This window comes from Furipterus horrens, unplaced genomic scaffold (assembly GCF_987537825.1).
Source record: "Furipterus horrens unplaced genomic scaffold, mFurHor1.1.pri manual_scaffold_3, whole genome shotgun sequence".
NCBI lineage: Eukaryota > Metazoa > Chordata > Mammalia > Chiroptera > Furipteridae > Furipterus > Furipterus horrens.
In genome coordinates this window covers 205,953,273-206,095,096 of record NW_028327173.1, presented here as the reverse complement: position 1 = coordinate 206,095,096, position 141,824 = coordinate 205,953,273, and the positions used below count along the sequence as shown (strand labels likewise).

Genomic DNA, 141,824 nt, shown 5'->3' with positions numbered 1-141,824 from the left:
ATATACTTAAAAAAAGAAAGAGCAGATGAAAGGTACGTGGTAGGCCTCCCAGAACTGTTTATTTCTCTTTCCCTTGTGGTTTCCAGTCACAGCTGACTTTTCAATCTGGAAACTTAGAGGGGACATGAACTGTTTGTGCCTTCCCAGCATCCATTCTTCCTCTTCTGGTGACAGCGCCCCACTTTCCCTAGGTAGCCCCCATCCTCACCTCTCTGCTTATGTGGCTCAGCCAGGGATGACCCCATCTCCTGTGACCATGGGAATTTAGCTCAGGGGTGGACATGTAACCCCAGATTGGTCCAAAGAGTTCACCCTGGAATTTTCTTTGGAAACAGAAGCTGTGTTACTTACGGTGGCTAAGCCGGTAGAATGTGAATCTGAAGTTGCAGGCAGCCATAGCTCACCAAAGCCCACCTACAGGGATGCGGAGCTGAGAGATGAAGAACATCCCTGACACCGTTATTTGAACACCTGGATTCTACAGTGCTTGCAGGTGCATCTGCCTCGGGACTTTTTCAGTTACTGGAGAAAATAAGAGTTTTGTCTCTTGAAACCAAAATACCTGACTCAATATTGAAACTGGCAGCAGAAGTGGGGTGTTGCCAGTGACAGAACCTCAAATGTGGAATCAGCTGAATGGCCAAGGGTGTCCAGCAATGAGAATTTCCCTGTCTGTGGCCAGGAAGGTGGCAGCCCCGGTTATGCAGAAGCAAACCAGCTGGCTGAGAGGCAGTCGCAGGTGCTGGACTTTAAGAGACATGGTGGGAAAAAGTACATGGGAGCACGTTTCTCATGGACTTCAGTAAGTGCCTGCAAGAAAGAGATGAGCTTTGGTGGGAGCTGGCCCACCCACATGAGGAGCAAGAATAAAGCTGACTTTTCCTAAAAGAGGCTTTTCTGCCTTTGACTGAGAGTCAGATAAGAGGGCAAAGGAAGGCCATTTCTAACCAGTGGAATTTCCTAAGCCATGACCTGGGTATAAGAATCCTCACCTGGAGCACAGTTCTAGCTTTGGATGCTGGTCTGGGGTCTTGACCTGAAACAAGTGCACTAGGATTTTAATAGGCTTGTAAGGCCGCTGGACTTCTGGAGAAATCCCACTCCTGGGAAATGGAATCCCTGAATTGCTCCACCCTGGGGGCAGCAATGAGACCTTGAACCTACACCAGAGGAATCAGATTGCCAAAGACATACAGCTTCTAGCGAGCATCCCTCGTGACCTAGCAGTGAAGGTCAGCAATGAGGGCGCTGAAGCAGGGACAGCCCAAAGGGGCCGACCAAGGGCCTCGGCCATCGCGAGGAAGGAGGCCTTGCACTTATTCACCAGGTAAGTAACACGGACAAGGGTCAGTCTTGTATCGTTTCTTCTTACCATCTTTTCCCCAATAGGTTGTTGTTGCGATTTTTCTTTTTCTTTCTCCACTGTTGACAAGAGCTGTGTTTGGAGAGGGAGTTCATTTGCCCCTGAACCTCTGGAAACTACACTCAGACCTCATCGAGGTTAATGAGATTCATGCACACACCATGGGTTCGGGTCTCTCTCTGACATACCTGTAGGTGGTCTCTCTTTGGAGCTCAGGAGAGGGGGTGTTTGCACCTGGTTTTGTGGCGGTATGCTAGGGGGAGGCATCTTTGAAGGCGTGGGAAGACTGGCATGTCTCGTTGGTAGTGAAAGTCCAGAATGTAGTGGACATCTAGTGTTGTTACCTGCTCAGCATCCACCCTTGCCTGGTCTGCACTGAGCACCCTGTCTTTTCCTTGGGGAGCAGACCTTCCCAGCTGTTACCCAGACGGTGGTTAGACCAGGCTGACAACTCCTCCCCCATGACCCAAACCCGGACAATCGATGATTACATCCTCCAATTTATCGGGGGTAGATACATTATTCCAATAAGAGTGAAGCAAATACTTTCTCTGGAACTACTAGGGAAAAAGAGGTTCCTTCCGCATGAGGCCATGAAGCTGGGAGAGGCAGGTCTGGAGCTGCTAGTAGCATCTTGCCCCTGGGGAGCAGGAACCTGCCTGAAAGCCGAGGGAGGTAATCAGAATAGAAACATGGAGTGAGAGCGATTTCTCTTGACACCCTGGGACTTGCTTAGGAGCCCTGGAAGTGGCAACTACGTGAGCCAGCAAACCTTCTCTTCTGCCAGCCAGCTTGAGTTGAGTGTCTGCCACTTACAGTTGAAAGAGTCTTGACATATAAGAAGTCAAGCTGATTCTTGGGGTAAAGATGGTTGGAATATGAGAACACTTGGAATTGTGTAAGCATTAGCTCTCCCTCTGACTGCACGTAAAGGACTTGGAAAACTCCCCATCACCAACTGCTAGGTTTTCACAACCGTGTGAACCCAACAGCAGTGAAGACCGTGTTAGCCACTGAAGTGTGGGGAACTTCGCTCTTTGACCCATGGGGTGTCTACGGGTGGATAGAGTCATCTTTGGGCTTTATTAGGTAGTTCTTTATTTTGACACAATTTCGAACACCAAAAAGTTGCAGGAATAGTACAAAGAACTGTACCCTGGCTGGTTTGGCTCAGTGGATTGAGTGTCGGCCTGCGAGCTAAGTGTCGCTGGTTCGATCTTCCAGTCAGAGCACATCAGAGAAGGAAAACTCTGATTCCAAAAAACCTCCGCTGCCTTGCGGCATACCTCTTCAGGGGAAAGGCTAAGGGAGTAAACCCCGACAGAAAATCCGGAGCCGGAGTCCCTAAGGCGGTTTGACGTTGTAGTCAACACCGGCAACTCCTGCGGCGCACCTGAAGCCAAGCTGTATTGACTCCGTCTTTCCCTTGGATCTTTCAGCTGCGAAGAGAGGGGGGGTCTGCTGCATGGGCAACAGCAGACCCTCCATATCACCCTGCCCAGGCTCTGTAGCTTCATCGCAAGATGTCGATTCAACACGGGAGGAGACAGATACCGTGTCACTCCCGAGTCGGACTGCACAGCCATTCTCGGCGGTGCAGATAGACTCTTAAGAAGCTACACCATCGTCTCTCGAGACGGACGGCTGCCGACGAGTACAAAGAACTCCTCTATGTATCCTCCATCCAGATTCACCAATTATCAATACTTTACTGTATTTGCTTTATCATTCTCTCTATGTATATCCATGTCGAAGACATTAGTTTTCTGAACCTTTTGAGAGTGAAACTGCACAGGTCATGATTCTTCACCCATCCATAGTTATTATGTATTTTTCAGAATAAGAATATTCATCTGACAATATAATTATCAAAACCAGACTATTTAACATTGACATAATACTGTGATTTAATCTATAGAACTAATTCAAATTTCACCAAGTGCCCCATCATATCCTTTTTGGTCCTTTTAGTTCAAATACGGGATCCAATTTTGTGATTAAGCATTGCATTTAATTTCTATTGATTTTTAGTCTCTTTTCATCTGGAATGGTTTATTTATCTTTGCCTTTCTTGACACGGACATCTGTGTTGTGTGGACGGTCCCTTAGCTGGTGTCTCAGTCCACTCAAGCTGCTTGGACAGACTCCCCCAGCTGGATGGTTTATGAACAACAGAAATGGGTTTCTCACAGCTTGGAAGGTTGAGAAGTCCAAGATCAAGGTACGAGTAGTTCGTGTGTCTACGGAGGACCGACTTTCTGGTTTACAGATGGCCGCCTTCTTGCTATGTCCTCGTGTGTGTGTGTGTGTGTTGGGGTCAGAGAGAGAGATAGCGCTCTGATTTCTCTTATAAGGGAACTAGTCCCATCGTGAAGCCCCATCCTCATGATCTCATCTAACCCTAATTAATTCCCAAACACCTCATCTCTGAATACCACTGCATTGGAGTTCAGAGATTGGACATAGACATTTTTTTTGGGGGGGGGCTGCAATTTAGTCCAAAGCAACTACATTATTTCGAAGCTCACGTTACCTCAGCTTTGGCCATTGGGAGCACCTTCGAGTTGGTTTCCATGTCTTTTTCTACATGTTTTAATCTCTTTTTATTTTGAGCACTTAAGTATGAAACACAATTCAGTATTAGAGACCCATGTCATAGTTTTCTATTGCAGCCTGTGAACCAGACCTGTTTGTTACTATGGCTGGTGTTGAGAAATCAAGATCTAGAATCATTGAACTTTGGAACCCAGGGTGGGGTGAGTGGGACGACACCTACAACTCTGATGAGCTTCTCCTGAAGCTCAGACCCCTTAGGAGAAACTCTTGGTCTCTCATCTGTGGAATGCAAACGCTTTCCAGTTGTCCCACCGTTTTATTTTTAGCTTTGGTACACTTTGTTCAAAGATGTCCATTCAGTGAAACAGGTGTGACAAGTGTCTGGGAAATTAATTGGAGTTTGGCTTCCTGGCAGCTGAGGATACTTGAGTAAGGTTGAAAAGGGATTTGTCCTCTCTCCTGCCCCGACAGGATTAAACTTCTTCTAGAAGGAGGGGTTGTTTATTTCTGAGCTTTCAGGATTGGCATGGTGTAGCTCTGAGTTAGGTAAGAGACAGATTTTCCGCATTCCTGGGGTAGATAAGCCTGGGCCCTGTTGCCACAAATGGCCCCCATGGGCTGGGATGGAGAACACAGGGACCAGTCACAAAGGAGAGACCCAGGGCTCTCCCAGTTTTATGGTCTGAGCAAACCTTGGGGTTTGGAGTATACCTGGAAGGAGCAGGGGTAGAGTCCTCTGGTGTGAGATAACGGACTTTTTGGAAACTCTTATGAGACCTTGGAACTGGATCTCATTTGATTTTTTTTTAACTTTTATTTTTAAAATATGGCATTTTGTGTCCCTCTGTGCTGGGTGGGGGCTATTTATACTTGGCACAGAGATAAATGCGGAGCCCTCTGGTTGAAGAGCAATATCCAAAGGCGTGCGGAATTTTCCGTGTTTTAGACACACTCTGTGCTGAGATTTGACATGTGGCGTCACCATGTCCAGCCCCAGGTATTGCAGTGGAAACATCCTAGGACCCTGCAACCCAGAGTTTTCTTGTTTGTAAAGTGGGAACAATGACAGTATGTCACCGGGGTTGTCATGAGAGTTGCATGACATAATCCATGCCAAGTGACCCATACCCGCTTCTATGACATGCTCAATGAAATAAGGGTATTATCTTTACTTTACTAGCTGTCGGCTTCCTTTTGTATTCATTCATGCGGCTCCAGGTCCTTGTCCTTTTCAGTGTGTCCTTAAAGCATTGGCCTGCTTGACCTATTGTCTTTGACTCAGGGGGTTCTATGGACAGATGTCCCAAGTCCAGGCCCAGGCCGCCCTAAATTTCTACCATCTTCAGCTTCCTCACAGGGAGCGCTTGGTCACACTCCACACATAGCAACCAATTTGTACATCAACAAGTTGAGAAGGGTGGGCTTGGGCACGCGTGTTTACTTAACTGGCATGGCCAAAAAGCCTCCCCCTTGCATTATTTGGGGACGAGCTCCCCGTCACCTGACGGGGTACAGCTGGGCATTGTGAGCACCCTGCCTTCTCTTGGCTTGCGCCCCCTAGGAGGCCTGGAAGGGGAAGAGGAGACTCCCAGGACAGCCCCCCTGATTTCCAGTAATGGATACAGACTAATGAGGTCCTTGTTTCCTACGCTGAAAATCCTCAGTCTGGGCAGCCCCTGGTGTATTCAGTCCTGGTGAGCCTGCATCGCCACCACGGAAGCTTTCCTGGGTGTGCCAGCCGGGCAGCACATCTGGCCAGTCCACCTTGGGGGGGACAGGGAAGTCCCCAGGACCAGACCCTAGGGCTGTTCTGCAGCAAACGAGGTGGAAGGTAGTGCTGCTGAGGGCCCCGTCCCATCAGACCACCTGAACTGAATGGAAAACTATTTTTCAAGAGCCACAGTGGTGGCAAGAAAGGCAGCCGAAGTTATAACACCTGCCCAGATGTTTTCCCCAGACAGCGTCAAAGGCACCTGGTATGGTGGAGAGACCGGCCAGGTGTCAGGGGGCCAGCATCTCGTTGTGCTGCACAGCATCTGGTTGAGGGACCCTGGACTCCCCCATCTAGTCAGGCTGGACAAGACGTCTTCAAGCCTCTCAGAGGCCACGTAGGGCGTGGCTGACTCTTGGCTGCAACCCCCCTCAGCTGGTCATGGTGTGAGTCTGTCTCTCTGAGCTGTACTTTTCTCTCTCGTAAATGGGGCTGACCCTAGGAACTGTGTCATCCGTAGCTGTGAGGACTAAGTGCGATAATGAATTAAGGTGGGTTTTTCATATTAATTCTGAGGAACTATTTCTTCTTTATCTCCTATGAACTTGGGCTGCACAAATGGTCTTCATCGTTCTCCAGAGGAAGTCAGCAGGGTGTGTTCTTTTGCTCTCCCGGAGTTGCTAAGCATGCTTTCCCCTCCCACATTTGTGTCCTAGAGACCCTGCTTCATTCTCAGCTCTGAAAAGGGGCAGGTCTGGCCCTGGGAGCCCCGCGATCCTGCCCCTGCCCGGAAGTGGGCCCATGAGGTGCTCGTGTTTTAGGAATTCGGCACTGAGATGTGACGGCTGGGAGCTGGGCTGAGTCTGCACTGAGAACTTCGTAGAAGAGGAGCAGAGAGCGAGCCGTGAGAAACCACGTGGCCTGGGAGCGATGAATGTGGGGCTGGGGGGTCCATTAGGGCTGAGGAATGGGGGGTATCATAGGACGTAAGTTCAGTTGCTATAGTAGAAACGCTCACCCCCCACCCCCCAAACCAAAAACAAAACAGTGGCTTAACCCAGACTGAAGTGCATTGTCTCTCACCAAACTGTCCAAGCTTGACCCGTCCCGCAGGTCGAGCAATGAGGACCCTAGAGGGGGAGTGAGGATGAAGAAGGGGCAAGAGACACAAAGAGAGGAGACAAGACAGTGCTCTGATCAAGTCTCATTTATTCTTAGTCAAAACAGCATTCTTATAGCTCAGGAGAAGAGGAATTTTTCATTCGGGGGGAACGCAGCTGCAGCTTGGGCGTTATCTGGCAGATATGAGTTAAACTGCAGGACAGCAATCCCAGGAACAGAAAGAGGGACGTTGCCCTAGTAAGGAGTAAACAACTATTATGGGATGGTGAGGCCATGCCAAGCAGAACTTTAGGATGTTTGTTAGTAAGACTTCAGCTGAGGAACTTTTTAGTTCCCCACACAAGCTGATTTGTTGGGCTTTACTCTGCAAAGTTTCTTGGGTCCAGGCTCCTTCTGTCTTGTTACTATTCATCCCTTGGTGTTGCCCTTGACCCCGTGGTCCAAGAGCTGCGACCCCCGCCACGTCTGTACACGAGCCAGCTGCAAGAAGGATGTCAACGCGTTTCCAGTTCCCAGGTGCTCCCTGCACTTGGAGCCCATGGGCCTCCCTTTGACACTTCTGTAAGCCCGTTGGTATTTGAGCTCCTCTGAGCAGATTTCTATGCCTTGCAGTCAACGTGTCTCTAAGACGGACATGGATTTGTAGGGCTACAGCTGACAGATGTCCTTGGGAGTGTAGGTACTCAGATTGGCTGGTTTGCCCTGAATGACCTGGAGGGGTTTTATAGTCAAATTGAACCCACACATACTACATGCCAGGCACTGTGCTAGACACTGAGTGTTCCATCACGTGTAACTTCATCCATGCTTCCTTCCCTGATGCGTGTAGTGAGTCCCTCCCAGATTCACGACTCCATGGCTGACTATATATAAAAAATGTGTATGTGCGGTACCTGCATTACCTTGGGAAACCAACACTTCCCAAGGATTTCCAATCAGACACAAAAACTATCCCGCGTGAATCGTCATTCTTGGGAATGGAAAGCCATGGAGGGCGGTGACCGAGGCTGTCCAGCACTGCTTAAAAAAATGTCAGTATTGCTGCCCCTAAATTCCTGTGCAACTTTAGAATCAACGCTGTCAGTCACCTCCCGGAAGAGAGGATTGTTGGAAAGTAAGATAAATGAGCCAGAGAAGGACTCTACATCAGCCCATTCCAGCCACCAAACAAAGCGGGGACGCTGGAGACAAGCCTTTGCATCAAACGGCAACCGGCTTCAGCATGAACCCGAGCTGCAGAGCTCCGGGGGTGCCGTGGCTACGGGGGAGAGGGTGCGGGCTGTCGCACGGCCGAGGGCTCCCCGAGGGCTGCCTACGTTCAGAGGAACACCAGGGGTGAGACAACCTAGAAACGCGGCTTGTGGATGTGTGTCTTAGAGAAAAAAGAACAGACAGCATAAGAAAGCTAGTGTGGGAATGCTGACGGCAGCCGTGTTACAAAGCGAGGGAAGGAAAGGAAAGACCCCACCTCGGGGGCACCACTGAAGGCATGGGTCAACCCAGCGGGCCGTGTCCCGAGTGTGGGGTGCTAGCTAGGCGGCGCTGAGAAGGAGCTGGTCTTTTGGGTACTGCTGTGGAAGATTTCTAAGACATTAAAGAAGAATTAGCCACATTTTCAAGGCATGAGGCACATGAAATCAAACTTCTCTTCCTTAGAGTACAGTTCTGAGTTTTGACCCACATAGGCAGTCATGTGAGCGCCACTGCCAGCCATCAGATGGAGACGAGTTCTGTCACCTCCCCAGAGCGCCCCTGTCACGTCCCTTTGAAGTCAACCCTTTGCCCAGCCTCGAGCAGCTGCTGATCTGTGAGTCACCGCTATAATGTCATCTTTGGAACAATGTCACAGAAGTTAAATTATACAGTAGGTAGCTCTTTGAGTCTGGTTGCCTTCCCTCAGGGTAACGCATTTGAGATCCAACCATGTGGCTGCGTGTCTCAGTGGTTCTCTCTTTTTGTTGCTGAGGAGGGTCGCACTGCATGCAAGTCCCAGCTTGTTTATCAGGTCCCCACTGCAGGGACTGGAGGGTGTTTCTTTTTCCTTTTTTCTTCCCTCTTTCTTTTGTTCCCTCCCTCCCTCTCTCTCCCAGCCCCTCCCTCTCTTCCTTCCTTCTGGCAATTACAAATAAGCCACTATAAACAGTCATGTAGAGTTTCTTCTACTTGGGCTATAACTCACATGAGTTAAAATGTTACCATTATGAAGTGTACAATTAAGCGGTGTCTAGTATATTCACAGAACTGAGCAACGGTTACCACTTTCTAATTCCAAAGCACCTTGGCCCCACCTCTGAGAAGCCTCTTATCTATCAGCATGTGCTCTTGGTTTCACCCTCCCGCCCCCCAGCCTGTGACAACCACTGACCTGTTTCCCTTTCTCTGGGTCTGCCTATCGGGGACGTCTCGTGTAAATGGAATCACACGATGGGTGGCCTTCCGTGTCTGGCTTCCTTTACTCAATGCCATGTTTCTGAGGTTTACCAGTCTTGGAGCAGGTACGTGTCCTTCATTTATTGTTATGGCTGAAAATATTGTGCGGAGAGCCCGCATTCTGTTTCTCCGCCGGCTGATGGCTGGTTGGACGTTTTGTCCTGTGAGCCCGCAGGTGCCCATTTTTGTTTGGAGGTGCGTTTTTGGTTCTCCGGGGGCAGAAATGTTGGCTCCACGTCCGGTCTGTTTCTAACTTTTTGGAACTGCCAGGTGGCTCCCCATTTTATAATTCTACCAGGAATGCATGAGGGGTCCTCTTTCTCTGCATTGTCACCAGGCAGGAGAGTGACAGAGGTGCTGCCCGGTGGCCGTAGCAGGGTACCCTCTGACCTCGGCTCTCTGAGGGCGCAAGAAAAGTTATGAATTTACAGATCGTCTGGCATTTCTGTTGTAAAGGTGGGAATAGTCCAGTCCCCTTTTCGTTCTCCTACATCCTAAGTGAAGACCGTGGTGGAAAACTATGAGCATCTAAAAAGCTTTTATGTCCATTATAAAACAATGAACCTCATCACCCAGCTACGACAGTTGTCAACCAAGACGCCTCTTGTTCCATCTATTCCCGCCCCACTTCCTCTGACCCCAGTGGGAGATTTTGCAGGAAATGCTATATGTCATCAAATGTCAAACATAGTATGCCATTATAAGATATATTTTAAGTCAGTAAATATATCAAAACAGTGAAATAACTCAATTCATTTGTGTTCAAACATCTCTGTGTTTCCAAATGCATGAACAGAAGTCTGGAAAAGGCACAGCAAACTGACAGAGGAGGCATTTGTCCCTTGAAAGAGCAGTGGGATGGGGTGGGACTCCAGGGCCCCGTATGCTTTATCCTGAGTTTTTAAATCGACAATGCCAATGTATTCTTGTATTAATTGTGTGATTTAAAAAGAGTGAAAAGGAAACAGGAAATGAGAAAAGCAGACTTTGGAACTGGATGTGGGTTTGAATCCCACCTTCCCTGCTGACCCTGTGTGTGACCTTGGACAAGTCGCATTACCTCTGGGGCTGAGGGGTGAGCAGGGCTGGGGAGCAGATAGGAGTCCCTTACAGTATTAATTGCAGTAGTGGATTAATTAACTTGGGTTGTGTAACCTTCTGGCATATAGCAGGCACTTAATAAATGTGAGAAACCTAACTACCTTCCATTCTTTACCCAATGTGGAATTATAAACAGCTACAGATTCATTGAGGAGTGTTAAATCCAAATTACAATGAGCTTCTTCTGCCCCTGTGTGGTGTGTTTAAGTTATTGCTAGGGTTTTTCTAAATCATAGGAAAGTCAAGGTGAATATTATTTATTTCCCCCTTAAATTGGAATTCATAAGTTTTACTTCTTGGTCTCTAAAACTGAGTCTGCAGGGTCTTATATAGGCCTCTCCTATTGTCAAGTGCTTATACTACCCCTGTTTCTCCCATCGGCTTGTAAATCCCCGAGGACAGAAGCATATTCCTTTCTCTTCCCTGCTTCTCGCTCCAACAACAAAAATGGGATAAAACAGTGTGAAGTCTGCAGGACTATTGTGACGATTAAATCGCCTCAGGTCTGTGAAAACATTCGGTAAAGTGCCAAGTGCTTTCCAGGGCTCTCCGTCCGCTCACTCACGGACGTGGGTTACCGATGTCCACCGGCCACACAGGGCACCCTTTGGAGAACACGGCTTGTTCCCGCAGAGAACCTGCGGCCTCGCTTGTGGTGGGAAAGAACCACTGTCCAAACTACGGAAAGAACGTGGCCGGTGTTATTCAAAGTGCTGTGGGGACCGAGAGAAGGAAGGGGGACTTTCGGGGACAGGGCCGGTCAGCAGTTTACCCAGAAAGAGGATTTGAGGCCTCAGCCGCAGTTCACCCTGCAGACAAAGATATGAGAGGGAATGTCAGCACATACAGAGGGTGGGGACCAGGGAGGCACGTCCTGGGACCATCCCGGGCCCCGTGTGGCTGCACTTTAGGGGGTGTGGTGGGAATGGCTACAGAAGAGTCTAGGAAGGTAGGTTGATTGAGCAAGCGCACGAAGGAACTTGAATGCTGTATTGAAGAATAAGGGCATGCATCCCCCAGGTTTAGTTTGGTGCCATTGGAATGTCAGTATAAAACAGTCACTAGTGAAAATGAATTAAATGAACGCAAGCAAGTGATAGGAAGAGTCTTTGCTTCTTTCTTGAATTGTCTACTGTCTTTTGCTTAGAGGGAGGTGACTGTCAAAGTTTCAGCCTCGCCAAGTCTATCTTAACAATAACATTTCTCTGATCATTCTCACTATCCCAACGCATGAAATTTATATTTGTTATATAAAAGTCTCATGCCTTCAGAGTGTGATATATTTTTTTCTAGAAGGTGATCCTTAGAAAATATATGGCTTCTTTTAGAGATTAACACGCATGTACACTTTTGTGGAAACAAAGGATTCAATAATCAAGTGTAGATTTCAGAACACCTAAAAATGGAGTCAAGTTATCTTTTTGCTAGAAGATAAATATCTCTCAAAAAAACTTGATGATCATTTTAGCAACTGACAGCCAGCATTCATCAAAGTTGTTGCCTTTGGGCTTTAACGAAAAAGGAAGAGAATGGAATCTAAATGAAATACAGCTGGTTGCAATGAAGGGTAAGAATGAATTAGGCTGTGACATTCTTAAGGATACATTTAAATCTTTATAATTATGATCATGGATGAAGGCAAGCCTTCAACTCATAATTTGCTCTCCAGTTACCTCTGTAAATTGGTTGTTATCTGAACTCCTATTCTATAGAGAAGCCAAGTTTAGAGAAACCAAGTTTCGTTCATAGAAAAAGGAGCAAGGAATTTGATAAGCATGTCACAAAAATATGGCAAAATTGGTAAATATATGAACAAAAGATGCCTTAACAAATTAAAGCCGTATTCAGTTATTTGCCCATGAAATTGGCAAAGACTTAAAAGTGCCAGTCGTTAGTGTTTCCAAGGTGGGATAGAAGGGGCAGTCAATATTGGTGTAGGGATGGGGCAGAGGACATACGCATTCCTACTGAGGACAGAGACGCGCATCTCCCTAGTTGCCAGGCAACCGCTGATGGACCGCTCCCAGCTGAGCATCTCTCACCCAGGGACTGGTCCATATGGAGACACAAGAGCCAGGCCCTTTGCCTTGGTTCAGGACAGCTGGAGACGCTATCGCAGTCCCAGAATTCCCCGTGCGGCCAGCTCCACAGCAGTTCCACGTTCTCCTCGCCGGTCTTGCTCCTCAGACCCCCCCACCCCCCACCCCAACAGGTCCTTGTGAGAACCCACCCCAATCCACCTGCACACAAATCTGTCCGGTGTCTTTTTCAACCCAAGACAACATCCAGGAGGAAATGAGCACATTTATTCAAATTTATTAACATTTTCTTTTAGGAAGTCTTATTTGGGTCCTACATTTATCGTGTATTTGCCATCATGAATCAAAGTCACATGCACCCATATTTTCTCCCAGCTCTTTTAGTGGCCCGTATTCCTGTATGTGACTCTTCCCTTCATGTGGCGGTCATACCGGTGTAGAGTGTGAAGGGGAATCTCATTAAAGCTCCCACCGTACCGCTGACCCCCAGCACTCACAGAATAAGTGACTTTCTTCTCCATGGGTTTTGAGTGTGATTTGATTTCACAAATAGAATACCCGAACATCTTGGGAGTTGTCCAGCTTAGAGGGTCCCGTTTGGGCAGAACCATCACGATGCGCACATAGCCAGCAGGGGGCTCCGGTGCATAAGAAATGGGCGTCTTCTAACGGGTACGTTCCTCCCATGGATGGTTTGCGTTCTCTGAGATAAATTCTGACATTCCAGAGCTAGACTTCCCCAGGGGTCAGCTGGGGCCGCAGGGTGGCGGGGCGGGGAGCGGGGGGCTGGAAGGAGGGCTCTCTCTGCTGCCGGTGGGGAGAAGGGTCAGAAACGTGCCTAAGGAATCTGCAAAGGGTCTGGGGCTCCAGGCCAAGCATCCCCAGAAGGAACAGTCTGTCTATTAAGTAACGAGTTCTCTGTTGCTGGCAGGGCTTTCGTAGAGGCTCCAGAAATGTTTCCATTAGCCATCCAGAGATGGGAAGTCCGACCATCAACAGCTCAACAGCGCTGCAGGGTGCCTACACATTAATGGGCTGAGTTTATAAAATGCAAAGCACTTAATGACATCCCTTGATGAAATTTTCTCCGCAGTGACCCAGTAACTCTTCTCTGCTGTGATTTGAGGCTCAGGAGAAGGGCCTCACCTGCCCCTAATTCTCTGCCACAACACCTGTGTTGATATCACCGTAGATTCATTCCACTGGCTCCCAAGAGCACTTTATTTATTTAAAATGCTCTGTCGACAGAACAGCAAGGGTCCGCTCTGGGCCATGACAGTCAGCCGAGAGGTGGACAGGATGTTTATGCCATCAGGTTTGGGGAGGTGTGGCCATGGCCTTGGCAGCGGGGGCCCTGCCTCTGGGACACCGTGCTGTGATCACAGGCCAACTCCTCCTCTCGGAGCCTCATCTGGGAGCAAGGCCTGAACGGGAACTGAGCCCTTACATTCTTGGAGGCCCTGGATCTGGATTCCATGAGACAACAGTGTGAATGTCACCAAGAACACTGTAGCTGTGCAGTGTGGCTGTCTCCTTTCTTTGCTAGCCAGGGTGGGGATGGGTCAAGGAGCTTCACTGCTCCCCCAGCAAGCATGGCTCCTGGGACTGCTTGCATAGGGTCACCTGGCTGCTTGTCTGCACGAAGATCCCAGCCCCTCACCCAACCCTGTTGAGCCAGAGTTGCTGGTATGGGCCCAGCGACCTGCATGTAACTGACTGACTTCTGGGGGATTCTTCAGCACAGTGAAGTGTGAGACCACTACCCACAGGATAAATCCAGCCTCTCTCCAGCACAGCTTACAAGCCCTGCAGAGTCTGGCCACTGCCTAGCACACGTCCCTGTGCACCCTTCCACCCCCTCCCCCAACTCCACACACTATGACCCCGTCATCCTCTGTGCCTGAAATGCACCTGGATGGGTCACCCTACGGTGGCTCTGCTCCCGCGGGCTCCGCCTCCTGAATGCTGTTTCTGACACTGACCCCCTCAGCCCACCTCCGCGTCTGCAAACCCAATCAGCTGTGCAAGCTTCAAGTTCAATCTGAGTGCTATGTCTTCCCTGGAGCCTCTCCGGAATCATTTGTCCTTGGACGATGTTGACTCTGTTTCCCTACGTCCAGACTCCTATCACCTCACCTGTCATGCTTCAGGGCCCTTGTGTGTCCACTTCCTCCCTCCCAGCCTGCATTCCACAAAGGCAGTACCACCATCTTATTTGTCATTGTAACCTTAAGGTCTGCCCAAGGACTCTCAGCACCAGAAGAGACATCTTAAGCGTTTGCTGGATGAATGAATGAATGAGTTGCTGTCGTCAGAGCTCCTGAGGAGAAAGAACACAGTGTGTGGCCAGCTGAGTTCTGAAGACTAGGCAGAGGATCGGTCAGCTTTGTGCGTGTAAGACACTTACTGGGGAATGGTGGAGCATCCTAAAATGAGAAGGGGACTTGGCCATCTGGACCTTTGTCCCACATTTGACTGAGGCCAGCCTTGGCAATCTGGATGGTGCAGATTTCAGGAAGCTGGTCTTCTTGCTCTTTGTTGCAGGTTCAGTGACTGGCTCAAGGGTCGCAGCAAATAACAGAGCTGGGGTTTGAACCTAGGGTCACTGAGTTCCAAAGCTTATGCTCTTTCTACCTCTAGTTCAGCGTTGCACCTGCTACTTTGTCTCTTTTCTGTTAAAGTCGACTCTGCCCTATTCCGATTTCTCTACTCATCCAGCCAACGTTGCCTACCAGGCACTGTGTTAGTCATCGAGGTTCTAGGATGGGAACCTCAATCATCAGAGGGAAGCTACCAGGAACGGAGCAATGGCAGCCAGGTTAGGCTGTGGGAAGAAATAAACAAACCCAGGATTCTCTATGACTTAATGCAAGAACGGTTTATTTCTTTGTTGTGTAAAGTTCAATGTGCTCTTCTGCCTTGTAGCTCTGCAGTTCATACTGCTACTGCAAGAGAGAAAGGCACATGTCAGTTCATTCACAGGCCATTGGCCCCAACCTAGCTGCAAGGGAGGCTGGGAAATGTAGGGAAACACATGGAATACTTATGAGCACCATGTCTACCAAGAATGCCTTCTGGGCTGCAATCATCTCTTTGATCCAGCTCACTACACCCTCTTCCAAAATCTCTTCCAGTTGCTACATCCAGTTTCAAACCCAGGACTTCCAAATGATGTGCAACCATTCTCCCATCTGTGGATCTGTGAACTGAAAAACAAGTCACTTGCCAACTGCACTCCCAATATATAATAACAGAGTGGGGATACTGTGACCTCCATAAGCACTCCCACTTGGAGAGAGGGAAGGAGACACACTGCAGTCTCTGCCCATTGCAGTTCTGAAATCCCGCTGGGCAAACACTATCAAATCTCCTATCCTCAGGCCCCAGCAGGTCCATGGTTAGACTCTGGCTCTGCCCTCTGGAAGAAAACCCTTGTTCCTTGTTCTGCATTAGGCCTGGTTCCACCCTCTTTGTTGGTGTGTGAAGTGGTCACGGGGAATGAGCCCTCCCTGGGCACTACTTGGCTCTTTTGGCCCCCTGTCCTAGAAGTTCTGGTGCAAGGACGGTCTTAAGACTTAAACAGTGCAGGGCTTGCTCAGTCTGGCTGCGGGGTTTCTTTGGCAATACGACCTTTTACAACCAGTACATTTCTGATGTATTTGCTTCCAGCTGGTGCCGTGCATCAGTAACGGCACCCAAAGTTCGTACTGAAACCAGTTCCCAAGGGAGCATTACTTCTTGCCCCAGGCCCCACCTATTGAGGGCATGAGGCACCAGGTGGGCAACCCACACCCTTACTCTGATCTTTGCTGTGGACATGATCCTTCCTGGGAAGTTTGCTGGACTTTGTGCCTCAAAGCCTCTTTGATCCCATGGCTTCCTGCTCTGGATCTAGAAGCAGTTGGCTTTTTCATCCCTGCAACACCTCAGATTTCTGGACTATCCCCCCACCCCTTTCTATTTGTCTGTGCTCATCTCTTCTTATAATATCTTATCAAGCCTGGCCACTAGCAACCAGCACACCACTAGTGATATTTTCCAATACCTGTCCTAGAGCCGCCAAGTCAGTAAGGGCATGGCCTGCCTCCGTGGTGGCGGACCATGGTTCCACCATATGTCGTGCTATCTCATATTAAGATGAACTGACATATTTCCCTCCTAAGGTATCATTTTCCCCAGTACCCTTCAACCCGACCACTAAGGAAGTGTCACATATTATAGGTGTGTTGTTATGGCGGAACTTCTGTTCCACTCTTAATTTCTGTTGTACCTAGGAATATATCTATATCTATATCTATATCTATATCTATATTAGATAAGCATAGATAAGTCTAAACATCTATCATCTCTCCATCTCTTATTGGTCTTTTTCTCTGAAGACCCCTGGCTGATAGCCCTGGTGTAAGGCCTGCATTTGACGCATGAGGAGGAACTGAGAGCCAGCACGGAGAAGTGACATGGCCAAGGTGACACTCTGAGTTGGTAGCTAGATCCCGGTACCCCGACCCGCAATCAGGGTTCTTGGCTGTCCTCCAAAGGAAGCCTCTTCTGAGGGCTGGGGCGGCAGAAGCACTGAGCCCGTCTTGCCGGCTCTCATCCGCTCTCAAGCACAGTCCTTCCTTCCCGTGGGGAGCGACGGGGCCCGTGTTGAAGTGGATTGGTTTTCATGTCTGAGAACTTCAGCCCAGAGGGAAGGAGGGTGGCGTGAAGGGAGGGCCACTTTATCTGATTCTCATTTCCTTGAGATTGGACATCATTTTGGTCATTAACTTTGAGAAGCATTGTCAGGCCGTTCGATCCCCTGGGGTGCAGTAATGACGTTGGGGGTGTGTTCCAGGTAGAAAACTTGAGGCGGAGAGGATGTTCAGCTCCAAGAGCTGACCCACTTTTTCAAAGAGCCTAGAGAATTTGCTGTGCTTAAAACCCCACGTTTCCTTCATCCCCTGTCAGGGAAATTTCCCCTCGTTGTCGCTTCTGTCTTTGCCCTGAACAGCGCATTGTGTCTTTGGAACCTCTGCAGCCCCCTCCCACGCTGCCCAAGGGCACCAGGCCAGGGACTTTTTCTTTGCTGCTGAGGCAGGAGCGCTGGACTGGAAGCCAAGGGGTCTGCGGTCCAGCCTCAGCTCTCTCCTGCTTTAGCTGTGCAATTTTGCTGGAGCCCCTCACCCTCTCTGGGCCTCCCCAGCTCGCCCCCGCCTCTTGAGGCTCTCACACCCCCACCGTATACTCACTGTATAGTGGTTGTCAGGTGGTTTGAGCCCTGTTCTCTCTAAGAGGTGTAGGTTCGCATGGAGGTAGAGAGCTCACACTCTGGGTGGACATCCAGTTTGAGTCCTGCATGGCACTGATGAGCTGGGTGACCTTTTACCAAGCCTCAGTCTCCGCACCTGTAAAGTGGGGGTATCCCAGGTAATGCCCCAGAAGGCTCATGTGATGATTAAATGAGATGATATACTTGTGACTTGTGAGCTCTCTTCATCATGGTCAGCATTCGAGCGCCCCTCTCTCTCCCACCTCATTGTGGGCCCCTTAAAGCAGGGTCTTGCTGTTCATATTTTTACCTTTGATGCCAACCTGGTCTTGATGGATCTTCAGGGAAAAAAAGCTGAATAAATGATGAAATAACTAAAAATACCCACTCATGGGTTACTAAATGAATGAAAATCTGCATCAGTGAAGGGACAGGAGCTGAATAGGAATACCCTTAGGACTGATTTTGACCTCTGATTTTCAAACATGCATTTGGCAGTGATGTGTTCATTGAAAAACATTGTTTGCAGAATTCTAACATGTAAGAGATGAAAGAGAGGTTCTGGCTAAAGAGGAGGTGGGTTTGCTCGGACCCTCCCAGCTCAGCCTTCCTTCTGGGCTCTGCCTTTCCTGTGAGCCATGCGTGCCAGCTCTGGGTTTCCCCTGAGCGCCCCGCTAAGACACAGCTTTAGCCCTCTCTCTCCCATGCACACCCCTACCCCCTAGTGATCCCTCCATCACCCTTAGGAAACATTCCAGAAACAGGAGAACCCCCTTTCATGAAAATGTGCTGTGATTTATGGCAGCACAATTTTGCCACCAACTAAAAAGATACAGCACTGGAGATATTTACACAACACAGTGAATTAGAAAATTCCATTCAGTGAAATAAATGCTGGCTGAGAGCAAAACAATAACTCTGAAAATAATCTGCCACGCAGGAGAAAACTCAGTGGAAAAGGGTCAGAGCTTTGTGAAAATATTTATTCGTCTGAATGAGGGATGCCGAGGAATGTGGGAGAGTTAAGACCAAGTGTTAGGCTGGATGAGCGCAATTCTGGCTCAATGTCGCCCCTTCTTTTTCATTTCCTTTATCACTGACATAAAGCTGCTCACGCAACACGAGTTGAAAAGACTAGTTTTTTAATACAAAGGCACTAACTGGGAAGTTTTTCTTCTTGATCCTCAGGTTAAAGCTGTTTTGTAAAAGAGTCGGCACACATTCAAGTTGGAGAAAGTACAAAACTGTGCATTGTGTCTGTGTGTGCATGTGCACATGTGCATATCTGTACACACATGTGCACACGTGTGTGCACAGATGTGTATGTGTGTGCCTGTTCAACATCGCTGAGAAGTGAGTCCAGGTGGTCCCCAGCCACCAGCCTCTCTGCCTCCCTTCTCCAGCCTCATCCCATTAGCCGAGGGGATGCTTCCCCAGGCTGGCACTCCGGCTTAGCTTGTTATTAAATAAATGCACAGACTGACCCCAGCCTAGTCTTCGTTCTGGAAGATTCTAGAGAAGGAAAATGAATCCCACTCCTGCTCAGGAGCAGCAAGTTCATTCCAAGTGGCGTCACCACAGGGAGATGTGAATGCTGTAAAGTCTCATGAAACAACCAGGTGCTCCCGGAGAGAGAGTGTGTGTGTTTTTTAAGAAAAAAGTTAAGAAGAATATCTGTACTCCCCATGGTGTAGCACAAAGATCATGACCTTGGGAATAAGGGGGACCTCAGTTTCCATCTCAGCTCTGCTACTTCTAGCTGTTGGACTTCAAAGTATTTAATCTACTTGAGTCTCTCATGGGTAACTGCTTCCTCGTCTATAATTAGTGTTGGAGACTTAATGTCTGCATCCCCCTCAAATCCACATGTCAAAGCCCTAACACTAAACGTGATGGTATTTGCATGTAGGGCTTTTAGGGGATTATTAGATTCAGATGAAGCCATGAGGGTGGGGTCCCCATAATGGGGTTAGTGCTTTTATAGGAAGAAGAAGAGACCCCAGAACTTTCTCCCTCCGCTGGGTGGAAGGAGACCACCTACAAGCCAGGAGGACAGCTCTCCCCAGAAACCTAACTGGCCAGCACCTTGGTCTTGGACTGGCCAGTATCCAGAACTATGAGAAAAAAAGTATTTGTTGTTTAAACCCCTCACCCTGTGGCATTTTATTACAGCAGCCTAAGTTGACTATGGCCATTCAGTATAAATGTATCTAATTCTCAGCTTCATGCGAGGGTGAAATGTCTGTCTATAGGCAAATAGCAAATGCTCAATAAATATTCATCACAGATTTCTCCACATCTTGATGAACTGCAAAATTCTTCTTCTTTTTGCTTATCTCCTGTGCTACTATTTAATGTAAATAATGAAAAAGAGGAGAATCTGGAAATATGTGACCTGACAGGACTCTTCTCTCCTTTCTCCCTTCTATTTGCCTCACCAAGTTCCAGACAGGACCAATAAGAAAAGACACAGACTTGGGCATATCCTGCTAACACCCTCAAACTCTAAGGATAAAGAGAAGCTCTTACAAGTTTCCTGGCAGAAATAACAAATCACCTAAAAAGGAGAAAGAATTAGACTGACATCAGACTTCTCCTTTGCATCAACTAGGAGTGAAGACCGTGGAGTGGCATCTACAGACAGCTGAATGAAAAGAACCGAGACAATAAATCCTAGATTCCCCCAAAGACATCCTTCCCCAGAACTATATACTCATATGGTCCATATGAAAATAATGACTTGCTAATGATGGTCATTAAATAACACATAAACTCAAAGAGAGACTTCAAAATGGGGATGATGAAGAGGAGGAGAGCGATGGTGAGCAGTGATGCTTAATAAATACATACATATGTGTGTATAGTGAAATATAAAAGAAGAAGTTCAGGCCATCTGGGGTAGTGTAGTATGCTTATTCAGCAAGGATCCTTGAATAGAAAGGAAAGATTACCCCACACAGTTCCCCACTGAAAGTCTATGAAACCACGTCAGTGAAATCTAAGAGTTGGGAGTGGTGGTGGTGGTGGTGGTGGGAACTGAGAGCACCCCCACAGTCCTCTCTGGGGCGAGCAGGGGAGGGCAAAGAGAAAGAGGAAGGTGAAGATATCTCCAAGACCCCTCCTACTGGATGAGGAGAATGTTCGGGTGACACAGCACATGTTGGTGGGGACTCAGTGTGTCTTTTGTGGAAAAGAGAACAGTTCCAATTCTTTGTCACAGAATGTACACCTGGGGAAGGGAGCAGGTGAAGGGAGAGTCGGCACAAATGTAAAAGAAGGACAAGACAGCTTCCCCATGGACGACAGGAAGAAATAACATGAATCATAGCTCCTTGATCATGTGACTTAAAATTAGAAAGAAAAAAAAATGAAACACAGTGAAACAAGTAATAAACATAAAATAAATGCAAGGACTGGAATACAGTCTCTAAGCAGTTATACTAAATACGAATGGCTGGATTTTCCCACTGAAAGGCAGAGATCTTCATACTGGGTTAAAAAAATAAAGTCCAATCATAGGCTGTGTTCAGAAAACTATGCTTAAGTCCTGGCTGGTGGGGCTCAGTGGATTGAGCACCGGCTTATGAACCAAGGGGTCGCTGGTTCGATTCCCTGTCAGGGCACAGGCCTGGGTTGTAGGCCAGGTTCTCAGTTGGGGGCATGCAAGAGGCAACCAATTGATGTATCTCTTGCATATTGATGTTTCTCTCCCTCTCTTTCTTCTCCCTCCCCCTCTCTCTAAAAAGTAAATAAATAAAATCTTTTAAAAAACATGTTTTTAAAAAAAGCTATGCTTCAGACAGCAATGAATGTTTAAAAAGGAAGAGAATGGCGATGATGGAATAGTTACAAGCTAAAATATAAGAATCAATATGCTTTGTCTCTTCCAATAATAAGTAGTTAAAAATGGAGATGGGGGAAGTATTTCATTTATAGTAGTGATGAAAACTCTAAAATGTTTAGAAATAAATATAATAAGAAAGGAGAGGATCTATATGAAGAACAATAGAAAATCTCATTGGTGTAGAAGATAAGATCTGAGCAAATGGAAGAACACAGTGAGTTAGAAAAAGATATCGTCGGCAGCCGTCCATCTCGAGAGACGATGGGGTAGCTTCTTAAGAGTCTATCTGCACCGCCGAGAATGGCTGTGCAGTCCGACTCGGGAGTGACACGGTATCTGTCTCCTCCCGTGCTAAATCGACATCTTGCGATGACGCTGGAGTGTCCTCTCCAGTGAAGCTGAAGCTACAGAGCCTGGGCAGGGTGATATGGAGGGTCTGCTGTTGCCCATGCAGCAGACCCCCCCCTCTCTTCGCAGCTGAAGGGTCCAAGGGAAAGACGGAGTCAATACAGCTTGGCTTCAGGTGCGCCGCAGGAGTTGCCGGTGTTGACTACAACGTCAAACCGCCTTAGGGACTCCGGCTCCGGATTTTCTGTCGGGGTTTACTCCCTTAGCCTTTCCCCTGAAGAGGTATGCCGCAAGGCAGCGGAGGTTTTTTGGAGTCAGAGTTTTCCTTCTCTGAAAGAAAATATCAACAAAATAAAAAAGACAATCCACAGAATAGGAGAACATATTTGTTGATATATTTGATAAGGGGTTAATATCCAAAATTTACAAAGAACTTACAAAACTCAACACCAAAAAAAGCAACAATCCAATTTTAAAACGGGCAAAGGACCTGAATAACACTTCTCCAAAGAGGACATACATATGGCCAACACACATATGAAAAGATGCTCAATGTCACTAACCATCAGAGAAATGCAAATTAACACCAGAATGAGATAGCATCTCACACCTGTCAGAATGGCTATCATCAATAAATCAACAAGTGCTGGTGCAGATGTGGAGAAAGGGGAATCTTTTTGCACTGTTGTTGGGAATGCAGATTGATGCAGACACTGTGGAAAGCAGTATGGAGATACCTCAAAAAATTAAAAATGGATCTTTTGACCCAGGGATCCCACTTCTGGGAATATATCCAGAAAGAACAGATATACCATCATAAAAATGTGAGTCCAACCAAAATAAACGTGTAAGTGGAATAAAACCTCAAAGTCTGTGTTATTTCTGGGGTTTGTTATTGAATAATATAATATATAAATGCATATGGAAAAATAAGTGTCCCCACACATACACCAAGTGGGTGTGGACCTGCAAAGAGACCGTCCGCCAGACACATTGAAGTTACAGATGAGGAGTGAGTGATTTGCTTTCCCTGACCTCGGACTATCTTACAAAGACATTGCCACCAAATGAGTCTGTATTGGGGCAGGAATGATAAGTAGATCAGGGGGCACAGAATTGAATGTGTATGACTCATTTCCATAAGATATTTCAATATGTAACAAAATGGTGGCTCAGGATGGTGGGGAACATGAATTATTAAACAAATGATGTTGATACAATTGGCTCTCCATCTGTAAGGAAACAAAATTGAATCTCGGTTTTAGAGCATACAAAAAAATGTAGATGGATTACACACTTTGTTTAAAAAAGATAAAATGAAAAATTCACAAGATAAATTATGCATTTGATCTAGAGGATGGGAAAATGTTTTGGAACCAAGACCAGAAACCTGGATGCTATCAAAGAAAAGGTAGACCTATGTGGGCATAGAAAATTTTAAAACACACACGGGCAAAGTTCTCATTAAAAAAGGAAACATACAAATAGTAGATTTGGGAAAAAAAATTTGTAGCACAGGCGGCAGGTAACATGTATACAATACACACACGGTGCTTTAAACTTTGACCAAACAAACACCACAATGGGACAAGGTTTAAATGAAGAAGTGCTGTGCAGGAAGGCAAGTCCTCGTGGCCAGAGATTATATGGAAATTCACCACATGCAACTTAAAGGTACGATGAATATCATGTCATCCTCCAAAGCCTGGCAAAGTTTAAGAGTTGCTATGCCAGAGGCCGAGTGGAAAGAGGGATCTCCCGTGCATTGTTAGTGGAAGGGTGAGTTGTTACAACCTTTCAGGAAAGCAAATCGCCCACATCTGTTAAATAAAAAAATCATATGAACCTTAACCTAGCGATCCCATTCCTGGGGCCACCGTCCATCTCGCAGAAACGAAGCCCCCACATGGCAGCTCCAGTGGGAGGACAAAGCTGTCCCCTGCAGCACCATCGACAGCGGCCAAACCCAGCTGGAATGGAGCAGATACCCCCGCACACTTGTCCTTTGAGCAGGGTACCGGACCCAGGCAAGTGGAGCCCCTTTGGGGCCAGAGCGTGGCCTGTGATCACCTCCCCGCAGAAGCTGCAGGGCGGTGGGTGTTGACTCGGGGTCTCCGGTCAGCGGGGCCTTGCACACCTGGCTGAGGGGTGGACTCGGTCTGCAGCAGGGACCTGACGGCCGTGTGATGAAAGGGACTGGACTCAGGGATACCATTTGCCTCGGGGTTTTCTTCTCTGTTGCCCAAGGCGGTCTTAACTGGAGAGGCAGAGAGGAGGACTGGACTCCAGAAGGTCCCATTCACAGGCTCCGGGTGGACATGTCTTTCGAAGAAGGGGCCACCATTCACCCCACCGCACCCCCAATCCCCTCCTCGGGGCTCAGCTTCCGCCAGGTGGGGGCTGGACCAGGTGCCAGTCCTGCTGGGTGATGCTGCGGTGCGGGGGGCAGCACTGAGCTTCGCCTCCAGGGGAAAGAGCAAGAGGCACCCTGAAAACACTGTTCCGCGTGGTGTTGGGGGCCCCCGGGTGACTCATTTCCCCCTTAGGCTTCTACTCCCAGGAGACCCGGGGGAGAAATAAAATGTGAAAAGTAAGCTGTGTCCATCCTTCCCTAAATGCCAAGTCGGTTCTTACGTGTCTGTTAAAGATTCCAAATGTGGGCAAGAGAACAGAGAGAAGACGGTGCTGCACCCTGGCAGGGCGCGTGGCTTGGCGAGGCCACCCGCGCAGGAGGGTGGCAGGGCGGGCCGAGATGCCGGGCCGACTCCTCAGCTCCCCGTGCAGACCGAGCTGGGGCCTGCAGTTCTCCGCGGCGGCCCGGGGGGCTTCTTTCTCAGAAGCCCCGGGCAGCGATGATTTCAGGGTGATTCCTGGCTTACTTTATTTCATATCGCTCCATTTCCGTTCTTCTTCCCCCTTTACCCTCTGTTCCCAAGCTCGTTGTCCCCTCCTTTCATACGCATCCATTCTCACGGATCGGATGTCTTTCTAAATGTTTATTTACTTGTATGTCACAGAAAAAAATTGAGCGATGTTTGGAGAATATATGTGTGTCATTGGTAAAAATGGATAATAAATTAGATTCTGTTTTCTTCCATTTTTTACTCCGTGTCCTGGTTTTGAAATCAAACGGACTGCAATGACATCACGTTTTATTTTCCAGCCCCACCCCTACCCCCACCACCCCTGGGGTGGCCGCCGAGGCTCCGCTCAGTCAGCAGCCCGCAATGAACACCCTGTCAGCGGTCCTTGCAAAGCTGTGGAGAGTTTCTCAGGGTTCGAAGGGGAAGGTGGAACTGCTGGGTCACTGAATATAAACACACTCAGGCTCCTGCTTTCCCGAAGGGCTACGTCCCGCTTCACACGTGTCAGCGTGCATGAGCGCTCCACGTTGTTCGCACCCACACCTGCGCTTATATCCCCCCGAGTTCTCACTTCTCCATTTGGTAAGTGTGAAGCGATGCCTCATTTCGATTGGCAGTACATGGAATACTGAACATCAGCTGTCTGGTCCCTTTAAAGTGCTTACGCTGTGCCTGGCGTTTGTTAAATGCTCCTTTAATGTCAGCTAGGCAGTCAGTTGATGTTTTTAAGCTTGACTATCACATGTCCGGTGACAGGGAGCTCACTGCTGAGACCTGACTTATGTGAGGTCAGAGGACAGAGGGTAGAGGAGTCAGGAGCACGTGTGCGAGGGCTGCTTTTGAAGAAAACTGCCCTCCCTTTAGTTCTGGTTGAACAGACACAAGTCCGTGGATAGGTTTATAACATGGGACACCCCCCATCCCACATCTGGCCACAAATGGGCACAATCCCCTGGGAATTTCAGCCCAGGGTCAACTGATGATGGACACTGGGCCAGCAGGACAGTGTGGATTTGGGGCCTGGTGGTCATACAGACTTGTTGAAGGAGAGAGAGAGAGAGAGAGAGAGAGAGAGAGAGAGAGAGCGAGCTTGCGGGGAGGGGAGGAGAGACCAGAAATAATATATTGAAGGTTCCTACCAGCTCCCCTGGGTGAACTCTCTGGGTTCCCAATTGCCCTGTTCTGTCCCTACACTAACCTCCCCTTTCTTCACCTCTGATGCTTGAGTTGCATTTCAGTCCTCAGAAACAAATGCACCCGGATTAAAACCAATGTGTGGCAGGTACCCAGGATCCCTCTGTCTCATTCTGCCCTCCAGGGTCATTAAAAGAACAGCACTGGCCAGTTAGCATCTTGAGGGCAGTAGGTGCTCTATCCGTAGCCCAGTGACAAACCGGAGACAGTCCACGTGCCCAAGCACCAGAGGCTGCAAAGTCAATCTATTGTCACTGCAAAATGGGATACAGACTCCTCAGGTGATAAATACGATGGGCATACGGAGGAGGTGAGGCCTGCCTGCTGAAGAAAGGGTTAAGTGAAGAACCCGAGGAAGCAGAAGAGATATTGATTACAAAGCCATAAAGACAAGGCCTACAGCTGACTCGTGATAATGATCAGCAGGGGCCCTGGAGTGATGGGGCTGGTTGTTTTGTGAAGATAATGGAGTTTGATATTTTTATGTAATGCTGATGCACAAAGAAGAATATGAAGAACTGTTATCTGGGCCAGTTTTAAAGTGCACCTTTGAAGCATTTCCTGATGAAGCACTTTGTAGAATACACAGTCCATCCTCATCTACCCTCTGTAGGGTCTGGGCCACCAGGCAGGACCAAAGGCAGGGAGAGGTCAGCCAGCCCTGGGAGCCGGGGAGGCCCAGGCTGAGTGCCGGCCCCATTGTTGACTCAGCACGAGGTGGTTGTTACTAACTGCCCTGATGCATCCCAGCCTGGTGGTTGTTTGATAGACTCACTGCCCTCAGCTGACTTCTCTCCTCTTCCGCATTCCTCTTTTTCCTTCATCAGCTACAGAACTCGAGCACCCAATGCTGACGTTTCTGCTTCTGAGTAGCTACCATGTTTCTTGCAAGGAGCTGGGCACTGGGATATACAGGTGACTAAGACCTAGTGTGTCAGTTAAGGGGTTTTAATGATGAGTGACAGACAGCCCAGCTGAAATGGGCTCATGTTACAGAAACAGGGGAGTCCAAAAATCCCCGGAGTTTGCGGCTGGGGGATGGGGAGAAGGAAGCAGCTTTCAGAATGCCTCCACACGCCTGAGGCTGGTGGCTGGTGTCCTTCATTATGCAAAATGGCTTGGATGCTTCCAAGGCCTCAGGTGGATGGGAGGAGTCTTGAACCAGGGGACAGTATGGAAAGCACACAGAGCCTACGTGGGGTTCTGTGAATGGTCAGAACTGCTGGCAACAGTTCTGCATCAGAGGACGCAGTCAGGGATATATAGGCAGCTGCGAACACTTTAGGGGGATGGCACGCTCTGGGGCTGTCTCCCTCGCTGGCGGGTGTTCGCAGGGGTGCTCTGGAGAAGGAGAGGAGATCCCCGCGGTTTACAGAAAGAAGACAGTTTGCAAGGAGGCTGAGAATCCCGGCGGTTTTGTATTGAGAGCTGAAGGGCACCACAGCACAGAAAGGACCTCCCCAATCAGGTTGAATGATTGGCAGCCGCTGGTAAAGCTGAACTGTGTTTGGGAAGTAGGGAAACGGTGTTTCTGACCTTCCTAAAACTGGCCAGGTCTGGGAGTGGGGAGGCAAGGATATGTGTAACTGTTAAATAAACAATTTTCTTTTCACTCAACTGAAGTATTAAGAGTTGTAATTCTGGCGGCGGGCAATCAGACCCCTAACTAAAGAGCCCGTGGGTTTGTTTTCAATTGGAGCAGCCCAGGGGTTCTGTAACACTCACACGCTTGGGAAAGGCACTGCTGGTGGAATCGGAAGCCCATGATGGGACGCTCCGGAGGCTCCAGGTGTCATTGGGGATACAGGTTCTCCCATCTCTCCCTTCCAGCATCCATAGTGCTGCAGACTCACTGAGATTGGTTCTGGTGGCCAAGGGGCCATTGGGTCAACGTGCTTCTCCCTTCATGGCCAATGCAGATAGAGATAGATAGATAGATAGGTATTGATTTTCCTCACTTACTCTACAGGCAAATCCCTTGTCTCTCTTTTAATTGGGCCAGCTCCATGCCTGCTCCTGAACTAACAACCATGCCCAGGGCAATGCCATGCACCGATTGTCTTAGCCATGGCTTCGTGACTGCTCATCGTTAGTGAGGACGAGGGTACCACAATGGCTTGGACTAGCACGTGCCCATCCCTAGAGCTGCAATCAGTCTCTCAGATTTCATTCTGCTGTACAGGGTGGGGATGGGCAGTGGAGAGGCTCTTGGTCAATCAGTGACAGTGTCCATCACACAGACTCCGTGTCCTGGGGATTCACAGCCCAATGGAGGGAGTAACTAAATCACTCTAATACAGGAGCTGGTGGAGGGACACATGAGGCCCACCTCCATGGGATAGAAGAGTGATGGATGACTCAGTCTGGGGTCCAGAATGATGCCCGGGACTCCCCAGCTGCCTAGGCATTTCTAGCAGGGAAGAGCAGAGGCAAAGTCACCGGGCTTGAATGGCTATGGTATGTGCACCCAACTGAGTGGCTTGGTGGGGGTCTAGAGCAAAGGACATGGTTTGAGAGGGTGTATAAGGCGAGTTGAAAGCACCCAGCTGTGACTCATGGGGATCTCTGCAAATGTGGTGTAAAGCTCCCTGTCATGAAGCTTTATTGAGTAGCATGTTCCTCTGCTGAAGATAAGTGACAGCCAGTGACTAATGTGTGGGTGCAAAGGTGGTGCCCAGAACCTATACTAGAGGGAAGGTTAATAGAATCAGTTTTTGTCCTGTGTTCTGGGTTTGGGGATGGGGGACTTATTTTAAACCAACTCTGAGTCATGATGTTCACCTTCTCCTTTTGATCAGACTAAATAAATAAAGCACAGTCTTAATTCTGACCAGTGACCCCTACCTGCTCAAGGGGCTTCTCTTCCCCTTGCGGGCCATGAAACAATAGTAGTGATTCAGTGACACAGAGTGTTCTCCATTTCTTTTAAGTATCTTTGTCTCTCTAAGTGTCCATCCCTCCAGCTTCTCCCCTCCCCCTCTCTCTTTTTCTCTCTCTCCAAACAGCATTACATGTGGACACCCTACAAATATCTGTGCCAGGCATGATTAAGGATTCAGAGAATATAAGTTCATAATTCCTAGTCTTATCACAGAGACAACTTACAAATCTGAAACAAGCCACACTGACCCACAAGTTTGCTTGTGTGAAATGCTGATGCCAGCTTTCAACACAGGCATCTTTTCAACCATGGTCAGGCAGGTGCTCCTCGGCCTGGGCTGCGGGGACGTCCCTGGGAGGATTTGGGTCAACAGAGAAGTCAAAGCTCTGTCCACTGAGCACCTTCTCTGTGCCTGGCCTGTGCTGGCTTCTGGAGATACACAGGAATTGGGGACAGCCCTGCCTTCAGGGAACCCGAAGTCCAGGCCGAGGGGCAGCATCCCAGAGTGACACATAACAGGAGCAGCTAGATCCTGCCTGTTCTGGGAAAGTGGGATTAGCTTGGCCCTAGACAACCCCCTCTGCTCCCTGGGCCTCAGAGTCCTCATATGTCAAGGGACAGACTGGACTCCGCGGGGTTTCAGGCTCCCCCTGATGTGGTATCTCCAAGGCTTTGAAAAGGAGAGCTAGCGCTGTCCATGGTGCTGACCGGTAAAGGGGCCGGAAGTCTGGATGGGGGTTTCTGGGAGTTTGGGAGCCCCACCATTTGTCCCAGGGGTTCTTCATCCCTTCTCACCACAACCAACTGATCTCTCTGAGGTCATCAGTGGTTGGGATGGATGAGCGGTGAACTGGAAGCCCTCCTCCATCAGAAGAGAAGAGAAGGCGCAGGATTTGGTTCTCTGCTCTTTTACAAGGAAACCTGGGATCCAGCCGCTGATAAACCCGGGGATGGATCAGGGCACTTGGCTCAGGAAGACCCACGATAGTTCAGGTGGACTCTGGGTCTCCAGTTCTCTTCCTACATTCAGGCCCGATGTGGCTCCAGCATGTTTAGAGCGCAGTCCTCCTGCTGGCTCTGAAGCTAACTTACTGCCTCATGTCACAGGCATGCATCCCGACCACCCTGCTCCAAGGCTCCACGCAAGCCACTGTCCAAGTTAGCCTGCAGAACAGGAGCCTTGGCCTGGCAGGTCACGTGTGCGGTGCCTTCTGGAACCTCTCAGCTCAGCCCCAGCCGCCATTGTGTCTGCACTTCAGGAACTTCAGTTCTACTTGCACATTAGGCACGTGTTGCCAGAGGGAATATAAAGATGTTACATGTCATTAGGGGGAGTCATTCAGCAAACAAGGAGGGGACAGAGAACAGAGAAGCGCTTGTTTCCGAAGCCCCTCTTTAATCACTTTGCACAACCTCAGAACCTGCAGCGAACACGAAGATAATTAACTGCTGCCCATCTGTTAGTCACAAAGACAACATGCCCCGTTCATTACGCAGAGTGGGTGCTCCATCTGGGAGCAGACTGCAGCTTCGTGCAAGGTCATGCTCTGCATTCTGGATCCCCTTTCCGTGGGCAGGGATTCAAATCAGCTTCGACGCTTCCTCCAGGATTACCTGTCCTGGGCTTGGCGGTCATAGACAACGGATTCCGCGCCATCTCACGACTTCATCAGAGTACCTTCCATGTGACCTTGCCTAACCTTCCATGCTCAAAGGAGGAGCGAGGGACTTTCTAGCAATCTTATGGAGACCTGGCTGTGGCGCTTCTGTTCCATGCAGGCCATCTGCAGAATCAGGCGAATCTGGGAGATTCACAAGGATTTGAAAGCAGAATGAGGTGGGGCCAGAGCTGCTCCACCAAGGTTGCAGGCTTGCCTCAGAAGGTTGATGGATCTGGTTGGGGTGGTTGGAGAGAGCCAAGAGCCCAAGGGGGTATGATGTGCTGGGGACTGTCTGACACTACACATGGGAAGAGCTACGACATGTTAGTTTGGATGGATGGATGAATAACTGAACCAAATCTTGATGCCTCAGGACTCAATACAGAGCAGGTGTAAGAATCAAAGTCTTGCTCCTCCTTCACTGTTCAGTTCATTGGTTACTTCCTTGGGGAGCTTTCGACGACCCTCTCCCTTGCCTGCACGGAAGGCTCTCCCTGTAACTTCACATGCCCCATCACCTCTGTTGCAGCTCAGACCACACCGTACAGAGACTACTTGTCTGTCTGCCTGTCTACCTGAGACTGTCAGCTCCTGGGGCCAAAGGGGTTGTCTTATTCACCTGCATTAATTTTAAGTCCCACCCTTACCACTTCCTGCTCTGTGACCTTGAGTCTCAGTTTCCTCATCTTTCACAGTAAAACTTAAATTAAAGAATGCATCTGAAAGACTTGTTAAAGATGGCAGATTGGACAGGTATGTAGCTTTGCTTCCTTCAGAAATCCCAGCAGTGGGCAATCTGGAATCAGAAACAGGAAAGCAAATGGTCAAGTTATCAGTGCCTAAGCAGATGGGAGGCTCTAAATCCTAAACAAAATGGGCCTGAGAACCAATGGACGAACATTGCAAAACACCGAAACGCTCTGGGAGTGGCCTACCGTGCTCTCGGAAGTCAGAGCGACGTAGGCCCGGAAGCAGGAGGATCAGTTAAAAGCTGAAGAAGCAGACTTTCAGCTTCCTTCGGCCACTGCATGGCCCTGGGTGCTCTCGCTTCTTGCTGCAGCTGAACATGGAAGCCTTGTTCTCCGCGGAGGGAAAGGTGAGAAGCTCCGGACTTAGGACATCGAGGATCATGCTGGAAGAGGGGGGCTCCGTGAGTGCGACTCACGGGGCAGGTGGCAGAAGGGGCTGCTGTGGGGGCAGGTGACAAAATCGATTAGAAGTTGGTACGCTATTTCACACATGTTAGAATGGCTATTGTTTTAAAAATGGAAGTATCTCCCTCGATCGGTGTTCTAAATAACAGTGGTTCCTGTTGAATTTCAATAATACAGAGGTAAACTTCAATCCAGCACATTTTTCTTTTACCCTCTTTACTATTTTATTCTCCTTGGAAGTTAATTAGAAAAACACCCAGCACATGTGGACTCAGCAATACTCATTGTCCGAGAGTAAGTTGCTAATGTTTCTGATGGTTCAAGCCTCTTGAGGTACGATGGGTCTCACTAGTAAAGGCGACTCAAAGTCATCCTGAGAGGACAGTGAGTGTCAAGACAAAGAAACAACTTGGGGTCCTCCATCCTTGTCATTCCGTGTGACCCTTTGGAATTTTATTAATGCTTAAGTTTTATATCAGTAAATCAGAGTATGAATTGAGTGCATTGCCTTTGTTTGGCAAGTGCGGATTTTAGTTGACACGAAATGTTTTACTAAATTTGCATAATATCATTAAAATTGAAATTTGTTCCTCTGTTGAACCATTAACAATTTGTTTTAAAACTAGAGATGAAATTAAAATGATTACTACTGATCCTTACATGATTATAACTGAAGATAATTTTTCACATAGAGAAAGGAGTTGTCAATATGATCTGTTCTAGAAACTGGCCGGGTGTGGCTCACTAAAAGTTCAAAACCCTGATTCTCTTGCTCCATTGGCTTCCAGAAAGAATGAAGAGTCTTCCTGGGAAGTTGAATGAGCCCAAGAAAAAATAGCTAAAGACACTAAGGTCTGCGATTTCCCTAGGAAGTTGCCCAGTAGGAGCACTGTCACCAAGCTCCCCCGCTGCTCTCTAAGGTATCCAGGCAGCTTTTGAATGAGTATGTGTGAATACTACCAATCAGCCCAGAAACGTTGAGGACCCCACTCAACATGCAAGCCATCAAAACAAAACAAGAAAAGGCCACTTGAAAGAAAGGAGAGCCACTCAGAGAGGAGTAAACTTCAAATAAATTAGTCTTGCTGGTCTTAACAATTAACACCATCACCATATTCTTTTGTAGTGAAGACTGCTTTAAAAAGAGGGAAATGCTGTAGAAACTATTGTTCCAAAATCAGGGACGTGCTATAAAATGGATCGTTCCAAGACCGGAAGAACACTTTGGGAAATACGAGGTGATACGAGAGCAGAAATGAAATATTCAATTAGGGGGTAGCAAGTTTAAGTTGAACCCCCCCCCCCCCCGTAGAGTGAAAGACAAAGAGGTGAGAAAATTGGAGTTAAATGGTGAGCAAATTCGGGGACCCATAGAGGAGGTCCTAAAGCAACTCAGAACACAAGCACTTAGAAAAAAGGAAAACAGAGAAGACAGAGTGGTGCTGGGGGATGCGTCACACCAAGAGGAGCGGGTGAGTGGCAGGTGAGCAAGGCATGTAAGGCAGGAAGCGGGGGCATCAGGAGGATGCTGTGCGTGAAATCTCGGGATGCTGGTCAAGGAAGACCCTGAGAGGTCAGCTGTGTGGCAGGTGGAGAGAGGTCAGTCCTCATCCGGCTGGTCAGGAGGCTCCCGGGGAGGGTCCTTGAAGGTGATAGATCACCTGGTGCATTTGGACACATGGGGGGAAGATTTACATACCAGGAGAGTCTCAGGTTGAATTTGTGATAAGCACATTAAAAAAAAAAAACTGAACAAAGAATGGGGAAAGAAACAATTATTGACAGTTTGAGTTTGAGGAACAAGAGACCAAGATGGAACAGATGTTCAAGAGATTGACTGGGAACTCATACTATGCATGACAAAGGGCAGGGGGCAGAGAATCAGGGGAGCCCTCGGAACACATGCAGGGAGAGGGGAAAGTGGGGGGAAAGGGGACCTAGACTGCAGCACTGTGCCCAGAAAGGAGCATCCAGGATGACGGGGGCGGGGGGGGGGCGGGGAGTTCTCCCACCTCAGGTGTCCATCAGGGGCTTTGATTTCCGCAGAAAGGAGCCTGTGCTCAGTCATCGGGCTGCAGGGATGTGCCCTTGGAGTGAATGTGAAGCTGGACCCAGAGGGGCAGCAGCTGGGGCTGCCCATCAGTTACGTCCCTGCTGCAAGAGAGCATGTTTGTGGGGTAACAGTGCCAAGGAAGACCAGACAGGAGCTGCCAGGCTTGGCCTGGTGTGGTAGTCTCGCACACAGCCTGGCTGCCGATCTGAAGAAAGTGACGGAAGAACCCAGTTGGGAGGATGAGGGCAGGAAGTGTGTACGTGGTGCGGTGGGAGGTGGTAAAGAGGCCTAAATTCCATGGGGGGCTGTGAACTGGTGATCCCCAAATCAAGGAGCATCCATCTATTGCCTGTTGCCTCTACGTGTGAATAGGAAGAGAACCAGCAAGGAGAACTGAGAGGGCTGCCCCTGCAGAGCAGGATGAGGAGGGAGGGAGAAGAGGTGGAAGGGTAGAAGTGTGTGTAAACGGAACTCAGAATCAGGACGCTTGTTGCCATGCCTGGCACACAGTAAGTGCTCATACGTGCCCAGTAAGTGGAAGTCACGAGGGTGCTGAAGCTGCTGCTGGATCCCGTGTGCCCAGTGCCTGGTCCGTAGTGGGTCTTCACTCAGCATCTGTCTCAGTCGCTCCCTGAAAGGGGAAAGCATAGTAACGGGAGCTCACTTTAAGGCCACCTTGAGAAGTGATCTGAGCCTTTTGTATCCACCTACCTCCCAGACCAGCCACCTTCCAGGGAGCCGCAGCTGATGTTGCGTTCTACATCAGTCTTCCCCGTGTGAGGGTGCCCTCCCTTTCCCTCCCTTTCCCAAGCACATTGAGTCTGTGCTGCAGAGCAAACCTCTTAATGGTGCAGGCGAGGAGGATGGCATGTGTGTTTTAATAAGCAGGAAATGCCAGGGGGAATAGGAGCCCGCTCAGGTGATGTCAGCCCGCAGAGGGGGCTGGCAGGTGAGGGGAGCAGAGCTGCCTGCAGCCGTGTCTGTGGTGGGGAGCCAGCCGGGGCTGGGGGAGCAGGGGAGAATCCTGTACACCCGTGAGTCTGCTGCCGTGGGGGGGACCCTGCAGGGCAGGCCTGTCTTGGCCGTGCCACAAAGACACACATAAGGAGGTCCCAGCCTCACCAGCTGCAGCCAGAGCAAGGGCGGGCGATCTGTGCTACCTCTAGTCATTTCTTATGGCGCCAAGGTCCCACCGCACCGGCAGGCGGAAAGATCAGGCTGGCAGGTGGCTGGTGATCAGCAAAGGCTAATGAAGGCAAAAGCACAGTGCTCACCTGGGGACCTGGGCACCAGGTTCTGAGACAGGCCCTGCTGCCTCTGGAGGGCCTGAGCCATCTCCTCCCCTTCCTGGGCCTCAGTTTCCCCATCTGTAAAAGGACGGGTCTTCTTTACCCACTGTGGCACAGACTTCTATTTGGCATAGTGCCCACGCACAGCAGGTCAGCCATGGACACCTGGGGAGTGAATGAATGAATGAATGCTGTCACCCCCTTTGGGGACGGCTGTGTGGGAGGGTCCTTTTTACCTCCTGAGTGTAAGAAACAGAACAGAGAAAGCAAGAAGGGTGGAAGGCTGGCTGGGAAACTTGAGAGCAAACAGGGGACCATAAATGTGTCTTTCTGGGGCCTCCTGGGGCAAGGGAAAGACCACACACACACACACACACACACACACACACACAGCGCCTGCCACACAGACAGTGCATGTGGGTGAGGAGGCTCCGCTGAAAGGCAGGCAGATGCCTGTGGGTTACCATGGCAACAGCAGCTGGTGGGAAAGGCAGCCAGAAGAGGCCCAGAGCAGAGTGACTTTTTTCCTTCTTGTTTTAAATGATCAGTTTTCTTTCTGGAAGGGAGAGAGAGGAGGAGAAGGCGGTGGGGAAGAGGGGCCAAGCGGGGGAGACTCAGGGTGAGGGCAAACCTCACCACCGAAACTGTAAAAAAAAATTATCCCTTTTAAAGCAAACCATCTGAGCCTGCTTACGATTTGAGGGTTAGCAGTAAATTTCAACAATTTCAGTAACTCCCTAGCAGCTTCGTGTGGCAGGGTTCTGGGAACAGTGGTGCTAGAAAGAAACTCAGAGGCTCCAGGGTCAGGTCAGAAGGGAGGGTGACAGATGAGGGGTGGGGGCGGTTGGGAACCCCCTGAAAGAGAGGGGGATCCAGCTAGCAGAGAGCTTTTCTGAAAGGAGAAAGGGAAGCTATATTCCCTGAGCACCTATGAAGTGCCCAGCACTGGCTAGGAGCTTCTGCGGGCATTCATTGGCTAATTCTTTGTGACCGGTTCTTTTTATCCCTGTTTTTAAGGACAGGGAAGCCCGTGGACAGCATTTCCCAGACGTGCTGGAGGTCACTAGAGTGTAATGTTGCGCACGAGCTGGCAGGGCCCAGAGGGGCCGACAGAGCTCCCATCAAGGCCCCCTGGGGGCCAGTAGTTGAGTCAGAGGGTCAGCTGCCTACCACGGAGCGGTGGCCTGTCTCTGGGGAGAGACTGTTGTATTTGAAGGTGTTGGTGATGCGGCACTCTGTTTGCAAAACAACCCTTGGTCACTTTTAATTTGGGGTGTATTTAGTGCACATTTCCTAATGTCTGAGCATCACATTTCCTTGGGGAAACTGCTTCTTGGGGATTCCTGCAAAAGGAAACAACGCTAAATGGGGAATCATTGTGACAGAAATAAGAGTGGCTCTGGAGAGTTGTCAAATGTGACATGATTGTTTTTAGGGTGAGGAATGGAGTGGGAAGGACCCCAGTCACCAACTGGTCTCACCCACCATGTAAAGGGTGTGGGCACTGAGACCCAAGAAGGTTCTGTGACATTCTCAGGGTCATCCAGGCAATTAGTGGCCAAGCCAAGACTGAAACCCAGCTCCCCTGCCTCTGAGCCCTGGACAGAAGCATGAGGGTCTGGGGTCCATATGCAGAGAGCTGGTTCCTTTAATTCTAGGGAGCTTCACTAGGTCACCATTAACAGTTCAGAAGTTCCATGATCCCAGCTGGTTAGTGACGGAGTCAAGGCATGGACCTGCGTCTTCAGATTTCTAGTCAGAGGACCCAGCCACTTACTACCCGCAAAGGTGGCATATAAGCCCCCCCCAACTGGCATCTAGTTCAAAGGGAGTTTTGTAGCTAAATCAAAGTTCTGAGTAGATGGTGTAATGAACCTTTGCCTGGAACTTGGTATGTTAGAACACTTTTCCTGTATTTGAGGCAATTGCCGCATTTTGAGTGTTTATCTCCCAAGGAGAAGCCCGAAGTCAATTTCCCAGCTATTCTTGAAGACAGCAATGTTGCGTAGACTTGGCCCAGCAGAGGGCTTTGGTTTGGAAGAAGGAAGCATAGGAAGCAGACCGCACAGAATCCTCTCATGGCGGGGATAGAGAAGGATGGGGGCAGAGGGAGCCTCCAAATCTCAGAGCCGGCAGAGCCCCTGGACACCGCGGCTTAGTCTTGTGCAGCATCTGTGGGTTCGGTACCCAGAGGCCATGGGATCTGAGTGCATGGGGGTGAGTTGGACATGTGGCCTCCAGACCCAGTCTCTGGCTCTCTTGAGAGATTCTGTGAGCTCCTAACGATCTTCTTAAATTTCGCTTATGGTCTATAGCTAAGAATCCTAATGAGCTCCAATATCATCAGCATTTGTGATTTGTGTCTTGGATTTAAAATAATGTTAGATAAAAATGTTCTGGTATCTCTTTTTAAAACATTATGTGACATTGTAGACCCTGAGACAGCAAGCTGTACAGGCATAGTAGGTGTTCATGAAGAATTTTCTGGCTGTTGGCTAGCTGGGCAGACAGATGAAATTCCCGTGGTAAACCACGCCCCAAGTCTGATCGTTCATTCTCGGTGGGTGTTCTTACTGAGAGAATTTTGCTGTGTGTAGTGGATGACTCCTTTAAAAGTGACTCAAACAATACAGGGCATGAATTACTTCACATCACCAGAAGTTAGGGTGGAACCAGAAACGAAGTGGAGTCAGCATTGCTTACGTCAGAGGCTAAATGACATCATCAGGGCCCCAGGTCCTTTCCCTCTTCCTGCTCCACCATCTCTGTGCAGCAGTTCTGTTCTCCAACTCATCCCCTCATGGTCACAAGAGGGCTGCAGCACCCCAGACACTGCAGATGAGACACCCACAGCCAGTAACACAGAACACCTGCTACATTTGCATACCCCCTTTAAGACATCTGTTCTGCCTTTGACAATTTGATTATAATGCGTCTAGGGTAATTTTCTTTGGGTTGATCTTTCTTGGGGTCCTTTGGACTTAAGGTATCTGGATCTCCATATCCCTCCCAAGATTTGATAAGTTTTCAGCCATTATTTCTTTAAATTTGCTTTCTGCTCCTTTCTCCCTTTCATCTCCTCTGGGATTCCCATAATGTATATTAAATTGGCTCATTTGATGATGTCCCATGGGTTCCATATGCTTTCTTCACTCATTTCAATTATTATTATTTTTTTGTTCCTGTCAAAGTTTAGCTAAGCTACTCCATGGTATGGCTGTCTCAGCATCCGGTTTGTTCAGCCAGGTGGCTTTGAGGGCCTTAAACTGACACTAGCCCCCTCCTGCAAGCACATGTCCTGGCGTCACAAGCAAATTTATGTGACTTCCCAACTGCCCTGTGGTCATCAGTCTCTCTGCTTTCCAGCACCTTCTGTATGTATGTCCCTTAGATAAGGCCCCAGGGGAGTTGACCAAAACTCTGCTCTTTCTGGTTTGAATTGACTGATCTGAACTTAGTACGGGAACCCCAAAGCACACCATCCACAGACCCTAACGAAAGCATATGCCTAAGGTCCTGTTGCTCTCCCCCTGGCTGCACCTTGCCTTGACCTTGACCTCTCCATGTGGTCCCTTGAGGGCTACTGTATATTTCCTCCAGGATTGGTGAGTAATGAATTTCTTTACTTCAGTTTCTCTTACGGTCTTTTGTTGGCTCCCCATGCGGAACCCTTGTGTTCCACTTAGCAGACGTTCATTTAACAAAGCCATAGCAATTTCTCTAAGTGGCTCCTTTCAGGTGACTTGTCTTTGAGTTCTCTGAGTTTTTCTTCTGTGTGTTTAAGACTGTTGGTGAAGCTCTCTAGTGAATTATCTTAGTTCTGACATTGTGTTCTTCAGCTCCAGGCCTTGTGTGTGTGGTTTCTACTTCTTTATTAAACTTCCCATTTTGTTCAGGCACTGTAATCTTGATTTCATTTAGTTGTCTATAATCTCTTGCATCTCATTGAGCTTGTTTAGAATGATTACTTTGCGTTCTTAGAAAACTTGTAGATCTCCATTCCTTTGGTGTTGGTTACTGCGACTTTATTAGCTTCCCTTGATAATGTTAAGTTTGCCTGCCTCTTCATGATCCAGGTAGCCTTGTGTTGGAGTCTGCGCACTTGAGGATCAAACACCTCTTGCAATCGTTACAGACTGATGTTAGCAGGTAAAGGCCTCTCCTGTCAGATCCCCAGGCTGATGGGATTATCTCCGGTACTGCAGCTGAGTGAGGCTGGAACCAGGCTATGGGATTGTTTCAGGACCTGCAGTCGGACCTTGGTTGGTGGGCCTGCGTTGGGGGCACGGATGGGCATTTCTCCTGCCTGGTCACTGAGTGGTCAGGACTGATGGGTAATAGGAGATGGAGCCACGTCATGGGCTGCTTTAGGGTTCACAGTGGGAGATGAGGTCAGCAGGCCTGTTACATGGGGCACAGGTGGGTTTGACCCCTGTGGGGTCCTTTCTTGGATAATGTTAATGGCAGAACCAGGGCCAATTGGGGCTTAATTGAGTCCACAGGGGGACGAGGTTGTTTCTGGGTCTGTAGTCATGACCATGGTCAGCAAATCTACTACTTGGGCAAGAATCTGCCTTTGCAGCATGATTCTCCTTGGTTCTGGGACCCACCAAGTTTTCACAGTCTTCTGCCTGGATCCCAAAGCTCCTACAGAGGCACTTTTGTTGTGTATGACTGCCACATTATTGTTGCTGAGCCAGGATACTAGTAGGGGGCCTCCTCTCACATCATCTTGCCAATATCACTCCCCGAGGTGTCCCTTTTAGAGAGGAAGATACCTTTCCCAGAAGCCCTTGTTACTCCCAACCTATTTCCCCTCATGTCCCATTAGCCAATGCATTATGTCCTACATTTTCTTAAATGAGTCATGCTGTATTAATAAACCACAATAGCCTAAAAAACAGTCATGAAAAGGAAATAGAATTACCATGATTATCTGTATAAAACAGGAGTCATGTTCCGGGCTGGGAAGATTGTACCTTCTTCAATCTATGGCCTCCCAGAGCCTGAGCAAAATGTGAGCTTTGCTGCAGAGAAGAAGCGAGGAATGAGTCGGGGCAGCCACAAAGTTTGCCGATTGCCTGCAGCGTGGCGGCCCCTGAGGTGGCCACTTCCATATTCTTCCAGCCATGTAAGCCTCTCCCCGTTTTCTGGAACTTGGAGCCCAGAAAGTTGAAAAGTGATTCGCCTAACGTCACATGGCTGGTTCCTGGCAGAACTGGGATTTGAGTCTGATTCCAAGTTCAGAATCACCGTTGTCCCCCGAAGGGAAAGCACTCTATCTCTAGTTTATGCAAAGGTTTTACTAAAGCAAGAAAAACAGCTAATTAGAGGGAGAGGCAGAGAAATGTTATTCCCTTGCTGGAGTGAACCTTGTATGATAATAAACAGTTGAAAGGAAAGAAGAAGCTTTCTGTTGGCTGTGGAGAAGCCTGACTCCGTGCTGCTGAAATATTTGCTCTCCTCTAATTGTTGGCCATCCCTCAGGCTTGGGCCAACCGCTGTGCGGGGGAGAGGATTCAGCAGTGACTCAATGGGGCTTTTGCAGGGAGAAGCTCCTATCAGTGGGTAACTGTGGCTCACTAATGGGCTCCGTGGGAGGCTCATTGGGGATTTATTTCTGGGCAGAATTAATTTCTGTTTAGAGGAAAGAATCTCTGTGGCCTATTCTGGAAGGAGTAGATCTTGCTAATTTTATTTCTGTGTAGCTGGCAAAGGTTTCCCCGCTAAGCCATGGGCTGTACTGGTAAATTGCTTTGGGTTTTAAGGCAGGTTTGTTTCTAATTCAGATAAATTCAGTTTAACTCTCATGGACCAAAAGCATCCTGGGCCAGGCACTCTCTGGAAGGTTCTGTCTGTCCCAAGGGCTCCACTGTTAGCTAGAAGAAGATGCTAATGACCTAGATAAACATTGGGTGGTCCCAGAATGGCATGGGTGTGGGGCTGTGGGTGTCCTCAGAGATGACTACTCCTCCCTAGGGAAGTCTAGGGGCATGCAGGGAAGGCATCCTGGAAAAGGTGATGCTTAGCATCAAAGGAAAGGTAGGGAAGGGTATTTCAGAGTAAGGGTATAACATGGGCAAACCCACAAAAGCCCGAACCAATGTCGCCCCCTCTGCTCCATGCACACACTGTATAATGGGAAAAGGAACAAATACATCATTTACCGTATTTCAAACTCCATCTTAAGTGTTCTACATTTACAAACTTATTTAATTCTAACAGCAACCCTGTGTGGCAGCCATTTATTATTGGCATCTGACCAATGAACAAACAAGCAGAGACATTAAACAACCTGGTCAAGCAAGTATGTGGCTATTGCAGGAACACAGATCTCTGGGGAGGGGCATTCCTATGTCCCTCTGCCCAGGTGTCCTGTGACTCAGGAGATGAGCTAATCTTGTCTCCGCCTGCGGCTTTAGGCTGTTCAGGCCACTGGGTCATGGAATCCTGAGGACAAAGAGGTCGGTTGAGTACTCCATCTGCCTCCTTGAAGATAAAGTCTTAAATTGGGGCTGGCCTTGATGATTAGTGGATCTGCTTTGTTTCTCTGTTAGATGTTATCAAAAACAGAGGTTAACCTGGCTGTATTTTACATATTAATGATACTTTGTAAGAATTCTTTCACCTGTAAAAATTCTTTTATTGTTGGCTGTAAAGCTCACACCCCATGTTCTATTTTCAGTAACGTTTGAAATCCTAATAAAAGGAGGATGAGGCTTCCCGCTCTCCGCTGATGGTCTGAGCGAGCCACAGCCCTCCGTGGGTACCGGCCATTCATCCTGCTTGCTGGAATTATCTCAGCGTCCGCGACCATATTCAACACTTCATGTGGCAAAGATGAAGCTGGAACTCAGGCAGCCTGTGTCCAGGGGCCTGAAGCCCCCACACCTGTAGCACTGGAACCTGGAATAGGAAGGGAGAAAGCAACACCTGTCCTTTTTTGGGTGGTGACAGCTTCACCCAAGGCATTCAAGCAGAGCCTTAGGAATGAGGTAGGTTTGGGTTCAAAATCAGGTATTTATTCTCACTGGTCCTAGTCTGAGGATCAAGGAGAACCTATTTCACATAATCTACGAGATGTGTTGTGAAAAGATTATGTGACAGTGTCTGGCATGTGGTAAGTGCAGTTTATGTTAGTGACGGGTCACTATGCGTTGTTAAGATGCTTGCAATCACGCAGGTAAAGTGTCTCACTCGGGCTGCTTACAATGGTGCGAAAAGGTACTTACTGCTTTGTTCCAAGCTAATGCTTATTGAGTCGTTCTTCTCTGCTGGACGTCACTCTAAAGGCCTTGCATATATTAATTGATTTAATCCTCAGAACAACACCAAGAGGTTGGTACTGTGTTGACTCTATTTTCTGGATCAGGGTGCTCAGACAATTTGGGTAACTCACCTGTGGTCCACATAGCTAGGATATGAATTCAATGTCCTTTTTCTGGAAACTGCGTTCTTAACCACCATACTATTCTGCATCTTGCTGTTTAATATTAGCCCTGCTGTTGCGACATGGTTGTTATAACCTTTTCTATTATTATTCTTACTGTGATGTTTCACATCAGTGAAGGGCAAACCGACCATGGAAGGTCTTTCAAGAACAGTCTTCTTGTACTTCCCCACAGTTCTCTTCCTGAAGTTTGGGTGTCTTACTACCATGTAAGCAGTGAGTGATGGGGAAAATCCTTGATAGATTACCTTGTTGGGGACACACGTGTGCTCCCTCCAACTGTAGATGCTTGCTGCAAAGACCTATCTTCTTGACAGAGGCACTCAATAGATATATACTTAAATAGTTAAAATGGAGCACATGAATGAACCCTCTAAACAACAGAGAACTATGCACAGAGACACTATTTCCACTCTCATTTCAGGACTGCAGAGGACCTCCCCTCCTTCCTACTCATGGCTTAGTCCGTTCTCCTGACTCTTCTGTGTCCAATGAATGAACATCCCTTTCCCCAATGTCTACTGAGCACATATTACATGCCAAGCACTGTTTTACCTCCTTGTACACATTAGCTTATTGTATGCTTACACAATTCTCTGAAGTAGGTATTATCATTCACATCAACTTCATCTTATAAGTGAGGAAATGGAGGCACAGAAAGGTTAAGAAACCAGTGCCAGGTCATGCGCCTTCCGTATCAGTCAAGGTTATGGTAGGAAACAGCCCACACAGACTGGTAAATTCAGGAAGGTTTAATGCAAGAGGAGTTTGTTAGGTTGAAACATAATGTGATTGTCAATATTTGATGATTTTTGATCTTCAACATGGCAATTTTGTAAGATTAAACCTAATACAAATGTAAGGGCAGAGCTCAGGGCAAGCAGTAAGTGGTGTTGCATTGAGTGCCCTGGGGCTGGTAACTGAGGGAGCTGTGACCGCCTCTAGGTCTGAAGGAGTGAGAGGAGGAAGTAGCCTTCAGGGCCCAGAGGACATCTGAGAGATGTGGCCTTTGCATGAGCCCCTAGTGATCCACCAGGGAGGGACCTGGGGTGGGGGACAACTCCCCAGCCTGCCGCTCCTCAGTTCCTTTGATCTCTAATGGGCCTCCCCATGGGCTGAGCCCAGCCAGAAGTCAGAGGTCAAAGGTGCCTCTTGCCGTAGTCCAGAGAGTTCACCCTCTGGGAACACAAAGCAGAGTGGGGAAGGGTAGAGAGTGGTCTAGAGAGACAGATAGGAGGCACTCAGCATAGCGAGTAAGTGATGGAGCTGGCGCGCAGCTCCGGCAGCCTGACTCCAGGGTCCACGCTTGGAACCAGTGCCTCTGGCTGTGAACTTGGCGGAAAGAGCAGGGTCTGTAGAGTCACTGGTGCACCAAAAACTCCTCTCAGGGATTTCCACTGCGCTTCTCAGGCACTCAGCCTCTTCAATGAATTATTTACCTTTCATGTTAATATTTGATTTTTTAACAAAAGAGCTGGTTTTAAGAGTGTCTTGGCACAGAACGGAGACAGTCTGAGCCAGAGGCTGCAGACCACTCACTCCTTGCAGGTCTGGTTCACCTTTGGAAGTTACATATGTTAAAGAGCATATAAGGGACCCCGTGCCGTGTTTCATAAATATTTTAGAAGTTGAGGCTGGCTGTCAAGATGATGGTACGTTTGTGAACGTGGGTGGCATGCAACCAGCTGAAGGCAGCCCACTCAGGTCACAAAATATTGGCCCTGGGAAGAGCCATGGAGCCTGGAACTGAAAAGCCCACACCTCAAGGACCTTTTGAGACTAAAACCATCAGGTTCTTGGCCAACCCAGTGTTATCAGACAGTAGCAGGAAGAGATGGCAACGGTGTGCATGCTGGTGTGTGTGACCTCACTGCTCCTCCTCATGGCCAGAGGTCACCTCCGGAGCATGTGGCCCAGGACAGTGCCTGGGACAGAGGAGGTACCCCACCCGTGTTTAATGAATAAATGAACGAGACCACAGAGCCTGCAGCCCCAGGGCAAGCAAACTCCGATATTGAAGGAAGGGCTCACTCACCAAAAACCTGTAAGAAATTCCTCTGGGAGTTGCGGTGTCTGTTCAGTGGGGACCGAGGGAACACCAGCTGGAATTCTGAGTCCCCAACAACGGCAAGAAGTGATGCAGGAGCTGTGCTCTGGGACACGGGGTTCTTTCCTAGAAGGCATGGGTGATTCTAGTCCCATGAGGTCAGTCTGATCCTCCTTTTTACCCCAGGGAACAATGGGTGGAATCCTTTAGCCACATGAAGCCAACATCCAGAGCCTTTGGTTCCAGACAATCCTGGTTCAAGTCCCAGCTTTGTCACCCACCTGCTACAAGACTTACCCTCTATACGCCTCAGCTGCCTTGTCTATAGCAATGAAGACACTCATACCCAGACCTCTGAGCAACGAAAAGTTTTCAATGAGATGATACACGCACATTCCTGGGCACATGGTCCGTGAGGAAGGACATCTCCACTCTCCCTCTGGACGCTGTTGTGCCTAAAATCAGGAACATCAAGCGCAGAACTCTATGTGGTGTTGTCCAGAGAAGAACTTGGGTTTTATCTGTTTCTGCAGGTAGCATTCCTGACGCTAATTAGTATCCCAGAGCTTCTGTAAGAGAGCAAAGTTGGAAGGCTGCCTCTGCTACTTTTGAGGGACATGACCTTGGTCAGGCTGCATGCCCTCTCTTTTTCTCTCTCTCTGGAATGGGGACAATGAGAGCACCCCGCATAGGGAGCATGTGGTTTTGAGCGAGATCATGAACATAAAGCACCTAGCACAGCGCCTTGCACACACTGAGTGCACGTGGGTAGTTACTGTCATCCTCTGCGTGAGATGTGCGTCTCCAAATTTCTACCTTCTTTCCCATATGACATTGCTTCTTGTGTTTACACTCCTTTAGGAACCTCACGGAGTGGGGAAGCTGTAGTTTCGGGCAGGTTCTGGGGGTTCCCCAGGACCTCTGGTTATGCCATCTCCTATGAGCCCCTGACCTGTTGTTTTGGATGGCTGATGCAGTAAAACATGATAACATCTAGCGGTGGAGAAGACAGAACTAGGGTCCATCCAGAGGAAGAAAGGTCGCCCAAGTAATTTCCTATTAAAGCTTTGCAGCAGTGGGGGCACCAAGATGTAACAGCTGCAAACCGATTACTGTCTCTCAGGTGCTTTAAGCAAGAGCCCATGCTCTTCAAATTAAATAAAATTCATCAGGGAAGGACCTTCCTTATGCAACCCGTCTCTGCATGACGGTCTCAGATGGCCTTTGACACCCATGAAAGGGTGTGTCTGCTCCTGCTCCCAGAAGGAGCTCTCCTTCCATAGAAGGCTTGTCAAGAAGCCTGGAAGACTTCTGAAGTTTGTTCTGCCTCCCAGAGACCCCAGCAGGTCCCCCTGTGTGAAGGATCTCTTGACTCTAGTTGACCCTAGTTCCCTGGACCAGGGCTGTACATCTTCCTTGGGCTGTCGCAGCCTTTCCTTTCAGCAGGCAGCCCACAGGGCTCCTTCGGAAAGGTCCATTGCTACTCCAGGTGGTCTTCTTCAGCAGCACTGGAAATGGGTGCCCGTGGCTGTCTCAGCCAGTGTCACCCCTGCGGTCCGTGGGAAACACACGTCCCAGTCCTGACAAACTCCGAGTGCAGCTAGTACCAGCAGAGTCATGCTCCATGGGCTTGGGCCAACTGTCAGTCATCTGAACCCTTGTCCCCGAGACCCTGCCCTCAGCAACCCACCTCCCACCCACAGGAGACCCACATTACTCTCTGAGTTGTCTCCCCGAAATCCCTCTTCAGAAGTGAACAGGGCGATATTTCCGCCTTTCGGGGGAGTGGGACTCAGCTCCGCCCCCACCCCAACCAAGTCCTTTCCAAAGAAACACACCCTGTGAACCCTCCCCCAAGCTCCAGGCTGACCCTTTCATGCCTTCAGTGTGAACAAGGGACTGCCTCGACATCCCCTTTGACATCTTCTATCTGTTGTGTCTCGGCGCCTCAGTCGAAGCTGTTAGAGATGCACTATATATAATTTCTTTGCAGCAATAGGGGGAAGTTGGAAACGGGAGCCTTTGCTTAGGAAGGGTTAGAGAGAGTGATGGAGGCTTGAAAGGTCTGCCCATGGGATTGAGGGCAGGGGCGCCTCATCCCTGAGCCTCTATTTTCTCACCAATGTGACTTCGAAAACACACGCACAAAAACCATTGCAGACCGTTGACCATAATCGCAAGCTGTTCTCGGTTATTCACACACATGAAAAGCCATGTAGCCTGTGTAGCAGCTCTGTTGTTAACACTCCCATCTCATGAGGGAGATCGTTAAAGCACAAAGATACTGAGCCATTAGCCAAGGTCTTCTGCTTAGTAAGCAGTAAAGAGAGAATTTGGACCTGGAGAGTTGAACTCTAGGACTTCGGTCTTAATCACTGCACCATACGGTCTCCTGAGAAGTTACAGCTCCTTCCTCTGGTCCATTGGCTTGAGTTCAGCTGCCACTTCTCCAGTTTTCCTTGCCACGTTCCCCATACCCAGTTCCATCTTCACTCTAGCTTGACTAGTTACACCACCTGGTGGGGTTGATTGTACCCAAGATTTAGAGTTATAGCCCATGGGCGGACATTGAGAGGGGTTTGTACCTGTCTGGGGTTTGGAGCAAATCTGGTTCTTTATCTACCTGACAGTCTGTGTGCCAGACAGATGAAACCAATATATATTCTCCACTTAGACAAAGATTTCAGGGCATCCAGCCTGGTGGCCAGCTGTTAAAGAAAACAAATACCTCACCTTACTTGGTGGGGAAGAGTGTCACACTTCCGAGTGATAACAGGAAAATGGGTTGTGTCTTCTTCCCACGGGCTGGCAACCGCATCCTCTGCAGAGGTAGCCTATCTGGAGCCCAAAGCAGTCTGTAAGTTAGTCACTGTGCCAGGCCTGGCCCTTCCACCTGGTGTCATTAGGGAGGTCACGCCACCTAATCAGAGCGTGACTTCGGGCTAGTCACTTCCCCTGCCCCAGGCTGTCTCCCCAGCTGTAAGGGTTGGCGTAGAGGGTGCTGAAGGTCCCCCTGGCTATGTGGGGTTGTAATTCATGCACCCAAGCATACCAGGCGGTGAGGGGTTCGAATGTTGACGTAGGTCCACAGGCCGCAGGCAAACGGCAGACCAGCATTCTGTTATCAGATGAGATGTAAAAATTGGTTATGGAGGGAAGGTAGCATCTGGGTTCTCAAAATAGGCTCATACCTTTCTTCCCTCTGTGTCAGCCCACAGACCCTGAGGAAGTATGAGAAGATTCAGAGTGGACCCTGAATTCTCCACCCACTTCCCTGGAGGAAAAAGCGATAGGAAAGAGCTATCGCCCAGCTCGGGTGGCCAGGCAGACATCAGACCAGACCACCCCACCGAAGTTGGGGTCACTGTCCCTTCAATAATGAGGCAGATTCTCAGAGTGCCGGAACACAATAGTTCTGCAGCGGAGTCTTCAGAACTGAAAACAGTTACCCAAGCAAGAATGTGGTCCACCTCGGTCAGAATGTGACCTCCTCAGAGGTGGGGGCGGTAGGAGGTGGGGATGACAGCCACGGGCAGGACAACTGCCGGGCATGGCCTGATGTTCTGTTCTGAGAATTACAACAGGAGGCTCTTTGGGAACCAACCGAGAGGCTGGGTAAGCTGGCCGTGTGCAGACTCTGCTGGAACCTACGAGTTTATTCCGGAACGGGCAGGCATGTGAGGAAGTGTCTCCAGTCCACCTTTCCTGGGCTGGAAGTCTCAACAATGAAGTTACCTGTGGACCCCCCAGCAGCTCTGATGTGTGGCTGGCCCGCCCCGAGGGATCATCAGTCTGTGACATGGCCTTTCATGACGAAAGTGGCTTCTTTCTGAGAGAAGAAACCTCTGGATCTTGCCAGAATGAAGACGGACTCCCCTCTCTGCTTGTTCTTTGGTTTATTTAGTCCCGATGAGAAGATACTAGTTAACGACATTGTCCTTTCTTTTTATTTTTTTAGTAACTACAACGCTTGGGACCACTCAGCCATTTCCCCACGGCCCCCAGCCCTCAGCGGGGGCTGGACACCTCCACTGTCCAAACAGGACATGGAGTTGTACTTTCCCGGGGTTGGAGACAAGTCTACGCACCAGGCAGGCTGCTGTCCCAGGAAGGGAGGTGAGGTGTGCTGAACCTTTACTACCTCACCGTGGGGACAACCCATCACGATGCTTACCATTTTTCTACAAACGTTTCCCCACTATTTTCCAATAGAAATAGAGCGAGTACCCACGCACGCCTGTTACAGAGTCTTGTCGGAGAAAACGTACAGCTATCATGTGATCTTATTTGTCACGGCAGTATGTCGCCTGCCTTCTGCACGAAGTACACACTGCTCTGTGTATCTTGTTTACAAACCACAGCAAATGTGCCCAGTCTGTTCCTTCCATCTGCTTCCCAGGAGAGGGAAGAGCCATCACACAGTGATGTCAGAGGGTCTTCCAGCCCTCAGGGGGCTCCTTCTGGGGGTCCCAAAACAGCAGTCCTGCCTTTAGGAAGGCAGTGGCCACAGGGTCTTCCAGGACAGCTGGCTCCGAGGAGGAATCGGGAATTTGGCGTCTGGAACATCCGCTCCTCAAGGCGTGGCGCTGTGGTAGCCAGTCCGGGCTCCCGAGGCTGCTTTCAGGGAAGCACTTAAACAGGCAACGGAATGGATTCTGTGTCAGAACAACAACCTGAGGAGACGGGTCAGCTTTGTGACGTTTTGCAGGCAGTCGATGGGACGGGGAGCCCTACGACTCAGCATGGGTGTCAGAGACATTCAAAGGAGAGAGAGAGGAGAGATGGGGGAAGAAAGGAGGGAGGGAGGGAAACGTGGGGGAGAAAGAGAGACAGACGACAGGGTGTCCTCTGATTCTGCCCCCCATAGGTAGCCCACCTGCGCCCCCAGGCTTCCTGCTGGGAGCTTAGCCCGCATTATCTCCCTTGAACTTCATAGTGACCTGGACCCGGGGGTTGCTCTCAGCTTTTTGTGGATGAGGAAACCCAGGTGAGAGAGGAGACATCTGTCCAAGGCCATCCCAGGAACCAGTAGTCCTGGGGTCTCGGAATCAGGCTCCAGTTGGATCAGCCTTTCTGAATCTGCCTGACCATCCCCTCGGAGCTACCACCCAGGGACCTGGGAGAGGCCTGGGAATGTGTATTTTCAATAAGCATCCAGGGGATTCCCACCACCAGTGTGGTGTGAGTTATCGAGACCCTGTCCTCAAAGCTTCTGGTAAAGGACACCACCCGAGAGCACTCTAAGGGGACATGGGGAAGGAAAGGCAGAGCCTGGGACGCTTTTAAGAGCAAGGGCCAGCAGTTCACAGCAAATGTGGATGATACACTAAAGGCCCGATGTCAGAGCTCGGGGAACTTCATGATTATACCACAGTACCAAGGACAGAGCACCAAACAGCCCTTACAAGGGCTTTGCCAACACAGATCCACTGATAGGGAAGCACCTTCATGATGGTTAATGAAAAAATGTCCGCTCCTAGCATGGGTAGGATGATTAATATGATAACGTGTAAATTATAATATTCAACCTGCAGTTTATGGGGAAATGACTGAATGCCCCACTGAGGGTGGCCATCTGGAATGCGGGGACAGTGACCTAAAGAAAGAGTGTGCTCCACCTGAAATTTCAAGGAAAATGGTCCCACCAAACAGATACACGGGTCACCTGGTCTGTAATTTATACATTAAAAATTAACAGTGGCTGCTTCCGGATGGTGTTGGGGATTGTTCATTTTAATTCATACTACATACAGAGTGGGGATTGCTAGGGGGAGGAGGTACTAGGGGACTCAGTGGCAATGGAAAAATACAATAAAGATTAAATAAAAAAATGAATTACGTAAAATTGTTGAAATTGTCATTCTTTTTCTACCGCGACTGTGCCTGTGTGATTTATGAAAAGTCAGAATGAAAGAGCAGGACTCAGTTGCTGGGTCCATGGGGCCCCTTCTGTCGTTGGCCAAAAAAAAAAAAAAAGGTCCCTGTCTGGCCCTCCCCGGGGCATAGGGCACCACCAAAGCTGTGTTCTTTGTGGTTAGGGCCCCGCATTCCGGAGGGTGAGGCAGCGGCTGAGCTCCGGATTCTCTGAGACGCCACCTGTTTTGCGGAGAAAGCACAGAAGCACGCAACGGGAGGAGGCTGGGAGGTCCGGCCCAATAACCACGAGCCCTTAAGGAAATCCCTATCAGCCTTCTTTCCCAGGCTTCCCTTGAGACCTCTGCACGCCCTCACTGTGAGACCTGAGCACGGGATCTGGGCTTCTCTGCTGGCTTCCTGGTTAAAAAAATGAGAACAGTATGAGGAAGAGGGTGTCTGACCTGCCCCGATCCCATCCTGTAGCGTCACTGGGATCCCAACCTCTCCTCCGCCGCTGCAGGGTCTGCATCCTTCGCACTGCACGGGGAAGTCTCTGAGACGCCCTGTCCCCTCCCCTGAACCTCAGTCCCTGTGGGACTCTTTATTTGGGGGCCTACCTGTCATTCTTGGGCTGCAAAGGGGAAGGCAGTCACGTCTGGAACCTGGGCTGTCCTCGTGACGTCACGGCCCTGGGGCCTTTGCTAAGCCAACTCACCTCTCCAGCTGCCCTTTCTGCATCAGCCAAGTGAGGGACATATACCTACCTGATGGGATTTAGGGCCATTTACAGGTGGCCTGCCACTGCAGGGGAAGGAAGCCCAGGTTCCCCGAGCTGGCGTGACCTGCCCCGTGGTCACCCAGGTATTTTCTGGCCGTCAACAAGCACCTTGCAGCCCCAAACCGCCAGACCACACTGCCCTGGCGGGCCTGCCCCGCTGCTGCCGACCCGGCATCCTGAGCCGATTTCCCGGGGCAGAGGTGAAATACATTGGCTCAGCCGCGCTCCCGGGCTGGCTGCACTGTGATCAAGGAGGGGCAGGGATGGCAGGAGGCTGTGTGCCGTGTGTGCTGTGAGACCGAGCTTGCCACGTGGCTTCAGCAGGGCTCAGACCCACAGCCTCGGCCCCACGAGGGGCTGACCGTGTGTGGACCTGCAGCCATAGCTCTGCGAACTTAGACAAGTCAGTTAGCCTCTTTGCGCCTTTTCCCTCATTTTGTAAAGCAGGGAGAAGGATACAGGTCCCATGAGGTTGTCGCGAGGGTCCCATAGGCTGTGTGGGAATTGCAGGCGCAGCATCCAGGCCTGCGTTCGTTCTGGTTCCGGCTGTTGTTGCCGGCATGGGCTCAGTGCGCTTAGACTCCCGGGGCCCAGGGCCACAGGCAGCCGCCCCCGCCCCCGCCCCCAGCCCCCGAGACGCCTCCAGACCCTGAGTTTGCCCAGAGCATGTTCTTGGGTTCTGCTACACGAGAGCGGACAGCGGAGGCGTCCGGAGCCGCGGGACAGCGGGCTGCCGCTGTGGTTGGCAGCCGCTAAACGGGCAGCTTTATTTCCAGCCTGTGGATACGGACCATCCAGAAGAACCATTGGGGAGTTGTTCAGAGGGTTGCAAAAGCAGTTTTTCCCCTCAATAAATTTCAAATTAGTATACTTGAAAAATCACTGGGGCTGCTACAGTCTAAATAAAACAGCCTCAATGTAACCGAGTCACAGTCTTTTTTTTTTTTTTTTTCCAATAAAGTAAAAGAAATACGTACAGGCAAAGGCATAAGACTGAAGTTTTAAAGTAGCACATGGCTGAGAAAAAAAGGACACCGATACTTTTTTTCCGTTGCACCTTTATTGTTTACTCAGTTCACTGTTAGAATTTTCATACAGTCTTTCTAGAATCCCACAGAACCCGTTCGACAGCTCCCCCCTCCCGGCATTCCATTTCATTTCCAGCCAGCCTCCCCCATCCCACGTCCTTACTTGCATGGTGTTCTGCCAGCGCTGGAGGAGTTCCCAGGGTTCTTTAGTTTTACGGGGAAGGGGAGGGGAATAGGGGTGTGCAGAGCTGGCCCGCAGCAAAGCCATCAGTGTGTGTCCTGACCCCTGAGGGCCCTTTCCTGGGACGGCCCCTGCCTCCATGTCCTCCTTCCCAGCAGCCTCCAGGCCCTCCCTGGGCCAAGGAATCAGGCTGACGGAGGTTTGAGTCCCGACTCAGGACCAGGAGCCATGTGATCCCAGTGAAGTTTCCTGACCTCTCTGGACCCTCCGTTCTTCTCCTACAACGTGGAGAAAGGACTCCCTCTCTCCCGGGTCACTGTGAGAATTCAACGACTTAAGGGACAGAAGGTGCCTGGCACACAGCATGCCCTAAATGACACGTCACCTTGCTTCCTTCCAGTGGGGAAGACGCCTGATGAGTTGCCGTCAGAGCCAGGTGCTCAGGGGCATTTGCTTTATAAAAGAGCCCGGTCCCTTAGAAGAACCCAAGAAATGACTCACTAATGGTGGAATTTCAGATGCCACACATGGGTAGGGACAGATCTGACAGCAGACACCTCTGGGTATCCCTCAAATCCAACTAGGCAGATGGTTGCTGCTTTTACCCACTGGCAAGCCTGCAGCTGGCGGAGGAACTCTGACCCTCTTTTTAAGCCCACTCCACTGAAGCCAGCAGGAACCGGGAGAACGGTAAATTCATATTCACTCACCCTCCCCGTCAAAGAGAAAGTGACTTCGTGTGGATGTAAACCAGGGGCTTTAAGAAGCACAGCAATCCTTGAGGGCGATCGTCACACTCCTTCTCGTGCCCTTGAAAAGCCACCTGTCCCCGGGGTGTCCTCACAGCCCGAAGGGAGCTCTCCCAGGGGGAAGTCCCCGTAGCATTGACACCCGCCTACTCTGAAAAGGATCCCAGGTGGCTGGCTAAGGAAGGGACTACGCACCTAGCGCCAAGCCTTCCCCCTCATTCTGTCCATCTCTCACGGCACGTGACCATTAAAATCAATGTCTGATCTATGCATGGTCGCAGGAATGAAATGAGAATGCCGTTCGCAAGCTGCCCTGCAGGCTTAGCTGCTCTCCTCCTCAGTGGTGCGCCTTCCCATTTTTGCGAGCTGGCCTGTCCCTTAGCCTTCGTTCATGCATGATGCTCAGTAAGGATACAGTGCCCCCAAGGCCCACATGCCCACGATCACTCTACACCCTACAGGACAACAAGAAGCCGCTCCACGGACAATCTTACAACATGCACCATCCAAGACCAGGGCTGGTATTATGGAAAAAATGGCCTCCAGACCCAACAGAGAAAGAGAGAGAAGGGAAAAGACTCAAGATCAGAGAAACAGGACTAGAATGATTACACTACCGAACATCTACACTCTAAGGGGCAAAGCAGAGAAAACCAAAGAGAGCGCGAGGATTTCAGGAGCGCCTCTCCCAACATGTGGTTCATGCTAAAAAATAGAGCACATTTATTAAAAATATATATTTATAAACCTTGATATGAACAGACACACACGTCAAGCCAATGGAAAAAAGAAAAATAAGTTTTTTCCCTGGTATCAAATAGACACTTTGGACGAATGGGATGCCTGTCAACTGTTCCCGTGGCCTTCTCGTACTCAACAGCTCATCGAGTGGAGATGGAACGCGTGTCCTGGGAGACGCGTCCGCCCGCCCTGTTCCTCTCTGCGAATACGTGATTATCTGTCAGCGATCAGGGGTGATGAATTTCTGTGCCCATCTGCTCCCCGACGGCGTCAGAGGCTGGTCGTCCAAGCGTCCCTCCGGGCCGCCTGCCAAAGACGCTGAGTTCCTTGTGTGAACAAGTTTCATTGGATTCATTGTGCTTTAGTGTCTGCTCCTTGCAGCAGGATCGGTTTATTTTTGTGACCTTTTATAAAGTTCGAAGGTGCGTTGGATCGAGTGGAGTGTGAAGGTCAAGCCTGCTTGTGGCGCAATGTCCCGTCACTGATTTGTCGACACACAGGACTCCCATCCTTCGGCCATCCCGAGGCGGCTACGGACCCCCCGAGCCATTCACAGAGTGGTGTATATGTATACAAATATGATAACGACCAGGTTCAGGATGGTCCCGATAATCCCCAGCATCGCTAAGACACTCTCCTCTTTACTCTCTTTTTCCTGGCCTCCTCTGTCTTCATCATTTCCACTTGTGATTACCATCTTGGTTGCAAATGTCTTTATCTTCCTCCCCAGGCTAACCTGTAATTCGAAAGACACAGCGTTAAGATTATCTCTTATAAGCAACCTCTCCCCAGCTGGGCAGATGTGGTTGAGGGGGGATTGGGAGGGAAAAATCACCCATGGATCCAATCTTGGGACACATTGCTCTTGGCTGTGGAGAACCAGCAGAGCGTGGCTTATCAATTTCAAGGGTGGGTGGTCCTGACATTGGTGTCCAGAGATTAGCCCAGGAGTCTAGCCTGGGTGCCACCCACTCTATTTAGCTTGTTTATCCCTTTTCCTTGAAGCGGAAACAGGGGCAGCTGCATGGCAGGCAGACGAAAACGTGTGCTCTCCCACGGCAGCGGGGACTTTGCACACATCACAGACTGGATCACGCCCAGGAAAGGGGCTGTCCTGCACGTGTACGAAGTGCGTAAGGGGCCTCACAGTGGTCCCTGTTCTGAGCATTGGCTGTGAGATGGGCAGGGCTGGAGGAGACCCACACAAGGCAATTTACGGAGACCAGACAGGACAGTAAGGGTAGAGGAGAGCACCACAAATTGGCATACACTGGCACAATCATTCTGGAAAATTCCTTGGTACGGCCTAGAAAAATGGAACGCATGTTCTACATCTGGGTTGGGCACCTGTTCTCATAGGCGTACACCCTAAAGAAATCCTGCACCTGTGCACCTGGAGACATGGCAGGAATGCTTCTGCAAGCTCTGTCTGCGATAGCAGAGGACTGGAGACTACCCAGACGTGCGCCAAGAGCAGGACAGACGGGCGCGTGGCGGCCCGTACGATGAACACGTCCATCGATGGAATACAATACAGCAGTGAAGTGGAAGGACCATTTTACTGCTGAGGAGCAGCGGCTGTGCTTCCCACTTGAGGCCATTATCCTGCTATGACCATTCTTGTCTACGTCTGCTGGCAAACATACGTATGCATTAGCCCTCCCCCCGAGCTTTAGAGGACTTTTTTATAACATATAGTGAAGTTGAAAATTTTTTACAGCGAGCACCCATACACTCATCATATAAATTCCACAACGAACATGCTAACTGTACTTTCTTTATCAGCTTTCTGTTCATCTTCTGTCTTGGGTGCATTTCAAAGTCAACGGCAAATGTTGTCACTTCTTCTTAAACACTGCAGCATGCACATATTAACTATGGGTCTACACTGGTTTGCAGTTTTGTCTTTTGAAGTAAAATTTATATGGTATGGCTGCAATTTCCTGTTGGCTACATACCCCAGGAGAGGAACCATTAGGGTGTAGATTGCACAAGGGCCCAGCTTTAGTTGATGCTGTGGAGTGGGTTTTTCAAGTATCTGCTCCTTGTTTGTGAGCGCTAGATCGACTTCCTCTTTTAGTTTGGGAATGCCATGGCCCAGTGTTGGCAGAAAGTCACAAAGAAGAGTAAGCACTTTAGAAATCTACTCCCTTCTCTGCTGTGGACAGATGTCATCTCTTCTATGGGTCTCTTGTTTCTTGTTTTCTTTCCTTAGCTAGACTTGGAGCCCTGGGAGGCCAGCTTGGGAATCTCATGTCCAAGGGCAGTATCTGGCATGGATCAGGCAGCCGGGGAAGGTGTGCTGAGGACTGAGTGGACTGCAGAGGATCTGGCATCTCACCGGCTCCGCAGAGCCGGGAATAGATCACTGAAGTTGGTCTAAAGAGACACAATTAGTACTGCCCTTAAAACACCAAAGACCATCATCGCAGTCACTCAAGCAGAACAAAGAGCCTGTCCTGGAGGCTGTTTGATTCAAGCCTTAATTAGCCTCTTCCCTGAGTTAACCCCAGATAACTGACTCAGAAGGAAGTGGAAGGAAATAAACAGGACTCCCCGAACTCACAAATGAGCTGCATTCCAAAAGTTTGTTTCTAAGGTGATTGAGTCATCTTGAACTTCCCCCATAGAACCCATGTTGGCAGCTGAATTGCAAAGGAGCTGCCGAGGGCTTCCTAGGAGAGATGTGGTCTTTGGAAAAAGTCATCTGGCCGGGGTGTGGAGGAGCAAGAATGGGGAGAAGGAAAGAGGCTGAGAGATTAGCATGGAAACCAGAGCAGTCATAGAAATAGGAGGGGAAACCAGCATCAAAATAACACAAAACAGCAGAGGCCCGACAAGCAATGGCAGACGTGAAGCCTGCTGCACAGGTCCATCCTGCATTCACTCCCTCACTCCCTCGTTCACTCGTTCCTTCGTGCCAGGGGCTGACTGGGGGGCGGGGGGTGACCACCAGCGGCGAGGGTGTTTCTTTGGGAGCGATAAAAATGTCCTTAGATCTGGGTAACAGTTGCACAATTCCGTGAATATATTAAAACTTTAAATAAGTGAATTTTGTCATCTGTGGATTGTATCACAATGAAGATATTGACTTAAAAAAGATAGCCTCTGCAATGGTTTCTGAAATAGAACGTGAAATAAATCTAACAAAAGTGAGCAAAATCTTTATAATGAATACTAGGAAACTTCACTAACCGACATAAAAGTAGACCTATGTGAAAAGGGAGATATGCCATCTACATGGAATGCAAAACTCAACACCTTAAAAACATCAGTTCTTCCTAAAGTGATCTATGGATTCACTGCAGTCCCAGCCACAATTCCTACAGGCTGATTCTTAAACGTGTATCAGGAAAATCAAATATATGCTGATGGGAGGGGCCTAGACTTTGGGTGGTGAGCACATAATGCAAAATGCTGATGATGTATTACAAAACCACGCCCCTGAAACATATGTAATGTTGTTACATTGCATACAATCATGTTAACAGCAAGTCAATAAGAAAATAAACTTCTAGCAGAAAACTGGGCAAAACCTATGTGCATGAACCTCTCAAAAGACTAAATAAGCACAAAGAAGGTAAACTTCAGTTATCAGAGAAAGATGCCATGTCTATCAGATTGGCAAGACCTAAAAAATTCTACAAAATCACCAAATACTGACAAAGCTCAGGAAGCAACAGGGACTCCGACACCAGCTCAAGGACCACAGCTTGGTTGCTGTCACTTTGGAAAACAGGATGACATCATCTGGTAAAGCTGAACCCTGGTGACCCAACACCCACCTCTGGTTACAGGCCCTAAATACACCTGCACCTATGAACCCGGGTGCACAGCCGAGAACATTCACAGACAACACGATCAGCATTAGCAACCTGCTGGAGACAACACAAGCGTCCATCCGCAGTGGCCTGGATCTGCTGTCATACGGTCAGACACTGGCATTGCCGACGGTGGTAAGCAGATGGAAATCTACAACAGGCATGAATAAATCATTAATCCAACGTTGAGTGCAAAAGCATCTGGCTGAAGAAGGCAGAGAGGGTTTCCATTTACATGAAGTTCAGAAACACAAAAACCTATGTGGTTTAGCGATACAAATGCGATAAAATGACAAAGAAAAGCAAGTGAATAATAAACCTGAAAGCCAGGGGAGTGGTGACTACCGAGTGGAGAGGGGATGTGGAGGAGGTCAGGGAGGGGTGCTCAGGGAAACTGTGAAGAACTGACAGTATTTCTCAGGTTGGGTAGGAGGTGCATGGGTGCTTATTCTTCATACGTTACATTTTCTAAATAGGCTTCTGTTATCTCTCCAATAAGTAATTAATCAATTAATGAATTAGTCATTATTACAACTGGTGCTTTCCTTTGCTGGCAGGAGCTTTTGCTTGTCCCAGTACCCCATGACCTTCTTTTGGTAACAGTGTCTTGATTTCCTCCAAAAATTACCCTGCCCCATGGACACTGTCAATCAAGGCACCAAGGGGGCGGGCCTGGATCCCAAGCAAAGCCCAACAGACATTTTTTCTGGAGCTCAGTCTTGATTGGGTAGGGTGATGGGTAGTCAAGGCTGATTCACGCTGGCCACAGTGCTGAAGTGAGATTAGCAGCCACCACCCAGCTGCCAGGAGCCAGCCTGACTTCTGCCCTTTTGAAAGTTCAAGTCACCATTTCCTTCCACCCCACGGATTACCTCACGGCCCTACAAAAATAGTGCATTTTGCATGAGGCAGTCAGAACCTACTTATTATCAATATCTCCTCCTTGCAAGCAAAGAACCTTTACTCGAACAGAAGGGGTATTCAAGGTTATTGTGTTCGCTTCCTCATTTGACCTTTGAATTCCCCCTAAAAGAGCTCTAGTAAGCGTTCATCAAGCCTCTTGAATATCTCCCATCACCCCGGAACTTACCACCTGTCAGGATAGCTTTTTCTACCTGCTGACAGCTGAGTCAGGAAAGTCCTTCGCCTGAAAACAGGTTATCCTGGCTGCAGCTCACTCCCGCTGCACCCACTTCTGTAACCAGGCACTAAACACGTGCTTTTCATCTTCTGTAAGGCAACACCTCAGTTGTTGAAAAATTGATATTCAGTGGCAAGAAATGGTAACGCTGGCCTCTACATCTGGGATATGATCCTGGCTCTGTGGTTTACCAGCTTGGGGAAAGGGGTTCATCTCTCTGAGACTCAGTTTCCTTATCTGTACGGTGGAGTAATACTTAGCTTGTGGGATTAAAAGTAATGGTTGTCCCCTTGGCTGCTGTGGCTCAGTGGATAGAGAGAGCGTCGGCCTGCGAACCAAGTGTCGCTGGTTCGATTCCCAGTCAGGGCACATGACTAGGTTGCACGTCAGGTCCCCAGTTGGGGGCACGTGAGAGGCAACCACACAGTGATGTTTCTCTCCCTCTTTCTCCTTTCCCCTCTCTCTAAAAATAAATAAATAAAAGATTATGTGAATAACAACAACAACAACAAAAAAAAAAAACCAAAAAGGTGTATTAGTCATCTATTAAAAAAAAATCCTTAAGTGTTTCCAATATGCAACAAAGTTTGAGAAACACTGGCCTGTCCCAAAGATGTAGAGCTAAATGCTGTTTAAATCTGTCATACTATGTCTATAATAAAAGAGAGCAAGGCTGTCTTTACATTTTGTGTTGTTTTATTACAAGCAGACTTTTTGGGTGGTTTAACTTTGTAACAGAGTTGCCAAGTCAAAAATAAAGTTTTTACTCTACAGATTCTCATAAATAAGAGATAATAAAAAAAAAAGTAATGGTTGTACACAGTCTACCTCAAAGACTTGCAGCTACTCTGATTAGATGATGATGGTGACGATGATGATGATGACTGAGGTTCATTATCAAGGCCCCAGGAGCCCACTTTTCTCTAGCTAAGCACCCCCTGTTCCCTACTTGTCCATAAAGCTCCTCTTAAACATGGTCCCATTTCTGCAAAAGCCCCTCCTAAAATCACAGTATGCATAAGGAAAATATGACTCTAAGCAAGTCTTCCCAAGCCCAAATGGGGCAAATGGGGCAGGGCTGCACCCCCCCATCCCCGTTCTGATGCAGCCCACTCACTAATGCTGCCGAGAACCGCCCCAGCTTCGGGGCCCCCACATCGTGCTGTGGGTTCACAGTGCCGCTAATCCACCTGGCCTCCTTCCTGTCAGGGCGAAGGAGTGTTTTGAACCCAAGGACAGGACTGTGTATTGGGATCGAATCAGCCGGCTGACTTCCACTCACTCCCAGCTTCAGAACATCCAGCCCCTGAAAGTGCACACACTCCACACTGTTGTCTAGGTAACCCACTTACCAACTTCTGACCAGCTCTCCAGGTTAAGGTTAGCTTCCGAATCATTGCCCTTCCAACACCATCATTCTGTTGCTCGCCTTCTCCTCCTGCCCACATTTCTCTGTCTTTTCTACAAAGAGCCCTCGAGTCCAGCTAGGACGTCTACGTCTAGAGAAGGACATGGCGGGGAGAGGTCCAGTCTTAGGGACCCACGCTGGGTCCTGCTGCTCTCTGCCCCCTGCTTGCTGGCCAAGGGCCCTCTTCATCACCCCTCCACCCGTTTCTCAGAGCCACATCCTAAGAGCCAGAGATCCTCCTTCAACCAGCTGCATGGCAATCAACAATAAACAGGGAATAAAAAACCACGGGATTAGAACCCACTGGATCGCTGCAAGCAGTTAAGGATGATGGGGACAAAGTGACATAAAGGAAGATGCCCCCACTCTGATAAGAGCAAAAAACACAAGATATTATCATTCAGGTCCACCGAGGATCGCAAATAATACATTTAAAGTCTTGCGTGTTCAGGAAAAAAAATGCCTGGGGAGAATATTCAGAGATTTTCTGTAATGTCATTGGTTATGTTATTTTACTTTTATCAAAGCACACAGATACAGAAATAAAACTAAGAGACTCCAAGTGCTTCTGTTGCTCTACAATTCTGGGAGAACCTTGCCACTTGAGAGATGAAAACAAAGCCTTCGATGCCCGTCATGCAAGGCGACAGTCCCGTATCAGTGTCTGTCTGATGGAGAGGCTGCGGTCTGAGGCGGAAAGGGGTCACTGCTGTGCATGGGAATGACAAACGGCGAAGGCCCAGCAGCCGCTCTGTAACATGGCAGGGGCGCTCAGGCTCAGTGAGGTTGGCCTCGGTGGCATTGAATTCTAGTAGGAACGTGGTTTTCCAACTAATGCCAGTCCTGGAACCAAACCCGGGCTCCCAATGTGCAGCAAGGCGCCACACACTCAAGACAAGGGGGAGGGACTATTTCACCCCAATTCTCTCTGTGACTCACTGCCTGCCTTCTCTGGAACGGCTCAGGCTCAGCTGTGAGTCCAAGGGTTCCTCTGTCTCGGTAACATGTCCGTGCTTGGTGAGGAAGGCTCTTTCTGACCTTACTTACAAGGATGAGCGCCTGCCTGGAAAATCAGAAAAACCAGGTAACACACGGAGGGGATGACGCTGGAGCATTAAGAAGCACCCACTTCTCCCTGGAGAGGACACCTCAGTGGTTCCTGAAAACTCAGCACTCGCTAGGGACCCTGAGCGAGGCCCAGGCTTCCAGGAAACACCCCGAGCACCTACACTGAGCTGAGCCCCACGCTCAGCACTGAGAAGACCTTTGGTCCTCAAGGACCCCGTGGCCCAGCAAAGGGAACCCACGAACAGATCACTGTGGTGATGTGAGCCCAGGGCATTGTGGGAGTCCTGACCTGCTTGGGAGGCCTTCCTGCTTGGAAGATGGGGGACGGGAAGATCTAAGCTGAGACCTCAAAGGCTGGCAGGGCTAGGTCGACGGATGCTGATGATGGCAGAGGAAGGGCACCCTAATTGGGTGACAGGTGCAAAGACAGTGACTGTGCATAAGGCGGTGGCCGGTCTGGGCCATGAGGCCACGTGGTAAGTGCAGTAAGTGCTGAGGCTGCAGCGGGATGCAGAGACCAGAGAAGATGCTCACGGGCACCGTGCAAAAAAGAATCGTGGGATTTACTCATATTTATTCAGTAGATGCAAGAGCGGCATAGATGTTCATTCCATATTTATTTCCCCAGCGGAACATACTTACTATTTATACTATTTTATATGCATGAAATACTTCATCATAACTTAAAAAAAAACCACTGAGCTCCTAAAATCAGACCACGGTGAGTAAGTATTGGTAACTTTCTCTCCAAAATGCGTGTGTGGACCAGGTAATCTCTGCTCTGCTGACAATCCACAGGGAGGCCTCAGGCAACCAGCCGGGGGTGTCTCTGCAGTGACAGGCACCTGGCACCCAGGGGAGGCCCTTGGCAGGGGCTGGGAAAGGGTTCCCCAGGGAACCCACTCCTCCACACATGCCCACACCCAGCCCAGATGGCCACAGAATGGCTTCGCTGGGCTGTCACTAGATGACGACCGAAGGGGGATGGCAGCCAGGACATTGTTGGTGACTGGAATTTACCCCCAGGAGTTCTAAAGAGCCTCTGAAGAGAGAACATTGGCAAAGCATTTAGTCTACTCAACAAAGGCTGGAAGTTAGTATTATTAATATCAGGTAGGGTGCCGCACTCACTCACCATCAACGTGTGCTGGATGCAACTCCGTGCACGAGGCCTGTCCCGATGTGGCCAGTAGCTACCTCTCCAGCTACACGTGACGGTGACAGTCACAGCAGCTAATTAGTAAGAACAGGGCATAGCCGGGCACTGTCATGTCAGCCAGCCAGCCACTGGAGTAATACTCATTGAACATCTATGATGTGACAGGCCCTATTCTAGCACAGACAAAAATAAGTGTCATCCCCATTTTAGAGACAAGGAATTGAGTCTCAAAATAACGACAGAACACCTACAGTGGACCAGGCACCGTTGTAGGTACTAGGGGTAGAGCAGTGACCAAAACCAAGAACTCATCAAACACTGAGTCAGGATTGAACCCAGTAGCTGATTCTCCTCCCTGACATTGCCTGTCTCCTGCCTGCCCGCACACGCCACTCCTCACCCAAGTCCTATACCCCCACCCACCCCCACCAGGCACTCTCTAACCCCAGTGCCTTTGCTCACACCCTCTTCTGGGCTTTAACTGCTGCTGCTCATTCTTCCAGGCTCAGGTTGCTTGGCAGCATCTCCAGGGACCCCTTCTTGATGATGTCAGAGGCCTGCTGCAGACCACATCTAGGCATCTTCTGCTCTATTCTAGAACCCTCCCTTTACCTGGGTCCTTCCCCACTAGAGCTCCTTAGGAGGGACAGGCCTGGCCTGATGCATCTCCATGGCCCCAGACCGGTGCCCGGCCTGGAGAACCAGCAGCACTCAGGGCACTGAGTGAGTGAATGGATGGATGGATGGATGGATGGATGGATGGATGGATGAATGGATGGACGATGAAACTCAAGCGAGCCAGGGGAGGCCCAGCTTCCGGGTTAGGGCCCCTCACCTGCCAGTAGACCACCCCCAATTCCTAGGACCAGCTGGAAGCAGGGAAGGAGCCTGGGGCTCTTAAGAGCTGGGTTTGGGTTTGGGCTTGGCCCCCAAGGAGTCATGTCCCCTTAAACACATCGCCCTCCCTCTCCAGTCCACATCTGTAACTGACTCAGCATGGACACAGACTGCTGACTCTCAACAAGACACAGATATTTTCCGACAGCTGAGGGTGGAGCTTACAGAAGGGAAGGTGGACAGCGCCTAATGAAGCTGCGTGTGCTCTGACTCACCAACCTGGCGACACCTCTCCCCAGACTATAGTGAGAAGGTAATCTCCAGCTCCACAACAATACACATGCGTGTCTGCTCACCGGAGCATCATTTGTCAGTGTAAAAACACAAGAGGCCACCTAACCGCCCAGACACAGGAGAGGGGCTGAATAAACTCCAGTGCAGACACACCGGGGAATACTACGCAGCTGTAAAGAAGGAAGGGGACGCGCGTTAGGGACTGAATTGAACTGACTTCTAGTAGTGAGTGAAGAGTACTTCAAAGAGGCTACAATTCATCTAAGAAGGGAGCTATAAAATATATAATCCGCTCATCTGGGCCAATGGACTATAGGAAGACGGAATGAGAAATTCAAGAGCCTGGCTGGCTAGTGGAGGTGAGTGGAGAGAGGGTGGGGTGGTGGACAGGGATGAGAAGGGAGTAACACAGCTCTGAGAATCTCTTTTGGTCCAAATCTGACTTAGAAGCATTGTAATGTGTCACATGATCTTCGCATACCCACAAAAAATGTGATTCAAACCAACCCTAAATGGAATATAAGCAGTAACAAATGCACCGAACTAATCTACATAACATGACCACACTGAAGGGGGTGAGGAAGAAAAGAGATGATCTAAGCGACTTTGGAAAACAAATTTTGACCGGACAACATAAGGCTGAAGACCAAAAGCTGTACAGAAAGGCTGTCATCTACTCAGCACGTGTGTTTGTCACAGGGAGAATAAGCGGAAGGACCCACGGTCACTTGTGTTCAATGTGTGGCATTGTATGGGGGACGGGTTCTTTCTAGGATCCCTGTCCCTCGGTTCTGAGTTCACACAGCTCCATGAACCCAGCAGGGTCTCTGAGTGTGGAGTCTGGTTGTCCCTCTCAGGGACAATCCCACTTGGCTAGGCCATCACCTCACTTAGCCGAGGGACCTGGGACACATGGAGAGCAGTCTGCGGGGCCCCTGGGGTTACTGAGCACTTTCTAGGGATCAGGCAGGGTCCTGAGCTCCTTATATCCGCTGACAATCTTCCTTCTCACGACAGCCAAAACGGGGGGAGGAGCTTCCATCCCGCTTCATACAAGAGCCAGGTGGGGCCACGTGAGAAGAAGGGACGGATGCCCACCGCAGGTCGCGCAGTGGCGGGTTAAGAGACCCAGGAGGCGGAGCCACACGTCTGGCCCTGAGCCCACGCTCCCCAGGGCCCTTCCACTGCGCCTTGGCAAGCAGCCACCAAGCTCCGGTCCTTCTTTCACCCCCGAGCCTCGGTCTCCTGTCTGCGCAACGGAGAGAGAACCTGCCCAGAGAGCTGCTGTAAGGATGAAGTGGGCGCGCGTCCCCAGGCGCACACACGACCCCCTTCCACGACCCCTCTTTATGGCTCAGAGTTGCAAATAAAGGACATTTACTGAGACCTGTATGTTCCTTTTATGCCCCCCACCAAGACCCACCAGGAAGAAGGACAATCTTAAGGAACTCCATCTCGAAGACCTTGGTGGGATCAGAGATAGCTGAAGGGAGTGCAAAGGAACGTGGACCCCTCGCTATTGGCAAAACGGAGCCCCCACGGTCCATGGTGAGAGGTCCCACCAGGACAGGGAGGTGACCAGAAAGTCCTTTTAAGAAGCGGGTTCCCCGTCCCATCTCATGGTTCCCCAGCACTCGGGTGTCCCCATTTCTAAACACCCGGTGGAAGCGCCAGGTTTCCAGAGAGCACAGTGCAGAGGAGCGCCTGCAGCCGAGATTTCTTAGGGCTCGGGTCTTGCTGAGCAAACAGCTTGGCTAGCTAGCTGGGGGTCGACAGCCTGTATTTCATGAATCTTTTTCTTTCTGGGGTTGTACCCACCAATATTTCACTTACTCAGGAGCATTGCCATTCTAATTTGATTTTTTTTTCCACTTCGACCAGACAGCTGGGTGGGTTTTACCATCCACTGAGGGACAAAAATCTCATCTCTGCATCTGGATCGCTCCAAGTGTGTTTGTGGCCGGGCTGGAAATAGCATCTGCCTGAATGATAGCTTTTTTTTTTTTTTTTTGAAGAAACTGCTACTGACAATGCAGAGAAAAGTCAGGGTTACAGTTTTGATCCCATGCTTGTCCAAAACAATTGAAAAACATTTCTAATGGATTTGGCTATAAGGTATCACCGCGGAAGAAATGCACACGACGCAGGTCCTGCTGACTTGCCTGAATTCCTCCTCCTCTGCCTCTTAGTCATTTCCGTACCAAATATACTGACACCTTTTTTGAAAATACCACCTCGGGGCCTTTGCGCTTCCTGTTCTCCTCTATTGGAACACACTTTGCCCAAACTTTTGTGCTGACTTGCTCTCTTACAGCATTCAGGCTCTGCTCAGATACCACATCACCAGAGAAGTCCCCACTCCGGTCCACGTGCCCTACTGTATTTTCCTCAAAGCACTGATCACTACTCGAAAGTATATTATTTTTTCACTCTTCCTCCTGACCTTGAAGCTAAACCACGTGCTGACTATCTTGTTCTTGCTGGAGTCCGGGCACTAAGGACAATGCCAAGTGTCTTGCAGAAATGGCAAGTCCTTCTTGAATGAATGCAATCGTGCCCATTTTTAAGAAGAGGACGTTGTGGTGCACTGGGGGTGAACGGCGAGGAGACGGGGTGCCAGCCCTCTGGTTGTCACGAGTCCAAATCCATAGGATTAGCTCCTCCAGTCTACGTTTGTGTACCTTACATGGCCTGAGTCAGTCCCAGCGCGCTAGCTCCCCTGACGTCTCCGCTGCCACCTACGTGGGCTCCAGAGCCCAGAAGATGCCCAGCAAACGCAGGAGGTCTGAATGCAGGAGCGGGACCCCCTGCCCCTGACTCTCCAGGGGGGGATGGGAATAGGAAGGCTCTTCCCGTCCGACCTCTTACTCAGAGAACGCTCGTTCCCTCTGATACTCTGACAGCATGGTTGCCCAGACTCCTGTCGGAGCATCTCAGCTGCAGAATCACCGCCGTCCATAAACAATTGCTCTTGTCAGCACCGACAGTTGGAAAGTTCTTACACTCAGCCAGACGACAGACTTGCTTATTTCTCTGCTAAGCACATGCCTTCTGGAGCTACTTCTGGGATCGCCTCCTACCCATCGGAAACATTACATAAAAAAAATAAGGGGCAGAATCAATCAGTGATCTCTGAAGAAAAAGCGAAGAAAAACATGATCTCTTTTAAAAGGCTGGTAAAGAAGGCCATAAAAAGGAATCAAAAAGCCCTTTAAAAACAAATGTCCCCAGTCTTGTCTCGCCACACATGAACGGGCCATTCGTCCTGCCCGTGAGCCTCTGTTTGCTTGTCCACACCACGGGGACTTGGGCCAGGTGGGGTCACCCCTTTTAAGGGCACACGGCTTTCCCCGCTCTGCTGCTTACAACTTGGGAACGCTGACAGGGCTCAGCAATCCAGCACCGCTGCCCTGCCGCACGGCTCGCTGCCTGGAATCCGTAGCCGCCTCGTCACCCCTGGACTAGCAGGTACCGTGTGCCTGGGGCCGCACCCCCTGTCTGTCCTGCTGGCTCAGTTACTCCCCAGCACAGCTCTGCGTACGAGGTGGGTCCTGTGCTCTCATCAGACAGAACACAAACCCCCGAGCAGCGAAGTCCTCTCCTACCCGCTGGGGCCCTGCTGCCTGCGGCTTCTGCGCCTCTGTCCCTAGCCATGCCTGTCCTCCTCACAGGCTCCATCTGGTACCGTCCCGGTCACGTTTCATGTGGAGACCAAGACTCGGCTGAGCGCAGGCACCGAGTCTTAGCTCTCTCCACAATGCTTGTATCTCGCCGTTTTATCTTACAGAAAGATTTTGTATACATTTGCGGGATCAACACACACACACACACACACAAATGCAGGAGTAAATAAAAGCTCCCTGTAAATGGCTCCGTCTCGATGGGCATGATTTGAAGCGCCCCCAAAGCTGGAGGAGTGTTGCCAACTTCTTTTCAGTGACTTCATTGTTTCCTCTCCACAAGTCAGAACGTTCAAAGGAGAACGTTCTCAGCAGCAGAAGATGAGGGCAAAGTGAGCTCAGGTCCCTGTGGGTGATGTTGATTCCGCAGTTTCCTAATTGGGCACCCTGAGTCACAAAGCCCCTCGAATTCTTCCCTCTGCAGGTGGAAGCCCAGGGCCCAGGAGTCCCTCTAGGAGGTGCTGCTCCACAGGCACTCCCACGCCACCCCCACCCCCACCATGTGACATCCCCAATGGAAGGTATTCTTCCGGAAACAAAGGAGCCCCAGTCTGTACCGGGGGCTGCGAGGACCCTGGGAGTGGACTCTGCAAGCCTCAGCCTTGACAAAGGACCCTGGGCCACGGAGAAGCAACCATCCCAGGAAGTGGCTGCATGTCCCACCCTCAACAACCACAGGACTCTTAAGGGAATCCAGCACACCTCCTACTGGGGCAGCAAAGACCAGGGGATAGGAAATTTGACACCAGTCAGAAGGGAAATCAGAGAAATGGAAAACAAACAGACAGACAAACAAGGATCTGCACCTGCCCCGTTGTGGAAACAGTGCTGGCTGCCTAGGCAGCCGGGCCTGTCACTGGCCAGCAGGGTGGCTTCAGGCAGGCCACTTCCTCTTGGCAGATTTCATTGTCCCCATCTTCAAATTGGGTTGGGGTCGATAAGATGCCAGACAATCTCTGAGGCTGCTTCCGGCTCCTACATCCCATTAATCCATGGCTTCAGTTGAGAAATATATGGGTGAGTGGAATGGGACCAGAAAGCCACCAGGATCCGCCTGCAGAAATAACCCTTCCTCCTTCGCTGAGATGTTGGGCCAGCTGCTTGCTCCTGGTACTGCACGGAGAACCCCTGCGTCTCCGTGATGCTCTCTGACCCCCCTCGGCCTCTCCTGCTGCACTTGGGAGAAAGAGAAATGTGTCTTACTCCTTTCTGTGTCCCCAGCACCTAGCAGGGGGCTTGGCACACCGTGATAAACACTTGCCAGGCAGATAGGTGGAGCTCTGGCAGATGTCCTCAGGATGGTGCCCCGCACACTTGGGGGGAGACTGGTAAGTCCCACCGCATCCATGCTCCACTTCCGCCTGGCACACAGCAGGCTGCATTCCCATCTGCCCGGCAGCTAATGTGGCCACAGGACTGAGGTCTTGCCAAAGGATGTGAGCGAAGTGATGTGTGCCAGGGCTTTGGGAGGGTAAACAGCCAAGTTGCTCCCTGTGCCCTTCCCCCTGCCTGGTACAGGTGACAATGAGGTCCTAGAGGACAGTGGGGCCCCAGGATGGGGAAGCCTGGGCCCCAGAATCACTGCAGAGAGGACAGAGGTCCACCAACCAGGGACACCCACCAGTACTATTTTTATACATGAGACATGAACTTCTACTGCATCTGAGCCAGTACATTTTCACTCATTGTTACAATCATTTTGCTTGCCTTAAGTAATATAGGATCTTCGCCTTTTAAAAAAATTTTAAAAATCTGTTCCATTGTGAAAGCAGAAGGTTGCAAAAAGGCGAAGAAGGTATTTGTAATTTTTCCTTTGGAACTGGTATTCCAAGGGCTTTGAAGACCAAATCTTTGTCTTCTGATTGACACAATTATTCCACAACCTGCTATGAGCAGAAAATTTCAGCCTTCGTGTAGTCAGCAAAGAGGATGAATTGGGGCCTAAAATCAACCTCAGATCAGTTGAGTCTGTTGGGGAGCAGGTACCGAGGGCTACTGCATAGAGGGATGGATGCCCTACATTTGTAAACCCACAGTCATGGTCTGAGGGGCGCAAGGCCATTGGTACAGCCAGAGGCAGCAGAACAGAATAACTGATACTAGACAGTCCCAGAACCTCCCAGGTGGATGGACCCCAGGGGGAGGACATTCAGACCTGAAAGACACGGGTCTGCCCTCCAGGTGCCCAGCGTTCACTGCCGGGAGGTGTTAGCCATGTGTGACAAGGAAGCCACACCCGCTACCTGGAGGCAGAATGGTGTCCAGGGCCAAGGAGCAGATCAGAAAGCAGAGGCCCGGGCCTGATCACCAGCTGTGACAATTCTACTTGTGTGACCTGGCCCATCACTCCACTTTTCTGAGCCTGTTTATTGACGAGCTAAGGAATAAACTCACAACTGCCACTTGACTTATCTCAGCTGTGGAAAAGCAGACACATGAAACGAGCAACAATAAGAAAGAGAAAGATCAAGATAAGCCTAAAAACTGACCTCAGAGGAGAGAGAAATATGGATTAAAGCAAGCAAACAACAAAAAAAACACTAATATTCCACTAATCAGTATATTAATATCTATAAAACAAAAATAGATTCTAGGAAGAGGAGCAATCAAATAGTAAGAAAAAGCTTTAAGAACTTAAAAACATTAGTTCTAAAATATTCTTTTAAAAGATGAACTAGAAAATGAAGTCAACGAAATCTAGAATAAATAGCAAAAAGGCAAAGAGATAAGATAATATGAGAAAAACGTAGAAGATGATAGATCCATTCTGTCAGGTTTAAGAGCCAACAGATGAGAGTCTCAGAAGTTCAGAATGAAAAGAAATGGAGATTAAAAAAAAAAAAATTAGGATCTCTCAGAGCTAAAGTATGAGTCTTCAGATTAAAGGGGTCCATTAAGTATCCAGAAGAATGAATGAATGAAGAATAGCCTCATGTAAAATATGAACACAAAGGATGAAGAAAATTTCCTAAAATTTGCCAGGGATGAAAAATGGAATACTGAGAATCTACAAAGGACCTAGAATCAGGCTTCCCATCAGCCGTGTGAAAAGTTCTAACTTCTGAAGGAAAATGATTTTGAACCTGGAAATCTACCTTTGGTGTGAGGGTGAAACAGACATTTTCAGTTTACTTCCTATGTCGGCTCTCTTAGGAGGCTCCAAGCCAGGAAAGGGATGAAGGGGAGCCCAGGGTGACGCCCGAGAGCAGGCGTGGGAGGAAGCAGTACCACTTGGCGCAGGGACAGAGAGGACAGCAAACCTAAACCAACCAACCCACCCACTCAGCAGGGCAGGTGGTGTGAAGGAAGGAGAGATGAAAACAGGAAGAGATGAGAACAGCAGATAAAGCTAAGACGAAAACAAGACAGACAATTAGAACTTCCAGGAAAGAAAAACACACAGAAGACAAAACCCTGCAAAATAAGGCACGATCCAAACGTGAGGCAAACTACAAGAGGGTGTGATTTTAAGCCACAAATGGAGTTCAAGTAAAGGGAATCCATTTGATTTTTCTCACGGGATGTCCTGCCTTGAAAGATCCAGGGGGTGTGAAGCTGGCCCCTGGCCAGGGAAACGTAACCTTAGCTCAGCGTTTGTTTAACCGGCATCAGACGCTTCCGATAGATAGGGCGATGCTGTATCCATGTCGCCTCCTGTCTTCAATCATTAGTCAAGCTATGGACAAGGCATATCATGGAAAATACAGGTCGGGATATAAAATATAAAGAACGCTGACGTAACGTTGACCCTCATGTACAAGGTGCGCGCCCGGAGGGCGAGGGGAGAGGCAGGGAAATTGCGAGGATGCTAACAACCTCACCTTACCAAGCGAGGAGACAGAAGCATCGTGAAAGGGGATGGACACTGGCATGTATTTGAAGAGTAAAAAGTAGCTGACAGGCGCACTTCAATAAAAATAGGTGAGGATGGAGAGAAGAGGCATCAAATTTTTTTTTCCACTGTACAACGTCTGCAGTGACGGCCTAACAGTGCGAGGCTCACGGCCTGGAGGCAAATCTTGGTCCGTGCAGAAGAGGGGGAAGGGTCACGGTGAGGATGGAAGGAGCGTACGCCCGCAACATCTCCAGGGCAGTGCCTGGCACAAAGGAAGCACGCGCAGTATACCAGCCATTTTCTCATACGACTGCCTCGCCCATTGGACTTGTTACCATGTTCAGGTGTTGACTTAAAACAAAGACCTCTTCATGTTAAATAAAAAGATACGCCGAGCAGAACTATTTGAAGGAACACATCAAGTCTGACCTCAAATCGGAGCAGAAACAGTACAGCGCTATTTCTGAGCTCGCTAAGCAGGGCAAGGCAGCTGGGAGCTAACGAGTGGTCTGGAAAATCTGGGGGGCGGGTGGGGGGGGGCTTGGCCAGGAAGGCGTCGCAGAGAGAAGCCAGGAGAAGGCTCGCCTCTCTGTGCTCCCAAACTGTCTGGGAGCCCCAGTGCTCTCTGCCGCTGTAGTATATCAGCATAATAAAGCACTTTTTTCTTTTACACACAGAAAATAAGTCTATACCCCTTCTGGAGAGCCTGGGCACGTCCTACAAAACTACTTGCAAGTGGAATTCAGGCAGCTACTGTACTGCTCGCATTATCTGCAGAGTAAGGCAAATGCTGGAGAGGCTTGCTTTCTGTTTTCAAGAAAAGAGAAACCACCAAGGTTCAGACTGGCCTCCAGAGTGTGGGAGCTTGGGGAGAGGTTTTGTTCTGAGCCAGACAGGGCAGGCGGCACCTCGCCCCAGGAGGTGGGGCCAGAACGAACCTTGTCGTAGAGGACAAAGTGTCCGGTGGGCCCAGAGTGGGACCTGCGCACTCCCCCCACTTAGCAGGATGCCCCAATCTCTGAATCTGCACCACGCCTCGGTTTCCTCATGGAGCTCGAATAGTGAGGTGCTGACCCTGCCTGGCTTCCTCCAGGGCCCTCCTCCTGGGAGACTGGACTCTGAGCCCCATTTCTCCTGCTTCCTGCTCAGGGTGGCACGGGCTGCAGAGGCTGGGTGGGGCAGAGAGACCCACAGAGGTGTGGAGCCAGAGAGAAGTCCCGTTGAAATACCAAGTCTACCACTCACTGCCAGCATGATCTTGGGGACCTTTCTTAACCTCACTGAGCCTGCTGGAGCTGTAGGTTTGCCAGGGACTTAGTCTGTAAAAGGCCGCTGGGTGGTGGATGCTGTGATAGGCAAGCACTGGGTGCTACAGGAGCCCAGGGATCTGGCAGCAGAGCCTACGGGGGGAGGGGCCCCATCAGGGGATAGGGTTACCTGAGGAGGTGACCCCTGAGCTAAGAGCTGAAGAGGCACAGAAGCAAGAAAGTCTTCCAGGCTCCATAAGCTACTGACCATTCCTTAAAAGGATGCTCGATCGTTGGGAAAATTTGGGTGATAATTCCCATTTGTAGAAATGTTGTGAGGTTTGACCCTGGGGCAGGGGCTGACCTCTGGGACCCCGTATTATGATGCCCTGAGAGCCACCCTGCCAAGCATGGCTATTTGGCTTGACTGCCCCACTGCCTGGGCTTCAGTTCATCTCATTCTACAACTGTCCATGCCCCTGCCCCCTACACCCACGCGCACAGGCGCACACCCACACACACCCACATGCACAGGCACATGCACACGCACAGGTGCACGCCCACATGCACACACACACACACAGGCACACACAACCGCACAGGCACACCCCCCACACAGGTACACACACCCACACGCACAGGCACATGCACAGGTGCGCACACACACACACAGGCACACCCACCCACATACACCGGCACACCCACCCACATACACAGGCACACCCACCCACATGCACAGGCACACATACACGCACAGGCACACACACACACAGGCGCACACACTCACATGCACAGATGCACACACACACACAGGTGCACCCACACACACCCACACGCACAGGCACATGCACAGGTGCACACACACACACACAGGCACACACACCCACATACACAGGCACACGCACCCACACACCCAGGCACACACACATGCATAGGTGCACACCCACACGTGCACACACAGGCACACACACACACATGCACAGGCACACACACACGCACAGGCGTGCACACACACACACACAGCATGCCCATGCACACACACAGAAGCATGAACACACATACATGCAGGTACACACACACACTCATGCTTTGCTGGAACCAAGCCTTTCAGACACTGCGTGAGACTGAGGTCTCACCACTCTGCCCACCACGCAGCCTGCATACAAATCTGGCTGTGTGGCCCCCGGCCTAGCGTCCCACCCATCCCGCTGGCTTGGGCTATACGTCCCCGCCATCTTGCCTTGAGCTCTCCTCCTGGGATAAGACACAGATCTGTCCTCCCCCGCTGGACGGTCCTCTTTATGGCTGACTGGACTCCTCCTCCAACGCACAGCTCGGAGGGCCTCCCAGGAACCCTTCCCTGAGTCTCGTTTGCTTTCAATGCTGGCTCCGTGCTCCCAGCACTTACGTGACTGGTGGCATCCGTCCCCATAGTCCGGAGGCGCTGCTGTCTTATCTGACGCCCAGTGTGGCTAGGGCCAGCCTCTTCGTCTCTGCCTGGGCTCCAGCCCGCTGCCAGCAGAGGGGAGGTCCTGGGCAGAGGTGTGGGTGTGGGTGTGGGTGGACAAGAAGCCCACTGAATGGGGACGCCACACAGCACCCATGCCACGCCACGAGCACCCTCTGAATGAGGACACTTTGAGTCCGGGGCCCCCGCCATCACTGCCATAAGTGCATCGAGATCTTCCCTGCACGAGCTGCCAGTCCTGTCTGAGGTTGCTGAGAAGCCAGCAGGCTCCTCTTTCAAGATCACTCGAAGCCCTACCGTGGCATGAAGACGAGCAGGTCAACTTGTGGAGGGCCTTGTTCTTTCGGGAAGGCCTCAGGGATTTCTAAAAATGTTTTTCCTAGCAATCTATAGATCCACAGCTCAGCACCTGCAGAAGGTCATGGGCTTGATTCCAAATCTGCTTCCTCAGTTAACTGGGGACAGTTTACACCAGTGATTTTCAGCTGGTGCACCGCAAGGATTTTTAAACCACGCAATACCTGACTATGTAGTCGGGGGCACGGACCTCCTTTCCCTTAGACTGTCACTTAAAAAAATGACAACCGCCAACCCAACAAGAGCCGCCCGATGTGAACGAATCAAAATTATACCTATTTTTTTGTCACGTCAGCAAAAAATACATTTTTTTGGTGTGCTGCAGAATTTTAGTAATTAGTTTATGAGTGCCATGAGATGACAAAGGTCAAAAATTGCTGGTTTACACCAAGAAAAACAACGTGTCATTGAGCATGACTGCGGCCAGTGGCCCCCAAACCCTGTCCCTGTTCACATCACGACACGACCCGCACGAAGCTGGAGCCTCTCCCCTGCTGCCCTGGGCCAATACACGCTGGGCTCCAACGGAGCATGACTTTGTCGCGTCCGTCTGCTTCCTTCGCTGGGTCCCCAACCCCTGGCACAGCGCGGCATGGAGTGTAACCGATGAGAGCTCATTAACAGGAACTGCACTGCCTCCTCTCCACGGAGAGAACTTCGGACCAAACGGCTTTTGTTTCACCAAAAGGAGACTTGGGGCAAAGAGGGGAGCTTTCTCCCTCTAATGCCCTCACTATTTCACGGGCCCTTTAGCCAGCAATCACAGCCACTAGCCCAGCTGGGGACCTCTCGGCACCGGCTCTTCCCTGTTCCTGAAATCTGCCCTTTCCCTGAGCTAAGGAGGCCGTGCACCCAAGTGTGGCAAATCGGCTTTCTACTTTGAACAGAGAGTCGTGAAGGTGTCTGTGTGCCAGGCATGGTGCCAGACCTGCCACATGCATCACGTCTGCAAGGCGTGCGGCACCTTGGGCCACTTAGCAGTGATGGCCCCTGCCCAGCAAGGCAGGGCACGGGCCCAGGAGTGAGCCACAGTCCAGCCCTGGGGGTGCCTCTTTGCCTGGGACGCAGTGCCAGGGCAAAGCTTTGCCCACTATGGGTGCCCAGCCCCTCCTCAGACCAGCGGCATCATAACGCAAAGCACGGGGGCCCAGGCGTCAGCATTTTCTAAATGCTCCGGGGAGAATACTCTCATCTGCAGCCGGGGTTGTGAAGGGCAGCACACAGCTCAGCCTCGGGCAGCAGCTCCTGACTTGCTTCCTTAACCGTCCGCTTGCTTTGCACCTGGCACTTTGCTGGTTGCTGGAGGAAACCGGTGGCCTTTTAGAAGCAGCCCCTCTCCTCGGGGAACATTTAAGCGGCTTCGGGAATCAGGGCCACACGCAGGGGGACAGGAGGTGAGGACAGACTGAACCCTCCGAACTGTGAGGAGTTAGCCGAGGATGGCCCCTTCCCTGCTGGCCCTGGGCCACTTTGAATTTTTCTTTGCAGGAAACTTTTCTTAAGGGCCAGACAGCCAGTATTTTCAGGTGTCCCATCCTTCCCAGGCTGCCTTCTGTGCTACAGCAGGACAGACTGCCCCTGCCCAAGCTCCCTGGCTGCCTCCTGCCCCTTCTACTTCCCCCTCTGGGCGGGAGGCCCCTAATGGAACTCCCCGGCGAGTCTCTGTTCCCACGTTGGTCCCACCTCGTGGGCCACAGTCCTGCAGCTGGACAGATCCAGAACAGAACTCTTCTTCCTGCTTTCCCTTCTAGTGTAGCAGGTTTTTACAGGGCGACATCCTCCTGGTCCAAACCCACGGCCCTTTCCTACAAGCTGTTCCCACTGGGGCCACATCATCACCCGGCCCTGCACGCAGCAGCAAGGCACCGTCCCTCACTGTGTGCTGCTCTGAAATCAGGTCCAGCCACCCGCTTCCGAACCACCTCCCAGATTCTAACCAGAGCTGGCCTTTCTTGAGGGCGTGGTTTTAAAGAATAGACGGGACCTCATCGACTCCCCCAGCAGCCCTGCAGGAAGCTTAGAAAGGGAAACATTTCACTCAAGAGAACCTCAGAGTCGCCAAGCGCCAGCCACGCGGGGACTGCATCTGCAGACACGTGGCCGCTCCCACGCACCTGGAACAGAGCGGGAGGGAAGGCAGAGGTGGCCCGAGGGCCCTGACCTGGAGATGTCTGCAACCTGGGTGGGAAAAGAACCAGGCCAGCTCGCGTGTTGAAGCTCCGTGCTAAACACAGCTGCCCCTGGATGGCCCGGAAGTCAGAAGGATACCCTGACCAAGCGATGCACCGGGCGCTGCCTGGAGCCCTGAGAAAGGATGTCACCGCCCGCCAGGGGCAGCCTGCTCCCCGGAACACGCCATGTGCCCAAGCGGCCACCCACTCGCTGTATTCAGGCATTGGCAGCGTCCCAAACAGATGCCACAGCAGCACAGCCTGTCCCCACGAGATCTAAGCTGCAGCAGCTGACTCCACACCCATCTTGGCAGAAGAACTGGAGGACAGAGAGGCCCACCGGGGGCACGGGCAAGGGACAGATGACACACAGAGCCTTCTGATCGAGGGCATGGCCCACCAGGGAGACGCCCCTCCCCCTGGCAGTCTCTCCGTGTAATGGGCAGACTTGTGGCCCCCCCCAAAAGTATGTTCCAGTCCTAACACCTGGACCTTGCCTTTCTTTGGATCTTTATAGATGTCGTAAGTTAAGATGAGGTCATAGTGGTTAGGGTGGCCCTAAGTCCAGTGACTGGTGTCCTTATCAGAGAAAGGGGAGGGAGATTTGGAGACAGAGACATGGAGGATGCACACGGGAAGAAGGCCGTGTGACAAGAGAGGCAGAGGCTGGGCTGATGCAGCCACAGGCCAAGGACCACCAAGGACTGCAAATACCACCAGGAACTAGGAAGAGGCCAGTGAAGATCCCACCCTAGAACCTTCAGAAGGAGAAGGACTCCGCTGGCCTTGGTTTTGAACTTCTGGCCTCCGGAGCACGTTTCTGTTGTTTTAAGCCACCCAGCTTGTGACACTGTTTCAGGGGCCTCATGGAACTAAGCAAGGACGACCCGTGACAGCGGAGTGAAGACCAGAATCCCCCCCGCCACCCCTTCCGCATGGGTCGTGTATAACAGGGCTGCGAACTTGGTATAAAATTGTTGGGGTTAGAATTTGGCGGTAGAGAGATCCTGGTTCCCACTCCTGTTCTACCCAGGTGACCCTGGATGTGGTCCCGACGCAGCCTGGGCCTCTTCCTCACCTGTCCTTTCAGGCCATTAAGCTCTGCCCCCTCCCCAGAGTTGCCACTCTGTGCCCGTGAAATGGCTTTATAAACACAGCTCTACACAGGAATCGGTCTTGTGGAAGAGAGTGAGGATTACTCTAAAAGCCAATGGTTTTCTCCAAGAACAAATCTACCAAGTCCAGGTCACCCTCTAGGCCACTCCAGGGGTGGTGGGTATCACTGGTGTAGCCGGCAGCTTCCAGAGCGGATGGATGCACGTTCAGAAATCAGTCAAGGTGACAATAGCACCGGCCAAACGTTCACTCTGTTTAAGTGTTGTCAGCACAGATTTCTCATTTGCAAATATCAGTTCAACCCTCCCACTGTCAGCAGAGCGATCTTTCTAAACCTTGACGGGGCCACATCGCAGCCCTGCACCCCAACCTTGCCTGGCTCCCCACATGCTCCCACTTTTCCGCCCAGGCCTCGGGGTCTGTTCCCACACTGGAGCGTCTCCTTCCCTCCGCTGGCCAGTACCTCCCTTCCTGTGCCTCAAGACCTACGTCAATTGTATGGGGGAAATTTCCCGAGTCCCTCCCTTTATGGGCTGACGAGCTCATACGTCCTGCCCTTAGCCCACTCATACCACGGCCTTGCCTCTGCCACAGGTGGGGCTGCCACCCATCTCCCTCAGCAGAAAGGACCCTCTTTTAGGAGTCAGTAACCTGGAATGAATGCCACTCCTCCCCTTGTCCTCTGTGCCACCTCGGACAGGGCACAAGGGTCACCTCCAGTTCACAAGGTGGGGCCGGAACAGCGGCCTCTAGGAGTCTGGGCGTTAAATCGTTGGCTTAGAGCCCAGCTCTGCCTCTGCTGGGGTGCTGGGATTACCGTTAAGGGACCTGCTGGCTCTGCCATGCCCCTGGGACCCCAATGTGTGCCCACAGCCCGGGTCCCGGGTCAAGTCACTGACTAAAGTCTTAGTTGTCTTTGGCAAAGTGAAAAACTCAAGAGCAATACACCTTGATGGGTTCATTAATTAACTTAATTAAATGAAGTATTTAAACACAACTTATTTTTGACAATTCTGATATCTGGGTCTTCCTAGTGTTCTATTATTTATAACTGATGGTGGTAGCAGAGGGAAGATTAAAATTTGGCACTCTCCCACCAATTCCTCAATCACACAAGCTTCCCCACCTGCGTGCATCAAAAGACCGGCAGCCCCAGCCCTAAAGCTTGAGACAGTGTGCAGGTGAGGTGTGCTGAAGGTGCTAGTTCTTTCTTCCAGCCCTGAAGGCCCTTCTTGGGGACCATCCCAATTCTAGTCAATGAGAGGCAGTCTCCCTTTCATGGGACCCCACCCACCTTCCCAGCCACAGCCCAGAGGGCCTCCCCCCCAGGCCAGGCCACTCCGCTTGGCTCCCGGGAATCTAGGCCCCTGAGGAGATGGAGTGATGTCACCCAGTTGTAGGGCCAAGGCTGCCATTCCGGGGCACCCAATACCTGGCTGTGTGCTCGGAGGAGTGGGGAGAGAGAGCCCAAGCTGAGAGATGGGGTCAGGGGGTGAGTACCCCATGGTGAGACCCGGGGCACCAGAGAGGAAGGGAGACGCCTTGGCAACCATTGCTCTGTCCTGAAGCCAGACTGCCCTCGCTCTGGTCGTCACGGAATGCTGAATCTCCCACTGCTCATCCACATGTCGGTTTCTTCTGCCTTTCTGCCTCTCTGAGTTCCATGAGGACAGAGACTGGTTGGGGGGAACGGGGGGCGGGTCTGGCTGGCACAGAGCAATAGATCCATAAAAAGTTTCTAGACGGATGAGAGAACGGTTATAAGCTGGCCGGGGCAGGGAGTCTGATTCTTGCCACCCCAGTTCCAATCAAGGGGCAGAACCTCAGGCGGCAGCTCACGAGAGGCTGCTCATTCAGGGGAACAAGAAGTGAGGACCTTCCAGGGCTCTGTTTCCAGAGATGAGGCAGAGGCCAGACAGGGCTGACTGCTATGGAGGAGTCTCTGCTGAGGTCTCTTATTCAAGACAGCCCCCCACCCCCCGGAAGGCCCAGGAGGGAGAGGCAGCCCCGGGGAACGAGCAGCAGCATTTGGCTGCAGTGTCCATATGACTCAGGGGATGGAGACCTGCCCTGGGGGTTCAGTCCAGGAGAGGAAGGGGGCCTGCAAAGCGGGGGCCAGAATAAAGAGGGAAGCAGTGTGGGGGAGGAGAGGGAAGGAGAGGAAAGGGAGATGGGGCGGGGAGCAGTGGAAGCAGGGAGGGACGGGGAAGGCAGGCCTGGCATCCCCATTTTTGGCAGCAGGCACAATGCCTATGGCCCACGAAAATGTTTCTTCTATAATCAGAAGGGAGGAAAAAAGAACGTTTACTTAGAATTTTTTTTAATCCCCTCTTGAGGACATGCTTATTGATTTTAGAGTGAGGGGAAGGGAGGGAGAGAGAGGGAGAGAAACATTGACGTGAGAAAGAAGCCTTGATCAGTTATCTCTCGTAAGCACCTGGACCGGGGACCGAACCTGCAACCCAGACATGTGCCCCGACTGGGAATCGAACCCACAAAGTTTTATGTCACAGGACGACGCTCTAACCACCTAAGCTATGCCGGCCGGGGCAGAGGAGAGTTTTACATACTTTGTTTTTAATGGAGGAAGAGGTCCATAGAGGTGAAGAGCCTAGGGCCCCAGAAAGCAAGACTGTGGCCCCGGTGAAGGGAAGGGAGGCGAGGGGAGTGGTGGGCAGGGGAGCAGGGGGTGGCTCCATGGGGGGTCTGCATCCCAGGCTCTTGGAACTAGACAAAGGTCTTAGACGCTTCCCTGCTTCTTCGGGGAGGACGGCCGGCAGGTGGATGAGCAGGGCCGCGGGTGTTTACGGAGCTCCCGTTTCTGCCGTGCACGGGAGTCAGTGTTTAAAAATGTCGGACGGGGATAGGCCAAGCTCAGGACCTGACCGCCCAGGTCACATCCCGCTCTGCTGCCTACCAATGTGTCCCCGGTGCAATCACCTACGCTCTCCGTGGTGGCTTGAAACGTGCCCCAAATTCTTTGACGCGCCTTCCACCCACACTGGCTCCCCTGCGGGTGGCCTTAGTGACTTGCTTCTGTGGAACAAAATATACCAGAAGTGCCTAGGGCTCCAGAAAGCAAGGCTGTGGCCCTGGGGAAGGGAGGGGACCATGCAGAGGGACTAGAGGCGCCCCGGCTGTGCCGGCCCCTCCTGCCCCCAGGCTGTGTGTGTGCTCCCAGCCCAGGTGCCAGACATGGGAGTGGGAAAGCCTTCCAGATGATTCCAGCCAGTCCCTGCAACCTCACGTGAGGCCTCCCGCAAGGACAACCTAGCTGAGCCCAGGCAGCCCCTGCACTTGGGAGCAAAATAAATGATGACTAGTGTTTGAAGCCACAATTTGGAGGTGTTTTATATGCAGCAATAAATACTCTGTGCCTCAGCTTCCACGTCTGTAAAATGGGAATAGTGACAGTCACTTCTTTATCAAGCTGTTGCCCAGATCAAATGAACTCGTCCATGGCAAGTACTTCTTTAGCTCAGGGTCTCCACCCAGAGGAAGCACCAAGTATCTAAAAGCTACAGTTACCGTAATCATAATTGTCCAAGAATCACAGTGAGTTAGATGCTCCATCGTTTGACCTCAAGGACAGCTTCAAATAAAACAACACGCCCCCTGGAAGCGCTGTGATAACCCCCAAAATTGCCTGGAGCAACTGCCTCTCTAGCCTGGGAGGTGCTAGGGTTTCTGAGCAGAAAACCAAGAGGGACTGGGGTTAGACGCACAAAATGCCTTCACAAGCATCACTGCGGGCACCTCCACATTTTCCAAAACGTTTAGCATCTCACCCCATGCAGGTCCTTTGTATAGTCTGTCCTTCTCGTTCATTAAAATAAGGGTAAATAAGGTGGGGGAACCTGTGAAATATGCCAGCAGGCTGATTAATTCTGTCCCAAACCGCAATCACACAGGAGACTCTGAAGACGCCTTATCAAATACAGATGTTTACCAAGTCGTGGAGTAATAACCTGGGAAAGTGTGTCAACAATTCTTATGCGTCACGCAGGGCTGTGGCAGACACATTTTATGAATTGGAGCTGTACTTATATATCTGCTTAATAAACCCTTGAAAGTTTTACTGTTTTGAAGTCAGCCAGCAGGACTGCCAGCGGCTTCTCATGCACCTGCGAGAACCCCCTTAAAAAGGCAAAAATACAGCCAGAGAGCCAGGTCTCTCCAGGCGCTGGGCTGGGTCTCCTTCCACAGGCTACGCTTGCTGAGCTGCTAAGAGGTCTGGGGCACCTGTGCTAAGCCGGCTCTGTCCATGGTGCTCAGGGCCACCCGAGAGAAGACAGACACCAATGCTGATGCCACAAGGTAGTCTGGGCTAAATTCCAGGTACATACAAGGAGCTCTGACAGCCAAGACAGCAGACTTTCCTGGGACAACGGATGGGACTTCCCATGATACCCAGGCTCCAAACAGAGACCTCAGCCTCATTTTTCTCCACGTCTAAACCTGGAGAACTGTTCTGATTTGCTCTGATGCCATTCTCCCCTTGCATTAAACAGCCACATAAGCTTCAGCAATCAAATAAATGACAAAAAGGCCAGAGAGCTCATGCCCAGGGAGTTATGTCCAGCCCCCTCCAACTCTGGTGTCCCAGGGCCCTGGCTCTGGGGCTGGCTTCCAAGAGGAAAGACCATGGAACAAGGAGAAAGCCACATCCTCTGTGCCTGCTTGGTGGCAAGGTGGTGTGAGTACAAACTGTCCAATTCCAGGTGGACTTCTGCCAACATGGCATGGGCCAGCCTCAGAGATCATGACCGGCTCCAGAATGATTTGATGTCCCCGCTCAGCTGCTAGCCCACCATGTGACCTTGGGTGGGTCATTTAGCCTCGTCGGGCCTCCGTTTGGTGACCTATAAGAGGGGCCAGGGAGGGAGTGGAGCTGCATTTGCTCCGGCCCAGTGCTGGCGCAGTGAACCCTCCAGCAGGGAGCAGCTCTCCAAACTGCCCAGGTTTTGCCCTTGGCATGATTTGGCAGTCAGCCTGACAGTCGAGGACGGAGGTGGCATAACCACTAGTAACCCCTGGGACAATCTTCCCCATGTCCCATGTGCCCTGCCAGCTCTGCAGAAGTCACCCATCCTGCCGAGCACGCTGATTTCAAAGCAAGCGGTCACAGACAGGCACACGTGTTGGCTCCTGACTCTGACCCCTTTTTCCTGCCTGTGAAGCCAAGCTGCTGGGGGCAGCTCAGGAAAGCCGGCCGGCAAATGCATGCTCTGGATTTTCTCAGCTGTGGATGTAGGTCTGAGAGCATTGTTTTTAGGCCAGGAACAGCCTACATGCATTTGCAGAGGCGCAGGGAGACCCACGGCTCGGTGAATCAAGCTGGGACACTGCCCACTCCATTTCCTGTTGGCCGGAGTCCACGATGGCTGGGCAACAAGTGCCACAGCCAGCGGCCACCTCGCTTCCCCTCGCAGCCCCGCGGGTTCAGTGCAGCTGGGGTCCGGGCAGCCGCTCAGTAGATACAGGCAAGCGGGACCAGGGAGATCGGAGGAACGGCGCCTGCAGGTCACTCCCAGACAGCCAGGTTCACGCCTGCCTAGTACGTCTTCTTGGACATTTTACACGTCTTCACTCTGATACAGACGTCACAGGAGACCACGAAACGGGGCCAATCTTTTAAAAACCCAGACCCTCACTCAAACACCTCCCACGGCTCCCCATCCCCTGTAAGACATGAAACACTCTTTAACTTGACGTTTTAGACCCACTCCCGTCAGGGCAGGGCTGTTGCAATGCCACCGTTACAATGCCACCTGCTCCCCGTCCCCAGCGGTCCAGGCTCTATACCTTCGCTCATACCTCCCCTCGCCTGACAGATTCCTTACTCATCTCTCAGCGCTCACGTCAGGTGCCCCCAGTCTGCCCCGTCCAAGCCCACCTCTCCCCCCTCTGCCTTCTCCGGGCGCGTCAGCTACCCTCATTAGCCGCAGGGAGTTACATAACACGTTCCTTGGACTGTCCGAGTCCACTGAAGAGAGCAGGGAACATCACGTTTACCTTCACCCTCTGCCCCACCTGCCTGCCTCTCAGTAGGGCTGGATCGCGGTGTCCACCACAGGCACGTGCACGAAGACAGGCACCGAGCGGGACGATGTTCCTCCCGTAAGATTCCAGGAGAAGCGCCTGCCATGGGCAGGACCCAGAGGGTGTGAAGTCTTCACAGGCTTTCTCGCGCTCATGTGCTGTGGGGCAGGCTGGCCTCAAACAAGCGCTGTGCAGTACCCTCCTACCCCGTCTGCCAAACTCCCCTCTAACGCACTCACTGGCCTCGGAGGTAAATCTTATGAGATGGTCCCTCTCTCCTTCCGACTCACCATGAGATCCGAGGTTCTAAGTGCAGTTTGCTTAACCCAGGCCACAGGGGAGCCACTCCTGGGGTGGTAAAGGCTGGAGAACCACTGTCCAGGCCCAGCGGTCCCATTTGCATGAAAGGGAGAGCTGGCGTCAGATGTGAACCAAGCAGCCTCTCCAGAGCTGTCGCGACTCCCGTGGATCGAGGGGCCTGGAGCAATGAATGCCTGGTGCTCTGCAAACATTTGTGGAGGAAGCGAAGGGAGGAGGGGTGGCCTGGCCATTGGGACCAACAGCAGCTGAGGAACCGTGATGCCCAAGGCATGGGGCGGGGTGGGGGGAGGTTCAGTCTGCTTCTAGAAACCTCCTCCGAGATTTCCAGACCCACGTTGACAATCCAGTCCAGGGATGAGTCACCCAGAGTTAAAGGGCTGCTCTTGAAATGACTCGTACTGTGGTGCAGGGCCTGGGAGCTGAGATTTGCCCCAGTGAGCTTAAGAGCATCGTCTGCTTCCGTCTGCCCAGGTTGTCCAAGCAGCAGTGGGACAGAAAACGGCAGCTCCTTGGGCTGCTCTCCATCCTCTGAGCAGCCTGCTCGGTCAGTCCCCATGTCCCCAGAGTGAATGCCTGGCAGTGGCGTGGGTTTTAGGGATGGTACAGAGGCCAGAAGGAGACAAGCAAGGGGCAGGCAGTAAGACGGTGGGACGGTGGTCAGACCCAGGCTCGATTGTGCAGGGCCTGGGGTCCTTCTGGAAGTCCCTGGCCATTGTTCTTCGGGGTTCAGGGAGCTCCAGTGGGCTTCGAGCAGAGGGGCATCGCTATCCTTTGGAGGGCTCCCCTCGGGGCCCACTGGAAAGCAAAGGGGAAGCAGAAAGAGAGGAGGGAGGCAAAGGTGGCCTGCTTGTGGGCGGAGGTGCAGAGGGCCCAGCATGGGAAGGGGCCCCCCTCTGAGTATTTCGGAGCAGAAAGGGGCATTCTTAGCTACCTGTGAGAATTAGTGGTTCTTGAATTTCAAAGATGAGAGTCACCTCGAAGGAGGTTAGAAACACAGATTCTAGGCCCCCACCCCCGGAGGTTCTCATTCAAGAGGGCCACGACAGGACCCAGGGACGTGTATTTCAGTGAGTAAGCTCCCTGGGCGCTTTCTCAGAAGTCCTCAGATTATCCTTGTGGAAAACACTGCAGTGGCCCAGTCTTTGCACTTGACAGCCAGGGAGACCAGGGAGGGCCGGGTGGGGCAGCAGCTTGTCCCCAGGTACCCAGGTGAGAGGACAGAGAAGGCACAGTGACAAACGGGGCCCCTGGCTCCCCACCCCCCACCAGCTTCCTGTCCCACTGCAACAGCCCAGTGCTCCAGTTTCTGAACAGACCTCTAAGGACAGGGGGTCATGTCTCACGTCTACAGGAACAGGAGCAGTGTGTGGACACAGAGCAGCTAGTAGGGGCCCCCTCCACAGATACCCGGAATTACCTTCTGGAGGGCAGGCCCCTTGTCGTATAGGCCTCCCCTGCTGGGTGAGTGTTCTGGGAACCCATCTGCATCAGTGCGCCAGCTGGTGGTGTTGTGAGAGGCTGCGCTTGGCTTCAGCGAATTTTTTTTGAAGACTTTCTACACGTTTGCCCATTTCATGATGGGTGATTTACGAGCACACCTGCCCACACCACGCTGAGCGTTCAGCAGTTTCTGACCAAAAATGGCAAGACCCCCCATGCCCCTTCATTCACCCGATCTCGCCCCGAGTGACTTTTTTGTTTGTTTCCCCGCCCCAGATGAGAAAAGTCCTCCAAGGGAAACGTTTTGCCTGTGTAACAGAGGTGAAGTAGAAAATGGCAGAAGCACTAAAAGGCATCCAAATCAATGAGTTCAAAAACTGTTCTGAGAAGTGGAAAAAGCACCTTCATAGGTGTATGGCATCAAATGGAGAGTGTTTGGAAGGTGACCGAAGTTTAAACATGTAAGAATCCATATGCAATTTTTTAAAAATAAATTCCAGGGTTTGGGGGGTTCCCCCTCGTGCCTTTTGTCTGCCAGTGCAGCCCCGACGCCCAGAGGTGCCTACGACAGAACCAGTGGCCCGCACGTTTTCACTGAGCTGCTGACAACCACCACCCGCTGACAGGACAGCGGGGGCGGGTCCCGGGGATGAGACAGGGCCGGGGGAGGCACGTTCCTAGGGGAGGAGTTGGCCCCCCACCTGCACGGGGAGACAGAGCAGCTCTGAAGCTCCGCAGGGATGCGCCGGAGAAGAAGGTCTAAGCACAAGCCGCCCTCAAGTGGAAGCAACACCAGCATCTCCAGGGAATTTTCGGACCGAGCCAGTGTTGACCTTGTCAGGAAAATCCATCGAGGCAGGTCTCAACACTCCCTTTAGAAAGCACATGTGTTTTTCCACGCCTGCCTCCCGTACGGAGAACTCAGGATGCGGGCTCCTGTGTCCACATCTGGGTCTTCGTATTGCAAAGCCGGGCTACTTTTAATGAAGTATTCAACAGAGCCCTCTCAGCAAATTAACAGGAGCCGCGCGCGTTCATAAATCATTTGGACATTATGCTCTTAAGACATTTTCACTTTACTTAAAAATATAAGTCTTGCTGGTATTGTTCGTTAAAAGATGATTGTCATTATCATCGCCCTTCTGTATCAAAGGAATCAGTCACGCTCAGGGACAAAGTGGACTTGAACGGTCTATCTGTAGCAGAATGAAGCGGTGTGTAGTTCGGGGTCTGAGACCATGGTGACATATATAGGCTAACAACCTGAGATGATGGGGAAAACGAGAGCCCTGGGTACTCCCTGTCTGCTCTTCTGCTCCAGACGTTAAATGAGGCACGCATGCAGCTCGCCACAGATTATTAAGAAACTGAACAGACCGGGGACCCATCAACCCTCTGAAACACTGCCGTCTGACCTTGCGATTCCGGCCTCAGTAACGCTCGTCTGCGGAAGCACTTAGCTTCGCAGACTCCGAGATCTGCCACGCTTAGTCCACCAGGAGGGCTTGTAAAGGTGTGACCTTTGAACCCCATGTCCACAGTCACGTACACATGTCAGAAACCACATAGGAAGACTACAGAAACATCTACTGTTCTGCAATTCTTGACATGGGAAACATGTTAAATCATTTCTCCTTTCTGTGTCCAAGTAACTGTTCATAGTGATCACAAACCAGGGGCCATGCCTTCCTTGCCCTCTTGCCTCTACCACCCACCCCCAGGCCTCTCTATGGCTATTTTGTCATTTTCTGCTATTCAGTAGCCATATGTACTAGAAATCTGGCCCAGGGCCGAAGCGACGGGGCATCTACCCTCTCGCGCCCGGGGGTAAAAGACTCCGACAACATGGGTTCCACTGGGGACATGCAAAGTTACTTCTGATTCACCAAATCAAAAAAATGGAGCTGGCTGCTGGGATGTTTTGGTATTTTTAGAGAGGAGAGATGAATCACAGTTGAGTTTTCCAACTCATTCTGTCCGCTTTTCCTCGTTAATCACCTACCATAAAACTTGAAGCTCTTGGCAGACAAGCGATTTAGTAATCTAAGACAGGTGTGTGTGGGGGCGGGGCGGGGGCAAGACAGGTGGGGGGGTCGTGTTTGTTAAGACATCGCTCCTGTGTCATGGGCAAGGCCAGCGTCAGGGCTGGCAGGGACTTAAAACTGCCAGAGAAGAAAACCAGCTTGAGTGTCATTACCAGAACATAAGGACGAGGGATTCTGGTGACGTCCCTTTACTGTCTGTAACGTGTGTGCCACAGATGGAATTTTAGAACCTCCTGTCCTGGGTTCCAGGTGTGCGGGCCTATCAGCGAAGATCAGCAGCCGCGGTGCACACGGCATGTTTGATAGGACGGCGTCTCCATTCGGGGGCCTAAAACGTTCTTCAAAACCTACATTTTCTAAGTCCCGAAAATTCTGAAAAGCTGTAGGTGTGCCTTCAAGTTCTTAAATATGTTCTTCTTAGTTCCTTCTCTAGGTTGCTGTATTGGGGACAACAGCATGCTCTTTTCAAAGCCTTCTGTTATGTAACTTTGATTCTGTGGCTCTTTTTGGGACGTTCAGGGTAGTGACACATTCTAGAACATTCCACATGCCAGCTCATCATCACTTCCCACAGAAGTGACACAGGATATAAAAGAGTTATTACAGCTTCTCCCCAAGCACTACCAATATCTGCCCTTTGGGGATAACAGTTGACTTCTTTCTGAATATCTTTGGAATCTAATACAACTGACATAGAATTAAGAGAAATCCAATGTCCTAACCGAGAGCCCGCTGGATTCAGAAGTCTCCTGCGTCAAATTTGTGTGTTTCCTCTGGATGCCATGGTGTCACGTGGAAATTCAGGAGGAAGGCCACGCTGGTTGTCAGGCACATTGCAGCGGCAGGTGGAAACGAGGTGCCGTGGGGTGATTCAAACCCCAGCAGAGTGCATTTGACATGGTGTCTGAGCAACACATTTCCACTCTCTGAGCCCGGGTTCCTCATCTGGGACAGGGGGTTAATGATCTGCACTCGGCAGAGTCGTGGGGACAAAATGTTTAAGGACTGGAGATTGCCTTCTCCACCGTTTCCTCTCTGCCCTCCGCATCGGACACAGACTGCAGCTTCGCTAGGAAGCCTCCCGGGCTACTTCAGCGTCACCAGCAGCCTGACGGAGAACCCAGCAAAGACACCACTGCCAAGTCTACAAACTTCTCACCGTGTCTCAGCGTCAGCGGAGCTCAAGCCTCTAATTAAAGTACTTTCCATTTTCAAAACAACTGCAAACAGTAATTACATACTTCCCCTCCTTACCTTCCAGGAACAGCCTGAGACGGAGGCAAGAACTCCAAGTCCCCTGGCCCTCGAGCTCCATGGCGAGAACGTCACATTCCTCCTGCCCCATTGACCCGCATTACATAATGGCTCCTTCAGCTCCTGCGGCTCCTGCCATCTGGACCCTAGAGGGTCACCGCTCATCCGAGCCCTCTCAGACGTGTGCCCGGGCCTTCCCCTGACGGGGCAGCTGGCATAATCGATCGCCTTTCAGAGGAAAGTTCTACAGTCACACTTCCAGAGTCTCCACTTACGATAATAAGTAGCGTCTTTGATAGTGACCTGTTTCTTACTGTTTATATGGATGTCTAATTGAAAATGTTATGTAACCTTAAAGTACAGAGCATTCTGGAGCTATTAATAACCAGCTGCACCCAAATTCTGAGGACTTTCTGAGCTTACGGTTAGAGGCGGTCACCTGGTACTAATTTACACACATGCATGTAGACACAGAGATACACATAAACCTACATACACATTGCATATATGTAAATTGAGACCTGCAGAATGGGAATAACTTGTCCTAGGTCTCAAAGCCAAGGAGCATCAGAGTTGGGAATAAATGCCAGGTTTTCTGGGCTCTGGAGGATGCCATTTTCCTCTCCAGCCCCCCAGGTTCCTGCATACACCCCTAACATCGCACGAATGTCCCCACACTCAAACTGGGTTCTCCCAGCACTGGGCGTATCAGCTCCTATCAAAAGAGTTTACAATCTAGACTACCAAGTCAGAAATGGGAGGCAATGTCTCGTCATTCATTTGTGATGCGTACCCCTCCTGTTCTCCCCAAAGAAACCAAAGGCCCCTAAAATGCGCTTTAACACGAGGCCCTTGTCTGTGTGGTGTGGAAGAGCTCAGCTTTTGAGATCTTCAAGGAGAGAAGTGGGTTTAAGGCAAAGCAATATTGAAAAGGACTAATTCTTGATTGCACATCTTTATGCCAGGGTAGGGGGGAGAGAGTCAATGGAACAGAACTGATGAATTATACACTAACTATCAGGAACAAGAGTGAGGTTTTACTGTGCAATCTGGTTTCGGGTATCAGTAGTTTGATACATGGCATAAAAGCCATCCTTTTGAAAGTAATGTAATGAAGATTGTTTCTCTGTATTCATTTTTATTCAAAACCTCACCAGTGCATTGGGAGGAACCGAGACACACAACCCTGGGAGATTAATGCGGCCACACAAGATGCATTACTTGCCATTTGCGGACCCCACGAGCTTGTCAAAAATGAAAGCTTTGCTCTGGGTTTGCGAATTTCAGTCACAAAGCCTGCTGGGAGCTTAGTTTCTGAGAAGAAGGTGAGAGATATCCATTTCATTTGGGACCCAGTAACACTTTAAAAGATTCATTAATCCACATCTTTAAAAGACCCATGACAGCCCCATTAAGGGCCCACGGGTCAAGTTGATGAATTTCACTGTTACCAACAGGCGAAGACTAAGTCAGGGTGTAAACATCCCGTGGCCCACCTTTCTTGTCACAGTCCCTCTGTCCCTGCTTCAGCAGCCTTCACCTGTCATTAATAGAACCAGCAAACAATGGAGCGTGGAGAGTCTAAAACTCACTATTTACAGACCTTAATTGTGTAAGCTGAGGGTTTACCTGTTCAGCTGTGATAAATTCTTTCTTGGAGGGCCAGGCAGGCTCACAAGCTTGTAGCTTCCTGGCCGGCTGTACTTCTAACTGATGCATTGCATTTCAGCAGTTCTTAGGGGGCAATGTCATCTCTCCGAATGAAATGTCTAACCTAGTCCGGAACCCCAATCTGGCACCTGGGGACATTTTATAGCCACATGCTTATTATGCCCAGTAACTAAGCCCCAGAGCCCTCCTCTGGGCAGAACCTGCATCTTGCAGCTCTCTTCCCACCACGTCCTCCTCTTGGGAATCAACAACCTATTCAGTGCAGAGCTAGTCGTTCCAATGTACGTCTGATCCGCTCACACGCCCAAGCTCAGGGCCGTAATCCGTGCTTCTCCCGCCTGCAGGATCGTTTCACTGGAGGCGTCTGAGCATCCAGTCCAACTCTGCTCCTTCTACTAGCAAAAAACTGAGGCCCCTTACTGCGAAGAGACTTTCTCACACTGACACCACCAGTGTACAAGTTGTGCAAACAACCGAGCCCAATGCTTGGTGACTCAACCGATTAGACAGGCCACTCACACCAGGACCAAACAATTCTGCGTGGCTTCCCCCTTCAGGACCGACCTAAATGCACTTAGCAAACAGTTAAAAGCTGCAAGCCAGAGAACTGGGGGCAAGCAGAAGGCCTCCACCTACACCAACACCCCCTCCTCTTTCCTTCTGGGTTGTGTGGGGGCCTGCTGGCAGGGCGGGGTGTTAAATGGGAACCAAGATGAAATTTCCAACGGGGTCAACTCCTGCCCAGTGGCCACCTTGGATCAGCCCCTGCGCCTGTTAAGTAACCGTCTCCGAGACTTATACAACCAGGGGCAGGGAGCCTTGATTAGCTCTCAGCCCATGGGAAGGCTTAGGACGCAGTTCTAAGGCTGAGCATGTGTACCGTGTGGAAGGAGCACACGGGAGGAACCAAACACTGCCTTTGCCATCCTACAGGAGGCCTGGGAGAAAGAGATCCTGGGAGAGACAGCACACAGAGAAACATATTCTCCTCCCATCAAAACACATGTAGCCTTGAACTTACACCCCCCCTTAGGTAGGGATCAGCAGACGCATGAGGGAAGGATGGACAAAGAATCCATGCTACCAGCAATTGAGTTCACCTCAGCAGACACCCGCTGCACAAGTATTTTCACACACACACACACACACACACACACACGATGAATCCAGAAAGAAGCAGTTAGTGAAAGAAATGGGACAGGTGTGTTCGTTACAAAGCAATAGGGTTGGAGAAGTAGAAAGAGTGCCCTGTCTTCCAGTCCTGGTCTCCCACCTCCTGGCCTTGTGACCTTGATTAAGTCATTCAACCAACTTCCCTGCACCTCAGTTTCCAGATCTGAGCCATGGAAGGACACCTACTTCCTCGAGTCGCTGTGAGGAACACTATGCAGCAGGGCCTGCACCCCGGATACATGGCCACTAGATATGAGTCGTCCCCACCCCACCCCACCCCATACATGCACACAAATGAGTCTGAACCCAGGATGCACATATCCTTATCCAGACCGAACAGGTAAACCTCTGCCTGCATGCCAAGCCCGCATCTGCCTCCGGATGGCGGAGGAAAGCACTAGAGCCAGAAGGTGCCCAGGCAGTTCAGCCTCCAGACAGGGTTTGGGGAACTGGGGCTCAATCGGAAGCCCCGCAGGCTTCCAGGCTCTGGGTGGGAGCCGGGCAGGGAGCTCGGAGGCGGCCTCCAGGCCAGGAGAAGGGGCTTTGTTCCCGAGGCGGAGGGCCTGGCTTACCGAGCAGCGCATCCGGAGGCGAGCGGGGGCTGCGCGGGGCACGCAGCAGAGCCACAGCCCGGCCCCGGCCCGGGGCGCCGGAGCCGGAGGAAGGCGAGGAGGAGGAGGAGGAGGAAGAGGAGGCTGCGGCCGGCTCCTGCCTCATTCTCCCGGGCAGTGTCGACCCGCAGGCTGTCGCCGGCTGGGGCTGGCCGCCGGGCGCGGGACCCCGTTCGCGCTGTTCATGTCCCGGTCCGCCTCTGGCGAGCTGCGCGCGAAACCGGGTGGTCTCCGGGCGGCGCCCCGGGGCTCCTCATGCCCCGCGCGGGGGCTCGGCGGGAGGACCTCGGGGAGGCAGCGCGGAGGGAAAGAGACAGAGAGATCGTGAGAGCGCGGAGAGCTGCGCCCCGCGGGGTCCGGGGACGCTGGGCGCCCAGCAGGACCGCACCGCCCCACCCACAGCGCCGCTGCGCCCGGCGCCGCGCGCCCAGTAGGGCGTCCAGCCCCACAAACTTTAGCACATGGCCGGTCCCGCGGCGGCGGTGGCGGGAGCTGCCCGGCTCCTCGAGTGCCCCCTGCTCCCGCCCCACCACAGCCCTGGCCGCAGAGCACAGCTTACCGGCCGCGACGGCTACCGCGGCGATGGGGCGCCCACCGGGTCTCGCGCAGAGAAGTGCGCACCGCTGGGGAAGAGGGAGGGGGCCGGCGGCGTCGGGGTCTCGCCAGGGAGGGGCACCCCGGCGGCGACAGCAGGGGTTGAATGCCAGCCGAGATCTGCAGTCCCTGAGGGAGGAGGGTCCGTGCGCCCCCCGCGCCGCGCTAACGCCGCGCGCGCGGGCTTCCCCAGCCCCGGGTCTGCGGAGCCAGCCGGTTACCTAGCTACTCGCTCAGGGGAGCCCACGCTGACGCGCGCGACTAGCGGGGCTGCGGCAACAAGGGGAGAGGAAGAGGAGCTTCGGGGCGGGGAGGGCAGGAGGCTGCGGCCCGAGCTCCTCCCACCACTGCCTCCTCGGCTCTGGGGAGGGGGCCCGGGGAAGACGTGGCCTCAGTCTGGAGCGTGGGTGGGTGGGGGAGGCGGCTGTGGGGAGGCACGGAAATGCCCCTCCCCCATCACTGTGGCTGCAGCAGCAGGTGGTGGCGATATGGCCCGTGGAGGCCCGGTGCCCAGAGGCACGGAGATGGGCCCGGCCTGGGCGGGAGCGCGGAGAAGGTGGCTGTGGATGCGTGGGTGTGTGTAACACGCTCCCACCCACGTGGCGTACATGGGGACCTGAGGACGCGGGTGAGGGGGGAGCCTCCTCTGTCCTCCAGCCTCCCTCCCTCCTTCCTGCACATTTTGCTCCTGCTCTGACTGTCTCTCTTCATCATGGAAGCTCAGGTCGCTCAGCTCCCTGCTCTGAGCTTCTCCTGCCTTCCTGAGAATGGAAGGAAGACCTCTGCGGTGGGAGCAGCTGTGCTCTGATCAGCCCCTCCCCCGAAACCCCCACCTCCATCGTCCTGGCTGTGCCTACCCATGGGGGCCCCTATAACCTGCTTCCAGGAGCCATCCTGTTTCTGCTTTTGGGGCCTCTCAGATCAGAATTCAGATCTGCACCCTTCCAGTTGCCTGCGGTACATAGAATGTTCCTTAAATCACTTGACACCTTCAGTAAAACAGAGTATTTGTCCCCAAAGCTTCTAGCTAGCTAAGCGCTAGCATATGTGGCACACCATGCATGTGACCATGGCTTTGCTGTGTGAGGCCTGAAGCCTGTCTCCTGATCACCTGGGACCTTGCCAAGTCAGTGGGGCAAAGTGGGTGGACATTCCTCATAGCAGGTGGTGACCACTGCTCTTACCTAGGAGCAAGGTAACCTGCCCCCATCCACTGGGTCCCTCAAAGCAGAACTGGGTCCAGAACCAGGCCTCCTGGTTCTCAGGCTCCCACACCCCACCTCTGCCCCCCTCTACAAGAGCTGGGTGCAGAGACCCCACTCCCCCACTCCTCAGAAGACCCCCCATCCCTGCTACAGAGTAGGAATAGCCTGTCTCCTCTTGCTCAGGACCAAGCCCGCACCCCTCTTTTTTCTTCCTCTCTGTTATGAATGTGGGGAGAAGCAGAAGACAGACCCAACAAGAAGAAGGGGGATCATGCCTTCTCTAGAACACCCACGCTTTTTGGGGTGGGTCTCCACAGGGCTAATCTTGGATTTGGGTGTTTCAGTAACAGGACAAATTCTCCAATTTTCATCATATTTTTGAGAGGCCAGTGATTTCTATTGAAAAATCCAGCAGACCCACCCAAATAGAAACCTGTTTCTTAGGGAAACTGAGGCCCCAAAACAGCACTTTTCTTAGAAAAATACTTTGCACCCCAGCCCAGGTTCAAGATTTGAGATCCAACATTTTCCAGCAAAATGGGGAGCCAACCCTCTGAATTTCCCAGCCCATTTTCATGGCCGTGGCGGCCAGGCAGCTGGCCCACCGAAGAACTGCTTCCTGGTGCCGCACTGGCAGGTCTCCCTTTCTTCAGCCCAGACTTCCCAACATGCAGGTGTAACTGAACACCAAACTGAAGCCAAGAACGCAGTGCTTACACTAAACAGAATCTCGGAGCTTGCGTTCCATCCCCACCAGGACCCGGGCCCCACTATTCCAGGAGACAAGGCCGCCTGTGGGGAGACATGATGTGACTGCTTAAGCGTCTCATTCCCAGCTCACAAAGGTTTGGAAATGCCGACTTGTGCCATGTCCAAAGCCCGCAAGTTCATCCTGTGCTGTGGGTGGGTGGGTTGGGGGCAAGAGGGCATCAGGTACATTGCATTGTCAGCCTCGCGCTTTTCTTGGTAGGGGTGGGGAGTGCGTGACCACCATGGGATTAAGGAAACCTGTGAATCGCCAGGGGCATGTATTTCCAGGATGTCCATCTGCAAAGCAGTGGAGGAACATCTCCCCACATTGGTCAGGAGCATCCACTGGATCCTCCTAGGGACCTTTATGGAGGGCTTCATCCGGCTGGGAACGCCAGGTAATAAGGGTTTCATCCAAGAGCTCATTGTAACTTCCCCAAAGCCTGTAAGGCAGCGTCATTATCCTTTCTTAGAGAGTTGCCTTGTCAGGGAGTGAGGTACCCTGCATTCCTCCAAGTCACAGAGCTGGCAAGTGATGGACCTGGGAGTTGCAACCTGGTCTCCCTGACCCCAAAGCCCCTCTTTGTAACTGTTGCTCTGTTCTGTCTGCTGGGATAAAGCCAAATGGAGACAATAGTAACAGAGAAAGTGCCTACCTGACATTTAGGGTAGCAAGTGAGGCGTGTGTGTAAAGTCCCATGCTAGTTCTTGGGACAGAGTAAACTCTCGGTGTAAGAGAGTCGTTAGCATTATCACTAGGTCCTCAGCTTTGTTCTGAATTGCTAAGCTCTATCTAATAGGGCAGTGATTTTCAACCGTCTTCCTCTCCTGGCTCACATAAACTCATTACTAAAATTCTGTGGCACACCAGAAATGCATTTTCTGCTGATCTGAACAACAACAAAAAAGGTATAATTTTTATTGATTTACAAAAATAATAATAGTAATTTCTATCCTCTTTGTTCCAACATGACTTTTTAAAAAACCAGATACCTATACTTGTATATAAAGATATCTGGTACCAAAAATTAACCAATCACACGCAAGTTTATGCGACATGACCAATTAGATGCAACCCTATTGTATGACCTGTATATTTATGGTTCAAGACATGGCTATTGTTGTGGTGGATATTGTCTTTTTTTAAAAAAATTATTATGTGACAATCTAAGAGAAAAGAGAGCAGTGCCCCTGACTAAATAGACAGGTATTGCATGTTTTAAAAATTCTTGCCACACACCGGTCGAACATTGCTGTTATAGGGATTACCAAGTACTACCCTTGGTAGCATAAGCAAAAGTGACTGCATCTGTCTGCAGGCCTGCAGCCGGCTACACAGAAGAGGTGCATTTGAGGTGAGTCTCCAGGCCTGAGTAGGTGCTGAGTGGGTGGTGGGAGCCGGAGAAGGAACGGGCTGATCAGGAAAGATATTTAGGGACATGCCCAGAGCTGTGAACAAGCATCTCATTTGGGTAGGAACTGAGAGACCCAAAACAGGAGAGCGAGAGGATGGGCAGGAAATGGGGAGGCGGTGGCCTCTGTTAGTGCCGGTCCCTCCCTGAAGGTACAGAGCAGGCCATGTGCTGAGTCTATGGGGGAGACAGTGGGACAGGGAGCCAGAGGAGAGGACCCAGCAGGGCCACTGTGTGAGACAGGGCCTGGCCACCTGTTATGTGTGCCTTGCCATAACAGGCACGACCAGGTCACCCCTTCTCAGGGTTTCCCCTGACTCTTTCTTTCATTTGTGCATGAACTCTGCACCCAGCACTGTTGGCTCCAGGCATTCAGCAGCGAATGGGCCTCTGCCCCTGGCCTCGCGTGACGCGGTGTAGAAGGGGGAGACACCAGTCTGCAGGGCGGTGTGGGAAGACCTGCCACCAGTGCCGCGCACCTGCAGGCTGTGCGCTTGCACAGAGAGGGGCTCCTCCCTGGGGGCAGACTTCCTGGTGGAGAGGTTTTCTGAGACGAGTGGGAAGCAGTCCAGGGGAAGGAAGGGGGCTGGGGGAAAGGGGAGAATGTTCCGCGGACAGAGATAGCATATGCCGGGTCCTGGAGGGGAATTGTGGGGACCTTCAAACACTGAAAGATATGGCCCACTGAGAAAAGGCAAACCCAGCTGTAACTTTTAGAGAGCAAATCTGTGCCGCTCAGCCAGTTAGGTGTGTGATGCGGGGGCTTGGGGACATGGGGTCTCGGAGGGAGGGAGGAAGGAATTCTTCTAGAAATGGTTAGGAAAGGCTGGCAGCATACCTCCTTTTTAAAAATCAGTACCTCCACCTGTTAATGACTTTCCAGTGTTTGATGTGCTTTGCAGCGTTCAAAGCCTTTCACTGGCCCTCATCACATACGTGGGAGGGTGGGAGGGCGGACCCTCAGCCTCAAAGCTGACCCTTGGCAGACCCTGCAACTTGAACCTGGGGCTTCCTTCTGCGTGGTCTGGTCCTGCTAATCCCTGATAGTTTCACTCGGCTCTTTATGGTTTGCCAAGCACATCCATCTCTCCGAGTCCGGTTCTCTTGGCTGTGCCAACATCCGCAGCTTCAAAGGGAGAAATGTCGGCAGTCGGCCAGGGGCCTGGAGCGTGAGTCACTGACAGGCCTTGGCCTCTGGGAAGGGCAGCAGTTTGAACCGTTTGCATTTGTGCTAACAGGACGGCCTGGGCCCAGGTGGGGGTGACCTAGGGGACAGGTGAAATCAAGTAAACCTACACTGTTTGGGAGTAGAAAAGGAGGTTTTAGGGTCTGCACTCTTCCTTTGCAACACCCATATTAAAGTGGTTATCAAAATTAAACAGCCAGCCCAGGAGGGGATGAGAGACTTAGAACCAGGACACTAAGGGACAGGTGAGGAAAATGGAGAAAATAAAACAGACGACTTGGAAAGAGGGTATCGTCAACTGCAGAGAACTCTCTGAAATTGCAGGAGAGGGTTTGATTAGCTCTTATGTGTGGCCCCACAAGGCTGAACGAGGCTACCAGAGAGACAAGAGCTCTTTTCAGGACAAGGCAGAGTAACAGCAATTATCAGCCAACTGATGAGCCCCAGCGACCCCGCTGACTACTTCAGTGAACAAAGCTTCATTGGAGGACAGCCCGCCCACTCATTCATGTGTTGTCTAGGGGGTCTTCATGCCACGAGAGCAGACGGGGTATTTTCTACAGAGACTGTATGGCCCACTACACCTAAAGTATTTAGTGTCTGCCTCTTTGCAAAAACAGTGGGCTGACCCCTGAATGAGAGCAATTCAAATTCCAAATGGGCTTGCCTTGTCAGCTAGTGAGTTCCCCATCCCTTGCGGTATTCAAGCAAAAGCTGGGCCCTGGTTAAGCAGCGATGTTGCCAAGTGCTCGACTGACATGTAAGGTTCTTTGGAGATCCTGAGTCCAAAGGACAATTCCTCAAAGTTCTTCACTGCCTGCCAGTCACTATCATCGCAGCTATCAATAAATAATCGGTCCCTCTGAGGAGCAGCCTCAGGAGAGCCTCGGGTCTATAGTTTTTCAGCACCAAACCCGAAGTCCATCCAGGAGAGCAGTGGCTCTCTTGGCCTGTTTAATGCAAGACAGCTGGCGTACCAATTCAGGCAACCTCGAGGGTGAGCAGCTGCTGGGAATCTTACACCTGAGCCTCTTTCCTGGGGGGAGATGCGCTCACACGTAAACTCGTTGGTGAATGATTGTGAAGACCCTCTCCGGGCCACCAATAGGCCTATATGGCTTACACATCACTGTGTGTTTAAAAGGGATTAGCAGTGGTATGCACGCTTTAGCTTCATTAGGCTTCTGTTGGGGTCTCTAGGGTTTTCATTTAGACCTTGAACTGGGCAGAGCACCTGCCCTTGAAGAGCTGGTCACCTAGGCCCCAGCTAAGCTGGCCAGGGTGTGATGAGTGTCTGGCAGATCCCAAAGGCAGGGACAGACTTGCTCAGCCAGGTGCATTTACCCAGCAAAGCAACATTGCTGCACGGTGCTATTAAAAGAAATTTGCTTTTTTTTTTTTTTTCCAAGTGGGATCACAAAGAAAAGCAAAATGGTCTCTTTAAAGAGTGAAATGGCCACAGACTTTTTTCTTTTCTTTAAAGAGTGCATACAAACAGGTTCAATTTCCCCATCACAGACTGTCTCGCAAACACCGTCACGGAACAAAAGAACATTTTCTCGGGCAGTAAGCCATAGCCTCTGTTCAAAAGCAAAGATTTTCCAACCATAAAAGGAGAACGTTCCCTTATGAATAACATTGGCAAAGGCTGAATTCATTAAATACTGTTCCTGGGGTCGGCACGAAGAAGGACTGTTTCTCTGGCCCTACGTGTCCCGTCTAGTGCCCACCACGGTGAATCCCAGGGACCGACTTTCCTGGAGCCATCATTGCTTTGAGACTTTAGTCCTTTCCCCGACCACAGTAAAAAGACAACAGCAAGTAACTCATTTTACATTTTACATTTCATGTTTCTCTGGCTGCTGCTTTTGTTTTCAGGTGACAGTTAGATAATCAAGCTATTTGGTGGCAGGCTGTCATTGGCAGGGTTCCCCAGCTGAGAGACAGACACCCCTAATAGCTCTTCTCTTGAGAAGAGTTCGATATTATTCAGACCCTGACGTATCCATCCCCAGACACTTAATCATGATCAAAACCTATTCGACCCAGAGTTATGCTAGCTCTCCACTAGGGGAGATCTCAGTGTTTCTGTGTTTAGGGAGAATTTAAAAAGACCACAGTGAATGCTGGGGACTTCCACTTGGCCGTAAACAAAAGGCTTCAAATGCTCTGAGCTTCATGGGGATCCCATTAGCCACATACTCCTCCTTCTCCCCTTCCCTGTGTCTGTGACTTGGATTGTCTAATCTCAGCGCTGCGGGCTCATGCCCAGCCTCACCTGTCCCCAAGCCACAGAACACACAGCCCTGAACTTGGTTTTATTTTCACTGTCTCTCTTAGCTATAGCTTGGATACTGTTGTATTCTTAAATGAGAGTGGATTCGTGTGTGTGTGTGTGTGTGTGTTTACAACTTACAATGCAGGGGGTGATGTAATAACAGCCTGGTTAATTACAAATAAAACGATTCCTAGATATTTTATCGATAATTCCCTGGTGCCAGCATGTGTGGTTTTAGCTCCTGAGGTGAAATGGGAAAGTATTGTTAAATTGATCTCTCCCTGTGCATTCCAGCACCGATTGCCTTATTCTGTGGATTAATATTAATGTAGTAATTTACCTCTGCTGAGGAGAGCTTCCCATAAAAGAGACATTCTCATAAAATTACTAAAAATATGAGGTTCGGTTGAAGTCATTCATTCTTCCTTAGTCTCAACTCCTCAAAACATTAATTTCTCTAAAAGCTGAATATGACAGGGAAGCCATGGGAACTAAGCAATAGCATGGCCCAGAGCTGACCTGTGATCCGAGAGGGTCTCTTGAACCTGCCCCCCTCCGCCACACACATGCAGTTAACCACCTCCTCCGCTGACGTGGAACATTCCACCCTTCTGCCACCTCAGTCATGTGTAAGCGATGAGTTTCTTGACTACAGAGAAGACACAGGGCTCCCCACCTCTTCTTTCCAATCCAGGTCCTTGCTAAGATTTCTCTTCGTTTCAACAAAGTGGCCAGAGGCAGATTTGACCTTTTGAGACTCAGTATAAAGCCAAGTTTGGTTCAAGGAAGTGGGCTTCCTCACATTAGATTCCTCTAAATGAATAATGGAGTAAAGAGGGAAGGGCTTTGGATCAATTATGAAAAGGTAATGTCTTATCAAACTCACAGATGTCGAGTTGCTAGGGTGATTCCGTGAAGAACCCATCTAGGGAGATTTCCAATGGCGTTTCACTGAGTTAAGAAAACTTACAATAGGAATAATCAAGATATGCAAGTCTCTGCTGTTGTTTCTTCATCAGTCATCATCATCATTATCATTATCATCAACATCACCAGCATTTAATGGACCCCTACCTAGTCTGTGCCAGGCACCGTCCCATGTCAATCTAAAACTCACAGAAACACCACAGGTCCGTATCATTTGCCCCCATTTAACAGATAAATAAGCAATGGTCCCAAAAGCCCAAGGTTATTTTTAATCTTTAAAACTCTGAATTTTGTTGATGAATATTTCTAATTGTTAGAAGTAATTAACTTAATGGAAATAGTAAAATCTATTTACATCTGACCAGCCAAAGGCTATCGCTAATAAAATGCAATGCATTCTGTCACACCAAGGACCATAAATGCAGAACTTTCACAAAGTAATTTCTCCTTTCAGAGTAACAAAACAAGCCATGCCAGAAAGACTCACCTCTTTGCCTTCCTCACAGCAAGTATTTTAAACTACTGTCATTTTCCAAGTTTACCCACTCAAAACACTTAGTCACTGTACCTACTTTTGAAGAAAGGAAAAATGTTCTGCCATCTCTGATCTGCTTTTTTTATAAACCTTTAAGATGTAAGTATCAGCAACCTTGCTAAAACATCGTTGTGAATCATTACGTCTCAGAGATCGTTGAAGATACGAGTCCAGAGGGTATCTCTCTGTTTGCTTCCACCCCACGTCGGTCTTCTTAAGGCCTTTTGAAAATCAGGCCCTGACTGCATTTCGAGGCAGAGATTATGTTAAAAGGGCAAGTCCTGCTGCCTGCTTGAGCAGATGGAAAAGGTAGATCCGAGTGTAATCAGTAAAAATGAAAAGGCATTTCTTTATGCTTCCTCCACTTCCCCGTCAGATTGTTGCCCTTTTAGAAGCGGATCGCTTCCTCCACGCGTGTGAGAGAGAGTGCGTAGGCCCTTAATGGGACGGCTGGAGAAGTTCTAAGCGGGAGGACGCAGGTGACAGTACAGAAAGCAGCGGGCAGTGGGGGCTCTGGCAAGGACTTTGAGTTCAGACTCCTCTGGGGAAGACGGGACGAAGAAAGGAAAGCGTGGATACGGCAGAATCCAGCCTGCAGAGTTAGAATCTGTTGGCTTTTCTTGCAAAGAAGTACAGAAGATAAGATTACCCTGATCTTTTTAACGATGACCGCTGCACAGTGCCCGAAGGCCGAAGGTTATAATCTGCATCGGGTTTAAGTATGATGAAAAACTGATAAAGAAAACGCAAGCTTATTTTTTTTACAGTAAGTTGGGAAGACGCTGCCTTGCAAAGCTCACATGACGTTGCCCTTCTCCCCCCAGCATAAGAGAAATGCATTAAAACGTATGATGGATCCAGCCATAGGACTGAACCCAGGAGTTCCTTCGGTGCGGTGTTACTGAGAAGCACCCATAGTCGGGAATAACCCACGGAACTGAGAAGTTTCAGGCAGCTAGAGATTTGGGGGGCCCTTTTTCTGGAGATCAGTTTCATGGGGCTGTAATAATTCTTCCACTAAGTGGCAAACATGAAGCGCTTGTTCGAGGGTATTGAGAGTTATTTCTCCTTCAGCCATGGTTGATGGTGGTGGCTGGGGCAACCCGGTGGCTACGTTTATTGAGCCCCTGCCACTGACCTTGCAGAGAGCTCACTCTCCACCTCTTGTTTGATTTACTCCTGCTACCCAACCTGAGCAGCGGTCGCGTGTTACTGTCCCTCGGAGAGAAGAGAGCCGAGGGGCAGAGATATTAAGGACATCCCTAAAGCCACTGTGTTAGTTATCCGCTGATGCGGAATGAATGATCACAACACTCAATGAGTAACGGCAACACACGCGGATTATTGAGCAGTTATTTGGGTCAGAAATATGGGTTTTGCTGGGGCCCCGCTTCCTGGTCTTCTACAAAGGGCTGAGGTCTCATCCGAATGCTCAGCTGGGGATGTACCTGCTTCAGGCTTTTTCTCACATCATTACTGGCAGACTTGGGTTCCAGGCGGGAAACTGGACCGAAGGCCTCCCTTCCTAGCTGCCTGCTGGCCAGAGGCCATGCTCAGCTCCCAGCCACATGGGCCCTTCCAGCACTGCAGCTCGCTTCATCAAGGTGCACGCGTGGCGATGGCAAAAGAGCGAATCTGCTGGAAAGACAGAGGCCACGTTCTCATGGAACCTAATCATGGAAGTGACTCCCCATTACCTTTGCTGTATTCTTCAGGTTAAAAGTAAGTCATGGGTCCTGTCCAGCCTCCAGACAAGGGGAATATTCAGCCCCAGGAGGTGGGGTTGTGGGGAGACATCTCTGAGTCTGCCCACTGCAGCCACCCATCCAGTTCCAGTTCCATTTCCCTCTCTGGTGCCCAGTTTCCAGGCTTTTTCTCCCTTTGCGTCCTTCTCCTCACCAGATCTTTCTTGTCCTGGGAGGCTCTGGGGCAGTCACAGCTTCCTCCAAGAAACCATCCCTGGAAACTCCAGTCTTCCTTTTTCTCTCTCACCCCTGTGAATTCCTCTAGCATTGATAGCGGCAGACATAACTGTTAGATGGCAAACAATTTTAGGGGGTGCAAGCTGTTTGGTGGACCTCAAGGCTCACTTTTAAGGGGCTCGTATCCTGAAACTGGGCACCACGCAACCCCAGGCTTTGGCAGAGTTTCTGCAGGAATGATGTTTGGGGAAGAAAAGGAGGAAAGAGTTCTGAACCCAAAGTTCCCCACAACCAAACATCTTTTTTCCTATAATTTATGCCAGGTTTTATTTGAAGAAAAAATTTATGCTAAATACATATTTGGAAGCCATTCGTCATAGAAGAAATGTCACAAATGATAGTTAGGTTTCCCAGATAGCCCATCCCTTTGAATATTGTTTTTTCAGGAACATGTGTTTAAAAATACAAATTTGGCTCTACCAAAGAGGGGGATCCTCAATAGTTGCTAAGATGGGAGACAGGAAGGGCAGGGTTATATCTTGAATATTTTCATCTACATAAGAGAAAGCACTTCTTTCTATGCCTTTTAAGATCCACCCAGGAAGAACCCCCCCCCCCCCCCCGCCCTGCCATTACCACTGCACCAGCTTTATTTTAGGCACTCAGACTTCCTCACCTGGATGACTACAGCAGGATCTCACCTGGCCTTCTTGCCTCCAGCCCATTCTCCACCCTGTAAGCCTGGTGAGCCCCCCTAAACTGTCAAAGGGACCATGCCATTTCCCTACTTAACCCCTTCAATTTCCCAGAACACAAAGAGCTGTCATTTATGGATGTCTAATATCTTTTGAACAGCCTGTCTACAGCTTGATGGTTCCCACACATGATTCCCGCCTTCCCGTGGGTGAATAAAAACTAACATCAACAGCGACATTTCCCAGGTTCCTTGTAGCTGGGATGCAGGCATGTGACCTGGGTTCTTCCAGTTCGATCCCTACCCCACAGCTCTGAGAATTGGATGTGAAAGTTTTACTGGAGACAGGGAGTGAGCCCAACCAAACCCTCGAGAAGATGGTCTTCATCGGGCAAACAATGGAGGATTCTGATTCTTCTGAGGCAGCTCTGACAGCCAGCCCAGCACTGGTTGGTGTTGTGTGATAGGTAAGGAGAACTGTGGCATTCTGGCATGCTCACTATTAGCCATAGTGTCTGACGACATGGCTTCTCAACCCTGTGAGCTGACAAACGGGTGGAGTCCTTGATCTGTTAATACAAATCCTGACCAATACGAGGCCTTTTATATCCCAGCCCTGACCAATTTCTTCAGCCTCCCTCTTGGGGCGTCCCCCACACCCTCTGTGCTATAATCAGGCTGCATTAAAATTATTTGGAGTCCATCAAATACTTCATTGTGTCTCAGATCCGTGATATTGAAGTCTGTGTTATGGCTCCTCCTTTGATATGTACTTCTGTGTTGCAGCATGTGAATGATTACATTTTCATGAGCTATTAACTCATCGACAGGTACCTTTAGATTATAGGCGTAGAATATGTTTACATTGTTCACCCTTTGCAGTGGATAGATACTGTTCTTCCTGCCCATAATTACACTTTCTTGGGAATATTCTATCTAACTCGGTTAGCTAGAATGAGGTGGATATCCCCTTGCTAAGTTCAACCTCTCCAGCCACAGTGGTTAATAGAATGGAAACCCGACACAGGCTGAGCCAATCAGAAGTCTGCATTAGGATTTTGAACATGAAAGAAGAAAGAGTGATCTTCAGATCCATATAAGCTTCAAAGCTTGAGAAGTAAGCCTGAGGATTTTAGGAGTCATGTCCCTTGTATTATTTCTCTATTGCACAACAAAATACCACAGACCCAGTGGCTTCAAACAACACACGTTTATTATCTCATAGTTACTGTGGCTCAAGAGTCTGGGCACAACTTTGCTGGATCTCATCTGAAAGCTTTAATCAAGGTGTTGGCTGGTGCCCCTGTCTCATCTCAAGATTCAAATAGGAAAGGATACCTTCCTGAGTTAGTATGGCTGTTGGCAGAACTCAGGTCCTTGTAACCCATAGGACTGGGGGTCCTAGTCTGTTGGCTGTTGGTAGCCAAAGGCCACCTTGTGTTCCTGCCTGGTTGTTGGCTGGGGACTGTCCTCAATTCCTTGCCACATGAGCCTTCCCAGCATCTTCACTGGCTTCATCCAAGCCAACAAGAGCAAACAGGCTATCAAGAAAGATGGAGCGGTCTTATATAATATAATCACAAAGTGACATTCTACCACCTTTGTCATATTCTGCTGGTTAGAAGAAAGTCACAGGGTCTTCCCACATTCAGAGGAAGGAGATTACACAAGGTTGTGGGTATTAGGATGTTCAGATAATTGGGGTTCATCTCAGACTCTGACTACCACACACCTTCTGAGTAGAAAAACTCATTTTGGAATAAAACAAACAGAATAAAGAAAGAAGGGCTGAGGGTTTTATGGGTCCACATTCCAATGGCACATTAGTCCCAGCCGTAATCCTATAAGTTGTTCCATCATTATCACTCTTTCCCCACGTAAGACAGTGCTTTGTGTCTGTTCCAACTGAAAAGATTCTAATAAGTCAATGTATCTTTAGTGCCTGGCACAGTATATGAAATAGAAGACATGACCTTAGTAATATATTTTGCCAAATCAAACTGAGACTTGCTCAAATATTTTGGCATTTGAGGTCACCAAGTCATAGGATGTTGGAGCTTAGAGCCCTCTTGTTCAGCTCGAGATTGAGAGAGAACAAGTGAGTTCTCTGTCCCTGACCAAACAACTAGTCATATATGATAGAGCCAGAACAGGGTTCTAAATCCCACTCTGAGTCGGGCCCTCCCAAGGTGAGGAGGAACAACCAGCCCAAGGCTGAGAGTATGAGGGATTCAGAACCATGGACAGCAGCTCGCTGGGCCTGGCTGCCCTCTATGCAATTTTTTTTTAAGTTTATTTTATTGATTATGTTGTTACAGCAGTCCCAATATTTTTCCCCTTTGCTCCCCTCTGCCCATGACCCCCTTCCCTCCAGAAATCCCACCTCCCTTAGTTCATGTCCATGGGTCGTGCACATAAGTTCTTTGGCTTCACCCTTTCCTATATTATTCTTAACTTTCCCCTGTCTGTTTTGTACCAACCAGTTATGCTTCTTAGTCCCTGCACCATTTCCCCATTTCTCTCCCTCCCTGCTACCAGCTGATAACCCTCTGAATGATCCCCATACCTGTGATTTTGTGCCTATTCCGGTTTGCTTAATTGGATTTTGTTTTTATTTTTTCGATTCAGTTGTTGATAGTTGTGATTTTCTTGTCATTTTAATGTTCATAATTTTTATATTCTTTTTCTTAAGTAAGTCCCTTTAACATTTCATATAATAATAGCTTGGTGATGGTGAACTCCTTTAGCTTTACCTTGTCTGGGAAGAACTTTATCTGTTCTTCCATTCTAAATGATAGCTTTGCTGGATAGAGTAATCTTGGTTGTAGGTCCTTGCCTTTCATCACTTTGAATACTTCTTGCCAATTCCTTCTTTCCTGCAAAGTTTCTTTTGAGAAATCAACTGATAGTCTTATAGGCACCCCTTTGTAGGTAACTCTCTGCTTTTCTCTTGCTGCTTTTAAGATTCTCTTTTTATCTTGAATCTTTGGCATTTTAATTATGATATTTCTTGGTGTGGTCCTCTTTGGGTCTAGCTTGTTTGGGATGCTCTGTGCTTCCTGGACTTGTATGTCTATTACCTTCACCAAATTTGGGGGGTTTTCTTCATTATTTTCTCACATAAGTTTTCAATTTCTTGTTCTTCCTCTTCTCCTTCTAGCACTCCTATGATTTGGATGTTAGCGTGTTTAAAGTTGTCCCAGGGGTTCCCAAGCCTCTCCTCATTTTTTCAATTCTTGTTTCTTCATTCTGTACTGGTTGACTGCTTCTTATTTCCTTATGTTCCAAATCATTGATTTGAACCCCAGTTTCCTTCCCTTCACCATTGGTTTTGTGTGTATTTTTCTTTGTTTCATTGAGCATAGTCTTCACTTCTTCCCTTATGTGTTAGCCATACTCATGCATATCTGTCAAGCCTGTGAGCATCTTTATAACCAGTGTTTTGAACTCTTCATGTATCAGGTTGGCTATCTCCTCGTTTGTTAGGTTAGCTATCTCCTTGTCACTTAGTTCTCCCACTGGAACCCTTGTCCATTCCCCCTTTTGGGCCATACTTCTCTGTCTCCTCATCTTGACAGTTTCCTGTGTTTGTTTGCCTCTGTGTCTTAGGTAGAGCTGTCACTCCTGCTATGTTGTAAGGGGTGGAGCTTAGGTTTTCTCATCAGTACAGGGCGACCTGTTTCACCACGGGGTGGCACTGTATGTGGGGGAGGGGTCTGAGAGGGAACAACATCGCTTGCTCAGCACTTGCCTCTTTTCCAGGCACTTTGCCCACTTTGTATGGGACTGGCGCCTCTCTAGTTGTTGCCCTGGCTGTCATTCCCAGAACAGATGAGTCTGTGGATGTTCTAGGACCATGGGGGCCCTTTAAACAAGTGGACTCTGCTGAGAGACCGTCAGTTTCTGTCTTCGCCCCAACCCCCACTGGTCTGCACAGTCAGAAGCAATGAGGCTTGATTTTCCCTGGTGCTCGGATCAAGAGCTCTGTGGTCTGGTCTGGTCTGGTGCTGGGAGTGCTCTCCAGGTGTCCCTCCTGCCTTTTTAAAATGTGTGACTGCGTTTTCCACTGGCCCACCACTGCCATGGCTGCTGCCACCACCACACCGCATCCTCTCCGACCCGGCTCCACCCCTCCTACCTTCTGGGTGAGTATTTCTTCTTTATATCTTTGTGTGTTGGACTTCCATGCAGCTCGATTTTCTGGAACTTCTGGTTGCCTCTAGTTTTGAGGTAGTTGTATTCCTTCTTAGTGGTGGAGGGAGATGCAGCGTGTCTGTCTAGGCCTCCATCGTGTCTGGAAGTCCTCTGCCTTCTACGCATTTCATCCTCAGCTGTCCAATAGTTTCCTGAATCCATGAATTAAAGGTTGGAATAAAAGCACCTGGTGTACTGAGTAAGCACTTAGCTGAGCGAAATTAGTTTTAATGTGATACACACACACACACAGACACACACATAATGGCTATGAGTACATCATTTTTCTTAGTGCTTGTAGATAAGGAATTTAGATTAGTTGCTATTTTAAACATATTTTGAACAGAGTTTTGGTAACTTTGATAATCAACTTATTTCCGAGAGAAATCAGCACTCTTGCGATTCAATGATCTAAAAATACGTTCTAGGAAAAAGTGATTTTATACCCTTATGCAGAATGTGCATCTTTCTTGCTGAGTGATGTTCTTTGTTTCTGCAGAGTCATGTGCGCTCCCCACCAGTTTGCTTCACATAGTCAGAAGAGCGGCACCGTTTGGCTCGCTCTTCTTAATACTTGAATGGTGCCAGCATGCATTTTGGCGTAGATGGGAATGGCCCGCAAGGGGTTCTCTTTACAATATTTCAAAGAGTAAGTCTTCAAATTTGCTCGTTGTACAAAAAAAAAAAAAAAAATGAACATAAATACTTTCCACTGAAAAAAAATATTGCCTGACTTAAATATCTCCGAGTCTCAAGTTTTAAGGCACATTGAGTGGGGAAGAGCTTGTACACTTCAAAGCCCTATGCAAATTATTGTCACCCGTGTTAGAAATCATATTAGCGTGGTGCAATCTGTTATTAGCAGATGGAGGTGGAAGAAATACCCTTTTTACTTGACACATACACGAAAGGTAGCTGCAAAGAGGGCTAAAGATTGGGCGTGAGTTCAAGAAGCTGGGAGAGAACTGTTCCAGAACGTGCTCCGCAGGGCTCATGTTTGAGTTCGCAGTGGTTGGGTCCATCCGCCCCAGCAGATATCCAACTTCTTGAAGTCAGGAACCATGCGATTCATCTTTCTGTTTGTCCCTTCCTCATGCCAAGTACCGGACTGTCAACAAATATTCCTTGCTTTGAAATGAACGTCTTTCTAGCCCAAGTCTCCTGCACCATGGGGACAATAACTGCTCCTCACAGCACATAAGATAATGGATATAAGAGTCTCACATAAATCGTAAAAACTGTACAAAAGTACAGTAATTATTACTTTTTTAAAATAATTTCTTTATTAATTTGTTTGTTTATTTTATTTTTAGAGAGAGGGGAAAGGAGAAAGAGAGAAAGAGGAGCATCACTGTGTGGTTGCCTCTCACTCGCGCCCCCAAATGGGGACCTGACATGCCGCCTAGTCATGTGCCCTGACTGGGAATCGAACCAGCGACACTTGGCTCGCAGGCCGACGCTCAATCCACTGAGCCTTCCATTTATCTTTTAACATATTCAAAGCTGTAGTTTGATTGTGGAAGTCTCAGAGGTCAGAGGGAAGACATGAGCACAGGGGTCTCCCCCCACCTTCTCCCCGCTCCCCGAAACCATCATGCTGACGGTGGAGTGCCTGAGGTGCTGGCTCCCTCTCCAAACCCAGGTCTAGCCCAAACCTTGGGCAAGTTACCCAGCCTTGCTGTGCCTCAGTTTACCCATCTGGAATACAAGGGCAGTAGTAATGGCACCAACATGTTGTGCTCTGCTGAGGTGATGGAAGGAAACAATGCATTCAAGTCCCTAACACCGTGCTTGGCATGCAGTAAGTCTTCCGTGCAGGTGCTGAGGTTCCTATTTCTGAGAGGCGCCCCGGTTTGCTGGTCTGTCTGGTGTGTTTCATGTTGAGTACCTCTGCGTGGTTCCTTCTTTCTCATCCTATTGGTCCTCTCAGGATGCTGAGCCACCTCACACCCAGCAACGTGATTCTTTTCTTCTAAAAGACTCCACGCATTTTGTATAATCCGCTCCCATAGAAAGTAGGTTTTCAAAAATAAACACAATTTAGAATCAGCCAGGGGTTCTCCTTGGGCTATAAATACTGTGCGTGTGTGTCTAATATGATGGACTCATTTCCTCTGATTATAAAATCCATGTCATCTATTTGTAGCCACAGCGTTGCTCCCTACTACTGAAGGATTTTAAAAATAGGCTTTGGGGAATAAGATGTGCTCGGCCAGCTCTCCCGGGAAGGAGGCAGCAGAAGGGGCGTGGAGCTTTGGGACTGGGACTTTGGGTCTTTGCATTAACCCTGGGCTGACTCCAGGTCGCCCTCAGTCCGAGGCGCCCTCAGTTCCAGGTTCCCTCAGGTCTCGTGCCTTCGACACGCATTACATTCGCTCCAGTGAGGAGATTTATTCAGTCACGGGGAACTTGCTCTGGGCCAGCCGCGACGCTGTGCTTTCGGGAAATAAATAGAATGCCTCTGGCATCGCGGCCCAGTGGGGGAGACCGCCCCGAGGAGCGCATGACGAGAGTGGCAGATGCCACGGTGCAGGTGTGACGGAACGCCTGGGGGGCATAGAGAAAGCACACTTGATTCTGCCCAGGGCAGCAGGAGGGCCACCTCCGGTGGGCTGAGTAACGGCCCCTAAGCATACCCAGGCCCAATGCTTGGAACGCATGAGTGCTACCTTATATGGCCAAAGGGCCTTTGCAAATGTGACTAAGCCGAGGACATTGACACAGGGAAGTTATCCTGGTTTCTAGGTGGGCTCTGTGTAAGAACAGGGGTCCTTATAAGGGGGAGGCAGGAGGGTCAGATGAGAGCGAGGGAGAGAGAAGAAGGCCATGTGACCCCAGAAGCAGGGATAGATCCAGAGATGCTGCACTGTGGGCTCTGAGGGTGGAGGAAGGGCCATGAGCCAAGGAACGCAGCTCTGGAAGGGAAGGATTCCTCCCGAGAGCCTCTGGAGGGAGTGGAGCCCTGCCGATACCTTGGTTTCGGCGCACTGACACTGATTTCAGACCTGTGGCCTCCAGAACTGGAAGAGAATACATTTGTCTTGTTTCAAGCCATCAAGTCATGGGGATTTGTTGCAGCAGCTGTCAGAGACTAGGGTACCACCCAAGGGGACACCTGAGCTGAACCTCTGTAATGAACACGGGATGCTTGAAGCCACCGCACATCCATTCTGTCCTGTCGGGACCTGCGCCCAGCTTTCCTGCTCTCTCCCTGGTCTGCACAGCTCTGCTCATCTATGCAGGCTCAGCTCCAGCCGTAGGGGGAGCCCCTGGCTGAGGCCCGGCTCATTAGCATAATCCCTCCCCCAGGCCGTGTCACTGGCCCCGGGATGAGCATGTGACATTGGACGATGTTGAAAGAGTTGACTTCCCAGTCACAACCCAGCTCAGGGATGAACAAGGAAGGATGTGGCCCCAGAGAGAGTCTGGGGCCGTTTTGGAGCCTTGAGGAAGCATCATGCCGGAAGGATGCAAATGCTAACCAAGTGGATCGTGGAGGTGCTGAGGACCTTGCACGGTTCTGGTCATGTCCTCTGCGCTGCTGGACTTTCCAGCCATACAAACCACTTACATTTCTGTGATGGCTAATTTTATGTGTCAACTGGACTGGGCAGCAGGGGGCCCGGATACTGGGGGCTACACACGATTTCTGGACGTGTCTGTGAGGGAATTTCCAGAAGAGAGCAGTACTTGAATTGGGGGACTGAGCCAAGCAGACAGCCCTCCCCAAGGTGGGTGGGCATTCTCCAACCCGCTGGAGGCCTGAATAGAACAAAAGGCCGAGTAGGGGATAATGTGCCCTTTCTGCCTGATGGTCTTTGAGCTGGGACATTGATCCTGAGGCTGTCTCCTGCTGCCTTTGGCCTTGGACTCGGGCCGGGGCTCACACCACAGCTTTCCTGGGCCTCCAGCTTGTCAGCAGCAAAGCTTGGACTTCTCGGTGTCCATACCCATGGGAGCCAATTCCTTGCAGTAACTCTCTTTAAATATATCTCCTATTTGTTCTGCTTCTCTGGAAAACCCAGACTGATGCTCTTTTATTATTAACAATAGTTTGAGCAGGGTTTTCTGTTACCAGCTCCCAGAGTATCAAATAAAGAATGGAGATGAAGAGAGGTTCTGCTGTGGGCACAGGGAAAGAAGAAGACAGGACAGGAGGTCAGAAGCAGGTACTGTGAATGCAGTCTGTGTTTGGTATAGAGGGGAAAACAAGACCAGAGACGTGAAGGCCAAGGTCACATTGCCCATTGAGAGCTGTGGGTGTCGGGACCAAAAAGAGCTTGGCCCATGTTGGTTCCAAACCCTTTGTTTCACGACAAGGAGACTGAGGCCCAGAGAGAGGGAGAGGCTTGTTCAAAGTCACGTGGGAGCTAGTGGCTGACAGAGAACCAGGGGCCACCCTCTCTGGTCACTGTGCCTGGGCCCCTGGGCGCTGCTCTTCCCCAAGTCTGCGACGGGCAGCCTTGGGCCAAGTGCCTAGAAGCCCCGCCCAGCAGTCTATACCCTGGGCTTGCAGGGGTGCAGGCTCAAAGGGAAAACCCTTTTATGTTTCTTTTCGGCAGGTGGCTCACTGAAGAAACAAACATGGCTACACAATGTTTCTCTGCAGCGACAGGCAGTGTCGCGGGTAGCGCAGAACAGGAGCGCATTGCTCGATGTTTTGATTTTTCCCTCACTGAGTTCCTGTTGCGGGCAGGCGGGAAGCTCCTTGTGGAGGTCAGGTCAGGACCCGTAAGTCAGCTCCTCTGTTGGCATGGGTCCGTCACACGAACTCTCCCAGCTTTGGCGTCAGCCAGTCTGCTCTCAGAGGGGGGTCTTCCCTCAGCACCAGCTAACTGCGTGGCCTGACCTGTGCTATCATTGCACGTGTGTGTCACAGCAAGACGAAAACTTCGCCGTGGACTGACGTTTCTCACAGGAAGACTCACAAATGGCCGACACATACACGAGAAGGTGCTCCGCATCGCTAATCATCAGGGAAACACAAGTCAAAGGCGCCAGGAGGTATCACTTCACACCTGTTAGGAGAGTGATTATGGAGAAGATCACAGTGTGAGCCACCATGTGGAGAAATAGGAGCCTTGGACACTGCTGACGGGACTGTAAAATGGTCAACAACTGTGGAAAACAGTACGGAAGTTTCTCAAAATTTTAAAAATATTGTTCCCATATGATCCAGCAATTCCATTCTTGGGCATGTAAACAAATGGAAATAGGGATCCTGGAGAGAAAACTACACTTTCATGTTCATTGCACTATCATTCACCACAACCAAGACACGAAAATAACCCAAATGTCCATACACAGATAACTAGATAGAGAACAGTGGCATATTTATACACTACTCCATATCTATGAATATTATTCAGCCTAAAAAAAAAAAAAGGAGGGAATGTTACCATTTGCCACAACATGCGTGGAAATGGAAGACATGGCGCTGAGTGAAATAAGCCAGGCACAGAAAGACAAACACTGCATGATTCCACTTATAGGAGGGATCCAAAATAATCAACCTTGTAGAAGCCAAATCTAGAGCAGCGATTGTCAAAGGATGGGGAGAGGAGTAACGTGGAGTAGTTCAATGGGTGTGAAGTTGCTATGACGCAGGATAGATAAGATCTGGAGATCTGCTGAACAGCATAGCGCCTGTAAGCAACAATACGGTATTGTACACTTGTGAATAGGCTGACTCTCATGTTAAGTGTTCTTCACACACACACACACACACACACACATGAAAAAGAAGACAAAGAACCTTTCAGAGGTGATGAATATAGAGGTCTGCTCAGAAAGTATCCAGCCATGTAATATGAAAAATAGAGGCATTTGCTAAAGATGATGCAAGACATAAGAAACATTGTACACAGGACAATGACACCTCAGTCCCCTTCAAAGTAGGCACCTTGGGACCTCACACAGTTCTCCACATCGCCATCAGCTGCCCCATCGTATTTCCCTGAATCTCACCAATGGTCTGAAATCTTCCTTTTTGAAGGAGATTTTGTTTTTGGAAATACCAGAAGTTACAGGGTGCCAAATCTGGGCTGTAAGGGGGCTGAGTCACCTGGGTGATTTGATGTTTCACCAAAAACCTCTGCACGAGGCATGATGCACGAATGGGTGCATTGTTGTGATGAAGCTGCCAATCACCAGTTGCCCAGAGCTGCAACCTTTTGCATCACCCAAATAGTTTTTGCAGATGAATGTTCAAACTTAACTCAAAATTTAATGCAGATTCATTACTCTACTCACTCAGTCATTTTGAATGTGATGGCCACACGGCACACATGCTCACTCAATACTGCCCCCACCGACTAGTACAGTGAAGTCATCATTGTTCACACACGCGCATTCCATTCCACTCCCTTTGGCTGCCAGGTTACATCAATGTTACGCAAACTATTCTCATTATATTAACAATGGCTGGACTTTTTCTGGACAGACCTCATATTTATAACCTTGATTGTGGTAATAGCATCAGGGTGTGTGTTTATGTCCAAACTCACCAAATTGTATATATTCAATATGTGCATTGTTGATTTGTAAGTTATTTATATCCCCATAAAGTCAGAAGAAGAAAATAAATATGAAATTATACATGCAGACACACACACAGCATAGCCATTTAGGTTGTGGACTTGCATTTGCCCTGCCCAGATCCTATAAACACGTGGTGTTGTTTTTCAAGACAGTGAGGCAGTGTGAGACTCATGCTCCCAGCCCCCAGCCACAAATACTTGCTTCACTCTTACTAAATTTATTTCCTGTAGCTCTATAAGAAAGACTCTTCTGTATGTGTTAACTTTCATTTTAAAATTGCACCAGAATGTAATCTTTCTGAAGACATGTCAAGTGACAATTAGGGATTCAATCTAAGATAGAATCCAACTTTGTGTGGTGCTGCCAAGTCAAATAACTCAAATTAGGTAACAGCACCTGACAGGCAGAGACAACATTTTCACAGAAGGCGAGTTCACTTTAAAATCGGGCGTGAGCTGCACCCTGACTTCAGGACCATCAGCCTCTGAAAAGGCATGGTCTTATAACTGGGGAATCACAATGTGATAACTGTCACATAGAATTTACTAAAGTTAATTTTTTAGTAAATCGCCACATTAAATAAATTTCATGCTCTGGGTGCAGGATAAATCAAAGGTTCTCTTACCGCCCCTGTCTAACATTCAGAGGTGAAAGAATCCTTTCAGGTATTATCAGTCACTTTAGTCTTCCAAGACCTCTAGCTCCCTCAGACAGAGACAATGGCAGGTTCTGTGGCTGCTGCCATCCCAGCACTGAGTCAGACGTATAACTGGGGATCAATCATACCTGACTGTTGAATGACCTCCCTGTACTATCATCATCAGGATTTGACTGTCAACAGCAGTCAGAACAGCTTTTCCCCAAAACAACAGCATTTGAGCTTGGCCGTCCTTGAAAGATGGGGGGAGGTGGTATATTAGTCCCTTCGGCCTGCTGTAACAGAAGTCCACAGACCGAGTGGCTTAATGGCAACAGACATTTCTTTCTCAAAGCCTGGGGACTGGCTGGGTGCCAGCTTGTTGGATCCTGGTGAAGACGCTCTCTGAATTACAGGCAGTGACTTCTCATCGTTTCTTCCCGTGGGGAACAGAGTGGGAGGGAGCTCTCTGGCCTTTTCTTATAAGGGCACTAATCCCATTCATGGGGGCTCCATCCTCATGACCTACTCACCTCCCAATGGCCCCGCCTCCTAAATCACCACATTGGGATTAGGGTTTCAACCCATGACTTTGGGGGACACAGACATTCAGGGTTGCAATCAAGGAAGGGGCGTGGTCAGTAGTGAAGGAATTTGCTAGGAGAGGATAGAGGTCTAGCTGGAGGAACGGAAAGAACAAAGCACGAAGAGGACAACATGTCCACGAAGGCCGAGCCACGAGGAGGGGTCCTGGTGGGACAGGAGAGGGATGTGAGCAAAATGGAGTCACGACTCAGGAGGCTGGCGTGGGGCAGGACAGTGGCTGGAGCATCCCGGGCCCTGGCTGCCCTGCTACAGAATTACACATTTTTGCAACCCCATTTGACAGAAGTTAGATTGCTGTGAGGTATTTGACCTTTAGTTTATCCCACTTAAAAATGCTTTTGAGCAGCTAGGTCAGTGTTAGCCCTTGAGTCAAAATGATGAACCCTTTTATATCTCAAACTAGCCAGCTGGGACATCTCATCTAACTTTAAGTGGCAATGTGACAACTTCTGCTAAACACAGCCCAAGACCGCCCTTTCCAGCATTCTTGGCTCCCCATGACCCTGTACACCTACTAAGCCACCTCACTTCTAGGTTGTCGCAAACTTCTCATCTTCTGATTCTGGCAGCTCCGCAGCATGTGTTGTTATATTATAGCAAAAAGCTATCTTTTGAGGATAAAAGGGCTGGGCTACTTGACAGAATAGAACTTATCTGTTATAATAAAACTTCAGAGAGCATGGTTTCGAGACAGGGTGAACATTTAAGGGCAGGGGGCCTGCCCAGTGACTTGATCTCCAAATTAAGATTACCTTCTTAATCACCAAGGCATCAGGCCTTCCCATGTTCCCATGCAGGCTGATTGAGGCTTTGATTTGTGAGTGAGAACCCCGGCTGTGACCCACAAATGGACACTCCTAAGGTAGCCTGTCAGATGGCGGAGCTGGAGTGCAGATGTGACTGTTAATGATGCAAAGAGACAGAAATAGATGGGAAAGGTGCGCTCACCTCTCGCTTTAGCATTTTCTGCTCTGTTGGGAGCACACTTAAATCCACACCATCTCAGGAGTTCCAAGATAAGGTCTAGCAAGCACCCACTATGGGCTGGGCACAGTGCCGCAGTTTGGAATGCCAAGGTGACCCAGGTGCAGCCTTTCTCCTCCCCTGGGTCATGGAAAAGAACCAAGGGACCCAATATTTCAGACCGCCAAGGAAGAGAAAGAGCTGTGAACTGGATTCTTATCAATGCAAGAGCACGAAGGGGACTCCCTTAGACCTGTCTGGGGGGTCACAGAAGGCTGCAAGGGAGGGAACATTTGAGCTGGGCCCAGTGGCTGAAGAAGAGCTTACTGTCAGAAAAGCTGGCAGGCAACAGCATGTGCAAAGGCACCGGGGCTTCGGGGACCTGGCACCTGTTTTTGCCAGGGAACGTACACCAGGGAGGGGTGGAAGATGAGCACAGATGAGCCTACAAAGGAACTTCAGCTCTATCCTGCCAGCTATTGCAGGGTCATGAGCAGGGGGAGGTTATGATGCAATTAGCCCAGCCCCTCCTCTTCACAGGGAAAGTGCGGCCTGGGGATGAAAGGACTCCCCCAGGGCCACAGAGCAAGTCTGTGTCAGTGGCAGAACCCAACTCTCCAAACTCCCCACGTAGTTCCTTTCCGTCCCATTCGCTGGTCCCTCTAAACCTAGGAAATGTTTTTTTAAAAGTAGCATGAAGCAAAGCTCCATTCAGAGAGGGACCACATAAGGAGAGAGAATTCTGTTTAGAGCTATCTGGAATTGAATCCCTATTCCACTGGGCACTCGGAGACTCCATTTACTCATCTGTAAATTAAGGAGACTACATTTTGGAAGCAGAAAGAACTAAATGAGGCCAACCATCCCCAGCATGGTGCTTGTGGCGGTTCAGGGACCTGACTGCGGCCCGTGGTCAAGGGGAAACCCAACTCAGCTCATAAAATACATCTGCAGACCTGGCATATTCTCTTGAGGACTCTTTAGGGCACATACTCAGGTCTCTGTGTTGGGGCTTTCCTTGGACCCACCCCCACCCCCTGCTCGCTTGGCCAAACCAGTCCAAAGCTGCGTGGGAGGGCTTTCCTAGCGCCAACCTCCCCAACGGCATTGGTATTCCAAGCAGCTCTGGTTCTCTGAAGTGATTGCCCACAAGTTATTCCGGCACTAATTTGTATGTCGGGTTTATTGCGCTTTGAAATGGCTCTTTGTTTCCAGCACAGCAGACGTGCTGGGGGAGGAACAAGAGGAGGATGTAATCCATCTGAGCTTGGGGCAGTAAACAGTCTTCAGGCCAGCCCTGAGATGTGTCTGAGCTGAGAATATTTACGTGCCTCTGCAGCTGCGAATACACTGGGGTGAAGCAAGTGGGAGCCGGCTCCGCTCTGTAAAGTGTGCATTTCAATAGCGCACTGCGTTGCTTCCACCAGGAGTCCTGGGCCGCACGTCGCTGTGAAACCAAAGTGGTGAGGGCAGGAAAGGTACTTCATGAAATTGCCTAACTAAGGAGCAGTAGGCTGTGCGTCCTCTTAGCACAGGTGAGTGCAGGTGAATCGCCCGCTCTGTGGGACAGGGAAACGCAAAGGCCCTTTCTGCATCTTCTTCCTCTTTGTCCCTTGGCAGGGGTGACCTGGTTGTTTATTTTTAACCTCTTGAAATTCTCTCTTTCCTTGATTTTTGAGAGTCCCTACTCTGTGGGTCCCCTGCTTCTCTCTGACCAGTTTTTTTTTTTTTGGCCCTAAAAGTCTGGCTTCCCCAAAGGTGAGCCCTGGGACTCCTCTTTTCTGTCTATTCTTCCTGTCTCAGAAATCTGTCATTTCAGGTTATGTTGTCTCAGGTGTAGGGGGATTCTCTCTATATTGACTTAGCAAGAACCTTGCTAAAACTTTTTGGCAAGAATGAACATGGTAGCTGAAAGTCAAGGTCTAGTGGAAGAGAGGGCTCAGAGGAACTTAGCTAAAGTTTGGTCAAGGAGAAGGCCTTTGTCATTGCTAGGCTTGGCCTGATGTACAGTAGCCATGCTGGGTACAATAAAAACCAGTCAACCAGCCCCAGTAAAGGATCATTGAATGCACACAACACCTGGCATATTTATAGGACGGAGCTGCAAGGATACTGGGGCCTGGAGAGTCTTCCAGCTCTTTCTCTCTGGGCCTCACAGTCCCCCGGCTTGGTTTCTTTCACACCCTGCTTCTTTCCTCTCCACAGACCAACCTCCTCTGTCACTCCTGAGTCCGGCTCCCCATACGTGGCAAGATGCCACTCCAACTAGAGTCCTCCAGATCTTCCCATTGAACGGCCGCCACAACTGATCTTTGTGACTCAGTTCCTCCTAGGAGAGTGGAATTGGTTCATCCCAGCCCACAAGCCCACCATCCTTGAGTCCTGTGGTCATGCTTGGTCCAAGCAACTGTGTCGGGCGGGGTTAGCATGACTTCCTTTTGTAGAACTAGTGAGAGGAGCCAGTGAGGTCGGAAGGGAATGTTGGGTGTGGAGGTAAACTGATTAACCTGCTCTACAGGCCTTTGACTTATGTTCCATTCCAGAAAGTTGCTGTGAATGCTGGGAAGAAAGACTGTCATGTTTTTGGGTTTGACTTTTGCTATATTATGTCTTTTGCTTTCTTGAGTCTGAAATGCCAAGAGGTGGAGGATGGAGGGCTAAGACTAAGACTCTGATGTAATGCTAAGTACCAGGAGCTTGAAGATCTCCTGCCCTCTCTGCCCTGACAGCCTCCTTGTGTGGACCCTGGCCTGGTCACTTATTCATTGTCATTAAACATTGTAACTATATCCTGAATTCAGTGAGGAGAGCTGTTGGAGGCACCTGGGATCCAGTCCTAGTCAATCAGCCACAGTCAGTAAACGTTACCCCACGCCTGCCGTGCGGTCTGACCCTCCAGCCTTCACTGTTGGCCACAGAAAGTAAAGGGCGGGACTGGCATTGCTTGGTTTCTTAGGCTCCTCCCAGTGCTCACACTGACTGGTTTTCAGCTGTTGACGTCCAAGAACTGGGTCAGTGTCACTGTGACAGAGAGAGCTGGGGGACAGCAGAGCAAGTGTGAGAGAACTCATCAGACAAGGCTGCTTTCAAGGAGAAAAGTGGCAAAGTCAGGAATGTGGTGTCACCAGCGAGGGACAGGGCCAACTCTGAGGAGAGGCGTAAAGCTCCCCTGATGAGCAGCTCTCCCCACAGCTCCCTCTAGTGGGGACAGAGGGGGGAACTGGAGAGAGAGGCCTTGGGAAAAGGGGGTTTACAGAGCCCCCCATCTCTGAGTCCACCTGCCCTCACTTCGCTGGAGTCAGACACACCAAGTTCAAGACTGGCTCTATAACTTGGGACTGGTTGCTTAGAATGGTCTCAGCTATAAAAATGGAGATGAAATACCTCTCTCCCGGGATCACTGGGGAAAACGTATGATACTATATAGCATGAAGGCAATACCCTCAGTTCCTGGTACATAGTAGCTGTTCATTAAATGTGAGCTTCCTCCCTCTCCTCTCAGGCTGGGAGGCCCATCAAGTCGGGGTATCTCAGAGCTGACGTAACGGAGCGCTCGTCCATTTAATCCTGCAGATAAGGAAACTGAGGTTCAGAAGGGCAAGGCACTTGCTCGAGTATAGGGCAGACCTTGCTGCTGACAACTGCACCATTGGCTTCCTCTAATTCCAAGTCCCCCAAAGAGGCTCAAGTCCCAGGATCAGTGACCTACCACCTCACCCAAAGCTAGGAAACACAGCAGAAACGCTGAACAGTTCTTTGAGGTTTAGGGGTTCATAGGAGGGAGCATGACCTCCCCACAGCGAGTGTGGATGACCGTGGAGATGACAAATTAGAGCTGTCGGCTGAGACAGGGCCTGAAAACGGCCCTAGGAGATCGGCCTCGGGAACGGGTGGCAGGAGAACCCCGCATCCTGGGGTCCTGGGGGTCCACTCCACGTGGCCGCCATCTTGGTGCAAATGTGCACCCACTGAGTGGACCCCTCTTGATTCTGCCTGCTCTGCACCCACTCTCTCCTTTCTGCTTTCAGCATCGCTAAATGTCCTTGGAAAACCCAACTTCTCCGCTCTTCACCCATGATTGAGGTTTCTGGCTCGGACTCCATTCACTATTTTCCCCCCAGGGGTGGGCATAGTACCGTGCCTGGCCGCCCAATCAGAGCCCTGAATGCTCCTCTGGCCATAGTGATTGGCTCAGGGATGAGCACATGACCCAGACTGGGCCAATCAGAGCCAAGCAACTTCAGTGTGGCGCCCGAAAAGCGCAGAGACCCTCTGTCTCAGCCAGTGGCTCCGCACTGCCGCCACGTGGGGGGATCCGGCCTGAATGCGGGTTGAGAGGGTCCACGTGCATGCAGCACCCCCACCCCCCCTACCACACACACGCACGCACTTGCACACGCCCCTAACTTGGGAAGCCAACGCTCAGGGAGACCCCACTGATCTCCCCGCTCTTGGTGGCTCTGGAATCTGTGTCTTTGGGGAGGGCTTGTGCTTTCTTTGTTCCAGAAGGTACCATATGGGACAGCCCTTTACCCGGTGTCCTTGGAGGAGCCCCGGGCAATCCCAGCACAGTCACTTCGCACTGAGATGTTACATGTTCCGTGCACAAGTGTTGAAGAATGTTTTTACCATGCGCAGGGGATCGTGACCTGGGAGATACACCACCCAGAATCCCTTCATGAAAGGACTTTTTGCCTCAGATGCTGGATGTGCTTTCCGTTCTCCCCGCTCCGAGGCATGGGTGCTGGGTGGGGCTGCATCCCAGCTCTCCTTCTCCCTCTGCCTGCCCTGCCTTCCTCCCCTCCCTTCCGCAGGGTCTGACATCAGGGTGCTCCTTAGTAAAAACCCTGCACACTAAACTCTGAGATGGCCTCCTTGACAATCCACCTGCTGCCAAAGAGGAATGTTTTCTGTAGTGGTGTTACAGAAACAGGGGAGTCCAAAAACAAACCCCAGAGTTTGCACCTGGGAGACAGGGAAAAGGAAGCAGCTTTCAGGATGCCCTTGCATGCCTGGGGCCAGTGGCTGGAAACATTGTTGCAAAGATCCGCTTTACTTCCAAGACTCAGGAAGGTGGGAGGGGTCTTGGACTGTGGGCTGGTACGGAAGAAGCAGACAGAGCCTGCGTAGGGTTCGGTAAATGGTCAGGACGGTTTGCAACACCCACTTCGTGAGAGGACGCAGGGAGAGAGAGGACGCAGTCAGGGAGAGATAAAGCAGCTGCGGACATTTTTAGCTCCCTCTGGCTCTCTGGGGCTCGCTCTCTCTCTGGCCCTGGCTCTCGTGGGCTCCCTCCATGTGGCTTGGAGGAGCAGGGGTCGCCAGGCTGCTTTAAGAGGCTGGCTCTGGCTCTCGTGGGCTCCCTCCATGTGGCTTGGAGGAGAAGGGGTCTCCAGGCTGCTTTAAGAAGAAGCTCTCGCCATGCGGTTTTGAGAAGAAGAGGAGATCCATGCGGTTTGCAGGAAGAAGGCAGTTTGCGAGGAGGCTGAGAACCCAGGCGGTTCTGCATTGAGAGCTGGAGGGCACCACAGCACAGAAAGGACCTCCCCAATCAGAACTGAGTGATTGGCAGCTGCTGGTAAAGCTGAACTGTGTCTAGGAAGTAGGGAAACGGGGTTTCTGACTTTCCTAAGACTGGCCAGCTCTGGGAGGGGGAGGCAGGACTTTGTGTAAATAAACAATTCTTTTTCTTTTCACCAAACTCTGGTATTCAGAGTTACAGTTCTGGCGGCGGGCAATCGGGCCCCTAACTAAGGATCCCGTGGGTTCTGTTTCAATCGGAGCAGCCCAGGGGTTCTGTTACAGTGTGAGGACTGGAGCACTGGGGGCCGGGCGTGGTGGGTGGGGGTGTTGGGGGGTGGGGACTCTCACCTGGAGCTGAAAGGCAGGATGCAACAACCTGGCGCAGCTGGGGGCTGCAGAGCGGAAACTTCCGCAGGGTGCTACGTTCCCTCCAGGCAGAGAAGGCCGAGGAGAGTGGGCAGCAGCCGGGTTGGATACCAGTACTTACCTGTCCCTCTTCTAATAATTCCCCTGTGTATCCTCGAACTTCAGAAAGGTCTCTGAAATCCTACAGCCTTTAGCTGACTGTGCTTCTAGTCCATGTTTGACCAGAAACTGAAGGTGCAGCTCCCAGAGAGATAGTGCAAGCTGGCCCCAGGCGGTGAAAAGGGTCAGATCAGAGCTGAGGCTGGAGTGGGAGGTGGTTGGAATGGGAGGTGATGGGTCACAGCAGGGCAGCCGGCATCTGCCAGCCCCAGGCTGAGACTCGCTTCGCAGAGGCTGAAACTGAAGGGTCTTTCAGCTAAGGAAGCATGGCATTGGGGGGAGGAATTTGGAGTCATTCGAGTGACCTCAGGCTTAGGGTACTTTGCTAACAAATGCACAGGGAATATGGCTGAGGGCCAAGGGCCATGAGAAGAAAACAAGAGCTACCTGGCAGGTGTATGGGGAGAGGGGCCTCCATGGGGAGGGGTCTGCCTGTGAGAACCATGGAGAGAGGGCAGGAGAGGCCATCGCCATGTCTCTGTGCTGGAGCCTGGGCAGGGCTGGGCAGGGCTGGGCAGGGCTGGGCAGGGCAGTGCTGGGCTGGGCTGGGAGCTGGGCAGGACTGGGCAGGGGACCATTCTACTCTGGGATGACTCTATGGAGGGGTGAAGAACTAGGCTGTCCCAAAGGAAAGAGTGAGGATGAGCCATCCCAGAAGCTCAATGCTGACCCAAAGGCTGAAGACCAGGGAGGGGGGCCCACACTCAGGCTTCCTGGCTCCCCACCCTTTTTAGGAACCCCAAGGCCTGAGCAGCATCTCAGTCACTGTCAGGACCAAAGAGCTTGTTGGATGCTGAGCATTCTCAACAGAGTAAACTCAGGACTTAGCAAGCGTGCGGTGCAAGCCTCACACCAACCCACCGAGGCGCAGAGACATAGTGGGGTGCCTGAGGTCACATGCACAGCAGAGCTCGCTCTGGGCCCCCGCCTGTCTGCCCAAAGCCCCGGCTTGTTTCGTTCCCTGCCCTCTCTGGTTAGGGTGGTGAGCAGAGCCCAAGCTTATTCGCTAAATCCAGATTGTGCCGCTGAGTGATGTGCGCTCCACCTCAGCCTCCATACACATTTTCTTCTGCGGTGAATGCTCCCTCTCCAGGGAGCCGGCGGCCATTAGGACTCTCACTGCAGCATTTACAAGATGAAGGGCCCAGCCAGGAGACTGCTGAAGCAGAAAGAGCAGGGTCAGAGCTGGGGCATGGTCCAGGAGGTGGGGGTTAGGGGCAGAGTCCACGGCTTTGACTTACCTCCAGGGAGAGAGAGAGGGAGGAATTGCTGAGCATCTGTGTGTGGGAGGCACAGGGCACCCCGTGAAACATTTCTCCTGTTTTCATCTTCGCAGCCGCCACGCAGGGAGGCCCGTATAACCATCTTCCTTTGGGTGACGAAACAGCTGAAGCCCAGAGAGGTTAAGTAACTGGTCTAAGGCCACACAGTCTGCCTGGAATAAGAACACCCCCACTTTCCTGTCCCAGGGGCTGAAAGCCAGGCCTCTGTTCTCTTGGTCCCCTCCTCTCTTCCAACAACCAGGCAGGTAGGCTAGGAAGGCCCTCTGCGTGGCCCACCTTCTCCAGCTGACAGGGAAGGTTTGCCTGTTGACCTGGGGACGGAACCACTTTCTCCAAAAAATCCCAGGGCCTTATAAAGTTTGACTCACTTGATTCAGTGCCCTGTGTACAAACTCCACTGGCAGGGATCTTGGCAGGAGAAGGTCGGAATGAAAGAGTGCAAGCAATCAACCACCCCTGGGACGTCCAGTGGCAGACGCTGTGATTGTCCTCATTTTACCACTGTGAACTGTCATGGCAGAACTGAGCTGTAACCGCACCTGGGTGACACCACAGCCAGCTCTAACCACTGCCCTGCATGGGTTCATCCGGCTCAGTCCTTAGCACAGAGGAGACGCTCCAGGCCTGTTTGATGAGTGACTGAGTGAATGCTTGGATGACGCTGGAACAGTCCTTCGCAGGTGCGTCCCCACAGCTGGTCTCCCACAGGAGGGTTCAGTAACAGGGGGATGACTCGCAGGGATGCACAGGTGAACAGATGACTTTCCCGGGATCTCTGCCCAAGCACGTCGTGGCTTTGATTTTCCTGCCACTTTCCTTCACTAGTGATAGGTGGTCTGGCCTAGTGACAGTGACCTGCCTATGGCTTCCTTGCTTGGTCTTCTGTCACCGCTATGAGGAGGCTATGCCAGGGCTGGCCCGCTGGTCCCGGGAGAGGAGAGACGCACGGACCAGTGCCAGACCCCAGCTGGCCAGAGGCTCTTGAGCTGCAAGAGCAGAACTGCCCTGCCAAGCCCAGCCTAGGTCAGAGCTGGCACCCGGCCAACGACTCCTATGAAGCAATAAATCACTGTTTTAAGCCACTGAATTTGGTAAGGGTTTATTATGCAGCTATAGTTAACTGATTCAGGTGACCTTGGGCAAGTTACTTCATCCATCTGTGCCTCACTTTTGCATTTGTAAAAGGAGGAATTAATACCTGCCTCATCAGATTTTTCCGAGGATCAGATGAGTTCACATTTGTAAAGCATTTAAAAAGATGCCCGGCCCATAGCAAGCCACTGTACAAGTATTTGTCTAGTAAACTACACCCATTTGTGTTTATCTGAACAATGCTTGTCTCCCCCACATGACTATAAGCTCCTTGAGGTTAGAGGCCATACCTGATCGCACATAATGTCCCAATGAGTAGTACAGTTCTTGACCCATAGGAAGCAGTAAATACCTGTTGAATTAACAATAGATTTTTTTTCCCATCCCTAACACATATAATAACTGTAAAACCAAATATTGAACTTCCTTGTTTATTTTAAAAAGTCTACCATTTCATGAGCACTTACTAAATGCTGGGCACCATATGAAACAACTTATATACATGTTCGTCTGCTTGGACTCACTATAACAAAGTGCCACACAGTATGTAAACAACTGAGGACTTAAATAACTGGAATTAAGTTTCTCATAGTTCTGGAGGCCAAAGTCCAAGGTCAGGTGGCAACATGATCCAGTTCAGATTCAAGTGAAGGCTCTTTTCTTGCCTTGCTGATGTCAGGGAGGTGAGGTGGGGGGGGATGGGAATGTGGTGTGAAGTGGGGAGCAGGGAGAGGGAGAGGAAGAGAGAGAGAGAGCACACTTTCTGGTGTCTCTTCTAATAAGAGCATTAATCTCACTATGAGGGTCCCACCTTCCGGACCTCATCTAAACCTAATTAACCCCAAAGACCTCATCGCCAAATACCATCGCATTAGAGGTTTGGATTTCAGCATATGCATTTGTGGCAGGCAGGGCCATGAAGGGTGGGGCACACTATTCAGCCCGTAGCAACATCTGAAGTAGGTCCACTCATTACCCTCATTATAGAGATAAGGAAACTGAGGCTCAGGGAAACTAAGTGCTTTGCCCCAAGTCACACAGCTAGGAAGTAGCAGATTTGACCCCAAGCCTGAGACCCTAGTCCTCATCTTCTTTCTCCACCCTGCACACGTCAGTGTCCCTTGATGGCAAATCTAACCTAAAGGTCTGGAGGACAATGGAGTTGCAGGTGTCAAGAAGGGGCCATGCCTCTGGAAGTGCAGGTTCAGCCCCCAACAGGAAGCAGGACCCCAGAAGGGAATCTTTAATTAGACAAGACCAACTCCCTGTCGCAGGAGTGTCTGGTCGGCGTTCTCACTGCAGAGGAAGCTCCGAGTCAGCATGTCCCCCCCGCCCCGAGGCACAGAGGCCTCTCCCTGGTCCCCAGCATGTACTTTCCAAAGGTGGTTTATTGGAGGAGGCTCCCCAAGGGCCACTTCCTGAGCAGAACACGGAGGCAGCAGCGAGGTGCTTATGAGGAGGTTTTCTTCCTTGGGCAAGCCTGGCAAGGGCTGGGAAGCCCGTCTGAGTAAGCAGGTCTTGGACGGCCTGGCACTGAGATGCTCAAAGCTACTAAGCCAGGTGGCTGACCCCTCCTGGGGGATCAAAACAGGAAATGGCCTCCTGGTGGCTTTTCTGCCTCTCACCCTTCACTGGCATCACACTCCCTCCTGGGGTCCTTGGACAAAGGGGGAGCTGGAGGATGTAGATTATGTCACCAAGAGCCAGGAGGCTGAGAGTGTCACGTCAGCTGCCTCCTCCCAGCTGTGCGGACCACGTGCACTTACTCAGTTGCTCTGAGCCTTGATTTCCCCAGATGGAGAATTAAGAACTCTTAAGTGCTCTGGGCGGTATAATTCAAGGTCCTAAATAATAATGAAACTATCTGTTCCTTTCTTTACCACCTTCTCCATCCTAGGTCCAACGCAAAGTGCTTTATATGCACAAGCTCATGTAATCATTACAAAACCCCATGAGAAATAGTACGATCAATTCACTCTTTGTTTTACAAATTAGAAAACTGAATGTCAGGGAGATTGAATTAAAGTTGCTCCCAGTGACGGTTAAACTTTGGGGCATCCACTCAGCATCCATCTCTACCCTCTTCCTTCCTAATAGAACCGCCGTTTTACCCAGGTAACGCTGGTCCCCACTGGTCTCAGGGGAAGGTGGCCACATCCCTGGATCCAGAACTCAGTTCCATTATCTCCAAGGAAAGCAGCACTGTGCCATTCAAGGGCAAGGCCACTGGTCCCCTTGGTCCACAGCTGTCATTCGGCTTGTGTGGGGCTCTCCTGAGCTGACACCGTTGCCCATCACGTGGCCCCAATGTCTGTGGGTAGCCATCTGGTGAGCAAGAGGGAGCCCCCACTTAGGGTGGAGCCAGTGTTGAACAGAGAGATGGGAGAGGACAGGTCTCTGATGACATTGTTGAGCTGTTGAACCAACCACTCCCAAGGCCTGTCCTCCCTCTAGACTTCCTGCTCTGTCAGATAATCAGTCTTCTTATTTTTTCAATTCAATTGACACTGTTCAAATCATCCTGCTGGATTCAGTGACTAAATGGCAAGTAGGACATAAATTTAGGTTATTCCAATTCCAAACCCATGCCCTTTCTAATCAGACCTAAAGGATACAATTTCTAGTCTGTTTCATTAAATTATTTAGCAAGCACTTATTGAATAACTACGAAGTATGCAGAATTTTTACATAAGGGAAATTATTTAATTTTCATCATTGCCTGAGAAGATAGGTTGAACTGATATGTATTTCTTTACCCCAAAAGAGCAAACAAAAAGACAGAGACGTTCAGTGACAGAGGTACAAGTCACATAGTAAATGGCTGAAAGGGGCTTCAACCCTGACACCTGAGTCGGGAGCCCCATTTTCCCCCCAGCATTGTGCACCGGTTCCCCCAAACCTGTGAACCGCAAGCCGTATTCACCCTGAGTGAGATCAGTGGGACACCATATGATGAACTCAATGTCGGTCCCAGCTTTACCTTTCCCCATACACGCTCTAGAAAGTTGCCTGCAATACACCAGGACTTATCCCAAGGCCCTTGACTTTCACCCTCAGGTTAGGTGCTGGGCCCATGGGACGGAAGGAGAGGGAGCAGGACTACTTCTCCCATTTCTGTAGAAGAGGAGGAAGCCCGACCAGTAGCTCCTCCTTAGTGGAGGTGCCAGAAGACACTGCCTAGCCTCTAGTCCCGATTCACTTCCTCCCCAGAGGAACTGTATTCATCAATACAAACGTATCGAGCAACTACTCTGTGCTACGTCCAGTCCTAAGTGCCAAGGATAGACGAAGGAAGAACATGACGTTCCAGCTGCCAGGAGCCATCCCTTCCATTCAGGGGTGTTGGCTGGAGCCTGACCTTTGCTGGGCAACACTTTCCAGTTGCACAGGCCTGTAACTAGGGGGCTACTCCTCATCCTCACCCTGTCGTTTTCTGTTCTTCCGTCATGCCGTTTTCCAGAAAAGCACCTCATAGGATAACACAGACTGGGAGTTCTACATGTGTTTTGAGATGCTCGAAAAGATTAAATTCTGTAACAGTCACCAGATGTATGCTATAGCTTAAATGTATGCATTTCACAAACCAACACCTTGAAAGCCAAAGATCAAATGATATATAATTGTACTACTCATAAAATAAGTGCATTCTTTATTTAAAATGCATTTATTTACTAACTCTATTTATTGTGCCAGTTTAAAATTGTATTAGTCATTAAAAGAGTATAGTGCTAGAACATAATGGGAAACATATAAATGAGGCCCCAAAGGTCAAAATCCATATAGAAACTTAGTATGTAATAAAAAGTTGCATTTTAAATCACTGGTATACAGTGAACTTTTCTATAAACAGTGTGAGGCTGCCAAAAGGTCATCGGGGGGAAAAATGCATTTTTAACAAAGTAAAATTTTCCACCTCAAAGATTTACATTTAAAAAATTATACCTTCAATATACTAGAAGACAATATCAGAATATTTTTAATACCGTCAGAGAATATAAACACAAAATATTGAATACAAGGATAAATATCGCAGTATTCTTTCTTTCTATAATGGCAAAATATTTGGGAACAAAACATTAAATTGCTATAAGGAGAGTCCGGTTAATGTTACCGTACCTTGTACAATTGAAAATTGCGTATTTAAAAGAATAGAATAGTCCATTGCTATGCCGTGAATTCTAAGATAGTGCTATCCAGCAGAAATATAATGTAAGCCACATAATTTTAAGTGTTCTAGTAACTACATTCAAAAACCTAAAAATAAAATTAGTTTTAATAGTATCTTATTTAACCCAATATATCTGCAATATTTTTATTGCACCATGTATTTAATATAAAAATTGTTAGAGAGATATTTTACATTATTTACACTGCCTTCAAAATCCATGTGTGGCCCTGGCTGCTGTTGCTCAGTGGATTGAGTGTCAGCCTGCGAACCAAGGGTCGCTGGTTCAATTCCCAGTCAGGGCACATGACCAGGTTGCACGTCAGGTCCCCAGTTGGGGGCGCGAGTGAGAGGCAACCACACAGTCATGTTTCTCTCCCTCTCTTTCCCTTTCGCCTCTCTCTAAAAAATAAAATAAACAAAAACAAACAAATTAATTAATTAAAAAAAATCCATATGTGTTTTATACTTATAGCGCATTTCAGTTAGGAACTAGACACAATGCAGAGTCTCAATAAACTGCGTGGCTAGTGGCTACAATATTGGATAGTGCTGCTGAAGATACTGTTTCTTCATTAAAATTTTCTTTGAGTTGCTGTAGACGCACATATAGATGTAAAGAATGATACAAAGAACCCCTTGCTGCCCCTACCCAGTACCCTCTAATGCTACTAACATCTTGCAGAACTATATTATATCACAGCCACAACGTTGACACTGATACCATCAAGACGCAGAACATTCCCATCGCCACCAGATTCCGCAGATGTAACGGACCACGTGGGGAAGGTAGTCAATATCGTAATAACTATGTAACTATGTGTGGTGCCAGATGGCTATTAGCTGTATCAGAGGGATCACTCTGTACATTATACAAACGTCTAATCACTATGTTGTCCACCTGAAACTAATATAATACTGCATGCCAACTGCAGCTGAAAAATAAAAAATTAGTCTTAAGAAGGATCTCCCAGGTGGCGTTTTTATGGCCCCGCCCACTTCCCTCCAAACCCACCCACTCCTTAACCGCCGGCAACCGCTAACCTGTTCTCTGTTTCTATAATGTCACTCCAAGGATGTTATATGAGCGGAATCTGCTCTCCCACTATGTTTTCAAAATCTTTCTCTTTTCTTCTTTTTCCTGTTGGAGTTGTTTTGGTATTGCTGTACCCCTGTTTCTGCGGCAAGCTCCCTTACCTCCAGAGACGTGTGTTTATGAACCGAAGAGCACATACACTCGGTCGGAGAGAGATCATCCTACACTCTCCCAGCCGGAATGTTAGCCGCAGGAGGAGTTATAAGAACGATGAAAGTTCATGGAAACGTGTCGCGTGCCGATGACTCTGTGGTGCACTTCTCCTGCCTCCTGTCATCATCTGGTCTCGTAATGACCCTGCGAGGGAAGACGCTGCTCTCGGTTTATAGGAAAAGCATGCTCTGAGCAGTCACGCACAGCTGAGAACCTAAACGTGCAAAGATGCTCTAGGCAAGGTGCTCCCAGTGGTGAAGTGCGCGGTCAGAGGGGAGGAGCCCCCCGCGGTGCCCAGGAGGTGGGATGCCTCTCCCATGACACCCTCAGGGATTTCCCCCATTCCTTGTCCTGAACGCTTGATGGTTTTCAGTCCCCAAACCCACATCCCCACCACATGCCCCTCGGTCACTCATGCTCCTGCACAGCTGGGAATGACGTGTCTCCTCCCGGGTCCCCTCCCTGCAGCAGATGCATGCTGGCTGTGTGCTCGTAAGCACCTTGCTTAGCATTGGGGATTGGATTGTGTCTCCCACATAAAATGTGCACTCAAGGCCTAACCCCCATACCTCAGAACGTGGCCTTATTTAGGAGAAATAAGTAAATTAGATGAAATTAGTAAAGATGAAGTCACAGTGGAATAGAGGGGGTCACTCATCTAATATGACTGGTGTCCTTATGAAAAGGGGATGTTTAGAGACAGGCACCATGTGAAGACGGAGACAGAGATTGGAGGGATACCGCTGCCAGCCAAGGAAACCCCCAGAAGCCAGGTGAGAGGTGCGGGACAGTGTGTCCTTCAGAGCCCTCCAGAAGGGGCCAACCTGGCCAACACCTGGGTCTCAGCCTCCTGGCTTCCAGGACTGTTGTTTAAGGGCCCCGCCCCCACCCTGCCAAGGTGGGGGTTGTTTGTTACAGCCACTGTAGGACACCAATACGCTCCGTCGCGCTGCCAGACAGCTAACATATGACTTGAATCACGTCGCTCTCTCTTCATGGCTCCCCATGGCCTTCAAGACCAACTGCAATACAAACCCTTCACCAGCTGGCACTGCCCCGCCCACCTCGCTGGCCACCTCCCGGAGCCCCCTGCCACCAGCCTTCCAGCCCAGCCACAGCAAGGCCCTCCCGCCCCTTCCTTCCCCAGGAAACTCCTCTTCATTCTTCAAATCCCAGTCCAAATGGAAAGTCCACCAAAACCTGTCTGGGGTGAGAGAGCCAGTTTTTCCTCTTTAGTGCGTGAGGGCACCCCGAAATGCCTCTGCGACAGCAGGCACCATCACAGGCACATGCGCGCCACCAGGCAGCCTCCCCTGTTCACTGCTGTGTCCTCAGAGCCTAGACAGCAGGCGCTCGCTAAATATGTGCTCGGCACATGTATGAATGAAGGCGGGCATGCATGAACATGGACTGAGTTCCTCTGTACGGGGACTGCCTCATCTGTTCTGTGACCCGGTGGATGACGAAACAGGTTCCTTCTCAGCCTTTGTGGCTGGAAGTGACCGGGTTTGAGGAATGATGGGCTAACGGTGACACAAAAAAACCCAGGTGCACGCACCAGAATAATAAAAAGGCGTTTTCTTTACCTTCACGTCAGCCGATTGCAACTGCTTTAAAGAGAGCACAGGTGACACCAGCAATTCTGCAGGGGTCGTGTATCCCCAGGAACCAGAAACAAGAGGCATTAAATGTCATTGGGAATATTGGACTGGGAGCGGGAGGTGCCCTTCGCCCTGCCTCTGGGTTACCGGTGAGGACGGACGCAGACGCCGCCAGGGAAGGCGGCCCCGGGCCCCGCGTGCTGTCCCCGGTCTGCCGTTCTTACTGGAACGTTTACTGCTTCGTATTTGATCCCAGCACGTGGGAAACGGAACGCCAGAGATGGGCCCTCAGAGACGGCACGGCCCGAAGGTGCTGTTGCGGAGCAGAAAATTGAAGCTCGCTCACCGGAGGGGCAGGGAGATGGGGAGGAAATAAACAGGGGGACATGCCAGGAGCTGCGTGCCCCGAGAGCGAGGCCGGGGATGCAAATGGCCACTTTCCATCATGGAGCGAGGAAGGCTCTCTACCGAGTGACATTCGAGCTGAGCTCTGAATGACAAGAAGGAGCCAGCCAGCCAGCCGACGACCTGAGATCTGCGGGAAGAACCACTCAGAGCGGAGTAAACCCTGAGCGCGGAGATCTTGGCGCCAGATCGGGACCGTGTCGTCCTTGAAAGAGACGAGGAGGCGCCGTGGAAATACCAACCAGAGACTCAAGCGTGGCGCCTGGTCTCTGCTCAGCTCCCCTAGCTGGAGCTGGGGCCTGAAGTGCACATACGTGTGTGAGTAACTTAAAGCAGGCGTGTGCCCAGGAGAAACCTCTGAAGGCATGAAGAAGGTAGACCACGGGAGGGGAGACGCGAGGCACAGAAGTGGTTTAGCCTCAGCCGGTGGCACCGGGAGCTCTGGGGCTGGGGCTGCACCTCCGAGGCCGTCCTGGCAGAGGCGGGGGCTGGGCACTGACACTCGACATTCAGTCAGCCGTGGGTCGTGGGTCACTCCTGGGGAGTTTGGCCATACGTGCCAGGCATTTCTGGGCAAAGAAGCTTTCAGAGCTGAGGGCCAGCCCCTAGGAGGAACACCAGTGGGTGCTGTTTTTAGCTGTCAACACTTACAAGACCTGGGGAATGGGTGCATCAGCCCCTGAAAGAAATCTGGGTGGGCACCAACCCTGCACAGTTTACCTATCTCACACCTCCAAGTGTTCAAGTACTCTGACACCTGTGGTCCCACTTGATATTTGCAATCCCCCCAGGGGAACTCATCACTGTGTTACAGATTAGCAAACGGATACTTAGAGGGGTGAAGGGACTTACTTGTCAAGCTCATTTTAGAGGCTGTTGAGAGCCGGGCCTCAGAATCAGGGTTCCTGACTCCCCTGCTGTTCCCTGCTCCGCTCACTGTCATCCATCCGTAAATGCCACATCAGGTGAGGCAGGGAATGGGGGCTGTTTGTTTTGTGTCTTGCTGAGCCGTACAAACGGTTCATAGCCAGCGACAGCAACACGCTCCCTAGAGAGGAGTGATTCCTGGAAGCCGTGGCTTTGTGGCGCCCTGCTCTGGGCTTCTGATTGGAGCCTGGCACACACCCCTGGTCAGTTTAGGTGACCTGTACCTAGCAGAAGGCTTGCCATGCTTCCTGTCAGAATGCCCGAATGTCAGCTCAGAAGAGTCCCTGTGGGACTCGGGATCTTAAGTACACGGTCTAGTCTAAGTCCTCCTGAAGCTCAAGGTTAAGACCACAAAGCTGACCTTGTGACCTCATTTGGGAAAAGGGTCATTGCAGATGTAATTAGTTAAGACAAGGCCTTACGGGAATGGAGGGGGTCACTAATCCAGCAGGACCGGTGTCCTTTTAGAAAGGAGAAGTTTGGAGACAGACACTAATTCAGGAAGAACGCCACGTGGGAATCAGGGTAGAGACCAGGCTGATGCTTCTGTGCCCAAGGAACCCAGAGATTACTAACAGATCGTGGAAGCTCAGCGAGAGGCAGGGAACAGGTGCTCCCTCCCAGCCTCAGAAGGAACCGACCCTGCTGACACCTTGACCTCAGACTTCCAGCCCCCAGAAAAGTGAAAGAGATCAGTTTCTGTTGTTCTAACACTCGGTGTGGAGCACTTTGTCATGGCAGCCTCAGCCAGCGAATACACCCACCCATTCTAGTTCTGTCTAGGGTTTAGTTTCTTCTCTTGTTTTCAATGCCTGTTGTTGGCAATCTTATGCCTGAGTATAATAGTTTCTCCCTTTTTAAATCCAATTAGAATTCAACTTGTAATCAACCAGAGGCTGAAAGACTAAGTAATCAAGCTAGTTAGGCATGCAGATAATATGGGAACCCCTAAGATTCTGAGAAGGGTTCAGTGCTTGAGATTTCTAACAACTTTTTTGTTATGGCCAGACTTTTGCCTCCTAATTTCGTAATCTGGTTCTAGAAAGCTGAGGGTCCCTGGAGGCTGGCTTTTAGATAAACAGGTCTTCGTGGGGGAGGAGAGGAAGTAACATGTCAGGTCCCATGCTGGGCACTTTTGGGTTCACTACCTCATTAAATCATCACAGCTGAATAATTAGGTAAGTGTCTTCATGTCCATTTTATGCCCAAGTAAGGAGAATGCCATAGGGTAAAGAGACTGGTCCCAAATTATACAACCAATGAATAGTGCAGCCTGGATTTGAACCCACGTGTTTATGACTTTGACACCTTATTTCTTTCCACTGAAACATAGAGCCTTCCAGTAATTAAACCCACCAGCCTCACCAGTCAGTGTCACCTAATGGTCATACTTATCACGGGTCTTCGTGTGGACAGAACTGGGATGTGACAACAGGAAGAGGATGTCAACAGGCCATCCACCCAAGAGCTGGACTCCATCCAGGCTGGCCCATCCTCTTAATCACTGTGGCCACCAGCTCCCCTCGAAGTTAGGTTCTTAGAGGCCAAATGCCAGCCCAGAGCCTCTCCCTTTCGTCCAGCTAAGTTCTCACCAGCTTCAATCTGTGCCATTCCTTTTGACCAGGCTCTGCCGAGGGAAACGAAATAAACCTCCAGATATGTCGTCTTTCCGCAAGACTGAGGTCAGCCACTTGCTCCTGGCAAAACGATTGTGTGCAACAGAGGATTCTTCCTTCATATTGCTTCCCGGTAATGGGAAAAAGTCACTCACCCTGAACCAAATAATTACTTTTAAAAAACCAACAATTACTCTTCACCAGCCATGTCTCACAGAGGTCAGCTGGTGTGGCTCTGGGCCTTACCGTGCACAGCAGCCTTCTTGCCGCTATTGCGCTGCAGACTGAGAAGTTACTTCTTTCCACTGAGCTCTCACTGTGGGTTAGGTGAGAGCCAATAAGGCTCCAGTAAAGGTCTTAGCCTTCCTCAGTTTATACCATTCTGAGACTTTGATGGGTGATACGCCCTTCACCCCCAATTCACATAAAATCATACCCACAAAAATATATAATAGAACCTCAGGTATTTCCCGTGTTTCAGAGTCGATCGCTGTTCGTGGCACCAGGTTAGGAGCCTCTGGCTTAAGAAGGGGCCCTTGAATGTTTTTTAAAGAATATTAGTGACCATATCCCAAGGCCAGTTGGTTCAGAGGAGAAGCTTTGTGTTGCAATCTGATCAAAAGAAGAGATTATGGAAGAGAAGGGGCAGGTCATAAAGAAGAAGAAGGAGGAGGAGGAGAGAAGGAAAAGAGAGAGACTAGTACACACTTACACAATGAGCAGCGTCGGGAAGAAATGATGTGGAGAGCGAGACCCATGTCCGGACAACTTAGGCTGATGTGGGAGTCGGAGGCCCAGCTCCTGCCCCAGTGACTTAGACGCCATGTGTTGTTGAAGAAATCCCCTGTGTCCAGAGCTGTGTGACATTCCTGTATGTCTCTGAGGCTCAGTTTCCTCTTCTGGAGAATGGGAGTGATTGTCTTCACCTGGCCTGCCTCTCAGGGCTGTGATGACATCCAGGTACATTGCAGACTGAAGACCCAGGTTGACATAAAGAAGAACATTGGTCAGCAGAGTGATGGTTCATGGGCCGTAGTACACCCAGGGCACAGAGACCTGTCACCCTCACCAGGGACCCATTCACCGCCACAGCAGGAGATAGTCAAGCTCAGGGGGCCTGGAATGTTCTGCCATTTTTTTCTGCATCACTCCCAAGTACCACCGATTCTATCTGTCCTCTTCCAACGGCCCCCACATTGAGAGCTGGCTGGCCTTGCCCTTCCCCTACCAGCCACCTGTCTTGCCTTCCACCAGCTCACCTAGACCTGGCACCGGCAAGAACTTAGCACGTGATTGTGGCACTGGCCGCCCTCCCGGAGACCTGTGGGTAAGATGCCTGATCTCTAGAAATGGTTTCTGGGGCATGTTTTCTCACTCTGCAAAGCCACTGCATTCGCCCTACCTTATGAGTGCTTCCCATGTGCTAGGCGCTCACTGGGGGCACTGAAGCAAGACAGATGTGACCTATGTCATTTATGGTCAGAGAAGGAGCCAGGGGTTATTGCGTGGCTCACATGGGATAGACACTGTATGGACGTTTTCTCCAATCTTCAAAGCAACTGCATGAGGTCACACAATCCCCGTTTACAGATGGGAGGCATGAGGCACAGAGAATGTTGGTGACTTGCCCCAGATGTGTAGCTGCACCAGCCTTTTCTGTCCTGGCTGCCCAGGTGAGTGATAGGAAGCGATGGATGTGGGAGAGCATTAGACACCGTGTCCAAGGAAGCTCATAGGACTGTGATCTAGCCTGGCAGAGAGGAGCTAACTGATTTGAAAGATGGGGACCCTAGTACATGTGGTTACATGCTAATCAACTGCCTTGACTCCATCCCGGATGAGCCACTAACTCAGAAAATAAGGGCTATCTGGAGGGTTGGCCCGGCGGGATCACAGTGCACACGGACTCTTCCTGGTGGAAAAGGACCAATTGCTCAAATATGCTCTAATGAGACATCCCCCAGCTAAGAAAGGAGAAAAATCGAGGAGAACAGCCTTTGATTTTGTGCTGAATTCAGTCAAAAGCCTCTCAGATGGAGAAAGGCAACCACTGAGCCCCTGGGGAGAAGGCCTGAAATTGTCGGAAAAGCAGAAACTGTCCAAGAGGCCTGGCTGTGATGACGTGGGATGCTCAGCTGTTCTGTGCTTGCCAGGTGCACAGACCACAGTGTCCCGGCAGCACTCTCAGCAGGGCCACAGGGGACACGCCAGGTGGGCCAGCCAGCAGGCCTTGGGGTGACAGCTCTGGTGATGGGCCTGTAATAAGAACCCGCAGCCTCCAGCTAAGCTGGTTGCAGTGGCTGGCGATGGCTCGTCCCTGTTATTCTCAGCTACAGGATTGTAGGTGTGGGGCCCCTGGCCCCTATTGGGGGCTTAATAAATGGAAAGCATTATCATTTCCCCAGGCCTTCTGCAGCCGAAGGCTGAGGGGCATGGGAAGTTTAGTGTCTGCTTCTGCGTGGAGGGTCCTGCATGAAAAGAACTGTCTTCTAATTCATCAACTGTGGTCTGAAAGGTCAGCCTCTGCTGGAGTTCAAAGAACCCATTAAGCACATTTGTCACATCCCTCTATAGGCCTGGGAGCCCACTGAGGCCTTCCCTGGACCAACACACCTCCTTGTGGCCTCGGACTAGCAATCAGACACTCAGGGAGGCCTAGATGGTATCTAAACTCCTCCAGTTGGGGGGACAAATGCACGCTCATGCCGGAGAGGTAGGTGCAACCTTGTCCACCAGGGCTGGGCAGATGGCCCACCTGGCCAGGCAATCTGTCCCTACAAAAACGACTGCAGAGGTGGAGTGGGCGTGGGGAACGGGGGAGGGAGATCCGGGGTCATAGCTCAGTCTGTGACCTGCGGCATGTGACTAGTCCTCCCTGAGCCTGTTTCTTCAGTTGCAAGGCCAGGGTGACGGCAGCATTTTCACTGGGCCCTGTGGGACAGAGCTGAGACCGTGGTGAGGAAGGGCCTTATAGAGTGTTGGGGACCCCAAAGCTGTTCAGCAGGTACTAGTTCCTTCCTAAGGGACCACCCTCAGACTCAGGTTCCTCTTTGCATGGACTCAACCTCCTACAAGTTTCCCATGCCCTTTAGGGGTGCAGATTCCTTCTGCGCCCATATTCCCAGCAGCCTCCGGTGGGTTTTCCTGCCTGTATCTCACACTTGGGCTCTAGGCTCACTATCAATTGCAAGATGCCCAGGAGCCTTCCAAGCAGAGACAGGCAACAAACTTCATGTGGGTATGTATGTAGAAGTGGGTTTCACCTCCTATTTTCCTGAGAAAATAACATAGACGAAACAAGAAATTTAAAAAAATAAAGAAAACCTTTATTAATAAAAAATGAAAATAAAAAATAATTAAAAAAAGAAACAAGAAGACAAATATGGATTCTTTTCACCTCGAAAATCGACCGACATATCTGCATTGACGTGTTACAATGGATCCCCCCCTGAGGCTGTCCCCTCCAGCCTCGTTCTGGGGGGCCAGGCAGTCTCTGATGCAACGCTGGCTGTTAGAGTACAAAAGCAAACACAGACAATATGAAAACGGTGAGTGGGGCCATGTTCCAATAAAACTTTATTTACAGCAATCAGGCAGCAGCTGAGTGTGGCCCATGGGTCACAGCTGGCTAATTCCTGAACTAGCTAATGCCTCTGAACTTGATGTGTTTCGGCCTGGCCTGGCTTCTGAGCACCAGATCTATGCATCCATTGCCTGCTTTCTGTCTCAGCTTGGTTGTTGACTAGGTTTCTCAAACTGGACGCACCCAGAACAGAACCCTCGTATCTGTCCACCTCCCCCCACAAAGCTCTGTACTCCTTTCTCCGGTGCCTTCATCTCAGTAAGCGGCCCCACCACCGACTCGGTTAGGGAAGGCATCCCTGCATCCTTCCTTTCGAGCCCCTTCGCGAGGCCGTCAGCTCTGTGCTTACTCCAAACGCACACGGAATCGGAACATGCCTTTCACGTTCACTGCAAAAGCCTCTTCACCAGACCCCTTCCACGCAAATCTCCAAGCAATAACCCAGTCACCTATAAACACTGCGGATCGGGTCATCTCAGTGAATCCAGAGCACAATGAGTCTGTAAGCTCTACCTCTGGGCATCTAGCCCAAGCCACGCTCTCTGACCTCCTGTCCTGAGAGTCCCACCTTATTCCTTCTGCTCTAGTTCCATTGCTCTTCTCTCTGTTCCTTGACTGCAACAAGCTGATCCCCACCCCAGGGTCCCTGCACCTGTTCGTCACTCTGCCTAGAGTGCTCTTCGTACAACTTGCTCTATGGCTTTGTCTCTGCTCAAAAGCCATCTCTACGGAGACAGCGTCCCTGGCCAGTCTCTCCGAAGTTCCTTTTAGAGCTATCACTCGCTCTCTAAGCCCTTCCATGGCTTTATTTCTTTTCTTTTCTTATATATAGTGTTTCTCACTATTGGATGGTATCTGTTTCCTTGTTTGTTAGTTTATCAGTTCATCTCTCTCTCTGGAGTAATCTTACAGCAGCAAAGCCTTTATCTTGTGCGTGGCTCTGGTCCTAGCGCTCAGAACAGTCCTCCCATGTCACAGGCATTCAGCGAAGTGTTTGCTGGGAGAATGGATGACTGCGCGGCTGTGTCCTCCACAGCAGAGCCTGATGATACCCGCTTTATTTTTGTTCAGCTGGGAAGCCAAGGGGGCGGGGCAAAATCAGCTCTCCGGGAAGAGTCAGCAGCTGTAGGTCCTAGTTCTGGTCTGTCGTTAACTGTGACCACAGGGAAGACCTACCCCTGGGGTGAGCCTCTGTTTTCCCCTTTGGACAATGAAGCCATTCTCTTAATTCAGTTTAGATGTTCTTTCTGGTCCCTTCCAGCGGGGATGCCAATGAATGAAATTAAATGGAGCCTCTCTCGTAGGAATTTCAGGATCAGCAGGGGAGGTCCACAGGAAGCGACACTGCAACACCCTTCAAATGACCCCGCATCTTCCTAGTAGTCTCGGCACGTGTGGAGGCCACCCTCGCTAAAGAGAACAGCACCTTGGGTGGGCAGCGTGAGCCAATGTGGCCGTGAAGTTGGGGGTAATGAGGGAGAATAATAATGAGTCCAGCCCTCGGAGAGGTAAGGAGCCACCATACCCAACTCCTCTTGCTGGCTTATCCTATTAGTCTTGAAGCTCACAGAGAGATAGATTCCCACTGCAGCCAAGAAAGCTTTTGTCCTACAAATATGACTCAGGGATGCAGGTCAGTCAGCTGCACGTCACGTCTTCAGAAAAAAAGAATACAGTGCTCGGTGAGAGTTGAAATTCTGCAATCGCACTCAAGATGTCACTGAAATTTATTTGCTATGATATCACCACCCGACTGCTATTAAAATGGGACAGGATTGTCAGTCAGTGCTTTAGGGATCACCTTCAAGAGAAAGCGAAGAAAAATGTCCTGGTTCTCCTCATTAAAAAGTCTAAGTCCAGAGCATTTCCACATTCCCACTGACTTTTTCAGGCCCCAGTGCTTGTCAGGACAATCTTCCAAAAGGATGGACTCGGGAAGGGCTGTCACTTTCCACAGGGTACAGTGCCTATGTTCGCCCGTTATCTCATCGGCTCTAACTGCGGGCGTGGGGTCTCACTGAGTCCCGAGGAAACGTCTGACCTTGGGATGTAGTGTGGTGTCTTCTTCACCGTGTGACCTTGGGGAAAATCTCTTCTCTATGTTGGCCCTCAGCTGTCCCATCTGTAAAATGAAAATATTCCCTGAGTCCCATTGGACTCCCAGAGATACTTCAAGGTTGAAATGGAGATCCCAGAGCCATTTCCTTATTTCAAAAAGCCTCCTGGGAAGTTTACATTTGCCCGTAATCAGGCTACACAGGTTAACTGAAATTGCAAGTTTTTTTTTTTTGCTTTGAGGTGACATGATATCAACTCAGAGGGGGGTAGATAAGATTCTCTCACATAGATTAGAAGCTCTGATCAGCTATAGGTGATGTCACAGGAAATCTTGGATGTCATTTTATTGCCTACAGATGTCTGATTAATAAAGTTGGGGGCAGGGGGAGTTAACTGTTTTCTGCCTACAGGCTTACACTCAAAACCTGCCGAAGGACAAGGTAGGTGAAGACAGTGCTAGGCCTAATTGTTTGTGATGGAAACACTGCCTCCCAGCTCCACTTTCTGGACAATCTCCGAGAGTCCCTTTCCGGCTCTAAATTCTATGATTCCAACATTCATATTCATTAAAGGATGTATTTTTCTCCATTAGGAAAACGTATTGGAGCGGCTATTGCTGTCTGGTTGCTTTTTCAGATGGCCCCTTTCACAGTGAAGTGACCCCCAGGCACTAGCACAAGGGGACAGTGATTCATCACAGTCAATACTACAGATACAGCAATGCCACGGGCCGGAAAACTCAGCAGGGCACCAGTTTTAAAGAGACGTGTCTTATATCATACCCTCAGGTTCAGCAGCCATTGGCTCTGCTGAGCAAGGACAAAAGACAGGTTCCACCAGGGGACCCTCTGTGGCTTCGAGGATCTGTGGATCAAAATATGGGACATGTTGACAGTAGGACCCTCAACTCAAGGACTGAGATGTATGACCTTCAGCAAGTCATTGACTTTCTCTGGACCGCAGGTCCCCCGCCTGTAGCACGTGGGACTTGGATTATAGTGGATGCTGTGTGCACCCCACCCCCCAGAGCACCTCTGTTTCTTCTGCTCTGACTGTTGGTTGCCCACGGTCCCCAGACACCCCCTCTCTGGAGAACCGCCTTAATTGAAGGAAGTTGCTTCTTCTGCGTTGGGGGGGTGGGGAGGGGTAGCCAATAACAGATTGATATGGGGCACCGAAGTCCAGCCCTGGCCTCAGGCTGGGACCGGCTCCGGAGTTCCCTGTGGGACCAGGTGGACGTTAGTCATCAGTGGAGGCCACATCCTTGCTTGGCTCCTTCCCCTGACCATCCTCGTCCTCAGTCCCTTTCTCCTAAGACAACTCCCTCAACATCATGGCCTCAAAGCCCTGCTTCAGGAAGCCGGAGCTAAGGCACTAACGCTAAAACATCCCTGTAGATGCATTGGCTGAGTTTTCAGTTAGCCTCGGTGAGGGCTTCCTGGAGCATGGCTGGACCTCCGTGGAGCATGTGGGCACCATCCTCTCTCAATGGCATGTTTTAGTC

At 50.3% G+C, this 141,824-nt stretch overlaps 1 protein-coding gene across 1 annotated transcript; it reads right to left on the bottom strand.

The window, feature by feature from the left end:
• Positions 1–53,732: 53,732 nt before the first annotated feature.
• Positions 53,733–91,886, bottom strand: TUNAR (transmembrane neural differentiation associated intracellular calcium regulator). Its single transcript, XM_090272142.1, has 2 exons — positions 91,812–91,886; positions 53,733–54,427 (listed from the first exon to the last, which is right to left on the bottom strand). The coding sequence occupies exons 1-2, from the start codon at positions 91,821–91,823 to the stop codon at positions 54,242–54,244; spliced, it is 198 nt and encodes a 65-aa protein (XP_090128268.1). The 5' UTR covers positions 91,824–91,886; the 3' UTR covers positions 53,733–54,241.
• Positions 91,887–141,824: the final 49,938 nt, after the last annotated feature.